The sequence below is a fragment of the Xiphias gladius genome, chromosome 6, assembly GCF_016859285.1.
Source record: "Xiphias gladius isolate SHS-SW01 ecotype Sanya breed wild chromosome 6, ASM1685928v1, whole genome shotgun sequence".
NCBI lineage: Eukaryota > Metazoa > Chordata > Actinopteri > Istiophoriformes > Xiphiidae > Xiphias > Xiphias gladius.
In genome coordinates this window covers 12,430,429-12,574,607 of record NC_053405.1, presented here as the reverse complement: position 1 = coordinate 12,574,607, position 144,179 = coordinate 12,430,429, and the positions used below count along the sequence as shown (strand labels likewise).

Here is a 144,179-nt window from a genome sequence, read left to right as displayed (position 1 = left end):
TCTTTGAGTGTGTAAACTCATCAATGGTTGTGTTCGTGTACGTTTGAGCCTCCAAGTGTGTGTCTCACATAGTCTGTGCGTGGCTCTCAATGCGTCAGTGTTTGCATCAGACAAGAAATGACTGTATCTGGCCACTGAAATGGGACTCTGTTAGAGTGTGTATAGTGTGAGTGTGTTTGGGAGAGAGACAGAGACGGAGAGTTACGGGCCTGTCTGAAACCATCTTTTGTATGAGCTATGTATGCTCTTTGTGGGGGGAAATTGAAAAACATTAGCATGATAAAGGCTGGCTAGGGCTGCTGCGCTGATCATGTGACACATTACTGAAAAAGCGCATAGATAGAAAATGACAGCCAGCTCATTCACTCACACAGAAACCAATGGCCGCGCCAATAATATCTGGGAGAGGCAGCGTTCACTGAATTCAGTCCACAAGCGGCATCAGTTCACCAAAAAACAAAAGAACAACACTAACTACTTGTCATTTTTTTGGAAGGAGTGTTGTAAATACACAAACTACTGTACTGTGTTCTTTCCTTTGATCTCTCCTGTCTTTCTGTAATTTGTGTATGTGTGCATGCGCGCATGTGTGGTTTCTATGTGTGTGTGTGTGCTTGTGTGAGTGTGTGTGGGAGCATGCAGGCATCTGTGGGCCTCTCTAATTAGAGAGTGTGGCTGGGCCAAGCTCTTGTTTTTAAGATCCCATTTCAAAGCCGGAGACGTAGAGGGCTTATTTTTGGGCCTGGAACGTGTTGGTTTATCCACAAACCTTACTTGCTTGGCGACTGACAAAACAGGTCGACAAAGATGCAGCAGCAGTGATCTGCAAGAGGGAATTGTGTTGTTAAATGGCGGGATTCAGACGAAGGTCATGCTCTCATCTGTCGGTGTGTGACTCTTTATAAGCTGACAGTAAATTATTTTTTTGTGACGGTTGCGTGAGGCTTTAATTACTGAAGCGATGATTTAGGGAGAAAGGGAGCTCAGAAATTTCAAAACCGAGCCCAACACCACCCCCTTGTGGAACTGAATTACGCAGGCAGCTCATTAATGCCATCATGCATTCAGAGATTAGGCCTGTTTCAAAATCAGGTCAGCTGAGATGAGATTTGAACAGTAATTTGATGCAGCCCTTATATTGTTTAGTTGTTGGTATGTGATTTTTTGCGTGATGCTTTAGTATAATTGCCCATCCCTGGACTGTATGTGTGTAAAGGTACAAGGTTTACGTTTTTATTAACCGTCGTACCTACAGCACCGTCACCCTTTCGCCCATCCTTTGTTTCTTCGGACATCAAAGCCAGTTTTCCATGTTGGCGCTAATCCTACTTTAGTAGCACAAACGGATAACTACATCAGCTCTGTGTGCATTCGTAAAGCAAAACCCTGCGTAGCCAGTAGCTTCATCTTATCCCCCCTTTATCCAACAAATAAGAGCGTGGGCGGTTGTTACAACAACCCATCATCTACATTAATTTTCTGACAGTGACACACCCTGACTCTGTGCAATTACAGACAATAAACTGCACATCAGCAGCATGACAAACTGCCTTGAGTTCTCTTTCATTACCAAATGATTGTAATTTTAGTTGTTTTGTAAGAGGCTACCATGTTTATTAGGAGCCTGTCAATGTGTCCATGAGCAAGACACTTAACCCCTGCTGACTCACTCTAACTAACTCTAGGTTACACCCTCCTCTGAATGTTTAAATTGTGATGAAAATGTAGCATCTTTTGAATGAAAGCCGGCTTTTGATACATAGGTCCATTTCTCTTATTTTATTTTATTTTATTTTCAATGGAAACATCCAATAAGAGGCAATGTGCAAAGAAGGAGAGCGGTCCAATGAGCTCTGACTGTAAGGGCGTTTCCTTTGGCCTAGCGAATGTTATTAAAGAGGAGGATGCTGTCCTCTAGTGACAAATTTCATCATAGCAGCTTACCTCTTAGAGTCCATGGTCTTTTGTCCAAAGGGAATGAATCCAAATTTGGGAGACATTGCAGCCCAACATGAATCAGTCAGAGACTGATTTGCATGAAAAGATTTCAGGATGACTCGTAACTTTGATAGTAAGACATACTGTTTCTTCTTTAGAAGCCGGATTTCAGAGGAATCTTCTTCTTTTAATTGAGTTTTACTACCCAATATAAAATCCCCCATCTGACAAACAATCACAGCTTCTCTCATAAAATAAAATCTGATAGCAGAACAAGCCGCTGATAGTTTTGAAATTGAAAGACCAAAGAAAAAAAATGTCTTTTAATGATCCCTTTGGAAAATTTCAGCGGTCAAGGAAGTTAGTTATTTATATGGCTTAGAGATGGAGGAAATGAGGGAAAAGAGAGGGATGAATTAATATGTGATGAGATTACATTAGTTCAATGAAAATGTACATTTTTCTTTCTTTGTCAATTGATACATTTGTGTTTGAACTTTGTGTTTGAACTGCTTGATATTTTATTGTTAAGTCCAGTGATATTTTCTTTGTTCTGCCTCTAAACTATAGCCTACATCTCATGTGTTTTTCTTTTGTTGTTTATGAAAGTATTTTTGTCATTTCTAGCCACACATTACTATGTTATGAACAGTAAATTTAAAACAAAATGTATAAAGACTTTTAAGAAAGAATTCATAATTGGATGTACTTGGAGTAAAAATTCTTGTAGCAAGAGGAATTCATAGACGAATTCATTTTAAGATGTCAACAAGGAAATTAAGATGATGCCATTGTTTGGCAAATATGAGAGGCCTCTGGGATAAATATCTACATACAGCACAGAAAATGGTAACAAGAAGCTGTTATGCAGTTGTTTTGGAGGGAAAGTATCAAAGTTGTTATCAAACTCCTTTTACCTTGCGGGCTTGTTTTCGTGTTGCTTTTCAGCACGAAACATTCCTCGTGCTGTTGGTGGGGTTTAAATTCTACCTAGAGCCCTGAATCCTGGGATCCTGTGTGGTGCCTTATACATGTGCAGGATATTGCTTTACCTTGAAGATACTATGGTGGTCAGGGCATTTTTCGGAATCGCAACTTAAAAACAATATTTGATAACAGACAGTATAAACAGTATATCTGTATATCAGACAGTATATCTGCAAATATATTAGTTATCACAAAATTTGAATTTCTAATAATCTGTATTGTACCACACCTCAAATTTTTTTCAGTCTATACATCTAAACGAAAATACTGCACTGCATCTACATACTGATGAATGAGTTAGCACCTAATTTCTGTCTCGTTACTTCCACAGGTGAACAAAACTTCTTAAAAAGCCAAAAACCTCTTTTTTAGATAGAGATATTACCACCACTATGAGTACTACTGCTTACATTCATTAATGGTGAAAATTTGCTGTATAGATGTATTTTCCTAAATACCAAACGGGGACAGAGACTACAGGAGACAGCCGGAGACAGAACCATAGCAAGGACAGAGAGAAATATTTGTCCTGGTGTAAATAAATAGCGGGAGAGGTTAATCACCGACAGAAGGGGTTATGGCAGGAAGACTCCCAGGTAAGTCAAACTGCTCTGTAACTGACAGGTTCCAGGTTCGATCACCGTAAAATGCAATCTATATCTGTCAGCACTGAAGTGTGTTGTTAAGGTTTTAGTATGATGTCATTCCGAAAACGTAAAGTCAGTGGTTTAATTCCAAAAGCAGTCACGTGTCATTTCAAAGTATCCTTGAGAGAGGCACTTTACCCCTACCTGCTCACACACTGTAAGGCATAAGGCAGTCAGTGAAGTGCCTCAAGTGTAAAATGAAATCCAAAAATGCTCAGCTACCACAATAAAATAGATACACCTCACCGTAGCTGTGATATTTCCTCCAGTACCCATCCTCCCACTCACCAGCCACTAGCCAGCCAGCCAGCCAGCCATTGTCTATGATAGGTGGGGATGGGGGGAGAGACTGATGAGAGCTAGGGCACACCACGCCACTTCACCTTCCCTCTCCTTCAGCCTGACAGGACCTGAATTACAGTAAATGATAGCCCTCCTCGGCCACAAAGCGATTTAACCTGCTGCCGTCTCTCTCTCTCCCTGCTCTCCCACCCACCCCACCCCCCCCTTAATGGGTCCCCAATGGGTGGCCTAGCTCCCTTAGGACCTGGCAGGCAGAGAGGGACAGTCTCTTTGGAGAAAAGAGGGATGAGGTGAGAGGATTGAGAAGGAGGCCGGTAACAGGAAATGAGTTGCAGGAGTGTAAGAGAGCTGGCACAGGTACATTATTTACCTTATATACAATACAGACAACAACAAAATCAAAACCATTTTACTGACTTAGGTATATTCAAACTGCAATAAATTTGCATACAGTCATTAGGTATGTAACCAGTATTTCATGTAGTACCTGAAACATTTGAAAAAGGTTCCATGTTGAAATTATAAATGACAGTAAATGTAAAGTAAATATAAGAAATGGAAAAACAGTCAGTCATAATACATGGGGATGAGCGGCTGCTGACATTGATGTTTTTATGAGCCCCTTGATATTTTTCAAATCCCACCTTCATTCATGTTTTTTATCACCCTATGACCTGTCTTTTTATTACTGCAAATCTACATTTAATCACAGTGCAAATAAAAAAGGTAGGACTTGATGAAAGGGTTCAGGGTGTGATGAGGAGGATGGTCCAGTGAGTGGCTGACCTGCTAGTGACCTACAACTCGAGGTCAGCTGTGTCACTTTTCTCATTTGTTGTCATTTGTGTGTGTATGTGTGTGTCGTGTTCCTGTGTTAGTGTGTTGGCGTGATGGAATAATACTTTTTATTAGGAGCTAAAGGTTCACAAGGCCTGGGGACAATTGGTATGTGTGTTGCTGTATATAGTATATTTGCCTGTGTGTGCTTATGTACTTGTTTGTTCTGAAAATCTAGAATTTGCAATAATATACTGTGGGTGTTGTGTGGTAGCTGTGTGATTTAAATTCCTCAGTGTGTCCCTGCTTTTCCATTACCTTAACTGTGACAGTGAATACTATTAATATAGTATATAGTAATATACAACAGATATAATTGTGAACTCACTGTTTCTGTTTGCTATTAAGTATTTTTTTTTTTAAATCATTTTTACTGTTTGGGTCATTTTAGTCCTTTGGTGATCGTAAATGTTGTGGTTATACTTGCAGAATACTTACATGACACGCCGATCCATTTTCCTGAGTAAGGGTGAAATTACCGTACTGCAGGGTGATTGCATCTGTAACGTTAGCTCAGTGTGAGGGTGAGGGTTGAAACTTGGTCGTGATCAGCCAGTGAGCCCAGTCCCGGAACACCGTGAGGACAAAGGTCCCCTAACCTTAACAAAGTAGTCATTTTAACCCAAACCATGATCTTTCCCTAAACCTAATCAAGTCCTTTTTGTGCCTAAACCCTAAAAAAATATTAACCATAGCACTGTCACATCATAGACCAGGTCTATTTTTCAGTTGATTTTGTAAGGCAAACACAAGTGATGTCATCCTGCCGATAGGGATGTCAGATCAGAAAATACATGTTTTTCTGGATGGCACGGACAAACAATATATTTTGTCCTTTAATTTAGAGGGTAAATTATATTGAATGGAACTGTGCAATGCCATCGTGTCCTGTGGCCCGTGAGTCTGTGGGGTCTCCGAATCACCAAAATCACCTGTCTGCACCCAACTGTGCCATGCATAATCAAACCATGCGACCTTTTCTTACCTGTTTTACTATGTTTGAATCATAACAAGACTGTAATTCAACCTGTAGAGTGATGCGTCAGTAGCCACCATGGCCCATGAGCTAGGAATAGACAACCACCAAAAGAAATTCAATCTTCAGTAACACAAACTCCAAAGAAAGATGGTCACAGAACAGAAGTGTTCTGAGAACTATCTTCATAAAGAGAGAAAGAAAAGAAAGTAAGGATGAGCTCAGATCATTTGATGTGTATGTGGGTTGGTTTGTGGTGTGTGTGTGTGTCTGTGTGTGCGTGTGTGTGTTTGTGTGTCAATGTGTGAGTGTACGGCATTGGAATGACACATGCCCCTCACTAATGGCACAACTGCACCACTGAGTCCCAAATGTGATCAAATAAATATAGAAGGGCCCAGCTGACTCCCCTTGGAGGATTATATTTGGGCAGGAGTCCCCGTTGTTGGCTGTGGTATCCAGGGAAATAGACAGAAGGCTCCACTTTGAAATTTGAAGCAGTGATAAGTTCGCCAAAACGAAAGGATTAGTTTTATATAAAAGGTCATCATGCAGATACATGTACAGTATATTCCTCTTCGGATATATGAGGTCAAACACCAGCCTGATTAAAAAATAAACAGGGATATGTCATTATTTTGAACTTGTAATAATTTTAACTGGTTTCAAGTGTGCTTCATTGTAATGCCTTGAATTACTAGAGTTTTAGCTAAATACATAAATCTGGTGCACTTCGCATAGTTTTATATGGCGTGTGTGTGTGTGTGTGTGTGTGTGTGTGTGTGTGTGTGTGAATTCGTGTGTGTAAATATTTGTGTTCCCATTATTCCTTTAGTATTATATAGCATTTTTTAAGCATTTTTGCAATTAGATAAAAATGTGCTGAAGAACAATAAAATACATTTATAAAACATCTTTTTAATGTAAGAATGTAATCACAATTTTGTACAAAGCAGTAGGTTGGATAAATAAAATTGAGACCATGTAACATGTGTAAATAAAACTGAAGCCTAAATTCCCATGAAACATTTTGTAGAAAGTACTTTAAGTACGAAGAGCCTTGAATAAAAATGTCCAGTGGACGTTATGTAGGCTGTGCGGTCTGTCTGTCATTAGATGGCAGTCTTGTGTTAGTAAAGGACAGGAAGGCAATCGGTCTCCCTAACATCAGTTTCCATATGCCTTTTGACTTTGTCATTATATTTTCACTATATTTTATCATATACATATTTCATAAAAGAGAAAAAAATAAATAAATAAATAACCTGTTTGTTAAGTGCCACAAAATAAAAAAAAATGTCTTTGAATGGGCCAATGATAAAATAGTACGGTATAATGCTTTTAGGATTAAGATGTTTCTTCTGTTCCAAAATTAAAGGCAGTCATGATGACAGCAAGCTTTACAGCCACTGTTGTGAAAATATTTAACACACTTTTTGCACTTGAATTCCTCAACAAACTATCTACATTAAAGATGCATGTCTGATTATAACAAACTGGTTCAGCTTCTCTCTTAAGTCACAATACATCAGTCTTCCCTAATCACTTCCCTGTCTTAAACAGTTTGCTGTGCTCGAGTGTATTTAAAGCAGACTAAATTGCAGGAATGCCATTTTTACCATGCATAGGTCAGTTTAACACTCAGCCCATGGTGAGTCTGTTAACACATACTTTACTGTGCTGATGTGTTTATTAGTTATTGGTGGCTCCTGAAGGTAACTAAAATGTAAATTTGCATGTTATGTGTTAATTTTTGGCTCTATGAGGGCTTACTGCAGTAATGGCTTTGTCTCTCATATGGCAGGCGTTTTTATTTAAAACGGTTGTATATGTGTCCAAGCACGTTTTTTACATTCCGTTTTCCTTGACTTTCTAAATAGTATATTTTCCTTTTATAAAGCTGATTCGCTTTCTCACATTACTTTTTCCTTCCTTTTATGCAATTTTCATTACGACTAATCACTTGTTATTCAAACTGGGTGATCGGTACCAGGACACATTTTTCCAGGGATATTCTGTTGATAAAGCTTGTTTCTGTTGGCACCCATGGTGGCTATCCCCTTTAACTACTCACTTCATATGCTACTTATTCCAGTGTGGAAGCATTAAATGTTTCTCTTCCAAGCCACCCAAAGGCTTTACAATCTGTACAGCATACAACACCGTCTGTGGATAGACCCTGGAATCAGATAAGCCTCCCCCCAAAAAATGAAAGAAACCTCAGGAAGCGCGACAAAGGAGGGATCTCTCTTCCAGGACAGACAGACATGCAATAGATGCCGTGCGGACAGAACAGAGCAACATATTAAACGTACAGTATGGACAATCAGGATGACAATATCAGAGGTAGACTGTAAACGTATCAACAAATACATAGGCCAGAGCAGCAGTTTAGTTAAATTAATCTGCAAATTATTTTTTTAATTTCCGCAGAAATGTCAAAAAATACAGGAATGAAAAGGTAACCACATTTACACATACAGATCTACACCAGTTTGGAGGAACAAGCAAATTTGGCCATAGTCTCAGGTAGACTTCTCTCTGAACATCATTGCAATAGCTGACCCATGCAGTGCAGCTGCTCTCTAGATGTGTAGCACAGGTGTTTTACTGGGTTGTTCTCTTTTATACTGGTGACAGGGGAGACACGGGGCCTGGAAACCAGTAAGTGAAGTCCCCAAAGCCCACAGAGCCTGGGAATGGACCTGCAGCCATATATCTGCCCCGGTTCAGACAGGCCCCCTGTTGTGTGTGTGTGTGTGTGCGTGCAGGTCTGTCGTCTACCTGCATTCACGTTCTCTGTCTTGGTCTTTCTCTCACGCTCATATTTGAGTGTGGGATTTATGTATGTATATTTATTTTGTGTATGTATGTGTGGATATATTAAATAAGGTGAAGGTTTCATCAGTTTTTTTTATAACAGGTTAGGAACAGTCTCATGCCAAACTACTTTGGTGTCAATAAATCCATTCATCTTACAATCATTTGTGATACTACATCTTAAAAAACATTTAAAAAGTCCTTACGATGCTTAATAAAATATTTTTTAATACAAGTAATATTTTGTCTTTCAAAATTGGATAAACAGTCTATAAGAAATGAAAGACTACTGAGAACAGATGACATTTTATGGCTACAGATAAAACAACACGCTGTACAGCAAAGCATTATTCATAACACTAGATCCAGTTGGTGGATTAAATGATTCTGACTGGACAATTACACCTAATTAAATCCTCATTTTCCTGTCAGGGTACAAATTTTTTCTGTCAATTTTTCATGTTTTGCAAAGGTCGGGTGCACCGAAAGATTCATTTCTCACCTAAATCAATCATATCAGACAAAAACTATCCTCAAGGTCAAAATGAATGTTGAATGAATGCTGTATGTGTCAGTGTTGAGTGAATGTATCAGTTTCAATATTTCAAAATGTACAATGTACAACAGCATACAGCAACATTGGTGTTAAATAATCATTTTAGCACACTGAAATAATTCATAACTCTTCTTTGTCAATGTATGCAGCTGATTACTCGTGATTTCTGTAGGGCATGGAAAGCACATACGTCCTAATATAGCTCTATGCACTGTTTAAAAGCTGAATACTGTAATTACAGAATAATGCCTGTCTGAAAAAGTTCACTAATTGAAGTTACATGTAAAAATGCATCTATCTCACTTTTTAATTAATAGATATGACATGCTAGACAAAATTATTTGGGTGATGTCACTGAAGATAAAGGAGGTTGCATTATCAAATAGTTCTTTATTTTCGATAATACCCAGACAAGGTTCAGGGTGGGATTTCAAACTGGGAAAAGGGGTTTCATGCAGAAAAACAAATAAAGGCAAAGGTTAATATTTTACATCAGTCAAGGGAAAGAGTTTCCTCAAACATTTGGGATGTTTTAGAGCTGGATTTTATTTCTAATTTCCAACTAAATTAAAGGTTGTCACTCATTGGTTTTGGTGTGATTTTATAGAATGTGAAATTGAAGCTCAAAATTTTAAGGATGTGTGTTTTATTGAAGTAATAATTAAATTGATCTGAAAATATATGTGTGGTTTTGAAGATGCCACGATCTCCTCTTGAATATCGAGTGGCTTAGGCATGAATTGTATATAATACAGCCCATGCAAATGATCATGTTAATTTTGGGTGTCTGTGTGTGAGAACACAGACATCTGTGCATCTGTCTCTCCTGTCTAAGTATATGTGTGCATGTGCGTTCTGTGTTTATACATCCTAGTCATGCAAGTGAACATCTGTTTGTGTGTGGGTGAAAGCCCGAATGTGTTGTTCATGTGTGAAGTGTGTGTGGCTGTTTTCTTAGCAAAGGATGGGAAACAGCTTGAAAAATGAAAACTTTTCCAATGCTACATACAGCTGTAATTCAAATGTCACTGCTAGGCATTGTTTGGATGCACCAATACCAAATCAATTAATATTCCTGATTTTTTAAATGGAAATATGCAATAAATGATTCTCTCCAGAAACATAAACGCATTGGTTGAGGTGGTTGGTAATGTTGATGTTGGTAAAAAGCATTTGATTTCAACACTAAGGACCAGGGTTCATGTCTCATCTCTTACCAAAATTCAGTGCTGTCTTCTCTTAACCATGACCAGAATCTTTCCTTAACCAAGTAGTTTTACTTGCCTAAACTTAACTAAAACATAATTATAGGGTAGGTGAACATGGTCTCACTCTCAACTCGTCACATCTCTCACTTTTTAACGCACTGGGTACCCGTTTACTGTCATTTTTCAACGTGCAGGGTAGTGTTACAGACTTCCAATGTTCTCTGCTGCGTAAAAGTTGACGCATGAGTCAAGCAGACCGCAGCCTGTTGTCTGCTGACGTATATGGGGCGAGAGCACATTATGGTTTTGAAGTCACAGTGAACTTTTTCTGTAATAAACCACCCCACAATCTTTCCCTAACCTAAACCAAGTGCTGTGAGTGCCTACACATACCCACAAAAAGTGTAATAATGCTGTAACGTGCCCTGCATGTTGAAAAATGACGGCAAAGGGGTACCCCGTGCATTAAAGAGTGACAGCAAGGGGTTCTGACCAAGCGCCCGTATGTGAGGACTTGACAAATAACCCGTTTTGTCATTCTTGTTACGAGGCCATTTTGCTAATAAAGGTTTGAACAAGAGATCAAAGATAAAATGAAGTCAGATTTAAACAGTCAAGCAAATGAAAAGACAAAGGCAGGCAGATTGTGTTGTCTATTAATAGACTACTTTCCAGTGTGGGCTGTGTGTGTGCTTGCGTGCCTGTCCAACAGTGGACCTCCCAGTCATTACACACTCACCAGCAGTGGATGGTGAACCAACAGGGGACATTTTGGAAGTCAACTGTTGGTAGAAAATGAAAAAAGCAGGGAATTAAAATATTTTTATATCTAATTAAAAGAATAACAGGGGTCAGAAGAAGATCATCTCTTATCATTTGAATTAATCAATCAAAAGAAAAATAGCACAACAACATCAGACATTGAGTAGAACTTTAACATTCAGTCCCAACCAAACTCCCCTGACCAGGTTTCACGCCTCACGGTACAGGGACAACGCAGGCCCCAGTCTACATGGGCAGTGGCATAGAAGACGCACCTTGTAGTACTACATATAGTAAAATAATACCGTTATATATACATTTTATACACACTTCTCTCAGAACTCTCCTCTATGTTGCACCAAAATGTTAGCCACTCATGGTTTTCCATGACATAACCCCCTGCTTCTATCTCTCTGAAACCCCTCTCCCTCGCCCTCTGAAGGGGTGGTTTTGATGCTCCAGGTACTGACAACGAGCAGGATTTAAACCAGACACTTACATTTGCCTATAAATTTGCAAACAAAGCCACCACACCACGGGGTACCCTTAACACTGGGAGCTTCGTTCACTCTTCAATCATTTCAATCTTCACTCTGGTTGTTGGACTTCAGAATTCACTAAGCCTTGTCAGGATCGAACCTCGAACCGCAAACCTTCCAAGCAGTCCTCTTATACCATGAGACCACTGACCCTTATTTCCTAGACCTTTTGAATGATAACTTTTGACAGTGGACTTCAAACTTCACTGCCTATCCTGCGGATGAAACCCAAGACCTAAAAATTCCACAGCAGTCCTCTTGTTCCATGGGGTAGGTTTAAGAAACACCCATCAAGTGGTACTGACCTACTGATGCAAGGAGTCTGAGAACTATTGAGAACTTTTGAAGTCAACCGTTTGATCATTGTGATGCTCACTGGACTTTGAAGCAGCGAAGGTGTTACTGAAAAAAGGTTGTGTCAAAGTTTTTAAAAATGTTGGAAGATTTTGTTTAACTATAGTAGTACAATAGTATATATATAAACAGTAGCACTAAAGTAGACACTAATATAGTCCCCTACTACATGAATACCCACTAATATACACTGCATATACCATGTGTAGTTATCATTGGCATATTTTAATGAGTTTTCTAAATAGTTGTGCCTTGTGGCGATTCTAGTGCAAATGAAGTGCAACTCTATATGGTTATTTTCAAAATATTAGTTAAAGTTAAAGTAAAATGATTTATTTTTGAAAGACATCAAGCCTCTGTATTTATTTGTGTCCCAGTCTGTCTTTATAATTCCTTTTTGTTTTTTCAAAATGAGAAGAAATAGGGGTTCTCTATTAGTGGTAGTAAAAGCGTGTGTGTGTGTGTGTGTGTGTGTGTGTGTGTGTGTGTGTGTGTGTGTGTGTGTGTGTGTTTGTCTCATCTTGTTGTGAATGAGTTCATTAAATGCTACAGTACATATACATGCCTGTGATCACACAAGAATATTTTGTTTAATTTACTCGAAAATGCACAAATACAAACACAGACACACAAACACACACACATACACACTTAAGAACATCTTGGTTTGTTTCAAATGTGTTCTTTGAAGCACTGTGACTATTATAAAATTGTTGAGAAATAAATTATCATTAAAGATCCTTAGTTCCTGCCAAAGTGATACACTTTAATAGAGTGGATCCATTACATTTAGTGTAATGAAAAACTTAATGTAGCCACTGATGTTTTCTGTTCTATAGCAGAATATATTAAAGCATGCGTGCAGACACACACACGCTTACTTTTAACTGAAATTAGCGTTAGCGGCACTGCTACAAGGCCACATTCACACTTTACTAAACAATATTCCTCACTGAAACATCTATAGACTGAAGGCTGGAATTACTTTGAGTTTAATTAGCCCAGAATGTGGATTTCCTTCAAAAACACTATCAGAAACAGGTGCTTATGTACTAATCTATAATCAAAGAACAGGGAGTGAAGCTTTTACTCATTATGTGAGCAAATGTTTTCATTTGCATCTTGGATTGATTGACCTGAATCAAACTAAAACCTGGTTTTGAGCTACTTAAAAGAGGAAGCTTGTGTGAGTGTTTCAAATGAATAACTGACAGGTTAGTTTACAAGGAAAGTCTTCATTTTGTGTCTTTCTCGAATCATCATAATTGGAAATACATGTCTGTTATTCTGCTGTTTAAATATTACTGATGTAAACAATCCCTTAACATTATCAAAAAACGTTAATAGCAGATTTAGAATTTGCCTAGTATTAGTCCCTGTCCCCTTGTAGCCTTTTGAGTTAATGAAAAGACGCTTAGTTACAATTTTTAATGTTCACATTTCAAAGGTGTTGTTTTGTTATTTGCTTGACAGTTGGATAGCAATGTAGTTTATGTGTGCATTTGAAAACGAACGTGTCAAACTACACACATGTCCACCCCCAACTCACCCTCTTTCTCCATCCTGCAGGCGGTTTTAATGAGATATAGGATATGCACGGTGCACATCCAAGTTGAAAGAATCAGTCACTGGTGGCAACAGTGCTGATCCATCAAGGATAGTACCTTTTACCCTGAAAATTCTGCCAACTCAGGAGGGCAATTAACACCTCGGCAGCCCGGGTCAAAAATGAGCTGAAGATTTCTCCCCTGTGGACGCCGTGGTCGGCCGCAGAGCCGCAATGCTCTTTGCTGATGCACTGGTCTATGTGTTGGTGTGTGCGTTAGTGAGGTTGTATGTGTGTGCGAGAGAGAGAAAAGAGAAGGTACGGTTATGTGGCTGTATATTTGAGAGAAAAAAGAGAGAGTGTGTGTGCCTGTGGACCTGTGTGTGTCCGTATGCAGTGCTGACAGGCAGCGAGAGGTGTGCAGGTAAGGTGCTCCACAGGGTAATTATGCACAACCTCCGGAGAGTTCACACTGGGGCATTGTGGGTATTTTTGTTTGTTTTAGCCATATTCTTTTCCTTTCTTTTTTTTTCCACAGTCGTTCACATGAATGAAATATCAAATGTACCTCTGTGGCTCGTGCTAGGTTTAAAAGAGCATTCATCTGCATATTAGGATTGATGCTAGAGGGAAATGTGATCACGTCTCTGGACTCCAGACACACGTTTCTGAAATTAATATGCACTCGATAGGCTCACAGAAGAGGTTTCATGAATATTCATCAGGCTTAATGTGGATGTCTGCAACCAATATCACTGTCGATTAGAATAAAACATTTTTAATGCTCTTAATTGGCCAGAGTCCCATGACTGCATTAGGTTTTCATCTTATAAACATTTGACCTGTCCAATTCAAATCCTACAGCCTAACCTCAGAATACTAAATCACCTGACCTTTGATCAAGGCAATTAACCTGCTCTATCAAGTATCAAATGGAGCATAATATGGCAGATTCACATTCACTTACAGTAGTAAGTGAAGTAAAGATTCCATCTTGGTCTGACTCAATTTCCTTTTCAAGGGCCAAAGTACACTATAAAATATACTGTTGTCGATACAATAGGAAGTTACATGAGAGACTTAGTCTACATGAGAGACTTAGAGACTTTTCCCTCTGATGGATGTTTAAATTGAACTAAGAATCGGGATCTTCTACATGTGAAAATGGTCCACATCATTGTAAAAGTAAAAATAAAAAAAAGTAAATCACTTATATCAAAAATATTTAACCTGGACACCTGCTCCAACTTAAATTAGCCTCATCCAAGTAAATGAAATCTGACCACTTAACCGCAGTTACAAGCGTTGCACACCTCTCTTGTTCGTCTTGGCCCTCGTAAATATGAACGGGAATGTGTGGAGAGGGCTGTGGGCGGAGGGGTTCACAAGGCGGCTGCTGGGGTCGCCTTCCGTCATGGCTCCTTTGCAGACCAAAGCAAGTGGAGTCACACTGTTGGACCAGGAAACCCGAGCCTTGGTTAGACAAACACATGCTACTTCCAAAATAACAATATGCTCCTGTGACACCAACCAGAGCTCTCTGGACAGACATAAGGCATGCTGAAACTGAAGTGTGCAGTGGGAGGATTGCATTACCAAGAGCTTGCAGTCTGAACCACCAAAAAATAAAACAGGAGGAGCAGGAGGGGGGGAGGCAAACACTAAAGATAATCATAAGTGACAACTTCAGGATATTTGGTGGGCTGTGTGTCCTAGAATGAAAAAGGTCAGGACAGATTGTTTCCTGGTATCTGATACCTGAAAATCTAGAGGGTCTATATTGTCCTCGGATGCATCTTGAGAATGTGGTTTAGCTCCAGGCCACCACTGGGTCTGTAGTTGGAGGACAATACAGGGATTGAATATAGCAGCTGGAAATACAATAGGCTGCCAGCTACTGTGGGGTGGCTGTAAATACTTACCCATATTCAGGCTTAGATTTTATCTGTCCTAATCTAGGTGAAACATTTTTCCAGTTGTCTGTGATAATTACATTTTTTAACAATGAGGTTGAATATAGCAGTGATTTGAGAGTTTTGTCTTGATTGAAGAAAAATAAACACTTCAACTCACTACCTAATTAAATAGCATATAAATGCCGGGCTAATAAACAGTCCTGAGAATACAGAAAAGTAAAGTGCATAATTTTGTATGTGAAAGAAGATTTTCTAAAGTCATTCATGAACTCTGTACAGGTTGAGTCATTATTGTGCCATATGCTGTATGATATACATTTGCACAAATACAGTTGTAAAATTAACATTTATTCATGTTTATTTTTAAAGATTATTATTAAATAATTTAAGTTTACAAAATTTCAGTGAATCTTAGTTGTGTTATTCTAGTATTATCTTTGGGTTTTCTGTCTTGACAAGAAGAGTAACTGTTGTATGATAGAAACACAGAAGGTTCAAAGCAGCAACGACAGCTACAGTGCATTTGTTAAGTCCCTCTGGATACAGTGTGTCAGCTGAATGTAATGTCTACATATTTTGGAGTAGGAAGAGTTCTGTCAGCTCAGAGCAGGTATCTGTCAGCAGGCTGTATCCTTTTGGGCTGCAGGAGGAAGAAGTAGCCTTGACCAGGCCTCTTTACCAGGCACCGCCACCCAGCTGCCCTGGAGGGGTGAGCAGTAAATCCACACTGGCAGCAACACACACACATGGCTGGATTACACACAAATGTATCTGCACCTGCACTCACATTAACTTTCCTCTGGTGTATGTGTAAGGCACTGATTGAAATATGGCAACAATTTTATCACGGTGGCAGCATTATACTTAAACAGTGTGTTTTATGATCTGTGTTTCCTGACAGCAGGGAAATAGTAAAGTAGTTTCTACTATTATCTTAAATACAACTTAAGTTGTTCATACAGTTCAATACAACACCTAACCACCTCCACATACTTTTCTTTGTGCTAAGTGAACATCACACTACTTTCTGCATTGGCAGTGTTGGCACTGGACATGAATTGTCGAATATGAAGACCATTTTTAAGGGAGTTTGGGCTCCATCAGGACTGAAGAATACTCTTGAATGTCTTTGGTCTTCAGGACAAAACAGCAAGTACGTTTGCTTTTGACCTAATGGTCAAGTTATATAACTTTGTCCACTGTTTTATCAAAAGTGAAAAAAAAAAAAAAACTACAAACGTAGTTGTGTAGTGCTCCCAACCTGCATTGGGAAAAGCCAATCATTTTGGCCAGTGAGCAAAGTTTCCATACCAACATACCAATCACCACTGCTATAAAACACAAAAACACTCTGATGTAGACGCTGACAAGTGTATTTGTGAGCGTGCACTTTGCCTACTCTTGTAAGAGGCAGTTTAGGTTTTAGACCTTCATAGTGTTGACATTTTTGTATAGTGAATGGTTGGATGGTCTTGACTTTTTGGGGGTTAGTTAAGAATTTTGAGTGGAGTTTATGGCTCTGATTTGAAGAACAATTAGAATTAGTCCAGGGCAAGATCCTCATAAGTATAATAATACAATTGTTTGTGTGTGTGTGTGTATGTGTGTGTGTGTGTGTGTGTGTGTGTGTGTGTGTGTGTGTGTGTGCGCGCGCGTGTGCATGTGTGTGCGTGTGTGTGTGAGTTTGTGTGTGTGTGCGTGCGTGCATGTGTGTGTGTGTGTATGTGTGTGTGTGTGTGTGTGTGTGTGTGTGTGTGTGCGCTAAGCAGCAGGGACAGTGGAGAGCTGGCTGAACAGCTAAACTCCTTCCTCTTCCTCCCCCGCTCCTGTACTTCTTCCAGCTGCTCAGATTTACAGGTGCCACTGACCTTTTCATCATAGGAAGTCTCCACAACCGCCTGGGCCTCCCTCCACCAGCTCTCATCCATCTATCTTTCGCTCCTCCTCCCCCTGCCTCAAAAACCCAACCCACCTGCTGTTCTACAGCCAAATAATACGCCTCTGCTGGAAAGCAGGGGAGAAATCCTACTCATTGGCTCAATCTTCCCAGTTGGAACTGGAAAGAAGAAGGGTGCAAGCTGGCCTCTGCAACACCAGCATACATCTGTCTTACATAAGCCCACAGTGTGTCTATACTGGGAGTAGAAGGTGACGAGAGGTGGTTGTTAAAGACATTTAGTGAATGTAACACTTCCTGTTTAGTGGAAATTTATTTCATAGTTACTTACCATGGATCCATGCATTTATTTTATATATGTGAGCTCAGACTCTGTCTTACTCAGTGCCAACAAACAGAGGTATTAGTATGACTAATGAACACTCAGTAGCGACCTCAATACTGTCTCCTACTGGGCTGCAACCACTGGAACATGTTATGCCTGATTAATTCAATATGTTGTGTTGTGTAGCAGTCAACTTGAGCAGCCAAAGCTTATGTTTCTGAATTTTTCACTAGTCCTTCAACACTCCATAGTAGTTACCATTATAAAGATTTCCAGTTAAACATATCCCAGATCTGTATCACCAGTACTATGAACACTTGGTCTAAGATATACCATATTTCACCTAGATTTGTTAGCAGAGAACTTACATTTGTTTGGGGCACGAAAAATAATCTAGAATTTGTGTTAAATCAGAATGAGCCAAAAAAATGGGCTGACCTTTGGTTATTTCAATTCAAAAGGTCATGAATTTAAATATGTTGGAATCTAACCCAAAATAATTTGGACTGTGCATTTTAGTACACAAATTACGCTGTCTTGGTTTGAATCATCATGCTCAGAACCGGTTTCATGCACATTTGTCTAACAGAGCACATTTGATCTGTACTAATCACCTTTCACATCACCCCCCTTTTTATTAACAAGGGGGTACCACAAAGTTCTGTGCTTAGTCCGTTATTATTTACAGTCTACATAAACAATATTATTACTCAAATTTATGATGTCCAATTTTTATACAGATGATACAATCTTTTACACACATGGCTATTCTCCAACTTAAGTCATGTCAAGAGCACAGAGTGCCTTCAATGTTCAAATTGTATTGAATGCTGATAGGACAAAATGTGTTTTTAATCTGCCATTATGGTTATGAAACTTGTTTAGTTGGAGGACAGGAAAACCATTGTGCAATCAACCATCATGTCTTGTACTCTCATGCTGCAGAAGAGATCTGCACACTATCACTTTTGTTTATAAATGTCTCCTTCTAAACCTGCCACGGTATAATATATCTCCTCTCAAATTTAAATCTACTGTTCATCAAACCAGATCCTAAGAATAGCTAACTATTGATATGCCACAAGTAAATTCTGAAATTTGAAAGTCTCATTCCACTGGATGAATTTAAACTTTTAATTTTTAACATTTTTAGCGATGTACATATTTGTTTCTGATGCTCTTTGTATGTTCTTGTGTGTGACCAGCTGTGTTTTGTTGTGTATCTTACCTGTATTTCTCCTGCTTTATTCAAGTCTCTCTTGCAAAATAGATCTCGATCACAAAGAGAGTAGCTGACTACCTTAATATTAGTAAAAGATCCTTGTTCATATCTGTACATGTTGAGGGTGTACTTGTGGTTTATTTTTTCTGAGGACTATTTCACCTTGCAGTTGCCAGCAATTCCAGCCCTGTAGCCTGCACTGTTAACAAAGCATTTTTTTTTTCTCTTTTGCCAATGTTCATTGGTTTTAACCTGTACAACCCTATGCTGATACGTTTTTTCAAAGTTGGTCATTTGTTGGAAATAAACTTTGTAATCCCACTTTTTTCTTGATAAAACATTCCTCTTCCTTAACACATCAGTAAACCCTTGGTTTGACAGGGTATCTGTTTTATGTGCTCATTGACTGACTTGATAGCTCCACAGACCACAGGAACACAGAGCAAAGCTGGCTCACGCATTGCCATTCAAAGTGACTGTTAACATCTCCCCACCAGATAGATTAGTGCAAATAGCCTCTTATATGCCTGAAAGCCAATTACACCTCCATTCTTGTAATAATGAACTCATGAACCCAGCTTTATTGGAAAAGGCTGAGAGATTGGAATCAATACGAATGGACTGGAGAGACGAGGGACCCAGTGAGCTAAATTCACTGCACAGATGGAAAAGCTTCCCCAAACTTGAATTTATTTAGATGTCAATGGGCTCCCAATGAAATCCATCTAGCTCGCCTGCTCGGCCTCTATTGCTTATTTCCAGGGATTGATAGAAGTACTTGAGGTAGACAAATTCAGCTGCTTAAGATGGATATTTACACATTTGTATAACAGGATGTCATGGTAATGGCAAAATAATGAATCTACGTTACAGGTCCTACCTTGAAATTACGCATAATATAGCTATTAGTTTTTGTGGATTGAACCCAGGGGGATCATTCAGGGGTCTTGAAAGAGCAGTGAGGCCGCCTGGCACATTTTGACACTTGCACACACATACAACAATCCAGGACTCCAGCAAGCTGTATGGAACTCTCCCAGCGTTTATCCTAAATGGGTTCGAAGTCCATTGACCCCTTGTTCTCCATTAAAGAGAATTAATTTTGCCTGCATATCAAAACACTATTAAAAGACTGAGGTCAGAGTCAAGTAGGGGCCAAAATGCTATTGATTTTGTGGGTCACATACACACTCAGAGAAATGGAATTCAGTCCAAAGACATTCACTGGACATTGCTGTATTACCTCTCTATAAAGCTTGACCATTCAGGAGGAAATGGACATGAGGAAATGATGCCAGTGGCAGACAGCGACCACTGAGCCACCTATCTGGGCTGTAAAAATGGACCAATACATCTTTATACAGACAACGTGTAGATGTTTTGATTTTACCCTCTTTACTTTTTTTCCTAGTCTTGTGCTCACCAGTTTCATTGCAATGCATTATATGACATTTGGTTTTTGCAAAAAAAATAAATAAATCTTATTGAATAAGTATTTTTATTGCTTTGTTGTTTAAGCATAACCTTTAAACTTTTATTGTTTTAAGTTGTCATGTATCTCTTACACAATGTTTCACAATTTTCTAAATTATTACCATCTTATTGCCATAATGTTAAACACTTTGTTCTGCAACTTTGTAGAAAAAGTGCTGCTAGATTAACAGATTGATTGATTGCAGTAAATATTTTGCATTTGAACTGCTGAGAGTTTGAATTCAGCTGTTGACCAATGTTGCATGCCACTCTTTCTCAATGCGATAGATCCTTTGTCTCAATTTTACCTAATCTTTAGCTAATAAAGCTGAAATGCACTGAGGATAATTTTAGGGAATGGATAACTTGTCACAGATTGTCAGAATTTTTTTGAGTTAATTTTTTGAGTAATGCTTAATTAATAACATAGTTATAATTTAAAGACAGGTAAAGTTGCTGGAAGAGCAGGTGAGAGATACATTAGTGCCCAAGACCTTTAATGGGGATTTATCTGCTGACCAACCAGCTAGGATGCCCATGTTTAGCAATTGACCTCCAAAAAGACTAACCACCTATTATACTCAGTGAGGTAAGATGATGAAATGTTCATAGTTGCTTAAGTCTGGTTTTACATTTAAAAAAAACAAAAACGTCCACAGATTTGACACACAGCTGCCCTCTCACTTCCCTAATGGATAAATCCAATTTTAGTGAGAAGGAGAGTTGAATGCAAATACATAACAGGGGAAGTCGGGCGTTTTCCTGAAACATGACAATATCTGCAAGGAGATAAATAATAAATCCTTGAAATAAAACACTTCAAGATAAAATGGGTGGTATTTACTGCTACATCTGACAGTTTTTTTTTTGTTTGTTTTTTTTATAAAAGACGATAGAAAAGCTCATTTTCAGATTTCATACTGAAATTCAGATGGAAAAACACAATTAAGTAGAAGAAAGCAAAACATCCTTCCTACTGCATGCATGTTTACTTGTTTCACAGAGAATGAGAGACAAAATTGAGAGTTGTGTATGTGTCTTACAACTGTGTGTTTTCGTACTGTGTTTTGTTGTCCTGGCTGTAAACTCATCCTGTGCCAATTCTTAGAAACCCAGTGACGCCATCTTGTCCATTTGAAGGCACGCAAACACACATACACTGCACAGTCCTGATTTTTCAGTTTGATCTCTCTATTCCATTTAAAGCACATGTTGTGTTTTGTACCTACAGTAGCATTAAGAAATAAGGAAAGGGTTCCTTTATAAACACACACTGTCTGTGTTTAACAAGATGGCCCCTGGCCACTGAGAGTCCCCTCTGATGTGGACGTTTTTGTGTGGCTTGTCCCTTTTCCTGGTAAACAGTGCTGTACCTGACGCCTTTCCCTAACATGGGGATAGTGGCACGGGATCCTCAGGATGGGACGTAACCGCTTTCAGCACTTCCTTGCGTCACCCCCTCCCTCTGAAGTGCAACTCTTGCGTGTTTTATTGCGAGGCCTGGGTGAGTATGAAAACAAACGGGGGCCTGACTCAGAAGCTTTGATCTCCCATTTCCTGGTCCATTATTTACGTCTGTTTCTCACGAAGCGTTTTTTTTTTTTCTGTCTCTTTCACTTGATTACTATGCGCTTCCTCACACATTTGCAGCCTGACCCCAAGACAATGTGTTGCACTTTAATGGTTTCTTCTTGCAGGAAGCTATAAAGGACTTTCGAGTTATTGTCTTCTTTTTTTCTTTTTTACTTTTTTTTTTGTCGTCTGTCTGACAAACCATCCGGAATATGTATATCAACATGTACAAGATCGCTGTGTACTGAAAAAATATTTTTCTAATTGCACTGACCTTTCTTATAAGTTGCCTATCAGTAAAAATTTCAGGATGATTGATTGTTTATCGTTTCTGTTTTATTTATGCAAAACAAATGCAATACTTAAAATAAAAAATTCTGTAGATAAAATTCAAAGCTTTCTTTTTCATTCAACAAACAGTGTAAAACTACAAGTGTAAAATATTATGAGGACAAAAATTATTATTTGAATCTGCATCGTCCAAGTTTGTGGTTTAAAGTTAAAAACATCTGCTTTCAGACCACCTCTGAGCTAGACACAGCAAAATATAAGGGGGAAAAAAAAGAAAAAAACTATCTGATGAAATGACCAAAAAAACTGAAGAGATGATAAAGCATGGAGTCAGTTGCAATTAACCGGAGTTCATCGCAGGTCTGACTGGTGGCCTGACCAACAGGTCTCTCACCCTGACCCATGTGCTGCACCAGCTCGGCAGATAGATCAAAAAGGCCTGTCCTCAGTGGAAACCATTGCCCTGTATGAGCCAAGATGGTCAATTTCATTAGGGACCCTGCCGCTGAGGGTCACCACAGGGCCCAGTTTGTGTCCCAGGCTGAATTTGATGTATGATCCAGGAGTTTTTTGGGTGATGTTGCACATAAAAACACGCACTTTCCCCACTGATGTGCTATGCAGTGTGTGTATGTGCATGAGCATACACATGCTCATGCCCTCCCCAACCGTTTCTTGCTGCTTAAAGGTGCCCTGCGGAATTTTCTGGTACATAAAGAAAAGTTATGTTTAAATTCAGTGTTACACACCAAAATGTATCCTTGAGGTCTAAAAAACTAAGTGTGTAAGTGTGTTTCCTTACTCATAACACATTTGCAAAGATAATTGTAAAAAAAATTTTTTATATTTTAAATGCTTGTGCATTGTTTATATCTATGTTTAATAGCTAGCAATCTTCTTCTTAACTGCCTCGGCAACAGATGACTATGTATTTTGGCACGTTGCATCTGCAATCTGTCAATCTACAGAAAAGCACGAAAACCAATAAAAATAAAAACCTATAACACAATTAATTCACTGTAACAGCATAACAACTTTTAGTTAATTGCCTACAATATTGCACATATGAGAATGCATTTCTTTAGATTCTCTTTGAATGTTACAAATACTACATTCAGTTGAAAGTATTTTAACATTTCTTAAGTTCATTGGTTGACTGCTGGCGATTCCACGCGGCTTTTGGATTTTTTACATATTTTTTAGCATGTTTTGGTTTATGTTGTAGTTTAGTTTAGATTTTAGTTTCTCATGTAGTGTCTACAGTTAATTGATACAACAGTGTGCTACACGTAAGGAGCTGGAGTCAGTTTCAAAACAAATCAACTGGTTTTTGCTTTAATGAGCTGTTTTATAGTTGTCGCCAATCAGCCAGTCATCTGTCATTATGTCTTTCCTTGCATCCGCCACTCAGGTTCCAATATCAGAAGCACTTTAAAGCACAAACGAAGAGATTGGACATCATGACACTCACTGGCCACAAACACGTCAAGGGTGAAATAATTGGAGCTTGTTTGGGGGGTATTTAAGCAGACATAACTAGGAGGAAAGCTCCTGTACGGGGAGGGGGACATACATAAAAGAGCAGAGGGGGCAAAAGTGACAAAGAGCTGGGCAGATAGAGAAAGCAAGACGGGGAAGTGAGTCTGACCATTGCGTGTTTGAAAGCAGCAGTTGGGACCCTGATGACAGAGTGGTCTTTGGGAATTTAAGAGCAAGGGCTCAGAAGTGGGTGTTTCCCTCCGCAGAGGACTGGGCCAGGAAGGAAGGCTTTGGCTTTCAAAGCGTCCACAGCTTTATTTATATTACATATTTTCATCGCCAGGACTCTTTCAAAGGGAGAAGAGGGTTGTTTTCCGATTTCCAATAGGCTTTGGCCTCTGTCTTTTATTTCCCTACTCTGTCTCCAACAATGTATTTGTTTCCGGAGCTACGTTCGCCCAGGGTCTGCCTGTGAGGACTGTGTTTACTACTGAAAGATACAGTCAGACTGTTATTGTTAAATGTGGAGAGAGTGATGGGAGGTTGCGTGATTGTTCTGGCTCACCTGTTTTCCAATGGGGTCCACAACCAGAGAGGGATAGCTAAAAAACAATGGTGCAGAGGCCTTGGAACAACTGTATGATGAAAGGTATGGTTTCATCAAGAGACATCAAGTCCTTTTGTTGAAAGTAATCTTTGTTTTCTTTTTCTTATTAAAACCATGTGTGCTCACTTACTCAAATTACTAACAATGAAAGATACTTATGGCTGTATTGTTGTTTTGTATTATATTATGGTGTCAACAGATATATACAGTGTAAATACTTGGGTATCCTGGGTTCACAAGAGTTAATATTAGTTCAGGTTTAAATAAATCCTGAATGGAAAGTTTTCGCTGAATGTTCAATTGATTAATTTACATCATGGGACAAAACCGAGCTTTATTCATGCATTGAGTTTTTTTTGTACCTGCTCAAAGATAAAAAGCCACATGCAGAAGAATCATTCTATGATTCCAAGGATTATACTGTATTTTCAGTGCATTGCAGAATAACTTCTACACCAAGTTATTATTTTTCCACTTGATTTATTGCACAAAAACTAAGAGGACAAAAAGTTCCAAAGAGTGAACTTCACCTCCCCTTTGACAGGTAACCCCAGCCGAGCCACCGGTGACATCATTAACCATCGTTAGGTTAAGACGGCTTCTGATAAATTAGTCATCCATCAAAGGCTCCCATATCATCTGGAGTCCCCTGATCATTATTGGAGGCAAACAATGGTGTCACATGGTACACTGTCAACCTCCCACCTCCTCCCATCTCTGTCTCCTCTTGGGAATGGACCACCCCCACAACCAATCAACATCCATGCCTGGGGGAATACAAAAAAATGAAAGAGACAGCCGCTTTTCACCTCCACCTGCAAGGGAGAGAAGCTGTCGAGCTCCTATCCAAGACTCATGTAACTCTCTCGTAGAGTGGATGGCATCAGCTTCCTCTGCCTCTTCCCCTGCTGGCTGCGACTGAGTGTGTGAGCTGTCCCCTGAGGGCTTCAGGCCTGAGGCAGTTTGAGCGACAGGGAGCTAAAAGTAACATCAAGTAAAATGGACCAACAAAAGGACTTTGTTGTTATGTAGTTAATGCTACACATGCCAAAAATATTTAAATTAAAAACATTTATTTTAAAACAGTCGTTGACCTCATTAGCCTATTCACACTAGCAACGTAACAATAAATTAAATCCCTTTTCATATATTTTTACATGAAAATCCCCATCATTCTGATTTGCCAACTGCTTATTTTCACTGTCCAATGCCTTTTTGACCTGCTCACTCAATTTGGGTGTTATTGTGTGTTGTGCTACAATTTCTTAATGACAATTGACCATAAATTTACAGCTAACACTGTAAAAAATACTGTTAATATATAGATTTTTTTTTCATTATTATTACCTACTATTTATGTAACGTTTTAACTTGGAGAAAAGAATTCTTAAATCATTTGTTTTTCTTTAATAGAGTGGGTGATCCCAGAGTATTGTTGCACACAACTTTTACAGATGTACCACTTATTCTGCTATCCTGATACTGGTGCTGATACTGATACAGGTATATGGTACTAGTAATAGACCTGACATTACATTTCTGAAACTGAAAATGCCGTGCTACACTAATTCATGATGATTCTTCATAACTACTATTGTTGTTATATTAATAAATTGCTACATTTATGGGCAGCTGATTTATGTAATAAAAAGACACAGTACAACAGTATCCAAAGTTCAATCTCTGTCTTAAGATTTAGCTACAGAAGTTTTCCGAGGTTTACTATACAAAAAGGTGACTTCAGGTAAAGACACTGCCTGTGCCTCTGTATAGCCCTCCTGAGATGCCTCCTTGCCAGCACAGAGCTTAATTAATTAAGAAGGGGGGTGTCAGTCACCCCTGGGACCCTGGGGTAATCATACAGGGCAATTTACAGCATGTTGAGCTGTGGGCTTGGAGTGGGGAGCCATCGACGCTGTTGTCATTGTTGATTAATTTCTCCGTATAGATCCTGACACCACTGTGCATGTGTAACCTGTCACAGAGCACCCATGTGTCTATTCATCACTGCCTGGGAGGTGTGTGTGTGTGTGTGTGTGTGTATGGCTAGGCGTATGTCACAGTGTGTCTATTTGTATGCTGACATGGTGCACGGTTTCGTGTGCGAGCAAGTAAGTAGCAGATGGTGAATGTCTGGGTGTGAATGTTTGTGTGAGCATTTAGTGGCATTAATATGTGCTTTGCATGTATACAAGGTAGTGTGTGTGTATTTATGTACGCCGACTTTATACTGTATATTAACATTATTGCTTGTTTGCTTGCGGCCACCTAATGCTTGTGCATGTTTGTGTGACACGGGCAGCACCACCATGTAAACAAGATGGTGATGCCTGTTAAGAACAAGTGACGTCCCTGATGACAAACGGCTTATAACGTCTTGGGACTGGGCAGGTTGGGGAGGACTGTGAGGAAGTGTATTGATTAGCCTTATAACCCAAAGCATCCGTCTTGGGAACGAGTGAGGGGAGGGAGGAGGAGTGGGAAATTAGCCAGGCTCCACCTCCACTGACGGACTGATTGCTCCGTGGGCCCGGAGGAGAAAAAATGGCCCCCACCTGTCTACACACACACTCACACAGACAGGGACACATATCATCATGCATTTCTTCCCTCACTCATTTTCACAGTCTTTCACCCCTATTGTATATTTTGCAAATGGGTTGACACATTTTTTGCATGTAAAACAACTGGTACACTGAATGAAACTGAGGCATATGAACCTTCACAAACACTCCCAGGAGAACATGCACACAGGCAGTCATGCACAGATGTCACCCGACTTTTGCACTTTTTGTTGGTTGTGTTTATGCTTAAAAGCATTCTCTTGCAATTGTATAATGTAAAGATTGTGTCAGTATAAAGAATATGTTTGAATTGAAAACTCCTTCAGTTATACAGAGGAAGCATTCTGTTTGTGTGTGTGTGTGTGTGTGTGTGTGTGTGTGTGTGTGTGTATGTGTGTAACTTTAGTATTATCAGTTGTTCCTGCAGAGTAAACACTACTTTCAAAGGATGCTACTGAGGAAAATGTATTTCGTTTTTACACATTTATCTATACTCATTTAATAATCTCTTAATAACTGATTAATTAGAAGACACTTTATGAAACATTCACACTATTGCTTTTCTGTCATGGCAGTTGGTTTCAGTCGGGTGTGCTGCTGCTAGTAGCAACAGCAGTTCCATGCTACTTAACTGATACTGTCACTCCCAGAATGTTGTCAAAATTATGCACAAGCAAATATTGACAGGCGTATTTTATCTACCTGCAAATGCCTTTTTCGGAGCCTTATCTGTAAGCATGATCTGTTATTGATTTTTGATTTGTGATTTGTTAGTTTATCTATGATCACATAACTGTTAACAAAGCAAGCCCTTACATTAGCTGTATGAGGCTAATGAGATGCTGATACAACATTATGAGTAGAGTAAACTAACTGTTAATTTACTGTTTGGCTGCTGATGTTATATATATGTATTATATTTTAGTCTTTAAACTTTTACGCCTGTTGACTCCGTATGTTTACTGAATTAAGTGCTGAGTTCTGTGTCTCTACTTATGGGGACTTAATGTTGAGCTTTACTGGTGAGACTGTTTCTTCCTGGCATGAGGAACAGTGTAACTAATGTGACAGCTAGTCTATAAATGTGTGAATCCTTTTTTCTTGTTACTGTACTACGTTAGTTAATTTTTACTATGGTTGCATCTAAAATCACTCCCTTGGTCACTCATTCACTACTCTGTATATAATAAACAATAGTTTACTTCGTGGTGAGCAGTAAATTGAGAATTCGTACACATGTGAATCATTTTAATTTTGTGTCATCATTAATAGGTGTAGCAGTACACAGTTAATTTTGGAATTTCTGTTCCAATGTGGAAATTTTTGACGCCACTATTTAGTGCATAATAATCACACTCAAAATGCAGACATTCAGATAAGATGGAGGAGGTAAGTATAGTCCATTATATAGTGGAGAGGGTGATTTCAGACACAGCCAGTATGCTTGGTCTAACCCTTGTTTGTGTTATCTTATCTTAACTATCATTTCACTGTTTCACAATTACTTCCAGTAAAGACTTCACGTGATCTTTAACCTTTATTGGAAGTGTGTTTAGCTTGCTGAAGAGCCATGAAACTATGTGCATAGTGAGGGCAGAAGAAGGACTTGCTAATTAGTGCATTAGGTGAAAAAAATAATCACAAAAGGCATTTCTATTGCATAGCGGAAAAAAAGGCCAAAGATCTCAAGCTTTTTCTCCAGTAGCCATGGAAAATCTAAAGTCACCATCACTACATCATGTTAGATTACTATGTACAATCCTCTCATCATTTGTTAATCAACAGTAATTTGCACCATGTAAATTATGTAGTACACTTGTTTTATTCCATTTCCCTATATGCCTCTCTACAGTACCCTACAATTTCTGAGTTAATCACATTTCACTGTAATGATCTACCTTCCCGAGCTTATTGATGAAACCACTGCAATTACTTAGCTCAATATTTCCCACATTAGTCGGCCTTAGAAGTGTTTCACACGTCCATTTATCTGCATGGGTTTTTAAAAGGCATAAAATCGGCTTCAAACAGCATTCATATTTTATTCTATTGAGATATTGCTTGGCTGATGGTCTGCCAGTAATTCATAACCTTAAGCAGGGTTAATAGCCCGATGAGAATGGACTTTCCTGATAGGAAAGCTGTTTCCAATGGAAGGGGTTTCTCTTCCACTGCCGAGCTAAAAGAGTAATCCATTCAATTACCAGTTTCTCTGTCAGGCAGCTATGAAATATGGTGGTTGTTTTCCTACAGACAGAAGAAAGATGATGAAAAGCTTCTTTTTATCTTTTGAAGACATTTTTCACAGATTCTGCATTATCATTTCTCGTTTGTGACCAGAGAGTGAAAATTACTTCTGTGAAGTGCTGAGTTCTGTGATGCTCAGGTCTGTTTGGGTCGCCATAGCTGTGACCGTCTTAGTGCTGTAAAAATGAGGTCACTTTTTTCTGCTGTTTCACCAAATTTCCACAGAGGTCAGGACGGGAGGATCTGAAGCAATCCAGCTTTACTATTTCCTTTCCATGAAACACCCTTCCATCTTGTTTTCCATTGTAGTCATACACTTTATTCAGCAGTTTACTTCAAGATTTACATCTTTTCAAAAGAAAAAGTGTAAATTCTACACTTTTTTAGCATAACTTCTTCCCATGGCTTTGTTTTGCCATGAAATCATAGATAGTTACCGTCACTAATGTTCATCAGCTACCAATTATCACCCCCTCACATCCTCCTTACAGCAAGCCAATTCATATTCCAAGCCCTTCTCCACTTAACCGAGGGTAAAAATCGTTATGTTTTCCTCTGTTTTCTGATTGCATTATTCTTGGTTAAGAAAAGCCCCAGCTTCATTAAGGTACTCTACTTGCAGGGAGGGGGAGGGTAAGTGGGATCAATCAATAGCCATCTTCCCCTCGCCTTACTGTAAATGTGCTAAAGTATTTATGAATTAATTGACTTCCTCCGTCCAAATAAGAGAAACCTACCAACATCTCCTGAGCTGTGCTGTGGAGGTCACAGACACTCTTGGTAATAAATAGAAAGGGGATGTTTTTTAATGACAGTAGAGTTGGTAGTTACCGCAGCTTAAATGTTGTTGAAATGACATAGTGAGAACTGAACTCTGCTTGTTACTGTGGATTTTCTCTGGCAGTAAGATAAAGATTAGAGAAAGAGTGAACATTTTTATTCCACTTGGGAAAATCTGGGTAGGATTTGTCTTTTCTCTTTTATTAGATATTGGATAATCAGCCATGTCTTCATTCTTTGGCATGATCATGCATTGTGTTTGATTGTTTGTTTGTTTGACTTTCTGCCTCCTGCCGTCTGTCTGTCTGTCTCTCCATCTTACTGTCTTGTCTGTTTGTTTGTTTGTTTGTTCAGTCATACTGTAAAGGCCTGATCTTTTCAACAGTTTTTCCCAACATTATGTTGGGAATGTGACTATTGGCTAAATGCTGTTCTGGTTTCTTTAGAGATTTCCAGCCTTTAAAAAAAATCAAAAATCTATTTTTTAGTTGATGGTCCAACATACCATTTTTCAAAGGTGTTTAATGCATACTTAGAAGTATAACTACCTGATACTTTTTTAGATCCTCCGAATCTTAATGTAGAATGAACATATTTCTGTGATTATTTATGTATGTACAGACGTCAACATATTTACTAGTAGAGTATTTGTGCACCATGGAGTAGGTTTCTTTCTTTTCTTTTTTCTCAAGTAATAGTGATGAGATATGCTCGATGAGCCTATAGATGGCAAAACCCGATGATTTTTTTGATGGATTGGAATGTGTGTGTCATACAGTTCCATTGAATTTTGGTGAAGGTCAGTCCCATTGTGGCCAAGACTGTAATAACCACTGTGACAGATTGGACCGGGGAGGAGGGGTGTATCTTCAATGTCTGCATCACTCCATAGCCTGTATCACTGGGGTGTGGTATGGAAAGAACGTTCTACATTGTAACTAGTGCTATGAACAAAGGAGAGGCATTCTCTTAGGCGCTACAGGCTTTCCCACTCTGCCTTGGAGAGCATTGCACTAAAATGTGCATGTGCTTGTTTAGCTAATATGGATGGACTTATCAACCATACCCTGTAAAAATAGCCGTTAAAATCCTAACCCATCATTCACAGAGTCAGCAACCTGAGGAGCTGCAGAGGGACGAGAATGAAGAGTTCCATCTGTGCTCATAGAAAAGCAATTAATGCACACTGTCTTCAAGGTTGTCCACAGGTCTATTTAAGCTGAATACTTTCCACCATGGCACCAACATTATAGAATGAAAATTACCTCATCCAAAAATACAGGCCACTTTCCACATCCATCTTCTATAAGGAACAGAAGTTTGATTGACCACAAACAAACAACATATTGATATCCACCTTTGAGTTGCCTTGGCAAATCTGTGTTTGTCACCAGGAACACTAGTGAAAGTGTAGAAGAACACTGAACTTCAAATCTCCAGCAGGGCAAAAAAGGGGCTGTGCTGGATTAAACAGGAGTTGCTAAACAAACCAACGTTTGACCACAGGTAATCTCACTTGTCATGATGCTCTTTAAATCTGTGAAAAGAAAAGTAGATCATTTGGTAAAACGAAAATTGCAATTAATAGCCTCTATCACTCTGATTAGCCAGATTTGTTCATGGAATTATCACTTTGCTGGTAGGGTCAGCAGTCAAGCCTATGTAGTCCATTAGAGGGTAAAGCCTATGTAAGATAAAACTATAAAATAGTAAAATAAGATACTGGATGGCCCTGGGTTACTAGATCAGAGGATACACCATGTCCAGTGATAAAGGTTGCACAGGTTTCATTTATTTGCAAAATAATACTAGAACCCATGCCTTAGTCTGAGTCCCCAGTCTAGTCAAGAACTAAGTCTAACCACTGCTTTTAGAAAGTTTTCCAACCCGGAAAATACAGTAATTAAATCAAAAACACTGATTTAGTCAAAAGGAAAGATACTTTATGTCAGTCAAATCTTAGGAAAAACAACCCAACTACAGCAGCAGCAATAAGCTCTGCCGTATATTCTCTGAAGAACCCTCTCTCTTCTGTGTATTTAAATGCGTGTACCTCTCTAAAGTCTTGTGGAACAAAGTTCTGCTTCTGTGGTTGGATATTTCTAATGCATCCCAGATTATGGACCACCACTGTTTGAGGTGAATTACTTTTTGGGGCACCCAATGTACATTGGCAGTCTGTATTTGAAGCAGTGTAAATCATGTGATGTCACAAGATTCATTCTGCCTAACCCCACTTGGCGTAGGAGGCTCCCCAGCACTTGGGTGGTATTGGAGAGAGAGGGAGGGAGCAGACATTTTTTTTAAAAACGGGAAACATGTTGAACAAGCTTCTTCCCCTGCCATGGTCTAGCAACCGCGGGAGGAGAACAGAGTAACCAACCACCCTGAGAAAACATTGTGGTTCGACCACCACTTATGACGCTGGACTGGATATGAAGAGATGCTGGCGGGTGGGCGGGGGGCTCTCAAAGGACAAAGAGAGAGGAAGTTTGCCTGCAAGCAAACGCTCTTCGTGGCTGCCTTTTTAGAGATACAAGTTCCACATGAATCAATGTATATCTCCTCAAAAGCAAAAACATATCTTTGCTGTCCAAAAGAGTAAAAAATATGGGATCTCCTTTTCCTCTTAATTGGGGTGAGGTGAGATGTTGTTTCTGTTTGGGTCCTAACCACAAAGTTCACCACCTTCCAGCTGTGATATTAACTCTTTTCTTTAAGGTGAGACCACACGTGAAGCCCTCTCACCCCTGACAAGGGAAACCAAGAGTATTTTTAGAGAAAAGACTCCTCCAGTTTGATTTTTCTTGTAGAGATTTATGATCCCCTCTCTTAAAGCAAATAAAAAAGGAACACATAAATGAACTAAGAATACCAGCCACCTACATAGAAAATGATACTGGAAGATATTTGTATCTTTCATGTTTAAAGGAACATCAAACACAAAAACAGGATGTTTTCTCCTTTTTTAAATCTCTTATCTTTCACCAAGACAGAAGTTTTCTCTTTTTTAAAACATGAATTTTATGTGTTTTGTCAGTTGGACAAATTCAGAATTCATTCATAAGTGTTTGGTTTGAGAGGAAATAGAGGGAGACTAAGCAGATCCTGTCTCAGTGTGTACATTATGTGTGTGTGTGTGTGTGTGTGTGTGTGTGTGTGTGTGTGTGTGTGTGTGTGTGTGTGTGTGTGTGTGTGTGTGTGTGTGTGTGTGTGTGTGTGATCTTAGTATCAGAGATACTTGATTGCAGAATATAAATTGCATAAACTTACCATTGCTTGCCAAAATAAACAAAATTAATATGATGTCTGGTATAATTCTATGATATGCAGTCCTAAAAAAAAAACCTTTACCAAAAACTGAGAAACAAATGGGGAAGCACTGAGCTTCAGTAAAGGGTCTTTTGTAAACAATGACAGCTATGGTGACAGCATATGAACATGTCAAACTGAGCTGTAATACAGCTCCATTATCCTGCATCAAACATGGGATTTGTTTGTGAAAGAAGTATAAGAGAGATACAGATTCTGTGTAAATGTGTTCATGTGTGTGTGGGGAGTATTTGTTCTGAGTTGTTGCATAAAAAACATTTCCTCTATCTCTCATTATCACTTCATTGTTGGCCCACAGCCCAATTATTTTATTTGAGATGCATTTTTGTATTTGTGTGGTCACGTGTGTGTGGTCATTGTTTGCACAATAAGGGGCAAATGTCAACACAACCCAGCCACAATGTAGCTTCACATATTTTTTTTTTTTTTTGTACAAGTGTGTGTGTCAGTGTGTGTGTCTGTATGTGAGTTGACAACCCTATCTGCATCCTCCTTGGGTTCGGTCCCATTTCCGTTTGGACGGTTCCAAAATAACTGCCCCCCTATCCCTCCACACACCCTGCACATTCACACACACTTGTTGCTTCCTCTGAACATAGGAGGACATCGATCAAGACTGGACCTGGACTTTCTATCTCTTCCTGAGATAGCCAGGAGGAACTGCACCAGAAACACATACACCCATACACACACATGCACATTCAAATAACAAAGATTTGTTTCGTAGTTGTTAGTAAACACTAATGCATGCACACTAATTCAAAGCCAAAACATTTCAAAATGCACAATAATTGATTTATATTTTAATACATGATTACCAGCAGTTACAGATGCACACACAAAATCAGTTTAATGCACAGTCACACATTCATATCCAAACTGATCCACACACAGACACCAAAGACGACAAAAGATATTAAATCTCTAATCATGCTCCTCTGCAACCACACACAAAGACATACTGTAAATACACTACCTCCATATTTTTCATACATTAACATATCTTTTCCTCTTGCTATGCCCATGGTGGTTTCCTATTTACTGACTGGTTGTATTGTTTGAGCAGCAGAAGACGATTCTCTAGCCACTGAGTCATACACTCGCTTTGGCTTCAAAACCCGTCTCACAGGTACCAACTACCCATCAAGAGGGAAAACTGTGCTTGTTTTCCTTGACAGAAACACCTGGAAACCAGGAAGTGCGTGGCAGTCAGTATGACGTTGAATTACGATCCCTTCGTAAACCTACTGTACACAAATGAGTGTCAGGTCCTGACAACTGGTAGCCTTTATCCCACTTAAGTAGTATTGTTAGTGCAATAATTACTGTTGCATAATGGTACATGTTACTGTTGTTACTATTTAGTTTTACATGTCCAAATTGATTTTTTAGGGATTGGAATTGAATACCTTTTTCCACCATTGTTGACTGTACTTAAATGCATTTGCTCACTATGTCGAAAGACTGTTACCAACTTCTAATTTGGATCAGCACAAACAAAAAGTATTTTCTTGATATTTCTCAGATGCATCACACACCAGGATTGCTGCTGTTAAAACTGCATTCTAAATACACTATTTTGTTCATTTAGTTTAAATCCTGCACAAACCTTCCTGCCACAACAGATCTGCACAGGCATGCCTCTCCATAAATATAGGTGATGATACAAAATATTTAGGAAATTGTGATGGCGGATACAATATATTTAATGCTGTTCAGCTTCCAAACATATCAAATGTTGATTACCTTTTCTAATTTTAATTAACATTAGGCCTCCTTTACACTGTGTGCATTATGCAGCTGTATTATGAAGGAAATAAACCCTGGATCTGTGTTACAGATCTCAGTTACATGTACACGGAGATACGTAAAGGTACATTTTTCTAAACACAATTATGTTTATATTCACTATTTTTCATGAAAATGCATTATGTGCCCCTTTGATGCCTAATAAATGTGCTGAATGCATTTCTCTCCTCATTAAACAGTTGCAGAGCTGGTTTTTGAAAGAATTTGAAAGCTACATTGTTTACATCTATATTTGATTGCTACCAGTCTTCCTCTTCCTTGCCTTTTACTGGAGCACTGATAAATGTCAGTGAAATAGTGTGAAACCATTGCAAGGCCTTTGCACACACACATGCAGGGGTGTCCTCCTGCACATGCACAAGATACTAACAAAACAGACACCAACTCTTAAAATCATCGCTCCAGAGCTCTACCAGTGGTATCAAAAAAAAATAAATGAATAAATCTACTGAGTAATTTTAATATTGAATCTGATTTTTCTTACCCTTCCCGTTCTGTGCCATGATGCAATCCATAAGATTCGCTATACACATAAAGACCAGGTAGCACACAATGTAAAAAGCAGTGTAAACACCAGTAGAGGATGTTTGTCTTTGTCATTAGTGGCCTCACATGTTCATGGTAACTAATGCATCAAAAATTCATGACCATTTAATGTGATGGTGACTCACTGATGTTAAAGCACCTTTAAGAATCTTCAGCTGAAGCTTAAGCGACTGTAAAATATAGTGTTTTCAAACAGTATCAAAGATTATGTCTTATGTTGTCAGATTGAAACACACCGCTGACCGACGTCACCTCCAAGGAACTGTCCATTGTGAGAAAGTCATTTTCTGAAATTCCATCATTTACTTTTTAAAACTGACAGATTTCTGGCTATAATATTGAAGTTCCTCTCAACAATGAAGTTATCACCTGTTTTTCTTTAAGAGCAACTCCTCATATGGTTCTTATACTTAGAGAAAATTATGATTATATCCGAGAATTCAAAATGCAAACATGGAATACTTCCTTAACAATGTATACTGTAGGTTCCAATTGTGTATATTTCTACATATGCATGCTAGTGTGTGGATGTGGCTGTATGTATGTGTCTATGTGGGAGCTAGTCTCCATATGCATCCTGTTTTGCTCCTCTGTGCTGGCTGTTTGATGAAGTTTGAAACATGGAAATCCAGGCATAATCTCCTATCCGATCCCTCTGTGATCAACAAATGGGAATCCTGGAGGTCTTTTGGTCCAATTTGCACAGGAGGGGAATTAGGGGACACATACTCACACGGACACAAATGTACACACATGCTCATTTTACATATTCACACAAATTTTAAACTGACATGAGCCCCCCTTATGTTCTCATTACACTCACAGTAAAAAACACGAATTTACATATACATACCAACACACACAAATGCACAGCATTCCCAAACATACACACTGCCATCCAGACACACCTGTATCTACATAAACATACACACACTTAACAGATGGACTCGCTGTAGGGGGCTTTTGTAGACTCCACAGAGCTGAACATGAGTTTTCTTTCCCAGTTTGGAGCCTTTCTCCTTTGTATCCTATTACTTTTATTAGGGCTCTACTTCAAGGGGGTAATAGTTAATAAACCATTCCTATACTTCCTGGATAACATTGACATCACGCCACACATGCAAAGAACAGTACCAGATAATGCTGAATAGTCTAGACACTGAGGCTCATCAAATGAAAACAAATCTTTTTAATTACACTGGGAACAGGGTGTTTCACATCATTTGAAAAGGAAACAAATCATTGCCAAAGATTTATTGTCTCTGAATCTAGATCCACTCTGTAATGGGACTCTCATTTTGTCAACCAAGAGTTTCAGTTACCATCCTTTTAATTTTCTGTTATTATTTACTTTGTAAGAGTAGACACATTTTCCAGTGGTGAAAAATTAATTTTGGAATGAAACTTTTCTCATTTCAAAGACTAAAAAACTGCACATAAAATGCTGATTACCAGTCATTTGGTATCATAAACACATCATTTAAACTGACATGGTAACCTTCACATTTAAAGTGTTTAAGGTTTATTTCTTTTAACTGGGAATTAGCCAAGCATAGCAAGCACTGCTCTTTTCTGTGTCGAACACTTTCTGCTATGCTCAGGATCAGTCTTCAAATAAATAAATACATGGTATTTGACAGAAAGCTCAAAATATGTAAATAACTTGTACTTCATGAGAATATCACTGCATTGATGTTAAAAGTTGAAAGTTCTGAAAGTTCTGATTTGTTGAGTGAGTTGTATGACCTTTGTACATGTTAAAACACAGTTGCACAATGTCAGAAATGCATGGACGTCAGGACATCTTTTTTCATTCAGGAGAAACATACTTATTGCGGATGCATAATTTATCTGAAAAAAGCTACAGTTTCACATCTAACATTGGTTTTGTGGTTTAAAAAATTCAGGCAATGTCCTGCTCACCAAAAATTAAATCAGAAAAATCTGTTCAAAAGGATCAAAGTGCTCCTTTTGTCTAATTCATTTCCAGCACTCGGCACCTACAGCATACAAATTGCACGAAAACATTGTCACAGCCCTGTCATGATGGAGCACCGTGTTTCAGCCTCACTCCCATCTCTACCCCAGGAAGGGAGTCCTGGGGCTGTTTAAAGCCCCCAGCCCCGCTTCCCCCAGCCCCCACCGTCTCTGGCAGATTACAGCCGGCAGGGCTCCCAGTACTAGACCCACTAGCCTCCACAGATATTTCCTGAGGAAAACATATCACCTCAGGCTAGACCAGTCGGCTGACTATGCTGAGGCAGCAGCAGCCCCAGCCCACAATCCACCACAGGCCTCAACCTCTCTCCCTCCCATTTCTTTCCTCTTTCTCTCTCTCTCTTTTTCAGTTTCTCTTATTCTCTGCCTCTCTCTGTTGCTCTCTCTTTCTATCTCTCTCTCTTTGGGAGTTTGTGTTTTATTCTCTCCTTCTCTTTCCCCCCTCTCTTTAACTGCCTGAGAACAGAAATTCCTTACATCCGATGGCTGGAAAATAATTACAAATCAATATGGTTAATCGTTTTTACAATATGAAAATATTTTGACAGAAGAAAAAAATTCCATGAAAATCATCCTGTAGTCGTTAACATGTCTGAGAGAGGGCATAATATTCTGAAAAATCCATCATAGGGCTTTACCCTGGAACAGTATTAACATTGCCTGGTATTGAAACAGGTGTCTGTGGTTGGGAAATTAATGCTTTTGATAATTGGAAGATTAATTTATTACATATGCATTTTGTTAAAATTGATAAACCACAATATTGTTAGATAGGCTTGTGAGATGCAGCATAAAAATAATTAGGTGCAGTGTAGCAACACGTTTTATTCTATTGTTATACTGGAAAAAAGGATACCTAAAAGAATTATGATAAGACATACAGTATTACACCCTGAAAAAAATGGATTGTTTTAATTAAATTGTATTAAATTAAATTAAATTGTACACTAAGGACTCAGTCAGAGATTCAGTACTGATAACTATCTTCATAGTCTTGCAATATTTTGCAGTACCAGTCAAACACCGTGTTAGGGCAATGCACTGAACTCTTTCCTTCCTCTGCTCACTCTTTTTAAGGCACTCTGGATAAAATGTTATTGCAATATAAAATGACCTTACATGCTGTAGCATCGGGGTCATTGTCTTGTTTTTTTTTTTCTTCCCCCTTTTCTTTCTCAAACATGAAGCAGGTTAAGGAGAAGATAAGACTTAGCTTTTGGCAACTATCCTCATCCTTGAGTCCGAACCAACATTCGTCAACATGTTTGCAAGCTGCAGAGGAAAGGAAGGACTCGATGATGTGTTTTATGTGGGGAGGGAGGGTGGGAACCCAGTCGTGCAATAGTAAAACAGAGAGGACATGTTAAACGTATTGATACCATCGCCTCAGGAAATCCCTTTTACCCCATGTGTTCTCATCTCCCTGTCTGTGTGTGCGTGTGTCTGCCTGTTCCCTTTTCCCTCCTTCCCATTAAAGCATTTTAAGTATGAGGTCTGTCCTTTCACCATTCCCTCTGAATAGTTCTGGAACAAATTGATGTTACTGGATGAAAACTATAAATCTGCAGAAAGTTGAAATTTTCAATATGGTACATTTTATTGTTTTTGATAAGATTCCCATGCCAAAAACACCATGAACAAAAGCTTTCAGGTCAGTTTAATGAATTTCTTATATTAGGTTCTTAGCAGAAAATCTGGCACATGAAAAAAGATGACTCTTGCATGTGAACTGCTTGGTCTCTTATCAAACTGCTAAAAATGTGAACTCAAAAATAAGACAGACGGAACCTGTAATCAACTGTAATGCCCAGGCCATTCACCAGTTGCTGTCATACATAACAGTAAGCCAGATGTAGCTCTGAGGGTTAATCAGGTTTACATTGTTTATTATTAATTGTGTTTGGGGTTCTGTGCAATGGATAATATAAATAGTAGTGTATTTTCTTTTGATTTCTCTCTGAAAGTGTTATTGTGGTTCTAATCAAGGCGGTGAGTGTTACCTTCTAAATAGTAAGTTACTTTGCAGAAAAAAAAGAAAAAAAAACATATCTATCACAACAGAAGCACAAAAGTTGTCTGCTGTGAAAACTATTTCTCTGTGATATGATTATAACTGGAAAATGCTTATTTAATAAAACAAGACATGTAGTAAAAAAATACACAATCAATAGTAGTATAAAATGGTAAGAAAATAAAATGTAAATTAAAAAACTTGTTTTAACTGAAATGTAAAAAAAATAATACAGAAGTTGCTTTGTTAACAGGGTTGGTGCATCATTCGTTTAGGAGCCACACTGTAGCACCAAACACGTTGTTACCTTTGTTGCAAATTCAGATTTTGGAGCTAAGCTTTGTCTGGAGCTTTCTCTAATGAGAAATCTTACGCATACAGTGATATAGATACATCTTATACTCATTGAACTAAATAATATTATCACACATCCAATATGTAGCATGCAGGGAAGCATGTAAATAGGAAAAAAAAAAAAAAGAACTGAGGTACACCGCAAGTAAGTTTGGTAGAGGAAAAGATGAAGTGACCCATGCTTCATGCTTCATTTAATTAACTCAGTAGCCAAAATGCTTATTCAGGTGGAACCCACTGTTAAAAATATTATGATCTACAGTGTCACATGCAGCACACATGTCTACCACTAGGATGGAACAATGACCATCTTTGGCACCTTAATAAGGGTTGTTTAATACGTAACGTGAAGCTGTCTCAGTGCTACGCCATGACCTAAAACCAGATTGGACATTGTCAAATAATTCATTGCAACCCGTATAATTTATCAGAGTATAGACAAAATCCAGACCATTGGTAGGAATGTTAGTTTTGAAATAGGTCGATAGTAAGTCAGAAAAAAAGGGTCAAGGCTATGTTTTTTAAGGAGCAGTGGACCAGATCATGTTTAAAATATAGTATAACAGAGGCTGTAGTGATAGAAGTGTAAATAATTTCAAGGATATTGGGCCAATTGTGCCAATCATGTGTTTTACAAATATTGTTATTAAGATATCAAGACAGCAAGGATGAGTTCATATAAGTTCAAAAATGCTTAATCTAATTTATGAAGATATTATCTGAAATGAGTCGAATTTGAAGTTACATGAACCATGTTCAGGTCAGAAGGGAACAACTGGAGTTTTTCTATTGTCCTATTTTTATACAGTGCTCTAAGGATGGAACGTACACACCAATCAGCCACAAAATTAAAATTCAATGGTAGCCATATTTAATGTTGCGGCTGATCGGTGTAGGTCCAAATAGCTGCGGCATCCTGTGCAGACACTGTGCAGAGTGCTGGAGAACAACATTATAGTTAAACGCTGTTGTCAATTTTGCTTATCAGTGACCTCCCGAATGGAGCTGGTGGTTAGATGTACGCATCTCACAGTGCTGACACAAACTCAGAACACAAAGCAAGCAAATACACACATAAGCAGCCCTGTCTTCTATAAATTATGCATATGCACCTAATTTACATTGACTAATTCAAAAATAAATTTGATGACAGAAGTATAGATTAATGTTTTTATACTGACGTAAAAAAATTAGTGAAGGGGAGTGACAGGATGTGTGCATGGCTGGATGTACAAAGTACATGACTGACACCTAGGTTACTCTCCTGTCAGCACTGACTTTTCAGTATTTTGCCACAATCACAATCTTCTCCTACCCTTTTATTAACTTTTCAGTTACCTAACCTTAATCGTACATTAACTATACTGTACATACTGTCTACATATCATGATTTGAAATCATCCACACTGTCAGTGAATGTTTGCTGAGAGTGTTTACTTCTTGTGTTCTGTTATTTTTCTTTGAAAATTACTTTTTAATGTAAATATAACTTTACTGTGCTTTTTAGGCACAGATTTTAAAAGTCATTTAAAATCTGAAATTCTGCAGTTATAGTTAGGACTAATACTTTGTTGTGCTAAGGTGCTCCATTTTATAATACTGAATACATCTGTGATATTTTTATTTTATTTTATTCATTTCACCTAATTACAGTCTTATCTGCTGGACATGTTTTATTCCAGTTCTCGAGAAACTTTCCTCCTTTATCATTTCTTCATTGCTGTTGCAATGACGTCCTGGCCCTGAGATTGCTGGCATCACCTCAGCTGTTGCGACAAATGGTTTAGACGCAAAACATTCCCAACATCACTGAAATGCCATTATTAGGAGAATGGTGGAGAGAACTTAGGCAAATTTGCATAGATAAAACGGGTGTTATGAATATCTCCTGTTTACTTTGTTATCCAATATGAAAAGTTAATAATGCAGCTTTAAAAAGAAAGCACATTTAAGATTTGTGCCATCAGTCATTTTGTTATTTTTTCACTTTGGATACAAACTATTCAGCCACTGTTTGACCCAGGTCTGTTTTCCACCCTACACAGTCACTGAGGCCAGAGGAAGTCAAGGCAAAAAGGTCCATTACACCACGGGGTCTATCTCAGCCTGCGTCAGGACGATCCCACTTAGTATGAAGAATGACTCTATCTGCCCGCTGTCTCATTTTGCCTGTCGAAATGTCCCCACTGCCCCAAGCTTACCTGCCCATTGACTGCTGTGATTTGTTGGGATCCTATCCTAGGAATGATAATTGATTTAATTGGCGGTGATGAATGAAGGGGTTTTATGAAACATGGATCATAAGTTGGCGACAGTCTGGGGGGTAATGGGGAAAGTTTATGGGTCAAAAGACATAATGGTCTTGTTGTGGGTTTGATAAGTCACAGCTGAAGCAGTTTGTTTGGTCCATGGTGGAATTTTCATTGGAAATTCTTCTTCGAGGTGGCATTTAGTCAGCAAGTGATAAATGTGGGAGGTACAGTTCAACTCCTTTAGAGCCTTCAAGTTACAACAAGTGTGTGCCTGTGTAAAATTAGTGAGAGGGTACAAACAGTTTGAAAAGAAAAATGATTATGAAAATAGAGTATATAAATATGCATGTCTACACTGTCTGTATTATATTTGAGTATAAATGAGTGGAGAAATATAATGAATGCAGATAATGCCACACAGGCCACAAGGGATCCCTGAATGGTTTGATGAGAATGAAAATGACTTGAATTATATCCTGTGGCCCTCACAATCACGAGATCACCAACTGTCACCTTTGGGAGATTTTGGGCCAAAAACTAGATACAACTCTCCACAACCCCATCATCAAAACACCATGTGGGGGAATATGGTGAATGAAGGATGGCAGTCCATTCCTCAAAGATACTATTTGTTGTTTTTTTTCTCTTTCCTTTTACCATTCATGTACATTATTGTCTGTGTGTGTATATCTTTCTGTGTTGGTATAAATGTGTATACTTAGTATGAATCTCCGAATATATACTGTACATTTGTGTCTTTTGCGTGTGTGTGCATTGTGTATCTTAGCATCTAAGTTTTCTTTTTGTCACTCATTAGTTTAAATAAGCAGCCTACATCCGTTTAAACACAGCGTGATTCTGTTGTGAGCACAATGTGAAAAAAAAAAAAATCCTGTCACAGGAAGGTCCCAATGAGGTCTTGTTTGATGGATAGGTTCCCATTGCTGTTGCACAGGTTAAAGATGGCATGATAAAGTGTGTCTGTGCTTGCATGTATTTGGTAAGATAGGATACAAACAAACAGTATATAAATTTGCACTCCCTCCCTTTAACATTTCCAAAAAAATGACAAGTTTGGCAAGTGATTTCATTTTGCAGGCAGACTTGGCAGCATTACTTCAGGATATAAGAAATTAAATTTTGAAAGAAGAAACCTGTTATAAAATACCCTGACTTTAATTTCTGAGCTAATGCTCTGAAACAAGCTGTACTAAGTCATTTATTGAAAAAGTGAAATTTATTGAAACCAGCAAAATTACCTGCCAGTGCGGTGAGATGCTTAAACTAAAACTATCCTTTAATAAAGTTTGGTAAGCTTGCTCTACTCTTTACTTCCCACTCTCTCTTTTCTCTCTCCCACTACATTCACCTTCTGTCTCTTTCTCCTGATTCAGTGTCTGTTGGGAGAGGAAGCGGAAGAGAGGAGGAAAACCTAATGGCTTGTTCCAGACAGATGAGCGGAGTTGTGGGTTCAATGTGCAGCTGGGACAGGAAGAGGGTGAAAGAGTGAGGTTGGGGGGAGTGTGATGGTGGAGAGAAAGAGAAAGACTGGCTGAAAAAAGAGAGGGAACATAGGGAGAGGAAAAGACATTTGGAAGTAAAGGGGAATAAGAGAGAGACAGGAGGGTGGGAAGAAGATGGAGGGATTGACAGAGTGGAAGGGATGGAGCAAAGATAAAGAGATGGAGACAAAAAAGTCAGTGAGACAAGAAAAGTGGTGGAATGAAAGAAAAAGAGCAAGAAAGAAACAGAGAGTTAGTAGGGTGTGTGCTGCCAGGATCCGATTTCCACATTCTTCCTATCGCCACACCTAAATCCTTAATTGTGTGGCCACAGACAAAGTACTGCAGAGACCACAGCACTCCTGCTAGCTGGCGTTTAGCAGCCGAAAACCTCGCTGTTTAAATTGGTCGGCAACCCAGTCTGCATGCGACTGGGGTTTTGGAGTGAGCAAGAGAGAGAGAAAAGGAACGAAAAATAATACCAGGAAAAGAAAGAGGAGAAACAAATGAGAGAAAATCCTTTTCGGAATTTGAGCTTGGCGAGGTCAACTGAGAAAACAAATACGAACATTTCTGCAAATCAAATCGCCACCACACCATCAGTGTGTCAAATGTTTTATGGAGGGATAGCGGCGCCTAACTTTTTTTTTAAACAAATCATGTAGGAGAGAAAGAGTTGTACTTGAACGCTTTCAAGTACAACACAATACTGTAACCAAAATAGTTACAGTATTTTGGTCAGGTACTTTGGCCAAAAGATGAGTGGGAATTAAATTAAATAGGAATCTGTTTACAGCGAGTGAAACAGTAGTAAGGAGTTAATGGATCAGCCATGATGGATTTTGCATGATATTTACATAATATTTATCTTAAATTTATGTGAAAATAAAAGTGAAAACAATATGATATGTCCTTGATATCACCATAGTTAAATGCTTTAATAGGTCAAGCATCTTTACAGGATGAATCAGTATCAGGTTTTCACTGGATCAGTTTAACTGAGTCGATGATTAGCCACATTGACCGAACACTGGTTGATTAGCCAGGTTAAAAAAGGGAAACTCTCGATGCCAACAATTTTGCAGCTGGCATGTTATAGTGAGCTATGCTGGTTGCACTGTATCTGAGTATTCACTTCCTGACAGAAGAAAGGGTGACTTTCCTGACAGTGAGCAAGGGCAGAGGGGGAGCGGTTCTCCTTTCTTTAGCCTGATAACAGTTCCCACCACAAGAAAAATAACAAAGATGGGTGCAAAAATATCCCCATTTGACCTCACCTTTAACGCAAACAAACATCTGAAATGAGCACTGTACATCTCTACATAGCCACAGCCTAAAGGCCTCCTCATTATCCACCCATCTATTCAAAACCCAGTGTGTGTGCGTGTGTGTGTGTGCGTGTGTGTGTGTGTGTGTGTGTGTGTGTGTGTGTGTGTGTGTGTGTATATGCATTTGTGGTGGAAGCGAACGGGACAGGGGGATGAGTGACTTGAAGTGTTTGTGGAGGGGTGGGGGTTTGGTTTATGAAATAGAAAACTCAGTGAGACCATCATTTTCCTGGAGGTCGACGGGACTCAAACCCCCCACCCTCCAACCACTCCACCTGACATGTTGTCTCTGATCAATAAACCTCTATTTTCTCCCCCACACAAGGTTTCCCATTCAATACAGCTGCCACTGGCTTTAAAAACATAGAACCATGATCCATTTATTATTGGCTGTTACTATGATCTATCTACTCACCCCACCATTACCACCACCACACCTCTCTTTATGTTGCTGCCTGTTGGGGAGAGGTGGGGTATCTTTATTTCCTGTCCATGCTGCTTATTGACAGGCCATCACTAAAGCCCATCATTCATCACTCACTGAACATGAATGTGGAGATATATGGCATATTGTTTGGAACTGTATGCAATTTAGATGGTTTACGTCAGGGTTATGCAGACATCCTATATTTGTAAAACCTCTGCATTTCAGACACTTTACCATACATTTTAAATTGTGCAGAACAGATAGTAGAAAGACTATGGACTATAGAAGGTACAGCAACATAATGTAAGGAAAAAATTGGTTTATAAAAATGAGAGACAGCAGAAGGAGAGAGAAGGACAATAACCAGAAATACATCAGATCCTGGTAACAATACACAATCTAAGTGTATTTTCTCATAAAGTTCTTGGATAACAATAAATGGAAAAAGTGAGATGCAAGACACTTGTGCAGCAAATACTAAGCTTCAAGCAAAGTCCTTGTCGAAACAACTAAGGCCCCATTAAAACTTGTCATTTCAAGCGTCTCATATCCAGATAAAATCCAGATGAGATTTAAGACACTTTAATTTACACTTATCCACATGCAGTATACAACTAAACTACAGTACACCATTGTGCAATATCACTAACATGTTAAATTATTCAAAATTGTATCATCTTACAATAACTGTATTATTTTAAAATTGAAGTGAAGGGTCTTTGATCTTATGTATAATTAAAAACAAACAGGTTAGATAGATAGATACATTAGATACAGGCCCCAAAGTATAGCCTCAGTACAACAAAAATGAGTCCACCCATGAACACTGCAACAAAACTCACTTTACCTGCTTTCAATGCAACAAAAGTAATTACACCTGTGAGTTCCAATGAGGGCTAATTGCATGAATAAGATTATGAAGACCCTGTATCATCACAGATTTTTTTAGTTTTGCCCTGGGTTTTGTCTAATGTAACATGGCTCCGCATGGCAAGGATTGACTGAACAAGTAAGAAACCAGACTGTCCTGACTTCATTTAGATGGGACGTGACACAAGAGCATCAGTGGGCTATTGTGCATAACCTGAAACACAGTTGCAGCAGTGGCAAGGAGGTATAGGAAGAGCCGTACTACCAATAACAGAAGGTGCAGTGGCCGTACTCAAAAAATGACACCACGCACAGTTCGCTATTTATGCAACCTTGCGCATATAAAACAGATGAGTGAGTGCTCCCGGCTTGGCAAAAGGATTTTCTTTGGAAATTGTTGTTTCAGTGACTGATCAGACAGTGTTAATGACATTGCATAAAGTCAGCCACAACGGACGAAGTCCACAATGAAAACGATTGCTCACGAAGGGCACATCCATCTTTAACCCGTACAGATCGTTTATTGAGGCGATTTGAGTAATCAGATTTCAATTACCCCGAATGTGTCTCTTATGCATCTAAACTTAGTTTTTTGAGATTGGATCCAACAAGGTGCGTGAAGTCACTAAGTGCAAATAAGGTCTTGTCATTGGAATTGGGGGGGACTGCATCTGAGAATTATTGTAAGTTTTGGAAACTGATAATTCAACAACCGTGTCCACTTCACCCAGCAGTTAGCAAGGTGTGTAGCGGCAGGGGGTAAGCAGGATTTTAACTTCTCACTCATTGTCAATTTTTTCAGTCTTCACACAACAACTTCCATCACTTTTCGTGAGTACAAACAAGTGCAACACCATGAATGCCTTTGAGGAGAGACTGTGTCAAAGGCCGTTATCCCCATTCAGAATAGGTATGAATCTAATTCATTTGAAGCATACGGAGACCTTGGGCAAGTTTGACTGTGGAGGGTTTAAAATTTTTAATTTTGAGGTTTTCCCTTAGCTTGATTAGATGTATTTGTCCGCTTCAAAGGATTGGCTGTGTCTTTGCATTTGTCTTGAGCTTGCATCTCATAATCTGTGTTGTGCCTGTGTGCGGGAGCAACTGCGTGAGTGCTAACGTCTGTGGCTTTATATTCGTGAAAACTTCTTAAATTATATCCAGTTTTGCATTGAGGTATGTTCATATATATGTGCTCTGTGTCTTTATATTAGAGCATATGAACACTTCGCACACATGCACACCGACACACACAGTGTCTTGCCAAACCCAAACTGGCTCACCATTTTCTCCAGAGGACAAAGCTGTCAGCTTTTTGGCCGCCACAGGCCCGCCTCTACCTGACCGCTCCAACTGGAGGTCCTCATTAATGTGGTTCACATCATGCCAACTTTTAATAGCTACACACAACTGTACAACGTCAGATCATGGGGCCCGCTGCTGTATATAAAAAAATAATAATTAAGAATGACCAGAGAAGCTGTCTTACCACATTCTATAAATACCACACACAACTTTTCTGTCTCTGTATTAGTGCCAACCTTCAATGACCTCATCTTATTTCCAAAAAACAGTGTGTTCTTACAGAGTGATGCCATGGGAGAAGATGCAGCAGACAACCCTAGCCGCACTGTGTGAGATGAAACAGAGGAAGCATGGAGATACTGTAATATTGTTTTATTAAAAAAAGGGAAAATAGGGAAATGTTAGTAATACTGATGAACTGATGAATCGATCAAAGCTAAAAGTAGCAAGCAAGAAAAAACTAAACCATATGACACACACTTAAACATCACCTTAAAACTTGCTTACCACAGGATGTTTTGGCTGGTCAGCGGAAAAGGACAAAGGCGACCATTTTGTCCAGATGATGAATGGACTGGGCTGACAGGTCACTACTCTCTCCCTCTCTTACTGTCTTTCTCTCCTTCCTTCCATCCTTTCCTCTTCGTCCTCCATTTCCATCCACCCTCTAACCCAAAGCCACAATTTGTTCCCTCTGACTTTGGGCCCGCAGACGGATTCCACCAGGTGACAGATTTATTGGCGTCCGCACGAGGTAAAATGCCTCAAACTCTCAGTAATGCCCAGAGACCCACTGCCGGGGAAGACGAGATTGAAGCACCATTTATATCTGCTGGGGTCCCAGTAAGGGGCAGCTCCTTTATATCTCTGCAACAGGGGACTCTGTCTGCATTTCTCAGAAAATTGCTCTCACTTCCCTATCCAGCTGGAAAGATAGAATTTTCTCATTCCTTCAAACGTATCTGGATTTCTTTCTTGATGTTTCCTCACTATTGGACAAATGAGTATATGAACCATATGTGTGAGATTTCCCCCTTGGGCCTGAAGGGGGGAAAGCTGGGAGTCATTATCACCCAGGCCAACATACCTACCACCCCATGTCAGGGAGCTGGCACAAGGTCTACAGTGACGGAGTTCACAGGTGTAACAACCCCTCCACCCCAACCTGCCACAAAACCATCTCATACAAGGACCATAATTAATCCAGGTCCAGGCCTCACCCAGAGACGCTTAAGGCCTATGGGTGGTCCAAAGTACACACAGATACACACGTGCACATACTATACTGTATGTATATACTATGGAGTATATACATCAAATGTATTATGTGCTTCTTCTCTTTCTGTTTTTCTAACACACACACACAGGCACACATATTTGACTGTACAGCTCTGAAAATATACAAAAGGCTTACTTGGCTGGTTTGGAACCTGCTGGACAGATTAACTGGGCCGCTGCATGACTGGCTGACTGGAGACTGACTCACAAACCCATTAACTAGCTGACTGATTGGCTGACATGTGATCGACTGACTGGTTGAATAACTGGTGGAATAACCTGACTGGCCTACTGTAACTTAATTGTCTCAAAAACTGAATGCCAGGGCACACTGACCAGCTGACTGGCTGGAAGTCAGATGGAGTGACTCACCAATATGTCAACTAACCAATCTATTGCCTGACTTACTGACTAGCTGGATGACCAACTGCTGAATACATGGGTTAACTAAGTAGCAGACTGATGTCTGGCTCACCAACAAACTGGCTGACCTACTGGGTGAACTCAGTTGGTTAGCTGTCTAGCTCTGGCAGCCAGTTAGAGTAAGATACCTAACAGAATCATTGGCTAGTTGGTAGGCAGGCGGATATAACTGCTGCCTGGCCGGCTGGCTGTCTGCCCAGTTAGAGAAATGGCTAACATGTCACCTCCCCAACTGACTGTCTGGTTGGCTGTATAACAAAATTTTGATGGCTTGACCAACTGAGAGACAAACTGTGAACTCAATGGCTGCATCACCAACTGGCTGACTGACTGACCATCTGGCTGACTAAATGATTCAATGCAGAAGGGACTCCATCCAGATAAAATGAACTCAAATCTCAACTCCCCTTCTGTCCAAACTTCTGTCAGAAAACTCGCTGGCCAACCTCCTTTCTCCATTCCTCATGTCAGCTAAGACTGTAAAATGATTGCATTGGTTTCGGTGAGGAACCTTACATTTTTCATCTTAGGCATTTAGCTTATCCAGAGTGAGTAGTTGAGGACTCAAAAAGATGCTCAAAGACAATTCAACAAGACATATAGTATGGCTGTTGTCAGTGGCATTACAAAGATCAAACTGGTGATCCTTAGGCTACAGTGAATTCCCCTAATGTTGCGATCATATGCTGCCAGACCAGAAAGCAGAGCTATGGAGAAAATTATACATTTTAGAAAAGTATCACGTAACATCTCAAAATTTTCTGGGGATCCAGTCCAGAGAGGCATTATCATTGTGTCAGTTGATTATTTAAATGACTTAATGTGCTTCAGAATTACCAGCAATTGCTTTTATTGTTACATTTTCATTTATTTTGACTTGTCACTTCTTTCAAATAGGTCATGTTTTGTCTCAAAAGGTGCTGAGAGCAGTTGCTGTTAGAGAAAAGAAAGACTGAAGTGAGTCTTTGCTCAACAAGAAGTTAGCTTCAAAAAAAGGAAGAAACCCAAAACAAATAATAATAGAAGCCATGTAAACAGTTACAACTTTTTAAAGTAGACTTGCCAGAATTCTTACAACCTCATCCATCAGTGATGGATTAAGGACAAAATTCCTTCAGTCAAAGAGAAGAACTGGCCATAGATAATGTTTCCTAGTGTCTCCATGTCTATACATTATGGCACAGTTAATGGTTAGGATCTCAGTATTTACTCTCCATTAAGTCTTAGCACACACAGTAAGAGACACACACACACAAGCTGCTATAATGACCAAGCGACCTGCACATCACCCACTTCTCTAGGCTTCTCACTTAGAGGTTAGCAAACACACATAGAGAAACACACACGTCACCAAAAATTATACCTTCACAGAGAGGTAAGCAAACATACACACACAGAGACTGTAGCAGAACTTTATCATGGGGGAACAATATCCACCCCCATCCCCTCTTGCAAACCAATAAAGCAACTCTCTTGGCCTCTTCACCTGCCTGACTTTATGGATCTCTGTGCTGCAATTAGGCTTTATTAGCCATTCTCTGAATGACACAGCACAATAGTTGCAGAATTGAATAGCAACACATTGATTAGGGGGGTTAGCCCTTCCAACTGGGCAGCAATGGAGGATTTAGGTCAGAATTATTCACATCAAAGTATAAAGCAAATGTGCAAGGATTTGTCTTGGTGGTGAGTGTCTGGACACTATAGCTGTTGTTTTTGCATTGGCTGAAGATGTAATTTCTTCCAAATCTTTATAAGTCCTGTAAGAGTGCATCAGCTTGAATTAAAAATTGTGATTTTCATTACTGTACCTTTTCTGTGTACATGCTTTCTCTAGTAGACTTTTTCAAGTAAGCATTGGCAGAAATCAACACTGTGCTCTCATAATTTGAAAAAAAATGTCACCAGTATGGCATTAAACTGGCTTACTGAGAACCAGACACTAGTATTTCTGGAGAAATTCCCCCTGTGTGAATGCTAACATATGCAAAATGGAGGCTTTAGAAAGAAACATCTGTGGGGTATGACTTTATAGATAAAACATTTTATAGTTCTGCTGAAAATCACCAAATAAATCATGTGTGTTTGAAAAGTTAATGGACAAAGAAAATGGCTCTCAAAATGCAAGGTACATTGCAGCTTACATTGTTATCATTTAGGGGTACTGCGGCCTTTTAGCGTGTTTCTCTTCCTTACATACCTGATATGCACTTAAGTGTATTATTATTAGTACTTCATTCTCCAAAAACCAACCAAAAAAAACATCCCCACTCATATCTAAAAAGAAATTAAAAATGTACAGGAAGACATAGTAACAATAACTCTCTGGATCCTACTTACAGTAGCTCTCAGTGAATTGAAGGATTGCAGACAGAAGTTGAGACTTTCTGCCTAATGCGTTAAATGTAAACGTGAATGGATTGGAGTGGACATCTTAATGTTATGCATTTTGGCAGAAGTGTGGGTGTGTGTTTCTTCAGTGGCCTGTTAGCTGTTCTGTGTCATTAGCACAGTGTTGAATGGTATGGCAGGTTTGTAGAAAGGGACAGGGGTTGGATAAAGGGAGAGGGGAATGGTCCATTGGGCGCAGTTTTGTGTGTGTGTGTGTGTGTGTGTGTGTGTGTGTGTGTGTGTGTGTGTGTGTGTGTGTGAGTTAGTGGCAAAGGGTCAGCCAGAGGGGATACAATGTGTCTGTCACAACTGACCGCTCTGCGACCACAGACACCAGTCGACCAGCCACTAGTATTTGTCAGCGAATAAGTGTGTGTTACACGCAGACAGAGTAAGAACAGTCCATCCTCTCTTACCCACTTTTTCACTATCAAGACTGTTACAGCCAACCGCACGCTGACCCCAGGGTCGCTGACTGTGTGTGTGCGTGTGTGCGTGTGTGTGTGTGTGTGTGTGTGTGTGTGTGTGTGTGTGTGTGTGTGTAAATGTGTGTGCGTCTCAGACAGAGGAGTAAAGCAGTCAACAATCCACGCACACACAGTCACCCAGGATTCACCTAAATAAACAGTGTTTTGAATAGAGGAGAGATTTTATAGAGTCAGGTGTGTGTGTTTGTGACTATAAGTGCACCTCTGTCACAAATGACCGCACACTCACCTGGCAACTAAGACTGCCCTAGTGAGAGGAGTTTGTCCTTGTATTCAAATCGCCAAGCCTGTATAGTGAATGATGGGGTTGACAGAAAAATCCATCCAGAAATCCTCTGTTATTTATCATTACTATGTGATGCTTGTTCCATTACTATTCTATCTATATTTGATGATAAAGTGTTGTAGTTTACTCCTGTGTGTACCCACTTTGCCTCTGCCGGCTGCTTCTACCTGAGTTAGATAGTCCCTGTCCTCCACAAATACTTTTTAAAAGTCCTGGAGCATCGATTCCCAGCGTTTTACCTTACGATCCTGCAAAATTAATACTTAAAATTGGTACTACTGTTGGAGCAGCGGGCTCTCAATTAGCAACCACTGTCTAATGGCCAGGGTATACTTAAAAAGAACTCCCCCACTGGAAGCTGGTAGGAAGGGCCCCATTTGAAGGTGGGGTGAAAGGTACGGGCTCAAATTAGGTTCAAAACGATTTTGAGCTCATAATGTCCACATGTAATTCCAAAGCTTGCTTTTGTAAATCAGCCATTTTAAACCTGTAAAACAAATCTGCATGAGAAAACTGTGGAAGAAAAATCTGTGAACACATTTTGTCAGTATTGAGGTAACACAAAGAGACTATGAAAAAAAGGGGCTTTTTTGAACATCTGTGTACACATACAAAGCAGAAAACTGCATGTAAGTTCCCCCACTGTGTGTAATGCTAAAGGTACAAGTATGAATTTTAACCTTCTTTTTACACCTGACTCTGATTGGACAATGACAATCCAATTACAAAGCAGAGTTCAATCTAAGGACAGGTGGTTCTTCTTTGTCGGATTGATGGTTTCAGGAACTTACAGAAACTGTCGGACACAGGCACCCAAATCCGAAAGATGGGGGGGAAGGGAGTTTAAAATGCTTTTCGACACTACTCCCTTAACGTGGCTGTTACTTGTCTGTGTTGATGCTCAGCCCTGGCTTACTCATTCACTTCAATATTTTTTATTCATTTATCCATCCTTCTTTTATTGGAATAAAAGATATCCTAATCTTCAATAGTTTTAACCAAGCCAAAATCGAAATAAAAAGCATCAGCCAATACATGCACATATTCATGATCATGGTTACAGCCTGACTCGGAATAACAAAAGCAGAAAGCAAAGATTATGATGCCAAATGTTATTTCTTTTAATCCCACCTGCAGTGGGATGCAGTGTATGTTAAGCAGAAGCTTGAGCTTTCAGACGGCAGAGCAGAAATCATTGGAGACATGTAAAGCCTTATAACAACATGTTGTTAAACCACATTGCACAGCCAGGTTTTGTGTCCCTTTCCTGAAAGACTAATCCCGATGGTGAGGCAATAGTCATAAAGAAAGATAGGATTATAAAATGTGTATGTTGAACACATATGGTGTTATATTCATAAGTGGGCAGGGACACTTCTGCAGATAAAAGAGCAAATTTTGGATAGTTTCTCCTCAGCGTTGTTCATGGAGAGCTGTTAAAGAGTCAACACATGAATGTGAAGATTTAATAGAATAAGAAATTATGGAACAGCTGAATCCTTGTTCTGTTTCACACGAGCACAGTTGGCCAGTTGCTGCAGCAATAGCTGTTTATATCCTAGACTAATATTTTCTCAGCTGGCAACTCAGGCTAATTCAAGAAAAGTTCAATTCAGAAAATATTTTGGACTTTGAATTGACAAAGACAAAACTGCCATATGAATAACAAGTCACATAAAGAACTATTCTCACTATGTATTTATTTTTTCACATTCTCAACCATGCAACCTTTAATCAATCTGTGACAGTTAATAAGCCCATCACATTTAGCAACAACAGCTGTCATCTGATTTTCAGTTGTACCCAGGTCAAACATCCGCTCTGGAGTAAACGGCCACACTTAAACATGCTTGTTAGGAACTGTGCGCCTGTCTGAGGAGAACAATGCCATGAGCTGACATTCCTCACTTATGAGAACTTCCACCTGAGAGCAGGCTACCCTTGGAGTTTCACCTGATGATGCTAATGTTAGCCGCCGTTAACAGACATCCACATATAAGAAGGTGCAAGGGGCTGATAAGGGGGGTGAAGTTATTAATGCATTCACGCATGACAACATAAGCATAGACTCTCTCTTTCTCTCTCTCTCTCACACACACACACATACACACACATAAATACTGTATTTCAAGTGAGACCTCACCCTATGGTTTGTTTAGTTTTTGTCGCGACCTGAACACCTGACAGTGTTGGTGAGTACTATTGTTGCTCCTGCTGGCTCTTGAAAATAGAAGCTTATAGGAAGCAATGAACAATGACTGTTACATGACCTGCTAATGGATCTAGCAGTCGCTCCGTGCTTGTGTATGTGTGTATGCATGTGTTTGTGTGTGTTTAAAGAGCAAGAAAAGGGGACAGAAAAAGTGACAAGCATGACAGAGAGGACGAGTGTGTATATGTACATGTGCCCTCACATAGATTTAAGGAAAACATATGGCCTTTAAACAGAGTGAGACAACGGCTCAACAACAACAGCATGCATTCCTTTTACAGAAGGACATAATCTGAAACGAACCGTAGTGTCTGGTATTTGTATTGTGACTGGGAAAATGCTTTCATGTCCATATTTTCCAGCTTGACATTTTAGGCATTGAGCTGATGTTCCTTTACAAATTCATTTACAATCTGTCCAGCAGGAGTTGCTTCTAAATGACCCACATTAAAGAAACAAGTAGAAGGAAGTTAAGGAAGTTAACATACAGGGTTGCAGCAGTCTGACAGTAGATATAACAATTATACCTCTGTTCCTAAAGAAGTGCACGGAAAAGAACCAAGAAGAAGGCAGATTAATTATCATTTTGGACGTGATGGAGTGTGTGTGCGTGTGTGATTGTGTGTGTGTGTGTGTGTGTGTGTGTGTGTGTGTGTGTGTGTGTGTGTGTGTGTGTGTGTGTGTGTGTGTGGATGGAAAGTGGTTAGGTTGTGTGAGTCACAGTTACCGCAGTATATATTCCTGGACATTCTCCGGCATAATGTTTATACTGGGTTGAATTGTATGTGTGTATGTGCTTTCTCATACTACCGCCTCAACCCTATCTCATATTCCATATTTAACATCTCCTACCTTAATTGTTTCTTTCTCTTCTCTGCTTGTCTAGAACATTCTTGCATTGTCTCTCTGCTCTTCACCAGCCTTGTTTCAAACTCTTTTAAGTGAGATAAAAGTAGACAGAGACCATCATTTGAAACTGAAATAGTGGGCTGAATGTGGACTAGTAGATGGATTCTAATATTTTTCCCAATTTATGTGAGTATTCTGGTGTGAATTAATTCGACAGTGGAATTGACCATCGGATCATTGATCTAATTCATCATTCCTTCTTCAATGAACAAAAAGAAACTAGCAGGGCTCTAGGTACAAATTAGGTCAATGTCCATTTAGTATGTAACATACATAAGAGTACAAATTAAAGGAAAAATCAACAGAAAGTGTCTTAGTAAGGTGTAGGCCACCACATGCCACCAGAACAGCTTCAGTGCACTTTGCCATTGATTCTACCAGTCTCAGGAACTCTAGTGGAGAGATGGACACCATTTTTCCAAAAGATATTCTCTCATTTGGTGTTTTGATGATGGTGGTGGCAGGCGCTGTCTAACACGCCAGTCCAAAATCTCCCATGGGTGTTCGGTTGGGATGAGATCTGGTGACTGCGAAGGCCGTAGCACATTCTTTACATCCATTTTCATACTCATCAAACCTTTCAGTGACCCCATTGTGCTCTGTGTGGAAGTGCCTGCGTTTGTTTCTTTTCTCATTTATTCAGGTATTTTTTAATTTGTCATCTGTTTGTATAAGTTCTCAGCTCAGCTAGGCAAACCCCTGCCCATTTAATGGACTTGGAAATTAAAGTGATTTTGATTCTAATCTCTTCTCCTTGTTGGACAAATCGGTGGTCTTTTAACCTCTTGCAGCTTTCTCCCTCCTCTTCTTTCTGTTCTTCCCTTGCATTCACCCCCTCCCCCACATTCTCCGCCGCTTCTGTCAGGGATGTTAGCAGGACATTTAGCTCTATGTAGATCTTCCTCTTTCATCCTCTTCTCCTCTCCCTTCCTTCTGTCAGAAACATTAACAGGGTGGCTCCCTGGCGAGCCTACCATCCCTCACTCCAGTTTGATTGACAATTCATCAGACACTTGCACGTACCAAGCCTTGACCTGCTCTGTGTCACAGTAGCCCACAGTATTTTTATTAACCCCTTATCACCTGCACCACTTCACTTCATTACCAAAGTAACAGGTAGCATGTTTTAAACAATATAATGATTCCATTGCTTAGGTGCAATAAACAAATGAGACTGAGCGATAGTTGGTAGCCTGTTTCGAAGGGCTAACATTAATGATTTTTAAACAACTTTCCCATAAAACCTCTCGCTTCCTGTAGCAAAGAGCATGTTACTTCTTATGCCTTCTCACCCTCTCTGGAGATGTTTGTCGTCTCTCCAGTTTCACTGAAGATAAATATGTTTTGGATCCATCAAACTGTTTTGGAGTAATAAAAATAGCGCCTTCCTCCTGTTCTAGGTCATTCAGGAATCAACCATATTTTTGCTGAATTCAACCTAGGACTCAAAAAGTAAAATTATGTGTACAAGCCAACAGAGGCTAATCTTCTCAATTATCCTGTCATCTGTTTCACGTACTGCCTCAGAATTTATATGATAATGATTTCTCAGACTGTACAGCAGGATCTTAAAAATTATGTCTGGTTCTGCAGCGTTAATGCCAAAAATGGTCTTGTATCTTCGTTGGTACAGTGTGTGTTTCTGTGGGAATTTATATGGGAGCACACATATGCTCAAACCTGAAAATATTCTAGATACATATGTTTTTTTTTTTTACATGTATTTACTTATATCCTTCTTTTTACCTTTGGAGGGGTATAAATCATTAAAATGTGAGTGCACGTGTGTTCTCCAGCTCACCTCACTTTTATGTCTTCTCAGCCATTTGACATAGAGATAACCAAACCCCTTGGACAATATCAGCGTCCTTCCGCTTTAAGCTGTCAGCAGCAAACTTGCAACACTGAAAACTCTTTACACAAACGTCCATGCAAACACACACACAGGCACAAACACACACTCCTTTCTTCAGTCACAAGGGCCAGTCTTTGTTTGATCCCCTGTGATGTTTATCTCCTAAGCCCAAATGTCAACACTTGATGCGGACAGACTCAGATTCCTCCAATGATCCAGTGACTGTCCACATCCAAAGACCTGGAGACCAGCAGGTAACAGCAGTTGATCTGGGGCACAACAGAAAGTCAGTGCGATATGAGTTACACTGAGGAATTAGGGAGTGACAAACATAAACCAGGAGAAAGTGTCATTATCTAAAATTGAAAATGCATCTTTTCCTTTGCATTTTGGCCATCTATCCACACAAAGCCAGATTTTGCAACCAAAAAATGAGCTTTTGGAAATGCTCTTTAGGGTAGATAACTCTAAATGCCAGCACAGATACTATGGGTGCTGTGTAACAGTAATGTTAAGAAGACGATATTTTGTCACCTCTAACTGATCACTCGTTTTTAATGTCACTTTAGGTGAACACATACAGGTGTCGCCATTGATATGTACAGGTGAGGCTCTGCAGAGTAACTGGACTGTGTCTGGCCCCCACGTTACCAGATGATGTAATGCAAAATTTTATTGTTCGTCAACTTAAAGGAGAGGAGGAGGATAGGGGACAAAATCCACAGTCTTCATTTCACGGGAAAACACGTGCCAAAGCTCAGTTGGAGCTAATGACATTTATCCAGCACTACAGTTCCCCTTTGTGTTTAAGCATCTTTCAGGTCTTGTTTTTTTTCTTTTTTTTTTTTTGCAAACTCTGCTGTCATCCAGTGCATTTCCAGCCACAGCAGGCAGCTGTTCTCAGCAGAAAAGCGCTGATAGACCCACAGTATGTTACTTAATCGGCACCAAACAGCAGACAAAGTTAGCCACTAAGGTGGTAAACATAGTGGAGCTTGAGAGGCAAATGCTTCCCTGACAGAATGATGGAGTGGTGGAGAAACCGAGCTAAAAGGAGAAGATATTGGACAGACACAGGACTCCAAATAAATGATAATGTAGCTCTGAATCTGCTGGATGTGTAAATAGGGAATAGTTTGTCAACATGTTTGCCATAGCATCTTTTTAAGGAGATGGCATGTCACTCTTGTGTTGGCTTCTTGCACAGCCCCCAGTGGCCAAAAAAAATATATTAATGCAGCTTTAAGTTTTCTGCGTTAATTTGTTTGATCATACTTGGAGTTCACTATATTTAAAGTAAGAGGGGGGATTATGCTGGTTGCGACCACCATCTGCATTTACTTTGTACTGTTTAAAATATACAGCAGAGAACCTCTGCTGCTTGTTTCCATCGTTTTCTTGTGTTTTGCTTACATCAGTGATGGTATGTTTGTGTCACACTGCCACCTTCTTTGTTTTGTTATATGACTCATAGCTCTGTACTAAGGGTCCTGCAATATTTATAGAGCAATTGACTGTGTACATTATATCTTTAATACAGAAAACAGTGGTAAGTTGGGTGGAGAAGTGTGTGTATGTGTGTGTGTGGGGGGAAGGGGGGCGGGGTTTCCTGGTTATGAATAGGCAGTGCATGTTGATTATAATTTAATGATGTTAGTGTGTGTGTTACAATTCCAAGGCTATTGTTATTTGATCAGAACAAACCAGCAATACATGCAGACAAACACTCATTCATGAACACAAATGTGTGTGCACGAACACACACACACACACACACACACACACACACACACACACACACACACACACACACACACACACACACACACACACACACACACACACACACACACAGACACTCATAACACACACACATACTCAGACTTGCATGCAAACAGCCCGGCATGGAAATGCTGCATATGTACCCAGGTATTCACATGCCGATATACACACAAACAGCTTGACAGACACACACACACACAAAATAAAGTTTCTCATTAAATCAAAAACGATAGTCAATGATTTTTGTGCTTTAATCACTCAATTAATGTAAGCATATGATTTTTTTTACAGCCAGCACAGTTGTTGCTGGAGGTGTAGTCATTGTGTGTGTGTGTGTGTGTGTGTGTGTGTCAGTCAGATCAATCCAGAATTGGATTATTATATTGTTTTAGGATTAGTCCAAAGTTTGAGTCATGTGTCGGCATGACTTTGCTTATGTTTTGATGTGATTTTTACCACCTCAATCTTCCAACTGTAAAGACCCGATGTCAATAAAGTACTTACCTGGGTTACTCTCTCTCTCATTCTCTCTATCTCTCTCTGTCTTTTACTCTCTATTTTTCAGTTCATTTTTCAGTTTCTGGGACTTTATCGATGTTGAGAATAACAAACAAACCTTGTGATGTCTGTCTTTTTGTGTTCCCCCTCTTCCTCTGTGACCCTCATTACCTTTCCCCAAAGCACTGAACTATGTCTCTCTCTCTCTCTCTCTCTCTCTCCATACAGGTTAATCATTCCAGCACTGCTACATTGCCAGAGAAGGTCTTATCAGTCTCTGTGTCATTTTATAACCTGACCCCCTCCCCATTCCCACTTGTCCTCTCCCGTCATTCTCTGACTCCGCCCCCCACTGCCTGTAAGTAACCCAGCTTTAGCCAATCACAGAACAGCCTTAAGAGTATACTGCTGGTTAGTGGAGAATTCTGCACTCTGTCAACATTGCTGTTAATGTGATGGTCGCCAAATGATGATAAAAAGAATCTGTGTGCATATATGAAGGGAGGTTGGGTGATTACGGATACTAAAATAAACAGTAGGAGAAACCAATTATATTCAAAAACAAAGTTCAAAGCAAGTTTAATTTATTTCATTTTATTGTATATATTTTTGTAATTACAATTTATTGCCATTAAATCCACGACTCTTTTGCTGCAGGAGATAAAGATTCTAGGTGAATGTGTGAAATTATTCAACACGGACATTAGTAAAGAGACACCCCAGAAACAGTAGTGGGAACTCACTGTGTGTGTGTGTGTGTGTGTGTGTGTGTGTGTGTGTATTGGGAGTTGGGAGATGGGAGTAGAGTGCATTTTGAAAAAAAGGAAAAAAACACTGTGACAACAGGATCAGGATCAGTTCAGCTCTGGAGGGGACCTGTTTGGGGCAGGTTAGCCCGTTTGTGTGTGCGCTGACTGTGAATTGCCTTTTCTGTAAACCAGCTGCAGGTGTGGATGCTGTATTTGCAGCAAAAAGCACATGTAAACATTTATTTCTAGTGAATTTAAGTGATAATGTGCTTTAGTCGATGTTGCCTTAGTCATATAAACTTTGAGAAAGGAAATTTGATTGAAATGATTGAAATAACATCTGGATCCCATATGAGGATATTTTTAAAGAGAAAAACATGTCACATATAAAATACTGGATGAGTGTTAGCATGACTCTTTAGTGTCTCCCACTGACAATGTGGTATAATTTTACTGGATCACCAATGAATCACATTGTGTTATGGGTCAAACATAAAGTATATCATCTGTAATGAACTGCATTTTAACTGATACTGTAGAAATGAAACTAATGGCCGAATACCTCAGGTAAGGTGTCTATGTTTGGACAAAGACAAAGTGTTTGGTTTTGCACTTTTATTACACTACGTTCTAAACAATTTGATTGTGTTGGTCCTGCTTTTCAATAAAGGTTTGTATCGGATTTATGGCCTGATAGTGCTCATTAAATACTTTTCCAGAGAAAGAAATGTATCTGATATAGTAAATATTTCACATGGAATTTAAAAAAAGAGAGGATATTGCGTTGAAGAATTTATTTAAATATCGCAATGACTACAAAGTCAATTGGAAAAAGTCAATTTAGGATCTGTAGGTTTATGTTTCCTTTGCTTGGTTGTGCATTTTACCACCTATGGTGCCATATTGTCATCATCTTACACCTCGATATTAAATTCTTTTAATATGTAAGGTTCTGTGATCGTTTTAGAGGCACTTTTATTTTTAACTACTCGATGCAACTGTGCGTACAAGTGTGTTTTTATCTGTGCGTGCGCGCGCGTGTGTGTACGTGTGTTACTGTTTGTGTGTGTGTGTGTCTGTAGCGCGCCCTCTGCGACCCCTCAGGTGGTGTCTGGCGGTCTTCCCCGTGACTCTTCCCGGTCTCCCCACTTCCCGTCGTCAGCGGCTCGCACCGATGATAAAGAAAAAAACCTGTGTTTAGGTGAACTAAAATTCGTGCGTATCTGCGCCTGTGTGCTCAACCCACTCCCGCTGCAGTTGGAGCGGGCGGGTTGGAGGGGGGGCCATTACAGGGACGTAGCCGCATGATAATTTTTTGTCTTGTGTATTTAATTTGGAATTGGCTAAATAGCCCGAGTCTGACGTCAGATCACTAATTGATCCCTGCTCAGCCAATTACTGATAATAATTCAGAAGCAGAGGTATAATTTATCGTGTAAGGGGGGTGATTTGATCCGAAAGTAAAGGCCATTTTAAGCCCGAGGCCGGCGCTGCTCACATTTTCCACAAAATTGAACAAACAAACCAAAAAGTTACCAATGCTATATGGGTTATTATACATTTTTAAATATAATGCAGAATTTATTGCGTCCTTCACCTGCATTATACGAGAGAAAGAAAGGAGGGAAGAAAGAAAGAAAGAAAAAATAAAAAAGAAAGGCAGAAAGAAAGGCTATTACTTTTTTTATTATAGGCTATTTTATGACATTTTAATGATCAAGTGTAATTGAGTTATATTAGATGACCACAGGGGCAGAGAACATGATGCTGAAATTGATTAATGGGGTTCATTAAATAAATAAATATACAATAAATTATATGCAACAGATTTATAAAGATGAAGTTTCATCAGAAACAAACAAACCTTACATTATAAAAGCTTGCGCACAGAAGCGCACGTGTGCGTACGTGTGCTCGTGGGGAGTCTGCTCTCACACGCAATTGTATCACCTCGCTCGATTTCCTTGTTCTCCCTCCGCTTTTAAAGTCCATCATTAACGGGATTAAACAGCTGAGATTTTGGAGACATGGAACCGGAGGGTTTGAGGCGATGTTTCACGGTCTCCTCGCCTGATTGGATCGGTGAGAGATGATGTCAGACGACCGCATGCGCCCCGGATTGGAGAAAGCGGAGTAAACAAAGCCGCGAGGAGGAGGAGGAGAAGGCTCCACATCTCCAGACAGTCCGACCGACACACCGAATCCGACTTTACGCACAGGAGAGGGCGGCCCCGGCGGCGCGTACTGGTCTACCGAAGCCCGAAAGTTACACTTTAATGGGTGACGCGCTAAAAAGACTTTTGGGAAAGCTGAAGGGAAACTTACCATCGCCTTCCAGTCCGGACGCTGTGCAGTTTTCCTCGTCTGAGTAAGAGACTGATTCCCTAACTCAGCGCACAACTGCCACTTGATAAGTATTGGAGGACTCACTCACCTGTGTTCTGCTCTCTTAATGCGGTTGTCGTGCGCAAATGCATTTCTGAGAAGTTAAATTAGTGAAGGTGAACCAGAGCAGACACCGCACCGGCTATGCGACCCGGCCGTTTGGAGACAGCCTGAGTCGTTTTCATTCAGGCTTCGCATCCAGAGCATGGTCCGATAATTGGGAGACAGACAGAGACAGAAAGTGAGGCATAGACAGCTAAAAAGACATTCGGGTCACTTCGGGGGTGTGCTTGGGATCGTGTGCCTCTCACGTCCAGGTGTCCCGCCGGGCGGTGCGCAGTCTCCAGCTCAGGCCGGCAGCGCTGACATGCTGCCCAAAGTCGAGACTGAATCCCTGGGACTCTCTCGATCGTATGGGGAACAGGGGCGCATGCCAAGGAACATGCAGGGTAAGAAATGTCATTCATTGGAATCTCTCTATACGGCAGGATTCACAAGCTTTAGTCCCCTTTGCGGGACGTTATCAGACCAGAAGCCCCCAGTGCGTACCCCAGTGTCACAGAAACTTCTCAACACGCTTATAATAACTAGATTTTTTTTGCAGAAAATATAGATCGGTAACTGGTGTTTGTCAACGCAGGCTATAGTTGTATGATGGACGCGGTAGATTTGTAGACGTGTACTATGTAGGTCGTCATTTTACCGAGATTATTTTTATTTTTGATTTTAAAATGTGTTCACCGTGGTTTCCAAAATAAGTTTCTGACATTCCCTCCCAGCCTTCGCTCTGATACATAAAAACGAAGTGCTGCGTGTGCAGGAGCCGGCTTGGATTCCCTGCCTCAACGTCTGGCCTGTGATCCAGCATTGATTATACCCAGCTGTCACTCATGTCGGAAATGTGCGGGCGCCCGGTGCGGAGAGAGAAGCCGAGGCAGGGCGAGAGAAGCGCGTCTAACTTTGTCACTTCAGTGGCTTTGTATCGAGCCCCGCGACCTCGTCTCGGCAGTGTAGCTAATACGCAGAACCGACTCGGGATTGTGTGTTTATATAAAGAGCAGCGGAGACGAGTTGGTGCCAGTTTATCGCAAAGAAAAAAAAGAACCACGGAGCACAACTGCAGAGGTTGGATTTAGTGATTTGCCCCCTTCCAAAACATTTGACCTCAGGCCATCTAACTTTCGTCTAATAAGCCGAAAAATTCTGGTCTGTTTTCTACTTTACATACAATGTAAAATGCACGTAATTGTGTGACAGGTTAATCCAAACTAATATATATTCTGTCGTGCTCTTAACACATTTAGGTCTTGCAATTTCTCAAATGTTGGCCTAAAAATTGAATGCAATTTGAAAATAAGGTTGAACTCGATTTTATGATGCTATATCTATGTAGGTTTTTTTTATTTCATCATCTTTGTTGGCTTGTTTTTTGGTTTTTTTTTGTTGTTATTTAGTTTGTTTGTTTGTTTTCACATCTCACTAACAGTATCAAACATTGCAGGTAGAATTGCTGTAGAGCTTTACATGTGCGAAATTGGGTCTATGAGTTTAAAAATGTGCAGCTTTGATTGACAATTTTACGTTTACAGAGTGGGCACATTTACCATTAAAAATCCTCACGGCATAAATTACATTTTTTTATTTATTTTTTTTTCTGTGCCTACGAAGTACTCATAAAGCTGCGGAAATTTAAAGAGGGACTGACTCTTCCGTCAAGACAAGCAGACGTAACCCCCCCCCCCCCCAACCACACTCCTCTCAGGTCATTCCACAGCAATATCAACGGACGATCAATTAGCCCGCTCTTGGTTTATGAGACGCTGATAACTTAAACTCACAAGACGAGGAGAGGCTGTGAGAGAGCCCGCTATCTGCCTGCACGCAAGGATAAAAAAATAAAATAAAAAAAACCAAAGGCGCCCCCCGAAATTGGAATCGTCTCTTTTGTTTGACACGTGTTGTAGCTTTTTTGGACCCCCTGCACGAGCAAGTGGCGTCGCGTTGAGAGCCAGCAGGTGAGAGACCGGCTGCGGACCGGTGCGTTTCCGCATCTTCCAGAGCAACGTGATCTGCAAACACCTCCGGCCGTCTGTGAAGCAGGGGTTCAGGAGGGTTTAACCAGAACTCTCATTGCCCTGATCTGTACATTTGGATAAAAAAAAAATAATATATTGTCAATAAAAAAAACGTGAACCCATGGTATACATGGTAATAACCATAGCAGCAGCATAGAGATTGGACAACTTCAAGGGGGGGAAAAAATATGCGCCTAAAGCCCTGAAAGACAAACGTTTTTCTGAAAATATTCTTAATTTTGTTGCGTTAGGACCATTTCCAACTGGGGGTACTAATTTATTTTTTTATTTACCACGGCCCCGACCACCGCACAACTGCAACCAACGTCCAGATAGTGTTTATGTTCTTTATTAAAATATGTCCAAATCCGCAGCTGCCGTGCGTCACGAGAACAGGCCCCTAACAAATCCTCTCGCCTTTTTTTTTTTTTTTTTTTTTTTCTTTGCGCTTTAAAGCATAGGAAAGTTCGGGAATGGAGTTTGCCCTCAGCTTCTGTGGGAAAGAAACGGCAGCTCGGTGGAACTTGTTGCTTCAGCTGGAAATATGCAGCGCGGGATCCCAGCAGGGCAACGCGTTAACAAACCAGAAATCATGTCTAATTAAAAGGTCTCAGTGAGCAGATGAGTGGATTTCGAAGTGGGGCAGTAATATATGTGAAGGCCTTGGAAGGCGTCTGGTTGACAAAATATTTCCACTTTTACAGCCACATCCACCCAGGCTTTCCTGTTTGATCCCGGCTGCTTTTTATGATTAGAACCATAAATGCTTTTGTAAGTGTTGTAAATGTCAGCCTGGCTGTTTGCTCGGCGCTGTCACACGCAGCCTTATCAATGCAACTGTGTCCAAAACGCAAGGCAAAGGGGCGCTACGGCAAATACACTCATAATAATACTCGAATCGTTTACTACGATCCGCGTTAAATCTTGATACAAGAGTAAGTGCGGGGAAAAAAAAATATGTGAAGATGGTTGAAATGTAGTGCAAGTGTAAGTGGATTTAAAACTGCGATAATTGGTTGAGGTTCCACGTTGTCTTTGTTTACTCTTCGATTGGGAAATTCTCATGTCACATTACACTGACGATTCGTAAAATGGGCCGTTTTTCTCCAGCGCACGCAGGACGTAACATTAAATGTTTTCGCACCCCTGCAAAGCATAGAATAAACTAAAGCCATTGCCCCGTAGCATTGGCGGACGATTCTTTGAGAGGGGAAAAATGATGTTGTTTCAAGTTGGTTTTGGATGTTTTTTCTCCTCGCCCGCAGAGATAAGGGCTTTTTTCTGTGTGTCTTCATTTGTCTGTGGGCGGCAACGTTTTCTCCTCCAATCCTTAACTCTAATATCTCTCCATTTCCCCAAGCGATTTCACGACTTAGATGCATGCATATTTATGAGGCTCGCTTTCATGAGGTTTTTTTTTTTTTTTTTTAATTTATTTATTGGCTCCTGTCTGCAACTCGTGCAGAAGAGAGGGCGTAACAAGGAGAAATAAATGATTACGTCCCTTTAAAGTCATTCCAAAATCGACTATTCGTCGTCTTCCCACTCCTCAAATTAAACATCTAAAAGTCCAACAGAACTTAGACAAAAAAAATAATAATGAAAAAAAAAAACTCCTTCAGTTCTTTCGCGAGGGTCCCCCGTGGTTCGTCTCGATGGATGAAAGTGGGCTTTTGGAAAAGAGGTTGCTCAGCATAGCAATAGACTTCTCCCTGTGTGTGCGTGTCTCCTCCGCAGCCCCCCAGTTAAAAATGATGGACTACTCTTATGACGAGGACCTGGACGAGATGTGTCCCGTGTGCGGAGACAAAGTTTCTGGGTACCACTACGGACTCCTGACCTGCGAGAGCTGCAAGGTTAGTGCCCTCAGCGCAACATGGGAAAAAAAGAAAGCACCGCACCGTTACAATAACAATTTCTGTAGTGACAAACTGTGCGTCCGTGGCATCGTGCACTCACGTTGACCCTCCCGTATCTGCTTTGATACATAAAATATGCCTGATGTCTAAAATTGTCTCTAGCAGTGAGGTCGCAGTTATATATAGTTGCCTAATTAATGGAAGCCTGTTATTATGAAGTTCCTGCAGTGCATCAAAGCCTGTCAGTAAAAGGTTGTGTGGCTTGACAGGGGTTTGATTGCATTATTATCACCTGTAAGTGTGTTTGCAGCATTCATGCTTTAAGCTGGACTGTGTAATTGTACTCTTTAGTATTGTTTTTTACTTAAGTGTCATTATTTTCCTTGAAAACACGTACAGCCCTATTTGCATTGTGCAATCTTAAAATACCTTCCATACCTAGGAATACTACGCTGCCTATATTTCTATATGGCTGCCTTATTTCAGCGTGTTAACCTCTCTGTTCAACTGTGGAGATGCATTTTTTGCAGATACACTTTAGCACGCAAGGCATTTAGCCGGCATTCTTGTTCACAGAGCCTTGCAACAAGTGTAACACTAGAGCAAAGATGCAGTTCCTCATCATTAACATTACAGGAAAACCCACAGTAAAGAGGCCACGGGGTCAGATATTGTTGTGACAGTTGATCTAACAAACTTTTCCTGTGAGCGTCAGAGGATTTTGTAAAGTGGTGAACGGCTTGGAAAAGAAACAGGAGTTCAAACACACGCAATGAGGTTTTTGTGATTTTTGCAACCACCAAACACAGGAGGCAGAAGAGGAGGTTTTAACCCAGAAAGCAAAGTACACAATCATAATGAATCTGTTTGTTCAAGCCTGTGTCCCACTGTCTAAAACTCTCATCACAAGTTCATTACAAGCACAGCTACATTGTCTGGCTGCAAAATGTGTCCATATGCAGTTTGATAATATGGCTACTGTAAAGCAAACTGTTGCCGCTATTCATTTGAGCTCTATCAACAACCTTTTTGTCCCGTTCTGCCTATTTCATCCGTTCTCCTCAACACCGAGCTAATAGGCATTCCCCATTTTTTTTTTTTTTTAGTCCAGTAAAGCTGTCAGCACAAAATTAAGCTAAGACAAATGTCTCTGTGTTAACACTATTCAGTGTAAAATTGCAGCTCACAGTATTGATGCGGCGGCACACATTTCTTGCCTATGTGGTCATTATTCAAAGCAGATGTTATAGATTTTATCCCATATTATGACCTTGAGATGCTAAGCACTTGCTTGAAGGGAGACGTCAGTGGCATCTCTGCTGCTTTTCAGCCTCAGCACAGGCTTGTGTTGGAGAACCAATCCACAGACACATTTCCCAGTTAGGTTGGAAACACTCTGCTCTGTGTGTGTATGTGTGCATGCAGGATGTGGATGAAGCGGTCTGCTATACAGTGGCGCATATCCCTGTTGTAACAATAATAATGCTGATAATTACCTGAAGCTTGTCATTGATTAACTCTAAAATGCAGGCAGTCTGTTCAGTAAAAGGATGATCATCAGGGCTAAAGTGATATATCAGTTTGTTGACATGTTACAGGCTGATATTGGCATTAAATATCCGCTCTCAGCCAGGCGGTGCAGTCCATCCCCAGTGCAGTGAGGGTTCCTACCTTGTCACACCAACAGGAAACCTGGAAAAGCCAGCAATTAAATTGAATTCTTAGTTCTGTATTAAAACGAAAATAACTCAGTTTCAGGTTTTGTTGTGCGCTACCAGAGTACGCTTCACATTTTCCAACTTTGTGTTCTGTCATTGGTCATAATTTGTAGTGAGTTTTTCGATGGAATCCTCCTTTATTCATAACTACGCTCAAACCCCTCCTTGAACCGTCTCAACCTACCCTGCCCAATGCCCTTCCACCCTAAAAATGCAGTTGTGAATAGGATGCATTTTTCATCTGAGGGAGATATTTTTAAAGTTTTGAGTTCAGGGACAGACACACACACACACACACACACACATAAACACACACGTGCATAAAGAGAGGAAGAGTGAATCACAAAAGGAAAGATTCTCCAACCCGCCTTATAATCCTACCACCTCCCTCCCAAGGAGACACACACATCCCCATTTAGTCTTACTGTTAGTTCATACACACCAGCCCACATAAAGTAAACACGGGACCACATCATATCTGTTGGTTTAACAACAACAAGCCAAAACAGGCTGCATGGTCCTCAGTGTACTCAAACAGGCTTGATTCCTAGCATGCTTCTTTTTGGTGGACTTAAATCCTAAAATACGGACATTACAAGCAACTAGTAGGAAGGTTGAGTCAGAGCCGCAGTGCACAGTCCACATATCAAAAAAATATATTTATGATCTGCAGACGTAAAAAGGAAAATAAATATGAGCAAAGCAAGTTGAGGTCAAAGTGATCTTTTTTATTTCAAAGTTAGCACACATATTTGAGCAAATAAAGCAGGTACAGGAGACAGGGATCAGAGTACATAAAATGATTAATGTGAATTATATTTTTCCTGCTTCTTTGTTGGACTTGCTGACCAGTACTGACATGTTGTAAAAGCTGTTTCCTGGTTGCTGTTTTTGTGCAGAGAGAGTGCAGTCTTTTAGGATGGAATTCCAAGGTCAGGAATACTCAATTACTCAGATAATTTATAGAAATTCAACTTGGACATTATTTTATGAATGTGTTATAGCTATTTTACAGCCAGACTTCGGATTTGATTTTAATTAGTAGCTCTTTTTGGAGCAAAAATTATCCGTGTTATTTGTAATGGCAACACCTACAGACAAAAGTTGCTTGCAGCAGTCCCTTTACGCATAAAAATGAGCCTTGACAAGTGCCTTTTCTTAGTTTGAACTGCAGGTCAAATAAGAGCTTTTCAGTGAGATGAAGTCCATTTAATCTGCAGACGTGATAGTGTGTGGTTTTTAAAGCATGGTAGAATCCAGCCTGGTTCAGATATTTATAGCACACGCTGTGTGCTAAGTGGAAAATTGGAAAGAAAGTTCTCTCTGAAGCATGGATTTTTTAGCGCTGAGAGGTCGATAATCCAAAACCGAGAGCATTTTTTTTTTTTTTTTTTTTTGGGTGAATCAGGCAATGCAGATTGTCAATTAATTTTGTGTTTGGTGAGATATTGACAGCAGCACGTTCTTTTTTTATTTTGATTTTTTTTTAAAAGACCAGGTTTAAGAATTCTCCTCCTAGGTTATGGATCTAGAATATGTTAATACCATCTTCCCTTCGTTTGATTTCCACTGCCGCTGCCAATAATTAATTCCACGTTGCAGGTATGAATATCTGTAATCCCGGAACTGTGAATTATGGATATAATTTATTGGATTTTTTTGGACTCCTGTGCTCATATTTTTCAATACTTAAGTAGAGAGTTGAAAAGATGCCTTCCCCATAAATTTTAGTCTTTACGTGAACAGAGAATATTAAGAAGAGTAATGTAATTTTGACAGGACCCAAATTAGAGTTATACCCTTTACAAAGTAGTTTATAATGTAGCGAAAACATTGAGTAAAGCAGGTATGCCCAGAATTTATGTTTAGCTATTTTTCAAAGCTGAATAAAATGAATGCATAATATAAATGTACGTTTATAAATATTTTCCTTATGTGACTTAATTAAAAAGTATTACAAATACTCACTTTGTTTCATTTGTAAAAAGTGTGTATTCATGCTCTGATTTATATGCACCGTGTGTGTTTGTTTGTAGAACATCACAACATCAATTGGAGTATAGCTTTCAAAACTTCACGGTGTGTGTGTGTGTGTGTGTGTGTGTGTGTGTGTGTGTGTGTGTGTATCCATTAAGCCTGTCCCTCTCCATCTGTCTGGGAGTGTGAATGAGCCAATTACCATCGCATTGCAGGGGTCAAGCAGGTTGACGTCTTAATTGGTTCTCTCCGCAGGGCTTCTTCAAGCGCACCGTCCAGAACAACAAGCGCTACACATGTATAGAGAACCAGAGCTGCCAGATTGACAAGACCCAGAGGAAGCGCTGCCCGTACTGCCGCTTCCAAAAGTGCCTCACCGTCGGCATGAAGCTAGAAGGTACAGCAACATGTTTCCATTTTTACAGCTCAGGTGTTTGGTTGATGGCAGAATGACTTGAAATCACAACTTTGCTGGTGTTGTGCTTCTGCAATTGCATCATGTTTTCATCCTAAACATAAGATTGGATATAACCCAGGGAGAGATGGTCAGAAGTGTTTAAAAGTGCAATACTTGCTGGTAGGTTATGAGTATCTGTCAAAACTTTGGGATTCTTCAGAAAAGATAAATAAGACACAATTGATGCTTAAAAGAGAAAGTGTTTTCATGTTCAAACAAGCAATGTCTGTAGCAGACTGGCCACTGGGATTTCAATTTCTTGCTCATGGGCTCTAAAACAGAACAGATGGCTCTTACAAGCACTGATCATGTGACTGTCCAATAACCAGGTTTGGATGGTATTTGCTTGAGTAAAATAAGCAATACTGCGATACAAACATACTCCATTAGAAGTAAATGTTTCCGTGATGAAAATGTCACTCAAGTACAAATTATTAGCGAAATGTACTTAAAGTATCAAAAGTAAAAGTACTCATAATGCTGAAAGACATATTATATTATTGGAATATTATTACTGATGCATTAACATGCAAATACCATTTTTACCGTTGTAGGTGGTCATGGTAGAGCTAATTTTAAGTATTTCATACACTGTTGGGTGGTTTAATCTGTAATAGTGCAACATATTTTATAAGATAATCATACGTTTTGTGTTTAAAATCTTAATCTGTAAAGATACTAGCAACTAAAGCTGTCAAATACATGTAGTGGAGTCAAAAGCACAATATTTTTCTCTGAATTGTTGTAGAGTAGAAGGACAAAAGAGACCAAAGGGAAATACTCAAGTAAAGTACCTCAAATATGTACTTCAGTAGAGTACTTGAGTACAACATACTTAGTTACATTCCAGCAGTGCTAGTAACAGCACGGCATCTAGGCCAATGAATGTACTGCACAGCCTCCAGACTCACTTTCAACAGAAGTATTTTAAACTTATATTGTACTCTGGCAGAATATTTATCTTTTTATAGTGCACATATAGGACTGTTTTTTCATAAATAGTTTACCACAGATTTTGTCTATTCTCAGGTTTCATAGTAAATATCTCTCACTAAAATATGATGTGGCACTTAGCTACAGTACAATTCTGCAGGTGTGGAAAAGCAGATCCGGGAAGTATTATTGCATTCTGGGTGCTGCATCTTGTATTTTTCAAGATATGATGCCTGTTTGCAATTACTGTTTCTGAAAGTTGGGGAGGAAAAAATTATAACATGGAGCAGTTAAAAAATTGGAGGTTGACTTCTTCGTAACTTCCCGAGAAGTGTTTTAAAGACTTCTACCAAAGTTCTAGTGAAACGACAGAGCGAGTCTTTTTCCATTAATTCACAATTGAACACAGTTAATCATAGCACATTAACTTTTTTGGAAACCCAGAGTGAAAATATTCTTCCATGATCAATTTGCATGTGAATAGTTTCCTTCTGCATTGAGATATCCATACCTGCTTTGACAAAATGATTGCCTGTATGAAAGTAGAAGATTATATTTATTTAAACATTTAACAATGAACATCTCAGTAATTTCTGTTCTCCAGACCAGAAACCTTTCATTTTTTTTACCAAAACGTTGAAATCCAGCATTGCTTATTAGTATCTGAGATGGGGTCAGGGGGAGTTGGGGGTATCTGGTAGCTGCTGTGCACTTAAACTTGCCAGACAGAGTAATAGATAAAATATTAAACTTGGCGGCAGGTCGAGAATGGTAATGATGATACTTTTGGCCGGCCGTTTCGAGGCCTCTTTGTTTAATTTGAATTTGGCTCAGAAGCTTGTTCAAACACGGCTATCCAGAAGTGACAGGGCGGCAGGGCAAGAAATGTTCTTCAATATTCAAAGACAATATTTTAAATCAACTATTTTTCCACACATTAGTTGACAAGTTTTACTATGAAATCATTAATTCTGGCCTGAACAAAGTGACCCAAAGGTCATCTTTCGGCAAGTGTAAAACAGACAATTTAAAAGCTAAATGTAATGGTTATTATTTTGTTAACCACGGGGTTATGTTACAATGTTGTCCTTTAAAAAATACTGCAAATTATGTTTAGTTTGTGCAGTCTTTTGATAAGAGTAGGTGTTATGTTATTCATACGGTTCCAGTCTAATACTGAAACAAAATTCCTCACACATTTGTATTTTAAACCAAATTAAAAATCCCTAGGCCCCTGAAATGATCACATACAATTGAGAAAAGATAATATGTTAAAGAAATAAGACCCCGGGAGGGTGAAAGTAAAACAAAGACAGCCTAACTAAAATCTTTCTGGAGGCTTCTCCCTTTACCTGCCATGTGTGGTGTAATTAATTGCTGTTAATTGTGAATGGCCGCTGGGCAGAATGTCCCAGCCTGTCATTTTCTAGCTGACACGGGTGGGGAGGGGGTAGCGCTTGATTTGTTTTGCTGGTGGTAGCTTTCAGCTCGGGGGCAAGACGGGCCCTGCAGCGCTCTGTCAGGGGCCAGAAGCTCCAGTGGGCGACTCCTGCCACAACCAGTATAGACCTCCCATACAGAGTCTGACACCCTCACCACACACATGCGCACACACACACACACACACACACACACACACACACACACTATACATACAGCTCTCCTTGGTAAACACATACATATATTTATGAGAAGCTCAAAAAGGTGTTCAGAAGGCCACAGGCAAGAGGGAGAAGATGTCATTTGATCTATAAAAAAAGAAAAAATAGCTGTGAAAGAGAAAAGGAGGTTTAGGGTCATGTACTTTTTTATTGCAATCTTTTAATTCTATTACACAGCTTGCAGCAACATGTGAATTCAGCATATTGAGTGGAAACCAAATGTGGACAAAAAATGCGAGGCAAAGTTGGCTCAAACTGTAATTTTCTTCTGTATTTTTGACTGTTTACTTTTGCCTTTCTGGTGTTGTCCAGTGTGTTTCCTGTTTGCTGATAAGTTTGCCAACCAATGGAACAGTGTGTACAGTTTGAAGTTTGCTGTTAGGATGGTAGCAGTAAAGAATTCTGTTTGTGCATCTGTGTTTGTGTGTGTGTGTGTGTGTGTGTGTGTGTGTGTGTGTGTGTGTGTGTGTGTGTGTGTGTGTGTGTGTGTGTGTGTGTGTGTGTAACTGTTGGCAGTGTTTCAAAGGTGAGGGAAGGCAGTGAAACAAGGTGAAACGGCAGACAGGTACATATCAGAGTGACATAAACTGTGTTTTTACATGTCTGTCACCCCATCCCAACACTAGATCAGTTGTATCATCTATAGCTGATAACAAAACAAAACTAGTTAAGCCCATGTCTGTCTTTGCACGACGCACGAAAAGATAAATTTGTAACGCTGTAGCAGCATAATATATTCTCCTGTGTGCCTCTGCCACAGGATAAATGACTTACCACTGACCCAGCGCGCAACAGACAATATATAGTATGTTTTCCAAAATAAAAATCCTTCTTTCCTGTCGCTGCATCAATTGTGATACTGAAAAGCAGCCAGGTGTTTAGAGAAACTCCAGAATTCCACATTATGAGTGTATCTTACAACCTAAAACAACTTTAACCACATGTCACCAGTTGCTAATATATGTTCATCTAATTCTATGAAGCCTATTAATAATCATAAAATTATAACATGTAAAATATATCTATAGAAATGCATTATTTTTACTTTTTGTCTATAAACCCTTGTTTAATTTGTTAATGTATCTTTTCCTTTTACTGGCCAGGTGGTTCATTGTGTCACACAGTATTGAAGGAAAAACAAGGCACACACATACACACACACACACACACACACTCTCACATACGCACACAATGATGACAGAGCTTGGCGGTCACACACTCATTTAACCACACAAACAGAGCATGTGTTACCATGCTTGCCTTCCTTGCTTCTTGGTATGCACTGTAGCGTCTCAGCTAGTGTTGACTCATTGAGAAAAAGGGGAAAAAAAGCAACACCCCATTAAGGTTTGACCCATTAGCACGTCATTCTCTAAAGCTGATGAAGCATGCCGTATCTGAACAGCTCCCACTGGTATGATTTTCTTTTTATTCTGGCTAGAAGTTGCCTTGCATCATATGCTTCACTGAGCTGCCTAATATTCCCTTCAACTGTGTATCATCTTAAAAAGGATTTTAACAGTAGTATTTGTGATAATGGGAGTTGGAATATACTGTTTCCACTTTGTGCTTTTTAAGGGAGCAGAAGATGAAAAAATTAAATTGACGACAGTCACTATTTGAAAAATAGTAATGATTACGATATTGTAACATACAGCATGAGCGGCATGAAACTTCTGTCCTCCACTGATAAAATGTTGATTATTTTACTGACAGGTTCCTTCAGTTTTGAGATACTGAATGCCAGACAATATTTTCATGTGTTTCATGTCAGCTTGTTTGGAAGCTGACCAGCCAGACATGACAATACACAAATTTAAAACAGCCCTTGTTGGAAACAAATCTACCTCTTTTTCTTTTCATTAACTCTTACTGGACTTTTCGCTCTCACTTACATTACTGAACAGACTCATTCAGGCTTCCTCATGTATCATTTTTTCCAGTGGGCTCTAATCCATCATCAAATCTGAATACATTAATTACCGGACACGCAAAAGCGCTATAGGGCCATTCCTCTGAAATTAGTGCCACCACCTGGGTGTTTTTATATTCTTCTCTGCCTCTCTCTCCCTCGCCCTCCACTTTTTATTTCCTCCCTGTCTCCTGCTTCCTCACTCTAATTTGTCTTCCATCACACTCCCAGTACCTGCAGTGGAAGCCAAGGAGCTGTCCCATTACTTATGCATAGGTATCATAGGTATTCATGTGTGTGCATGGGATAGGGCGCATCCAGAGCAGGAGCCAGTGCCCCGACATGACAAACAGGGTGTCAGCAAGGCTCCGCGGGACCCATTAATATGCCGGCGGCCGACAGGGATCCTCACCTACGCACGCTTAATATTCCTGTATATTAAACAACCATAAATCAGAGCATATAAGCGCTGAGGGCTGTGTGTGTGTGTGATGCGTTTGAGGGTGTTAGGGGCTACGTGTAGGTGTGTGCAGAAAAACGGCGTGTGTAAAGGATGTGGTGTGTGTGTGTGTGTGTGCTTGTTTGTGGTGGTACGTGTTCGAGATGGTAGAAGGTGGACTGGATACCTTTGGGGAAGAGAAACAGGGTTTTGGTTGGGGCAGTTTGTGAATTTATGGATGTGTGTTTGCTCAAAAGTGTGTGTTTTTGTGGACGTGCTCTCAGACAGTAAGTCAGGGGAATTCAGAGTGGAAGACAGCGTCAGCCTTTTAGCCTTTCAGCCTGGCTTTAGCCCCAAAGCCTCACTGCTAACCCACAATATCCCCTTACTCAGATCACTTTCACACTAAGAGAAAGAAGTTTCTTCTCATCTGTTCAAACAGAAAAAAGGAAAGGTTTTTCTTGCTTGTGATGTTTTCCTTCATATATTAATTTTCTTCTCGTGTCTCATGTCATTTCTTTGAGTTCACGTTTGTTTTTTTCTCTCGGGCCTCTATTTTTTACACTAAACTCGGTGCTCATTGCTGCATTTTCCAGAAAACTCCTGTCAACCACGCTCTGTGTGCAGCACTGTAGTCCCTTTTTCTTGCATTTTCTTTTGACGAAGGTTCGATTTCTGTAGGTTGTCGTAGCTCTTGTTTGCCTGTTCAGCAGTGGTGGCTTTCATCATCCTGCTAACTATTCAGTTTGTTTTGTTTATCCCACACAAGCCAACAAACGTCAAACACATCACTTTGTTGGCACCACAGAAAAGGACTATCAGGGAGTTTAACTTTGTAACCAACACTCCACAAGCTTTTAAGAAAGGGTAATTCAATTATTTCTGCGACATATAAAACCTTTTCTACATAAAAACAATAACAAATTAATACTTAAAGCAGTAAACAGTCTGTGTTTCCTTTTTTCAAACTCTGAATATATTTTTGACAGATTTTTTAACCCTTTAAAGTTGCAGGGTCATATGATAAAGTTGTCACCATAAGCTCAATCCCTGCAGTATCCAACCCATTAACATCTCTCCACCTCACTCAAACACACACGTTCATTTTCTCCCCCAACACTGATGCACGCACTGTCCTCTTCCCCTCCCCCTTCCATATTAATCTGTGTTACATGCATGCAAATCACCTTGTTTAATTACAGACAAAGAATATGCGCATGTGTGTGTGCGTGTGTGTGTCTGTATGTGTGTGTGTGCTGGTGGGGAGACCTACACCCCGCAATCTTGATATTCATGATGTGATGTGGGTCCCTGGGTCCGAGGCAGGCAAGAAGGCAGTCAGGGCCTAATTTTGTTTTCCCAGTAGGGCCAACTATTAGTTTCTCAGCTCATTAATTACGCTGTTGTGGAGAAATCATTAATAGTTAAAGTCCCCCTACAATAATGTATAATGGATACATTTGACGGGGCTCCTGATTTCTTCTTTTTTTTTTCTTTGATATGTGATCAATTTTTTAACGGTCATGATAATCGCTGACTCCCTGAGCCTGTGTGAATGGGTACTGGTGTTGACCTCAAGCATGTTGGGAAATGGTAGTGTGTGTGTGTGCGCATGTGTGTGTGCGTGTGCGTGCGTGTGCGTGCGTGTGCGTGCGTGTGCGTGCGTGCATGCTGTGTGTGTGTGTGTGTGTGTGTGTGTGTGTGTAAAATCACTGTGTATAAATCACATACCATTTAAGCCGTCGGGGGCTCTCCAAGGTGGCAGAGTGTCTGGCCTGTTCCCTGTGATCAGGACCAGTGTGTGATGCTTTCCATGTTAGTGTGCCTTTGTTTGTGTGTGTGTGTGTGTGTGTGTGTGTGTGTGTGTGTGTGTGTGTGTGTGTGTGTGTGTGTGTGTGTGTGTGTGTGTGTGTGTGTCTGTGTGTTTGCATATGTGTGTCTCCCTTCGTGGCTCCTCTCGCTCAGATCAGTGACAGACATTTTTGTGACGGAGGTCATTAAAATCACTCCCAAGGCAGCTCAGAGTGTGTGTGCGTGTGTTTTGTCTCCCCGTCCTCACTCCCCCCAACTCTGACCCCCCACTCTGTGTTCTCAACAACCCCTTTTCACTAGTCTTCTTCTGTTCTTTCATTCATCCATCAAGACGCCATGAGCTGGAGTGGACCCAGGTTGACTCGCCATGTTATCTGACTATCAACTATGTATGAACGGGGCAAATCTATGTGCATGTATTTGCATATACATTTAAATATGCAGGGTTTTTTTTATTTCTTTCTAAAGAGGGAGGCAAGAGCTTACTGAATACAATAAAAAAAAGTCGATAATATTTGGCAGTATTGGTATTAGTGAGTGGTTTTCTGTTGCATGGTCTCCAAAAACGTCCGTTAGCTCGTTGCACGCTGTGCTCTGCGAGCCCCGTCAGAGTAAGAGGTAATTAAGTATGAATAATTAACACCAGCACTCCCCGACTGGGAGACAGCAGAGCAGCTTCCCCATGGCAGCAGTCGGCCAGATCACACATGGCCCTCGTAGCAGTCCACTGTGTGCCCGGCTTGTTCATTAGAAATACCCACGGCATAGACTCGTTGTGATCCTCACCACAGGATCCTGGACTGAGGGGGGAGGCAGGGGGCATCATGGGTATGTTTGGTTCATCAGGAAAAAAAAAAAGAACCCCCAATTTGCTCATTGTCAGCCTTTCGGGCCTTTGGGGTTCTACTGAGAAAAAAGTTTCTGCTAATGGACAGTGACATTTGAAGCTGTTAGATATTGCATAATCAGACAGCATAATAAAACATGCATTTTGGAAAGAGAACTTGAATTTTCTTTGAGTCTATAACGATATCTAGCCTTTGAGGTATGTATTCCCTGAGTGGTAGACAGAGATAGCCAGCTGTACAATGATCATTTAGCAGAGCGGTTCATAGAAGTTTGTGTCTCTGGTCAATGAGTAACGGCACTATCTGTTAGACCTGTGGGGTTTAAGAGTCAACACGTAAATGTCAAGTGTAATCACCACAGGAACACCTTTGCCCTACATACAAGTTACAAATGAGGAGTAACCTCTATAACGCCATGCTAATATGCATATAAATACATGGAAATATCTTTTTATAGCTAAAATATAGAGGAGTTAGCCTGTAAAGTTGTTTTTAGCATTTTTTTCAACCATAATCAGTCACCTATATGACACACTAGTTCATCTCAAGACAGATTAGTTAAAACAATTATCTGAAACACTCCAGATAATTGTTTTATTGCTTCATTTAAGTGCGGAGGTGTCAAAAGGTGTCAAAGTATTGCACATAATGACTTGTTCTTGCATGAACACTGTCAAGAATGAGTAGCATGCAAGACAAAGATTTACATACTGTACTGTAGTGCTAATTCTGTCCTTTCTTGTCCCATTTTTCACCTCTCTTCCTGTCTGCTTGTCAGCTGTGCGGGCGGACCGCATGCGTGGCGGTCGCAACAAGTTCGGCCCAATGTACAAACGTGACCGGGCCCTCAAACAGCAAAAGAAGGCACTGATCCGAGCTAACGGCCTGAAGATTGAGGCCATGAGTCAGGTGATGCAGGCCGTGCCCACTGACCTCACCATCTCCTCAGCCATCCAGAACATCCACTCAGTCGCCTCCAAGGGCCTTCCACTGAGCCACCACGCCGGCCACCACACTGGTCACCACCACCACCATCATCATGCCACTGCCCTGCCCCCAACAGACTACGACCGCAGCCCATTTGTCACTTCGCCGGTCAGCATGGCAATGCCGCCGCATGCCGGCAGCCTACAGGGCTACCAGGCAGCCTACGGACACTTCCAGGGCACACGCACCATCAAGTCAGAGTACCCAGACCCGTACACCAGCTCGCCAGAGTCCATCATGGGCTACGCCTACGTAGATGCCTACCAGTCAGGCTCGCCGCCCAGCTTCCCCCACCTCATCGTAGAGCTGTTAAAGTGTGAGCCAGATGAGCCACAGGTTCAGGCCAAGATCCTGGCCTACCTGCAGCAGGAGCAGGCCAGCCGAGGCAAGCACGAGAAGCTCAACACCTTTGGTCTTATGTGCAAGATGGCCGACCAGACGCTCTTCTCCATCGTGGAGTGGGCACGCAGCAGCATCTTCTTCCGTGAACTCAAGGTAGGTGATCATGGTCCGCTTATGAGAGTGATTTTGCTCGAATGTGAGAGAAATTTGAATATTTTTTATTTTTTACAAGCATACGTTCATGGTTTGGCCATCATTCCTATTGGTTATGAGAGCATACTACTATTTAAGCTTTAATTCTATTTGCAGTAACTCTGCAGGGCATTAATAAATTATCCCGCACTTTGTTTCAATGCTTTCACCATGTTAACATCTGCAATTGACAGTACTTTACACAGTTCAGGAACATCATCTGTTCAGTCCTTTATCTTTAACAGACCTTTAATCTTCCTTTCTTTATGCACTTGCTCAACACTAATGTAGAGTGCACTGATCTGTGGGGGGTAAGAGGGGGTCTGCCTGTAGCTGCCACTGCTGTCTGTCCCACTGCCTGATCAAAATTCAGCAGCCTGCCATATTTACATGTGTGACACATTTTGCCTATGGGCTGTGAAAACTTTAACTACGAGATTCAGGCATTTTTCATACTAACGGGATCATAGTCTGAAGGTTTTATGTGAGCTGAATACTGCCCATCTCTCCTTGAAATATTCCGCAGATCTAAGTGGGACACACTTTGATGATATGACACATTGTCCATTAGCACATCAGTCAATGAAATTCCACAGAGCTGACCATTTCACACAGGACAACAATAAATCATCTCTATTTAATTTCAGTTGAATTAAGATTGTTTTAAACCTGTAGTTATTTGTGATATACATTCTTTAAAAGCATCTTCACTAGGTATATGTGATCTGCCAAATCTCTTAAAGTAACAACATTTGAGCCTGGTGAACACTGTGTCCTTTGTGAGTGTTTATCAGTCAATCCCAAGTGACCAATAGTAACCGTCCACCAATGTCTCACAGTAAAAATGTAATAATTCCCGCCTATTCATCACAGAACCTAAGGGACAGTTTCTGGTGTGTGTTTGTGCACTCGCAGCTTTATTTGCTCTGAATGAAGGTTAATATTCGCAGCGACATGAAAGCCGTTTGATTAGCCTGTGCTTCACCTGTTTTTCTTCTCGTTGTGTGACTCCTTTGTCTGTTTGTTTCACACCTCATCGCCAGAGGCTCAGCTTTATATTCATGGGCCCGAGCCCGTTGCAAAATTCCCTCCAAATATTTAATAGTATTTTGTTTTCAAAGGGGGAAATAACAAATGAAATCAATGTAATATTAAAAACTGTGCCTATTACAACATAGACAAGAGTCCTTGAAAAACACATGTTGACATTTAGCTTGGCCGTGTCCCCTGCTATTGACATTTTTGAGATCTGTATTTGCATTCAACTAGGGCGAGCAGTAGACACTCATACACACACACACACGGGCTCATCATAGGGTGTGGCCACAGCTAATAATTGTGTGTGGTTTGTCCATTTAACTTTGAATGATCATTTTTGCTGCACGGTGAGGCCTCTCCATTTCTCACACCCTCGTCCGAATTCAATTATCTCACCCACTTGTTTTTGTCATTCCCTGGTGTGCTGCTGAAAGAACTGTCATTATGTTTGTCTAATGACTACCCATATTAGCGGAGCTAAATAGTAATTGTGTTGGGTGCCTGTGACAAAGGTAGAAAATGACCTGGGCTCAGCGCAGGAGAAACCTCTTCCTGCACACCCAACCCTCCCTGCCCCCAAAAAACCTCTCCTGCTCCTTTTCTCCTGTCGTACAGCCCCATTGCTTTTGGGGGCTTGTTGGTGAGGGAGTTAATTGAACTGAACTCCCCATTGCTTGTCCTGCTTTTTTAAAGAGCCATATTAAGCACAAGGGGGACTGAAAAGCTTGTGCTGGCTGTGGCTTTGACAGTTTTTTCCACTCAACCCAAAATTTTCTCTTCCCTGCGTGTTTCTCATTAGCAATGACTGGGAGAACTGCTGAGCAAAGCTTAGTGTCAGTAATGGAGACAATAAGCAAACCATGAGCTAGCCAAACTGATCAGCTTTCTCAAACACCTGATGCTGATATCAAACATTCTTTACTGGCATTTTGGACACTGTTGTGACAGCCATAAAGTTTTAAAATATCTCTCAAATTGTTTGCTTTAGAGCCAGTTTTTTTCAGCCGGGCTTTATTGCTTTGATTTGTTTTTAGTGTGTGTGCTATGTAGTGTGTGTGGAAATGTATTGTTCTTCTGTTCTAGTGCTGATTTTTATGTTTTTGCTATTGCAGTTCAACACCACATTACGCAGAAAAACCCTTCCACGACCTCTGCCCTCTCCACGTTATCTACCTGTGAATATGCCTCCTTTGTCTATGCGTGTGAACTGGAGTGTGACCACCTACGCTAATGGTCTTTTGCAGCTCAAGCATAAGAAACTTTAACAACTTTGTTTGAGGATTAATATCTGCAAATGAAAAATCGTATACACTTTTCATACTTAAAGGTGCTTTGGATAAAAATACACACGGCGTGTGTCCCGTTGTTTTAACTAATGATTGTTAGTTCAATCAAAGACCTCATGTTTTAAATCCATCCGACCTTTGACATCTCCTGTTAATATAGATCTGACTGTAGGATGCAAGTCCAAGTCTGGAACCAGAAAGACAGGAAGCAGAGTAGAATTAAAAGTTTGTCATAGGAGTAGTGCAGCGCTGTAGGAAGCTATAAATACACTTTCATCTCTCACACACACACACACACACACACACACACATGTACCCACATTAAGACACGGACACAGCTCACACATAACGCACAGCCTGTCTCACTATTATTAGCTCTGTAAGAACAAAAGAATTTCTCTGGTAATAGAGCCAAGCTGGGAGTGTGTGTGCGTGGTGTCTGCCAAAAAAAGTGTTTAAAGATTTAGTTTCCATAAGTTGGCTTCGGTCACGGGACTCATAAATATTTAGCCATTAGGAAGACCTTCTAAAGAGCACTCCCCATTCTTCTCCAGTGCAGCACGCCGCCTCTCGCTTTCTCCCCCTCTCTTTATGGGAATGAGGCATGACGTGAGGGAAGTTTATTTCTAACACCTTGGATCCGAGAAGTTGGGACAGGCGCTTCCCGCCAACGTACTTGAGTTTTGATTGGTTTAACACATCGACAGTAACAGAAGGGCAGATCTTTTGCACTGGTTTTGAAATCAGCGAGAAGGTGGCGTGATGAGGGAAAGTTTTGGCAGGGTTGAAGGCATGATCACCTGTGGTTGTTTTATAAAATTTGAAGTGAGTTGAAGACAGGTGCATGTGTGGGTGTGTGTGTTCAAGTATAGGCTTATGTCCCATTACGGTTATGGTTACGCTTGCACATAAGAATTTATGTATTTATTTAATCTGCGTGTGCTCAGTCTACTCTGTTCTTAAAATGAGTTCCCATCCCAGACTGTGAGCATGTAAATATTGTGACTTAAGATGATTGACTATTAAGATGATTCGATCAAGTGAGTGTGTGTTACAGTAAATGATATACAAGTGGATACAAGTGTGTATTTTAGAATGACATTGTACAGATTCATATTTTTCAGCATGTGAATGAGTTCTGTTTCTGAAAATATGCTGCGATAGGTGCTTTCAGATTGGTGGTTCTTTGTTTTATAGTCTGTATAATTGTAATCAATGTATGTTGGTGCTTATTCCATTTGTGTGTTTGTCAATTCATGAGCAAATGCAAGTGTTGTGTTGTTTATTGTGTGCTAAGGGAGGAAAACACACGTTTCTCTCTCACTGACATTTGCGAGCACAGGGTTGGTACGTCGCCACCCCTCCCCTCCCTTGTTCTCCCCTGTCCTGCCATGAACCCCTCCACCTGTCCTGGTGCAAAACACCAACCAGACAGCTTTGTGAGTGTTAAAGGACAAATCCACTAAAAATGCTTTCACATTCTTCAAAGGCAGCTACTGGTAATGTTTGGACATGAATTCAGAAAATGGTTTCTCTATTGACAGAAGGCTCAGTAAACCAGAATTCAGTGTAGCCACATGGATGCAGTGTTTTCTTAATTAAAAAAAAAGAAAAGAAAACAGTTATTGTTAGGCACCTTTGCATCTGAAATTTTGGAACAACGGAAGCAGAAACAGATGAGGCGGGATGAGGGAGAGGGGACACAACACTTCATAACAAAATTTAACGATACATTGAATGCCATAAATTAAATTTGCATAATAGTTTATATACTGCATATTTCAAATTGTCTGAGAATGGAATTTGTGAGGATGACCCCATGTGCTTGATTTAAAAAAAAAAAAAGATTAACTTGTATCTGACCTCATCTCTTCCACAAATTCAGCCTATGACATCAAACCAGAAAAAAAGTCATTGTTTGTAACTGACTTTGAGACAAGGCTACGTGACCAAGTGCAAGACAGAACTTAAAGTAAGGTCACACTTTGGCTTCAAATTCAGAATACTGTGAATACACTTTGCCCTCTAATCCACCAGACCCTGCTATCATCATAATAAAAGGCTAGTTCATTCAGTTTCACAGTGATAAAAGAAACATAAAAATTCCCATTTAAAATGTAAACAAAGATTAGAGGGAAAAACATTTCTACATAGACATGAGTTTAAAAAATGTATTTTCTTTGCAAAAACATCACTGAATAAAAAAGCAAATATGCAAAAGAAGAAAACAATTAGTGGAGAGACAATTAAAGTGACCTCAAAAAGCTCCATAAAAGACAAATCAAATTAGAAATAAATTAAACTGCACATGTAGACTAGTAAATAAAATCACGAGAAGTGAGAGTTTATGAAGTCTTTGATAGCATGCATTTAAGGTTAAATACGAAACTTTAAAAAGGATTACAAAAAAATTAATGAATTTATTATGTCATCCTTTCTTTGTGAAAACTATAAACAGAGTGCGTGGGGGTGACTCATACTGTAGCTGGTCCAGTGCTACCCTCTCCTCCATTGTTCCAGTCTCGGGATGGCTGGCCGGACTCCCACCACAAACACAATGGGAGGGAGAATTTAGCAGGGCGATCGGGACTATTGATGATTCATGTGTTTATATCCCACCTTCCTAACTCTACTCCCTTTTCACCACAGGCACCCCCCCCCCCCTTTCCTCTCTGACAGCGAGCACTTTTGTGTGCCTAGTCAACACACAACATACAGAGGTTAATAAAGTAACAGAAATCGCCATGTCAGAAAAGACTTATGTAATCCAATGTATAAAGGCTGCTACGGTTCAGCCGAATTACCGTAAAGAGAAAATATACCTTTAGATATGTTACACTGTTCAATGTCCTGTGTATTCCAAGAGTTATTTTCTGATAAATGCTCCTTATTTTTTTTGCTGTATGCCCTTTAACTGTTCTATCGCTACTCAAGATCGTTATTTACTACATTTCCTACAATGCCTTTCAACAACATTCAGGAGAGAGATATGATCTTGTTGGATTAAATCAAACATGGACATATTGGACAATGATGGCTCATGCCAACACATAGAACAGGAGGAGCGTTTGCAAGATGTAGCCATGTGGTTGGGACACTGGAATAGAATAGCTACTAAAAATCACACTGCTGCCTCAAAAATGACTACAGAATTGAGATATGCAGCACAACATTTCAAAAAGGACTGAAGCACTTATGAAGGCAAAGCATCGCCTGTTCTCATTGTCTCTTCTCGTTCTCAAGCAGCAATTGTATGTGACTCAGAACTGGAGATTGTTACATGCCGAAGGTGATGTGTCCATTTTAAGAGGATATTATTCTTTCGAATCTGTCTTGAGTAAAATGCTGTGTAACTTTATACATATCAATCCAACTGATAAAAGTGGAGCAAGGAGGAAAATACCCGTGACATTTTGAAATTTGGCTTTGCTGTTTATTTTGGTCATCTAGGGACAGTTTTTTGGGGGGGATCTAGGCAGGTTTTTTCTGCTTCTCTTTCACTTTCTTTTTTTTGTTCAGTTTTGTCTCTCTGCATGTAGCGGGAATGGCAAAAGCAGAACTGAGGGCCATTAAGTTGAGGAGGAACTGTATTAGAAGTCTTGTTCCCTGGGAATGCTCCCAGCTGAGATGGGACAGCCATATTGGATAAACAGATGGCCGGGAAGAGGAAAGGACAGGCGAGGAGAACAGAGGTGAAACAAAGAGGGGAGATGAGAGAGGAGACTAGTAGAGGAGGAATGTAGAGGGAGCGGAGGAGAGGGAAGGAAAGGAGAGGGAATAACAAAGACGAAGAGGTAAAAGAGAAAAAATAAAAGGTGATGGAGTGAGAGGGGAGGAGAGGAGAAGAGAAGAGAGGAGAGTGGACTTTAAAGACATTTTTCCAAATTCAAATTGTCACATTTAGCAAAGCTGCACTGCTGATGTGAATAAAAACATTTTTAAAAAGGTCTTTTCTGTTAATGTTTTACATTTTTTTAATCATTCAAATTTTTGAAAATGTAATTTATACATAACTTTATTGTAAAATTTAAATTTTATATTTTTTTATACATTTTCAAAATCATTTTTCCCATGTTTTTACTTTTTAGAAATAACATAATACTATTAACCAAAAACTAATAAATTTAGTTTGCAGAAGCAACCGCCATTGTGTTGTTTTAGAAAGAAAAGTAGCAAGACCATGTTTTGAAATGTTCAGAAAAGATTAATTTTGTTTGATTGAGGTCTTAAAAAAACTTGAAACAAAGAACAGAAATCAGCTACAAATGAGCATTTTAAGCAGTCAAATTATTTACACCGCCGACTGTTTGCTGCCAGTTTATTCGACGCCTCTAAGCGGCTGCATGTCAGTCAATCTCACAGTTTGACAGATCCCCAGGGTGGGGCAGGAGGGGGCTGATGTTCACATCTTACACCTGAATATTCTTCACTTATAGATTTACCTGAGTGAATAATGTAAGGTCCTGTGATGCGCCCAACTCTGCCCCGCTGCATAATTTTATCCCCTCCTTACCTTCCTTCCACCTACATCCATAAATATTACATGAATTTTCTTTGGTGAAATTATCCTTACACCACCCACCCACCCAGTTCAGACTGGAGGGTTATCCGCCTTAAACATAGCGGTCCACACACACACAATCTCACACAACACACACACACACACACACACACACACACACACACACACACACACACACACACACTTTTTTTTCAATGACCTATCCAAGTGCAGTTTAATTTTCAAGGTGCAACCAAGTGTGTGTGCTCATGTTTCTGTGTGCATAAGTGTGTGTGTGTGTGTGTGTGTGTGTGTGTGTGTGTGTGTGTGTGTGTGTGTGTGTGTGTGTGTGTGTTGGGGAAGGAAGGGGGTGTATTATCCCTGCCCTGCTTTGACCGGTGATTGCACCTTTTCTTTTTTTCTTCACACCCCATAACTAAGTGGAAATTAATAAGCCGTTTTAGGCGTGATCTGTGAACCCTGGGAAGTGGTATATCTATACACCCTCCACACACACACACACACACACACACACACACACACACACACACACACACACACACACACACACACACAGATTCAGGGCCTCAAGCTGCAACGTCTGTCTTGTCACAGAGGTCAATGGTCCCCCCCCCCGCAACAACCACCCCTCCCAGTTGCCCAATCCTGACAAACTGCGAGTGTGATGGGGTTGGCGGCCGCACACAGTTGGCAAAGATTTGTAACTGTGTCCCTGGTCCATTGCATTTGAATTATTCTACAGGCTGTGATGCACCCTCCAACACACATACCCCACATCATGCTTGCTTTACATTAGCTGGAAAGAAAAAAGGTGTAGAGAAGGGCGGAGAGAGGAAGAGGGATGTAGGGGAGGAGACAGGGAGTTTAAATGAGTTACAGAGGGAGAAAGAGAGAGAGAGCAGAGCAAAGACTGTGACATGAGATTGAAAATGAGCAGCAGACAGAGAAAGAAAGACAGTGAATTATTTAGAGTGAGAAAAGACTGTGACCATGAAAGAAAGAGAGGACAGACATCAGAGATGGACTTAGAGCCAGAGAGAGATATCGGAATGAAGATGGAGGGAGAAAAAAAAGAGTTGACTCTGAGAGACAAAGAGAGATGGAAAGAGACAGAGAGAGAGAGTATGAGAAAGAGATAATGAAGGACAGTCAGAGAAGGACAGAAAGAGGCAAATGAGGAAGAGAAGAAGGTGGGGGGGGGTAAACAGGAAGATGAACAAGGTTCTGTGAGAGGCAAAGACCAAGGGCAAGAGGAGGAGGAGGACAGGGGCATGGTGAAGGACAACAGGGGAGGGTGAAAAGAGGACCGGTAGGTTGGCGGGGTGGTGTGGGGGTGGAGGGGGGGAACAGGTGGAAGGTTAATGGGCCTGGAGCGGATCCACCAGACGCTCTTGGGCTTGATATATGGGCCCCGGGCCTGGCGTGGGGCGTAGGCTTTCAAAGATATATTATTTCATTTGAGGAGCAGCACCATTCTGGCCAACAACCCCATCCCAACCCACCCACCCTCACCCCTGCTTCCACCAACACCCCCCACAGCCCAGCATTTGTCCAATGATAGATGACATGCCCCCCCACCCCCACACACACATGCACAAATACACATACAGTTTTGTACCCCCCAAACATACATGCACACTTCCGTTACTCCTGTACAGTTTGTTTGTTGTCGTAGTTGTGGTCATGAGAAGTTAAATTTGCACTTAATTTAGCTTTCTTTCTTTCTTTCTTTCTATCTTTCTCCCCCGCTGTCAGTCTTTCTCCCAGGCTGCAGGCAGGTCTTCTGGCTGCCTGTGTGTTTTTTTAAGTTGCTATTTTAGTGGTAACAATATCTGTTTGATCAGTAGCACTGGGTAGGAGCAGGAGTTTTGGGGGGCTGGAGTGGGAAGGAGAGGGTGGGAGGGGTTCACAAAGGCCTCTTTTCATTCATAAATTATTGATCATCGCACAATAAATCACTCTCTCTTTTTCATAAATACTGTAAAACAGCCCTCCTCATTTTTTTTTTTTCATTACTACCAATACAAAATGGAAAAAGTCGATTTTTGGATCAGTGTTACAGACGCTTTGCGCAGAGCGTAAATCAGACATAACAGAGACTGCTCCGTACCTGGAAAGCTACGGTTTGGACTTCCTGAATGTGTTCCTTCTGTTGAAATGTCCCGTAGCCTTAGACACTGAAGCACTACTCTCAGAGGTCCCCTAGGTTAAGTATGTACATTCATGCATACTGTATGTATCTCAGAAGGATACTGATAATTGAAAAAGTAATTTTTCCACTGTGTGCACCATGACAATATAGTAAATGGAGACGTGTTTTGTGTGAAGCTGTTAGAGCGTAATATTTTTTTTTCTCTATATCAGTATTTATTTCCTGGCATAGGCAAAGTCTGCATTTTCCAATGGTATCTGCCATGCTTTGGCCGCAGGCAACCGCCGATCTAACAAAAATCTAATTTTCCACTGTCCTCCTCACGTCCCCTGATGGTTGTAGACAGAGCTTTAAGACACAGCCTTTCCAAATACTGGAATGGTCCCGTAGGTCCAGCCCCAGGGGACTACAGGAGGCCGGAAGGAAGAACAGGAAACTTGTTAAAAGAGAAGATTTAAGGTCGCCCATCCCAGAGGAGCGGCAGCTATAAGGAGACGACAGGGGGTTGGGAGGTTTTAGCATGCGCGAAGTCTGCTCATCTACTTGTTGCTTTGATGAGGGATGAAAGGCTGTCATGAAGTACAAGTTTGCAGAGCTCCGGGCAATGATAGACTCAACTGTCCTCAACAACATTTCCTCTTTCTTGTACTCCTTCTTCCTCACTCAAGCAAAGCTCTTTTTTTTTTTTTTTTTACAGTTTCAACATTTAACTGAAATTCTCACTCAATATGTGAGAACAGGTAGGGGAATACGCATATGCTTATGCTTAATAAGAAATGCGGCAGCAGACAGAAGAAGTCAAGTGTCTGCACCCCCTTGCTAAACCTGTACAAGAGATGTATTTTTTATCTTCCATCTGTCTCTGCCTTTCTTTATCACACCCTCCTCTTCAACCGCTACTGATGAAGTAGCAAAGAAGAGCAAAAATTGCCTCCACCTCCTCCATAGTTTTTTTTTCATTTTCCAGCAAGTTAACACAGCCTGATTCACATTTGCGAGCACTTTGGGCATTCGGCAGGAGAAAGAGCTGGTTGTGTTTAAGTCTTGTTTGAGGACGATCAGGGTAAAAGCCTTTTTTATTGGCAGGTCATGCTGCTTGTTAAGACGGGGATGCAGGTGACTAGGCTGTGCTGTTAGCCTCAGGGGCCCCGAAACTAACACAGTTGTTGTTTCACAAGTTGGCAACAGTCAGTCAAATCAGTAGGGAGAGAGAGATAGATTGGGAAGCAGAGAGGAAGTGGGAATGAGAGACAAAGAAAATGGGTAAACAAAGTGGATATGGGGACTTGATTTAGTTGACCGGGCTGCTAACAAATCAACTCAACAGCATGCAAACACTTTGCACACTCTACGGAAGTACAAAGCAACTTTCCCCCCTTCCCACTCCTCCTCTCTGCTATGCTTATAGTTATGAGCAATCTTTAAATCTAAAGTTTATGCAGGAACCTTCCCAAAGTGCCTCTCATCAGAAACTCTGCAAGCCAGTTTCTCACAGTGGGTGGCTGAGGGTGGCAATATATCGTCAAATGACTAGTAAATATACAGACAGTAGTGCCAGCATTTTGCTTCTAAATAGCTCACTGCTATAGGGTTTCCTGACGGTCAAAGGGGCAGAGGTGTGGGCGCTGCAGTCTTAAGCTGACCCACAACCTCTAAACTAAACTAACCAAACAAAACTATGCAAACCTGTCAGCTAATTTATCTTCCTCTTTTACACCTGCCTACATTTCATCTTTTTGAAACACAGTTTAGAAAGTATCAAAGCACAAGTAGCTGCAAAAAGGACAACCAGTCGAAGGGTTTCACTTTGTATTAAGAAACCCAACATTTGACCATGACATCCATTCATGTATTCACATACATACAGGATGAAAAATTATAGTATTCTTTGCTATAATAGCAGACACCTTATGAGTTCCATATTATTCAACTTGAGTAATTTAATTGAAAAATGAATGACACTAAAATGTTTGGTTGACTGGATGACTGGACAATGATTAATTGGCTGGACTCGTTCCTTGAATTCGAATTAGGTAAACATGTTGAGTGAGGGTTTAGCATTGTTTACTGAGGAAGCATTACCAGAAGAAAATTTAATTTCCATTGTAACAATGATTCCATTAAACATTTAAGATAATTTATGTTAATATTGTAAAAAATTAAAAATAAAAAATCATTCTTAAAACAAAATGAGGGAACTACCACAATGAAAAAATAAGGAGACATTTATAGGTCAAATCTTGTGTATCTTTCGGGATACTGAATGGGAAACTTCCTCAGGCAAAGATTTTTTTCCCCAAACTGCACTCTGACACACAACCTTTCAACTGGCTTTTCAAGTAAGTAAAAACAAAACAAAACACACACACACACACACACAAAGTGCCCCTAGCTTCTTATGTTCCGATGTTGTGTGGCCTCAATTATCTGTTTGTAATCCAGCCTGCCTAGAAGTTGTGCCTGTGTCTGCCGCTTTCGTCACTGGGCTCTCAACAGTTGTCCCCTAATGTCTATTTTTGATGCTTATTTACAGCTTGTCTATTCTGGACAGGGAGTGGGAAGCTTTGCGGGGGGGGGGGGGTCCAGGAGACAATAGATAAGACAGTGGTGGAGCAGAGTCGACAGCTTGGCGGGTAATTTTACACAACTCAAGAGTTGAGGAGTATTTATATTCAACTGGTAAGGCCGGTGATTGAATTTTCACAGCGATGACTGATGCGTTCAGTTCATAGGAGTAACACTAGACGTTGTGGTTGTGTTGTGACGACGGGTGAGAAATTTCAATGGGGCCGCACGCCAAACAACGACCAAGCCGAGAAAATGGCTTTAGCTCCATTGGCAAAGTAGGACAAAGACACCTGTTCCCTATCCATGCTTTAAGCGTTCTTTTCTTTGCTGGTTTTAATTTTCCTCTTGCTCTCCTTATTTCTTTTACAATACACCAGGACTTTTTATTACTCTCACACCATTCCTTCTTCCTCACCTCTCAATCTGTCAATCACTTTCTCTATTTCTCCCAAAACGCCATAACTGCAAACCTGGCACAAGCCACGGATAAATGATTCCATATACGTGCAATAAAGGCATGGCACTAATAATAGGTATTACAGTACTGCGTTCTTTTAGGATTGCGCCCTCTCAGAGGAGGATAAAAAGAGGTTTTTCAACCAAGCTGAAACAATGACTAGCAATAAACCAAATATTCTGAAAGGGGTCTTGCTGAAAAAGGTGTTGACAACACAGTTAAACCTCTGGAAATGAACAAAAAACGATAAAGACAAGGTTTTCAGGTGGCAAGCCGCAGTCTAACCTTCCCTTAGGCCAATTATTTATACGCCACATGTTTCACTGCACTTCCCATCATCAGAAGCACCACTAGGCCTCATACCGCCGCAACAGTGCTATAGAAACATGGTTTTCTCTTAATGCAGATGCATTCGTGGCAGTCTCTGTCAGAGGAGACCTGGAGATGCACTTCAGGGAGAAGCAGGGCTCCATCTGTTCTGCGGCGTTGTGGTTTTGATGCCTCATCTTCCTTGTACTTCAACTGTTTACATATCACAAGAGTCCTGGAAATGCTCAATTAGTTAATTCAGATATTTAATTTGGGCATCAAGGGCTGTGATCTCTGGAGCTGTGCCACATTTCGATGGGAATTTACAGCTGTCTGCTCTAAAAACCTGCCCCCCCCCCAAACGCCCCCAATCAAAGAAAAAAGAAAAAAATAAATAACACAACCATCCTAGTGCCTCAATCCCTAATGGGAATCTGTGTCTCCCACCCTCTCAGACAGAAGGCATCACTGCCTCCATCTCTGCATTTTAAAACAGTTTTAGTCTTCTCAGCTATGTTAAGGTATCTTACATACTGTATGTGTGTGTCTATGAGTATACTCTATGCGTATAGGTGTGTGTGTGTGTGAGAGGGAGATAAGGAGGACTGTCTCTGCTGTTCTGAATAATACAAAAGGGGAAAGCCTTTAGCCTGTTGTCTTCTTTGTCTCCTCTCTTTTTCGTCTTGTTTTCCTCTTAACGCACAGAGCGCCAGACAAGGATTATGGGGTCATTTCCCACTCTCTGTCAATTAAATCCACACACAAACACATCGAGTTACACAAAAGAACATTACACCTGTGTTCATGCACATACATTGGCTTTCTCCCTCACATCTGACAGTCATGAACATTTAATAAAGTGAATGCAAAACTCCACTTTTAACCAACACACACAGAAATCTGCATCCAGTCATATCCACACCTGCATATATACACACTGACCTCCTCACCTTCTTATATTGCATCCCCTCCCCCTAGCTTTCACACTCAGTACACAAACACCAAGTCATAAATTGCAGCATTAATTCAAATAATGATTGCACAGCATGAAAATCCAATGGCTGCGGATTAATGCCCAGAAATCGCCTGGTATATTAAGCTCTGGGTGTGTGTTTGTGTGTGTGCTTGGGGAGTCGGCAGGGGGGTGTTGATGGATCAATAGAATTTCTATGATCAGTACCTCCCAGCCAGGAACCTTATAGACAGTCTGCTAGCACAACTCATTTTACATTTGGATGGCATTCATTTTCTCTGTCTGCATTTGAACGTGGGAGGGGAGGTGTAAAAGAAGAGAGTGGAGTGGCGGGAAGGGAGCAGGAGGCTGCATGTGTGTGTATTTAAGTGTGTGTATGCAGGTATGGATATTACTTTCAAGCATTTTTATATGTGTCTCTGTGCAAATATGCATGTCTTGACATGATTGCATCCAAGTGTGTGTGTGTGTGTGTGTGTGTGTGTGTTTGTGTACATGTTGGAGTGAAGAAGGAGGAAGGGTTACTTTTGGGAGATGCCGTTCCCTGGACTGCATGTGTATTAGCTGTCTAATGTTCATGTGAATAATTGATTAGGGCTTCTCTGTGTTTTTGATAATTAGTTGATAGCTTCTTAGCTCTAAGCCCTGAGATTTCAGGTCTGTGTGTATGTGAGAGAGTATGAGAGTGTGTGTATGTGGTGGGGGGTAGGTAGTCCACTTCTGAGGTATCCTGAAAACAATAATTTTCAAAAAAAAAAAAATTCAATTCCTTTAAGCCATGCACTCATGGATTAACTTTCTTCAGAAATGAGGCAACAGTACATACATTTCTTTCTCATAACCCAATTTTTTCTGGAGTTCTCTTTCATTTTTTTTCTGTAGTGCTTCACATATGCTCGCTGGATAAACTCATGCTCAACTCACCTGTCTTTAGACACTGCACCAACTGGATGACTGAGATTGACCTTCTCAGTCAAATATGCTTATAATAAAAAGCTGCCAGACGTTACCTGAAAATTTTGTCCATATCTAGTAAACAGACTAGCCCTAGCAGAGAACAATAAACATTGCATGCATGAAAAGATATCCTTTGAAATTCATGTCTGGACTCTCACTGGCCTGTTCTCTTGCCTTATTGATTTTTCTATCTTTCATATGCTTATACATTAAGTAAAAACAGAATAGGAAAGTTTGGGGATGCTTGGTTCATCCTCAAATCCCTGCGCTGATATCAGACAGAGAAAAGGGTTTGTTGCCATCATCGGCGACCTTGAGAAACAAGACATTCTTCCTCCTGCTACACACAGACCCACAGAGATACTTTGTTTTTCCTGCCTCGTGAATGTCATGCCAGGCTTCTCGTGCGTCTCACAGATGCACATTTGTGTACGTGTGTTCACACTGGCTTAAGCTAGCTGATCCATTATTTTTACCTGTAACAACTGTTGTATCAAGATTCGTCTGCATCTTTGCTATTAATTTTTGTATTATCTTCTTACATAATTATCAAGGCCACAAACTGTTACACTGGTTTGCTAGAATAGGCAGCTACTGAGTTTCCTGTATCTGTAGTGGCCTTGTATCGCTGATGTGTTGAGACAAGGCAAAACAGGAAGACTTTATTAGGCCCTCATCTTGTTTCCTCTCATTTCAACATGGCTCAGGACAAAAGGATGATGTATGGAATGAAAGGACAGATGGGGGAGGGCAAGGAGGGAAAAAGACCATGTCCAGTCGTTGGCTAGGTTTTCGTTTTCCCTTTCTAACACAAGCCTGGGACAAGAAGATGAATTTCAGGATGTGTAGATGGATGTGAAGATGTGAAGATGGGGAGAGTGAGTGAGCATGACCAATTGAAAAGCAGAGTGTACTGCGGGTCAAAGATCAGCCTCCAGAGTCTGTTAATGCAGTCACCGTGGGAACCGATCAATCTCAGTGCTCCGGCAATATTGATCAGACGTGGGCCCATGCACACATGGACACACGTTTAGACACAGACTAGCTTTCTTTCTGACACATAAACAGCATTCATTCGCTCTTACAAACCCCTTTCTGCTCTCATTCCAACACACAGTGCAAAAGCATTGAAACGCGCACACACTCCATCAAAACACTTTGCATGACGGTTATCAGAGAAGAAAAGGTTGTAGAAAGTCACTGCCGAAACAGAAACAGTTTGAAGCTTGGGCAGGAAAATCAGACTTTCTTTGATTTTCTTGTCAGTAACAAAAATGCTACATAACAGCAAATGTCACATATGTAATGAGACCAACCAGTGTGTCAAGTTATGCCATTATAATACACTCAATGCCTTGTTTACCACAAGAAACACTAAAGGACACTGCTGATATTCATCAGCTTCTTTACGTTTACCGATAGTGAAAAGACAAATTCCATTTTAAAAAATCCTCATAAGATAAAGAACGGTGTCACAGCCATCAACTTAAAGCCGGATAATTTGTGGTTCATTCAAGGGCATGAAGACACTGCAGCTTAGTACTTAAGTCCTAAATGATTTCCTTCTCACAGAATTAAATTAAGTAAAAAAAAAAATACCCCGAAGATATCTACTTTTGAGTTTTGAATACTATTTATGCCATCGTCTAATGCCAAAAAGACAAAACCATGGGGACTCTCTTCATATCGTCACCTATGGGACTCTGTTTTGTTGCACTTATTTAATTCAGACGTCATATGAACAGGTGTCAGATGGGTTTCAGGTCTTTAAAACATCATGGGCCAAGTCCTTGCCTTAGTTCTGAGTCGAAAACATTCTCCACTTGTTTACTCCTCCTGATCCACAGCATTTCTCATGCACTATGTGCCACCCATTTTGCACATTTGTCTAACCTCAACATTGTGTACTACAACTGTACACTTAAATTTTCTTCTGTGGATCAAAGGATTGTATGCTCTCTGTTGTCTCATATTTCTCTTTAAAACTTTTAAAACTCAAAGAAAATCCACGACTCTTACATATAACTTGCTCCACAGTACCCTGAGTGAATACGTGCTGTTGAAACCCTGGTAATAGTATGCTCGACATATTGCTAAATGGATGGAAAGTACATGTAAGTCTTTCTAAAGTGAGCTTTAAAAAAGAGCTACATAAGCTGTTTTTTTCTTTCACAAAAAATGTTCTCCTTTAAGTCAGAGAAAAACGTTTCTTCAGACACAAGGTCCTCTTGTGACAACAGTGATATTTTCTGAGCTCACAGATGGTCTGTGGCATCTCTATGGCTGTTAAGGGACATAATAACAGTCTAGGGTTTCTGTGTGCTTAGTGGGAGATAAATCAACAGGCATTCTCCACTACCTGATATGTTGGATTAGAGATACACGCAACCAACAAACAGGTGCCAGGGACATGAAATGTTGATGAGCATGCACACAATGATATACATATCATATACATAGGTACATAGCATACATTCATAGTACAAATCTCTGTGAGTAATATCAAGCTGATGTTAACTCTGCTAGCTTATTTTCTTTTAGCGAGATATGCATTAACGTGTCTATATATGCCTGATGTTTAGTTTCTGATTCTTGTTTCTGATGGCAGAAGCAAAAATGGGTCCATATTGGCCTCAATATCAATCAGTCTGGATCATACTACATTTAAGAGACTGAACTGACCATTTTGACTATAGACAAATTAAACTAATTAATCGCTTAGTTTTTTTGCCAATGTCACTCTAGTCTCATGAGTTTGAAATACTACTACTGTATTAAAGACTGGATAAAGACCTCATGAAAGTCAGCTAAACACATCACAAGAAAAGTAGAAAGAGTTTTTCTTTAGTGGTTGTATTTTAATGACCGTATTCACAGAAAAAAACAAACATCCACTATGTCTATGTTCTGTAGCCTTGAGTTTTTGTGGAACTACCATTGCATGAAAATTTGATGGTATAAATGCAAATTTTTACCGTAATCAAACTAATGAAGGATGTACTGTACTAAAATTTGTTTACTGTCCATACATTTTAGTTTCCGTGGCTGCTCAGCTCGATAGGGAATGAATGGATTTCTGATAATTGGCTGATTATGTTGATTCACACTATGTGTGTGTGTGTGTGTGTGTGTGTGTGTGTGTGTGTGTGTGTGTGTGTGTGTGTATGTGTCTTAGTGTTTGTGTGTGTTTGTGCACACAACTAGTAGCACTGGAAAACCTGCATCCTAAAAGTCAGGTCACTATCAGGCAAAATGGCAGGTGACCAACAGGTGTATGAATAGTAAACAGCAAATTCGGGTTGCTTGTCTACTGGCTAACAAATTTAGTTTCACTGGAGCTAGTTGTTCAGCGTATTATCACCAATATTATCATTCCTCTCTTCAGCAAGCAGTCCTCTCCCCCCAGCCCAGCTAGCAGCGCCACCTGCCACCTGCTCATTTTCCCAGCATTCTTATCAGCCCACCAACCTTAGGATCGAGGCCCAAATGGACTGTATGCCATGATAAACAAGGGCTGGTTGGGGAATAGGTTGAAGGGGGGGGGGGGAGTGAAGAGGGGATAATCGTTTTTTATTCTCATCCATTTCTGCTGTCTGTGGAACAGGAATATGAACACCCAAAGCCCATCTCTCCCCACCGACCAGGTCACATAGCAGGAAAATCCTAGGGATTTTGTCACTCACTCTGCCATTCTTTTTGATGGATGCAACTCTATTCGTGGCTTTTGAAATTTATGGCTGCCAAAAATGATTTGCAGTGGTATTCGGTAGGCATTTGCATTTGTCCTAAAAACAAGACACTGGCTTGATGATATTCAATAGAGACCTGACTTTTTTAAAGGACTATTTACCCCCCTTGTTATTTGGTCTTTGTTAAGACAAGAGGAAGGGTTATAAAGAAATGTAATAAATAGAAATGATTATAAAATTTGATCTTACGTCACCAGAGTTGCATGTACTTCCACAGGAAGAAGTAACAACCATTTCATGATTCGTGAAACACTCGTGACCGGTTAGTTGAACAAAATCTTATTGTTGGTGATGGAACCCCACAGTGAGACTCATTTCAATTAAATTACCAAAATAAACTGGAAATGAGCTACAGTACATTCAGGCACGACATAATTAAGTGTTTGCAACACTCTGGGAACAACAGGCGCTGTTGTAGGTGAATTAATGCCTGTTCCCAGGTGAATACAGGGCCTGTTTGGCTCAAGGCGAACAGATGCCAAGACAGGACTGCACCAAAGGATGGCTGCTAGAGACGCACGAGCATTGATGTCAGCTTCAAACCTCACCTGTAGTACTCCGAGACAGCATTGATTCTTGTCCAGCAGAGAGAAATGGAAAGACAGAAGCACAGCTATTGTTTATGTACAACTCGTTTGAGGCAGATAAACTCATCGTCTGTGTGTCTGTTCTCCCCCCTGCGATAAAAAAAAAAAACATGATTCTCTCCATTCATTAAGGCTCCACAGAAGGAGATTCCATTAATCTGTTCATTAGGCCACATCAAAAATGGAACTACTTATTAAAATCAGATCCAGCTGTGTACTCTCGTTAAAGCCCGCCGTACCGTACGAAGCTTAACAATGCTCGTGGCACTAGACCAAAACCCGGCCACAAGAAAGGGGGGGAAAGATTCTACTACATTGGCCTGTTTTGACTCAACACACCATGATAATTGCTCTCCTCTTAGCAGGGGGCTATGAATAAACATTAATTTTGTCAGTGAGCGTCTGAATGCTCCATTTCCAATTAATTTACATTTGCCCAGAAATGGAGGGAATATCTGCTCTTAATCTCTATGTTTTATTTTCTCAATTTCCCCCAAGTCTTTTCTCGTTCTCTCATTCCCTGTCTGGCACTTTCATTCCCCCTCTCGCCCGCGCTCTCTTTCTTTTTCTAACTCTCTCTCTGGAAAATCCCATTAATCTCAGTCAGTGGTTTTGAACAAAAGCTATGGGCTAAGCGATTGATCCGGGCATTGATCCCACTCGCCTGAACGATCATAAAGGTGTTAAATTGGTTTCTTGGAGGATATGTATTTTTCATTGCTGGCTGCTGCAAGTAGAAGTTCCTGCTTGGAATTTCTCTCAATTTTTTTTAACCAAGCAATGGTGATGATATTAAAATATTAAATAGATCACACCTTGAAAAGTAGCCTTAAATGTGGATTTTGAGGCCAGTTTGAAGCGCTTTTTGGGGAGTGTGTATCGGCATGAGCCTGAACCTTAGAAGCTAAATCCTTAAAATTAGTTTTGCTCCATCCAAGGACAGGTAGAGACTAAGGATTGTCAAATTGTGCGCAGTGGTAGCAAACAAACTCTTCCATTTATATTGCTGTACATTCTATCTTGAATTGATACTGTATAGCTTAATTTGGGTTTTTCAGCCACAAAAGGATTACATTTCATTTTCACGTTAGGTCACGGCCAGCTGACCTTTACCCAAAAAAAATTTCAGAATAAGGTTTTGACATGGTTGACTATTGAAAGAAGAAGCCTAAGGCCTCTATTTTGAGAAAGATAAACATAAATGTTCATCGGCAGCGCATGCAGTTGGTTTGATTGCGGGTTTACAGTAAGCATATCAGGGCTAAAGGACTGGGTATGAGCTGCTACCAGTAATTAAAATCAGAGGGGGGAATTCAGGTCCAATATTATCTTTAAGAATAAGGAACACCTCTCCTTCACTTTCAAAGTAACTCACCTTCAGAAATATATTTCTAAAGTTTTTTTTTTAGCAAATTGAAATGCAAAAGTGAAAACTGATGAAAGGAGAAGTGTGAACTTTATAATAGATTGTAATATTTCTGTATTTTCAATGCAGCACAGGTGCTACAATATATCAGACTAGCATGAAAATTGTGATGTACTTATCATTAACAGTCTAGCTAATAACCTATTCTCCTTAATTGGGTTTATCCATCAAGTGAGATAGAAAAGTGTTTATTTATAGAAACTAAATGAATAGGCTGCAATTTATGAATAAACTTTATGCAGGTTGAGTTTGTGTGTTAGACGCAACCATTGTCCTGGAGAGAAAGAATGTAACTAATTAGTGTTGTTACATTAAAATGAGCAAAATAACAATCTGCACCATGTACAACATTCCTGTCCTATAGTGAGTATCACATATAGTGTGGTTCATGTGTGTACTGTATGGTGACTAATGTACTTTGAATGAATATATATAATATAATAGCTAATAAAAGAATAACTTTAATATTTTGAAGTAATTGACTGTACCCAGTCACTCACTTCAGCCAACACCGAAAAATAAATTCTTTTTTTTTTTTTACATAGAACTGAAATTGGCTTTAAAACTAGTTATCCACCAAACTGACCTCCACATCCGGATTTTCCATATTGTTATTTTGACGTCCAGAAATTACGCAAATTTTACAAAATTGAGCTCAGCAGCTCAGATTTTACAAAATCTGAGCTGCTACATCAAGACACCCCCTTCAATTGATGACATTCACTGATCTTATATCTGGATTCATCATGTTAGTAACAAAATGGCAAACAGTGATAGCAGTGATAATAAGTGTGTTGTATATCACTTAGTAAAATGGGTAATTGAGAAACAACAGCACAACCAGTTTGTTTCCTACTGAGTTGTCATTAGTGGAAAAAGGAAAATAGGAACTGGCAGTGTTATCTTAATAATCCATGACTATGTGGTGAGATAAGGATTAACCAGCTAAATAGATCATCTTTTTTATTGCTTATTTGAACTTTGTAGTTCCATGTCCTGACACTACATAGTTGTAATCTGGCAATCAGCCAGTGTCTTACTGACTGTATTTTCTCTGTGAATAGATAGTATTCAACACTCGCCTGCATGAAAGCACAAGACGAATCGGTCGTCAGAAAGTTCATATTATCTGAGCGAGCAGGCAGCAGATCTTGTAAGATCGGGCGCCATGAACGTTGCTCATTTGACAGAGCAAAGGAAGAGCTTGTCAAGGAAACAGCTTGTGTCGCTGGCACTTAAAAGGTCAGCAAACTGAACCCCAACCCCTGGCCCGCCCTCACGCCTGTCTGTCTCTCACCAGTCCCCCTCTTCCAGGCGGGTGTCCCCTGCCCTAGTCTAGGCTGCTATCATCCGCCGTCATCCCCGCCGCGCTGCCCCTCTTTGATGACCCAGGCATCTTGTCAGAGAAGAGTTTCCAGGCAGGCAGGGTGAGGACAGTCCTTTGATGAGGACCCCGACACTTGCCAGCTCCACTGACATGCAGGGGGGTGCTTTGAAGAGCCTGGGCCTTACATGTACCCATCCATCTACACACACACACACACACACACACACACACACACACACACACACACACACACACACACACACACACTTAAATGTGCTTCCAGGGTCCTTAGATGGAGGGACGAAGAGAAGAGGGTTAGGGCACAGCACAGAGAACTCCCTCCTTTGACTACCTTCCTTGCTCTCTGATGGTTTTAATGAAGGCATTTGAATTTTGCTTTCGTCCGGCGCTTGAGACGCCTCCAGTATGGGACCACAAAAAAACAGATGTATAGGAAGGAAGGGAGAGGAGACAAAAAGAGGCTGTGAAACTGTCAAAAATGTTAGAAAAGGTCACCGAAGCCTTGTTGTATTTTATTCTGTTTTTTACCTAATAAAATAGAAATAGTAGAAGTGGGATATTCCATCACTTCTTAGATCTGTTGCTGAGGTCTATTTTGGGAACAGTTTATTTCATTGCAGGCATGACAGAGATATGATGGTTTGGTAGTCATCTTCATCAGAACCACAGAACCACAGAACCACTTTTCTACATATTTTACTAAAGTCAGAAGATAAACAAAGAAGCAGCCCGGATGTTCGTGTCCTCCACCAGCGTGCATGATTTGGCTTTGCCAGGTCAATATTATGGCCTAGACATTGTTATGACTGCCTGAAAGGTAAACAGACACGGTTTGACACCAGTCCCTGATCACCCTTCAAAACAATCCTAATCAACAAGCAATAGTCTTGGCCTCAGCTAGCGCCATGTCATACAAGGTAATAAAGTGTTTGATGCTTGTTGGCAGAGTTACCGTTGTTGACATCAAATTAGTACCTAAGGTCACTGCAGATTTCAACCAATGGGTCCCTGTACAATTTCCAGACAGCACAAAAAGAAATTCCTTTCAGCGGTGTTCATGCTGCACCTGTCTGTGTCATAAAGTTATAACATCGATCCACATTCTTCACCCTGCAAGTTGTGGTTGACATTGGCGATGAACACCGCAGACAGTTCTCACAGATTCAAAGCAACAAAGTATTTCACATCACCACAAAACCGCTGTGTGCCCAGAAAGACACATTATTCCCAAAGATACCACAAAGTGCACAATGTTTGTTGATAGAAAAAGGGGGGAAAGGGAGGAGAAAGATCCTCTCATACATTTTCCTCATTCCTTCCTTCTCAATGTGGCCTTTTTTGTCTGTGAGTGTGGCTATGTGGAGTAATGATTAACACAGCCATGCATGGGAAGAGAGTAGCAGTTACAATAGAGGGGGTTGTTTTGGTGCACAAACCCGCCGTTTCACCTGTGTCAGTTTCCCAAGCTCACCTGGCAGGTCCCTGGGAGCCAGCGGCTGGTATTCAGGAGGGGGGGAAAAAGTGGCTACTTAATCATTATCATCTGTGGAATCACTCAGAAACTGCTGGCAATGGGCAAACAGATAAACCTGGAAACATTGTTAAATCAGGCATGTAGCAAAGTGCTTAACTGACTGTGGAAAGGTTCACATGAGAAAGCTTTAGAGTGTGTACAGGGGACTTTTGAGCTTTGTGTAAGGTTGAAAAAAACAATGCCTGTGGTGCACAATTGATCAATAGCGATTGACCTGTGAGCAAGCCTACCTTGCAAACAGCCGCCTGTGATATTTTCAAGCTCCCGAGGCTGAATCACTACCTCAACTTCTTTTTTTGAGCATGGGTCACTTGACTTTATTCTTTGTTGAAGTGAAGACTTTTAAAGCTTGCAATTTTACACATACAGAATATAATAAGATATGCTGTTATTAATTCAAACGTAAAACTGAAATCACAAAATGGTTAATATTTATTTTTCTAAAGTGACCTTTTATTTCTCAAGGATATCTTTGTTCCCAGCAATTCAAAGCTAAAAATTCAAAATGATTTTATCCACCAAATACACTAAATGTAAAGAGATTTGAGATGCTGATGCAGAGACAAACCAACAGTTTGCACTGTACATATGGACTAGTTTCCCACTTATAATCGGTCCAAGGACAGGTAAGGATGGTAGAGGATGTCACAACGTCATAATAGCTTACAAACAGACATTGTAGTATTTAGAAACCAAGTCACTTGCTGGAAACCAGAGAAAAAAATCAGTTTTAGAGAATTGGTACAAAGCACTTGTCCCCACGTTGATAGACACATATCGAACTGGTCATCAAAGCATTGATCAAAAAGCCTGATAAACTATTGCATTATTCATTAATCAGCCATAAACACACATTCACAGTGTGACTTGTCTTACTTCTAAACAGACTTTTCTTGCTCAGCAGTTTATGTCACAAAAACATCTCCCCATGTTGATCTCCTCATAAGCTTTCAGTCATTCACCTGCATGTGTGCACAACTCACAATGACTCTGCTAAGAAGCCCATCCATACTAACAAAATTTACCTTCTGCGGGGGCTGATACCCACTGAAAGGGCAAGACATGCAATCTGCAGTGATAACAGTACATATTACTATGAATTAGACATTCAGTCACTCCAACATAAAGTGTTGTTACAGCAGTACAGGAGAGGAAAATGTAATAGTTGAACTGATGTGTTTATTTCTGACCAGGTGGACGACCAGATGAAGCTGCTGCAGAACTGCTGGAGCGAACTCCTCATCCTTGACCACGTCTTCCGACAGGTGGTCCACGCCAAAGAGGGCTCCATCCTATTGGTCACCGGCCAGCAGGTGAGTTTGTTAAACTCCACCCTGGAAACTTCTAGTTATACCTCCACCAATCCCTTTTTCCTCCAAACCCTACCAACCATCCATCAGTTGCTCCACAGGGGACCGTCAACATCTCAACATTACCCTTAAAGCATTATTGATCACTCAGCCACACAGGAGTCCCTGCATCATTAAAAATAGATTATGGTAATAGATATAAACTAATGTCACTGGAAGAATCGTTCAGTGCATTAAGACTCTGACGGTGAATAAATAAAGCACTCTGTTACGCGCGCTGCAGCATAGTGAGTAGGTGGGCAGATAAAAAATGTGACTAAGTGTGTTATTTTTTTTACTTGGGCCTTTGATGAAGTTCGTGGGAGCTGATGCCTGAGGCCCAAATGGCCCAAATCCTCAATGTATCAGGATGCTGTGATTCTGTTTTTTGTTTTTGCTTCATAAACACACTCACAAAACACACAAAGCCAGAGCAGGCAACAAAGGCTCCTTCAGCATTCAGTGATTCTCATAATCTCATGCACACACATAGGCAAGGTATAAACATGCACCTCCAAATAAAGAGAGTACACATGCACATTTACAGGCAAGAATACACAAAAAGACATGACACTGCTCATCATGAATATGCCTCTGACCAGTGACGTGGCTGTCAGCAAGATGAGAAGGCATAAATTATTATCAAATTACTCAAACATTGCTCTTCGACAAAAAGTTATACAACATTTGATACTGGATTAAATATTGGAGCAAGGCAAGTGTAATGTGTACAGGGTAGGCTTTTAATTCCGTGATTCTGAATGAAGACACGGTCAGGGGTAGAGTTTCATAATACCCTCACCTGTGGTGAGTAAAAAGTAGTTCTTCTAGTGGTGAGTAGTAGCAATAAGGGGTATTGTCCACTAAAGTTAAACCAATATTAACCTCTTAAAATTGCTTTAGGTCTGGTCAGAGTCACCAAGCCAGTACATATTAATGTGAAGCAAATGGGGGGAGGTGATGAAAAAAAGGAGGGAAAAGAAGGAGGAAGAGCCAAAGAGAAGGCAAAATGTTTGGGTAACAGGTGGTGGAGAGCAGGAGAAATTATGGAGGACGGAGTCAGACAGAAGTGGAAGAGGACGGTTGCCCAATAATGGCAGGAGGAAAGGAAAGGGATGGAGAGAAGAGATGGATGAGTGATGGAAATTGATTGAGGTAGAAGACAAAGGAGAAAATGGGATAAAAACGGGGAGGGAAGAGAAGAAAATAAGAGAAGAGATGGAGGACTGAGAACGGAACAACTTGGCAGAGAGAAAAGGAAAAACTGAGAAAGAGGTCTGTAGAGAAAAGTGAAGGAAGAAAGGGGGAAAAGGCAAAGGGAGAGAAGGAGTGAGGAAGGAGAAGGAGAGAGCAAGAAGGTGGCAATAACGACAAAGTGAAGAAGGCAAAGTCGAGCTGGTATGAAGAAAGGAAAAGGAAGAGCATAGAAAGAAGCAAATGAGAAAGAAAAGGCAAGACAAAAGTGAGGGCAGACTAGAGAGGACAAGAAAGAGATGAAATGAGGAGGGATCAGGGAGGAGATGATGAGGCAAAGAGGAGAAGGCAATTTGAAGAAACCAGAGCAGTGAGGAGGAGGAGGAGGACAGGCTGAAAGTCAGGGGAGGTGCAGGACGGAGGTTTCGTTTGCATACTTTGGTTAATGAACAGCTGGTGTGGGTGGGGGGGTGGGCAGTGGGGAAATGTAATGTGTGTGTGTGTCTGTGAGAGAGAGAGAGAGCAGGAGAAGCTCTGAAACAGTTCATTATCTCCTATTATTCTCTGCCTGGCCAGGGGTGACAGCACAGTGATAACACCAGGGATATTTAGACCAGAGTAGCAGCACCACCCAAAGCAAATGCTGCACAAACACACACACACAAAAACACACATAACAAATCACACAATGTCTGTTTGAGCCGACATACTGCACTGTGCATTGACTCGACTGTATTTAGCTAATTACTTAATTGTTACAATATGCCCATCATATGGGTCTATATGATACTCTATATTATTGTTATTATTATATAGTATATAATACATTGTAATATTTTTTGACTCTGTCATTTTCCTGTCTAATTATACTGAAGTTTGTGATTTTATACCTTTCTTGGAGTAATTCTTCCCTAAAGCTATGAGAGAGGGATTGAACTTTTTTCTTTGTATGCAGGTAAAGGCCAGATTGGGTCCTGGTCTATTTTCTATGGGTGTGAAAATTGATATCCTTGCATTTTATCTGTCAAAAAGTTTGAGCTCAAAATATTTGACTATGTGGCTGTAACACATGACTTGCATAACTTACCAAGCCCAGTAACAAAAGGCATGACTCAGTGTGTTCTCATGTTTTAAACTCTTAACAGATGCCACCTTTTTTGTGCATAAGCCCAAATATAATGTACCCAAAATAAAAAAAGGTTACTGTTTGTCAACTCTTTTGGGCATTGTCACAACCCTGGTCTCCTTTGAAAGTTAACTCCTTAAATTTTTCAACCAAAAAGTCAGAATGAGTAGAAGAGATACTGAACTGAACTTAAGTTACAGTGGCACAAGTCTGAACCAATTCTGTGTCATCTGCCACTGTAGTGATATACGGATCCTAAACTGCTTTGCACAGATAGAGTCAGGAGACTTAAAGCTTTCAAAAGATGTATCATTTGTCAAGTCTGTGTGAAGATTGTGTCCAGTAAAACACGCCTAAATTAGCGCTACCAAGGCCAAACTGTCGCATGGGTGCGACGGTGTACTTCAAAGGGTTAATAACTTTCCTGATAATTTCCAAAAAGGCAAATCAGGCCACTTGTGTCATAAAAGAAGTTGACAAAGTTTGCACTGGGAGAACCTGATGTGTCCTCACAATGGCAGATATTTTCACTTCTTTAAAAAAAAAAATGACATGATGAGAGAAGATTTGTTCGGATGGAGAGTTTAGACAGATGTTTCTCCCCTTTCGCACTGTCTCAATCTGCCTCTGTACACTCGTCAATTATATGCTGTACTCATACTGACCTTTCAAAAGAAATCCATGGTACTAACAGATTTACTGTTACAGCCTGTCATTCTCTTGCCCTTATGTTAGTGGCTTGCAAATTCCTGTCTTTTTCAAATTTTCTGGGTTTCATTTTCTGTAGTGCTTTATGCCGTCATGTCACCAACAGCAGTGAGAAATGGCCATGAGTGGTTTTTTTTTTGTTTTTTTGTTTTGTTTTAAGTTGAAGAAGGGAGGCTTGGTTTTTATCCTGTCATACTATCAAATGCAAAGTGGAACTTGTCAAAATGCATGCAAACATGAAATGACAAAGACTGGACTGAACTGTTAAATGATTAAACAAGGCCTCGTAGCTTTGCAACCAGTTTCCAGTAAGAAAATCCTGATATTTTGAGAGCACAACGCTCCTGGTGTACATGAAATTCAAATGATGAAGAAATGCAAAAACAGACGTTCCTCAGCCAGGCGCAGATTTATGTGCTTTCAAACAAGGTACATTTTCTACCCACATCACATCCCCGTGCGCATCAAACCGATCTCACCTCCAATATTCATCTTTAATGTTCAGCTAAGATCGTTCATCGTATTCATGATGGCTTAAGATTTGAAGGTTTATTCATATATTTACTCTCTATGTCTCTCCAGGAGGGATAATAAAGTAGTATTGATTGATTGATTGATACACAGGTCACCAGGGTTAGTGCTAAGTCTGCTATAGTGACACTATAGCTTTTTTTTCTTCTCTCTCTTTACTTAGGGCTTGGAGGCAATAACCTAAGGCATCACTATCAACAGTCCAATCCTTCAATGGAGTTATTTCATGCACAGTTGATTTTATGTAAATTGATTGACACCTTGGAAGGGGGGCAGTGTCTGCTTTTCACCGAGTCATAACTCTTACCTCTCAAAGGTGGGAAGAGGGAAAGAGAGAGGGACAAAGGAGTGAAGGTAGAGAGGTAGAGTAGTGTAGTAAGTGTGGCCTTGTAAAAGAAAAAGGAAAGAAAGGGAGGGAAGAAGACAGGAGAAGAGATGAAAAACATGATGCATTGTTAACATTTACTTTACTTTGACCCTTCTTCAGACAGATGAAAAAGAGGCTCCAATCATCCTATTTACACGATAAATAAATTCCAAATCCAGGCTGTTTTTAATTGCAAATGGGAGCTCGCAGGGACCTTCTTCCTCCCTGAGCTGTAGGAACTGCGCACGCCAACATCTACCTTCCTCTGGAAACCCTCACACAGTCAATTATGGTAATGAATTGTCAATAAATATAAAAATTTAATATGGTCCTGCTTACTGTGAGTGGCAGCTAAGGACTTGCCTCCCAGACAAATGTGCTGCGGCTGCAGATATGAAGTGCACTTGGAAAAGGAGTGTGCGAGTGTGTGTTTGTGTGTGTTTGAATGGGTGGGTCAGAACTAAAGAAGATGGGTTTAATCGAAATCTATTTATCTATCTATCTTTTTGTCATGTCTCAGCATGTTTTTTTTTTTTTTTTTTTTAAAAGAGAGAAGTCAAATCTCGCAGGTCTAGTCAGTCAGATGTGAACTCTCATGCCCTCTATACGTCTACAGCATGTTGTCACATAATATGGTTAAAATGTTGAAAATCTTTTGCCTGCAGCCGTTGTTGTTTTTACACATCCACCAGTGCCCCCCCGACAGACAGACCAAAGCGTTTGACTCCATGTTGAGACTGCGGTATAATACAGTATATATTAAGTCTGTTGCATCCAAACAGAACGTTATCTTTTTAGCTGGCTAGACTAGATACCCTACAGGTTGCTAACATCTGAACATTGAATGCAACATCCATGAATCGAGGAAAGACTGTCTCATTGCATTCTCTGTGTAGATTATACTAGTGGTCAAAAACGCCACAGTGTAACTTTAATCCAAGGGTATTTTCTGACCTCAGAGCAGTTCTGTTTGTGCTTGAACACCTTCTTACATTCCTCTCTCCCTACCTATTCCAGGTGGACTATGCAGTGATAGCTTCACAGGCGGGAGCCACCCTCAACAACCTGTTGAGCCACGCCCAGGAGCTGGTGGCCAAATTGCGCTCCCTGCAACTCGACCAACGGGAGTTCGTCTGCCTCAAGTTCCTGGTCCTCTTCAGCCTGGGTGAGTCTCTGAAGCTCTAATGTTTCTTATTTTGGTTTTTGGTTTTTGGTTTTTGTTATGATGCAAATCCAAAGACCTACTTGCCCCTTTAGACTGCAGGAACTTTCGCAGGTAAATGCTTTAGGAGAGGATGAAGACCTGGTACTGGTAAAAGATCTATAGGAGGGAGGGGGATTAGGGGGAAAGGAAGGAAGAAGGGAAGTGGGAGGGGAGGAAGGAAAGGACCAGTGGTCTGGAAGGGACAAAAGAGAAAGTGAGGGAGAGAGGAAGGAAGTAGGGGAGGTATGGTCCTCTTCCAACAAAGAAAGGGAGAAGGCAAGCTGTTACACATAACTGTGCAAATTAAGTTTCCTTTTATGCAATACAACTCTAAATAAATGCTCATAAGTTTAGGTCCATATATTTTTTTGGCTGAGACATTCACCACAGACAGGTATGCTTTCTAACTATTTGCTTTCTAACTATATCTCATACGTATAAAACTATCATTGGGAGTGGCAGCAGCAAATTCCACTCATTTGGTCCTTCTGTATCTCTTCTCCTTTGAGGTTAACAAACTACTATTGAGAAAGGGGTACATCAATATGAGTTGGTAATCTAAAATTAATATGAACAATTTACATTTTTGGAATTTGGCTGTTGCTCTCTAGTTGTGTAACATGGGGGAAACTTTAGTAGAATAACCATCACTCCCTGGATCACTAAGATTAGATGTGATGAATCATTATGTTTACAGGATGTGTGATCATGTACAGTATGACTGAGAACCATGAACTGAGTAAGTGAGCAAGAAACAAGGGAGGAGGAGAACTGGGTGGTTGAAAATAAGGGCATGGGCCAGTGAGGATGGGGAGTTGGAAGGGAATGGGAGGGATTTTTTTTTTTCAAAGTGGACTTTTAGGTTTTCCCTCTCTGATTGAGTTTTAGATGATTGTAAAGGAAAGGGGGGAGTTGGGGGGCATAGAGATCAACTGAGGAGGGGAGAAGGGAGGAAGGAACGAATGAGAGAGAGGAGATAGGAAGATGGTGAAGTGGGAGAGAGTTGGAACTGGTGAGAAGCATTGGAGATAGAAAGGTGGGAGGGAGCCAAGCCCATGGGATTAGGGAAGGGATGAAGAGAGGGGTAACACTGGTGTGTGTGTGTGTGTGTGTGTGTGTGTGTTTGTGTTCAGATCCCAAATCTGCTCTCCACTCTCTAAGCCGAGGTCAGACATTGCCAGGAGACTGTCACCTCTGTCTCTTTCCCTAATGATGTTAAGGTAGCTTCAGTCAACCTGTCCCCTCTATGGCACTGAGAGCAACAAATGATGAATATTTTCTTTAGCTACCCCTCCCTCCATCCATCTGTAACCCACAAGGGTCATGCTTTCACTTCTTTACCTCCTCTAAACAAAGAAAGAGGGACTAATGAACTGCTTGGCAACGCGCACACACAGACACACACTGAGGTAATCAGGCAGGATTAATGTTTGTGTTAGTGTTGTTTGTGGTACAGCGAATAAAAAGGGTGGGATGAGGTGGATTGCAGTGGGGCTTTGGAGTGTGTATGTCTGTGTGCATGGATATGTTTGTTTGTGTGTGGTTTCTTATAGGGCAGGGATGTTGCTGGGGCTCAGGGTCTAAATAATTTGGCAGAAACATCATCCATAATGAAAGGCTCACCTGAGGGATATGTATCGCCCCCGGCAGTGCCTGTTCTCCGGCGTTGCCCAGGCCTCCTGCAAAAGAAACCCGGCACAGACACCGTAGAGCTAGCTGAGGGGATCAGTGTTAGAGGAGGTGAAGGTGGTATTGGTGGGGAGAGGATGAGGGATAGGGAGGGGCCTGAGCAACGTAAAGCCAGGAGATTTAGAAATGATTTGATTAATATCACACACAGCTGAACAGAGACGTGCATGTGTGTGTGTGTATGTGTGTGATTGGCTGTGAGAGGGCTGAGATACATACTTTTACCTGGGGGAATGTGCATAATGTGCGTGGCAGTGGGAAAGCAGGTGTGTATTCATGCATCTGTGTGTATGTTTAGACAGCTGCCTGTGCCCTACTAGCAGAGCCAATTAATAAGGATTGTAGTGAAATGAGGCATGAAAGTAGCTCTGCACTGACTGCTGAACTAAAAGATTAGACTCTCCCTCTTTATTATCTTTATTTCATCCTTAAAACCGGTCACTGTAGGTTAATATACAATAAATGCCTGTATTTATTATGCAAGGTTTGATACTGTGTTCTGCTTTACTGCTATTGTCTTACTTACTGTGACAATGCAACTCTTATCACAGATACTGCATGAATACGTCTGAGGAAATAGTAACACTACTATCACTATTACAACTGTTGCTAAAACTTGTACAACTACTACTAATACTTTAATCATTGCTACTATGATTATTACAAAGAATTACATCCATATTGATACTACTGCACCTTTACAATTTATATCCAGTGCCAACACACCGTGCCACTGCTGAAAGTAGTGTGTCATTTATGTAGCAAGGCAGAAAGCAAAGAGGTGGAGACCGGATGTCCCATCACAGACCTAACGTTCGCCTCTTAATTAACTGTAACCACCATCTTTCTCTAGCCTTAACTGAATGTTTAATTTGCCTAACTTTAGACATACTAAGCCATACTTTTATGTGGCATAAGAATGAACCTACCCCAACTTTAACCATACCACAGTTGCCATGCGCAGATATTTTGTAGAAAGCAAGAATTTTAAAAAGATTGGAATTGGACTGTCATTCAACATAATCTGTGGTTTTTGCAGAATTATCTCATATCGATGCTCCTGTCTGGCAATGGGGTTGTATCACTTATACTATGACTGCGCTAAAAGTATTAGTAGTACCCCTACTACAACTAGTTCTCCCATGTGAGTCTTGGAGGTAGTAATGCAGCCTGTAATTAGTCCCTCTTTCTACCTGCCTCTTTTTCTTCACCTATAATTCTGTTTGTGACTTGCTTTTACTCAATATTTCTACCTCTATTTTCGAGGCCTCTCTTTCTCCATCTCTCCTTCTATGGATGGACAATCAGTCACTTCCTCCCTGCCAGAAGAGCACTTAGTTAAGCCAGTTGTCGATGAAGACAGGGATATAGATGTCACTCCAGCTGAGGGGAGACACTTGTCTTTATGTCTTTATTTTTATATTTTCTTTCTCCCTCTCTTCATCTATCTCGTTCTATCGCTCTCTCTCTCTGTCCCCTGCCATTCTTTTCCCATTGTAAGTGAAGTCTTTCGACCTCTATCAAGGAGGAGATTATCACTCTTAGAGCATTGATCTCTTAAGTGTTTGTAGGACTGTGAGGAATGATCGTGTGTGTTGGGTGTTGAGCAAGAGACACACAAAACGGCAAGAGAGAGAGAGAGTGAGGGCTGCTTGGGTCAGAGTTCAGGAAAAGATTACTATGAGTTGTTGTCTGGTGTCAGAGCACTCTTAATGGGTCTTTGATTTTCTTTAAAAGGCTTAAAGGCCTAATAGAAAGACTGACAGGTTGTTGTATATATGACCAGGTGACAGAGCAGTGCCAGAGGTGAGGAATGGGTCACAAGTTCAAAGCTGAGTAAAGTGAAAAAAAAAAGACTCAACTATTCCAACCTTAGGGGGAATTAACTACCAACTTCACTGGCGGATATGTTCAGTAGAAATCTGAGTTTGTACAAGGCAGCTCTCGGCTATAAAGTTACAGAGGAAAAACACTTTGTTTCAAGAAACGAAAGAAAGGAAAAAGAGTGTGCTTCCTAAAATTAGTGAATTCTTTGATATTTTGCAGCTTCAAACCTGCTTAAAACCCTTCAGTGTACCATAGTCAGTGGCAAAGGAAAAACTGATCAACTTTAACCAAAAATCATGCACATGTATCCCTGATGCATGCCAACACACAGACAGTTTCCATACTGGCGAAGCAGACTCAGTGACAGAGTTCAAACAGTGTTCAGCCAGCAACCAGTTAACCCAGCTCGGCCGGTCAGACCCCATCCGGGGTAATTGGGTGAGACAGGTGCTGCCAGTCCTTGTCAGCTGAGAGGAGAACCAGAGTAGCTGCCAGACCAGCGTGGGGTAGTACACGCTCCCAGTGGAGAGAGCACATTTGTGGACATAGCCTCAAATAATGTCCCAACATTGGGTGCCTTTAGCAGAAACAAAGGCATTGAGAAGCTGTCAAAGAACAGAATTTGGTTTGTTAAATGGTTGGTTAAAATGATAAACCGTTTAGGATCTTAAAATAATGAACTACAAAAAAATATCAGTTTCCCCATCCAATTAATGCCATGAAATAAATACTGAAACATGCTGAAATGATGTGTAATGTTGGCTGTTCTTTTGATTCCAGTTCAGTGATGAGAAATCAGTGTCCATTTCTGAGAAACCAAGACAGCTAGTCACTCAAGAGCTGCCTCAGCACCACATTAGCTGTCTGTCAAGTGATCAGTCAGAATCTGAGGCTGGAGTTCAGAGACAACCACCCATCCATCCCTCCTGCCCTCCATTCCTCACCATCCATTCAGCCCTCTGCTTTGCTTTCTCTTATTGCTCTGCCCTTTCGCTATCTTTTTTTTTACATCTATCTTTGTACACCTTGATCTATCACAACTACATCTCACATCCACCTCTATCCCTTCTCGTTTGTCTTCACCCACATCTGAACTGCCTTTATCTCTTTATTCCTCCTTCACTGTTTTTTCCCCATTCCCTTGTTCCTACTTAAAATGTCATAATTAGAGTCATTTAAACTTCATCTGCACTTTCCTCTTAAACGATGTAAAGTTATTATTATTGTATAAATGTATAATATAGAACTAAATTCCACTTTATTATTGATCAGTGTTTTATAGCAGGTTCCAATCTTGTGTTCTGAGTTTCGCTGCATTTAGATTATGTCTTCAAATATTAATAAGCGAGACCTTGACATTTTTTCTGCTCTCTCACGAGTTTGTAGCCTACAAGTCTCTCTGTCACCTGACAGCTTGGCTTGTCCTGAAACTGGTTCAGAACAAGTCCTTTTCTTCCTTCATTTCTTTCTTAAACTCTTGAATCATTTGCACCTTCTTTACTTTCTTCATGTTTCTCCCTCTCTTCTGTCTCCTCTCTCCTCATCCCCTCATCCAGTCTCGGAAAATATAAAAAGCCTCAGTTTTAAAGAAAAATCTGACAGTGCATCAAGGGGTACTCAACCTTGTAGTGTTACCTACAGTAGTTGTGGAGTAACAACTCAACGTGTTTGGGAATACAGGTAATGAGCTGTGGAGTTATTTTACTGTAAAACAGCAATAAAGCTTTTAAACTGAATGGTTAAAACAATGCTATGAAAAAAATAACTTTACGCCCACTTAAGGCCTCATAACTAACTACTTTGTGGTCTTTCTTTTGACAGTCTACTATTTTCGAAAGCGATGTCATATGTCCTTACATTGAACTCCGATTCACGCTCTGCCTGATGAAAGCGGCTCCTGAAGTCTGCCGGTTAGCTTGAACACGAGGGGTGCATTTGTCTTAACTCCCGCAAAGTATGAAGGGGTGTCGGGTTGATAGTCACTCCGTGTTAGCAGGATGGCGCTGTCATGGAGATGCAGGTGTAAACTCTGCCTAAATGTTATTTCAAAATTTGAGAGGTGGGTAAAGGGCATTTGTGTGCCATTAGCCCCCACTACAGCCCAGCTTCCTACTCTTCCTCAAGTCCTGCACCCTCCTATACATCTATGCTAGGACGTGTCTCTTATTAGTATGTTTAGCGCACCACACACTGAAGACTCTTTCTGTTTTGTGCACTGCGAGGTCAGACCCCAATCTGCTGACAACAACACAAACACAGCAAACGTGATTAACCTTGATGAAAAAAGACAAGCATTATCACTCTCTCTATTTCTCTATCAGACAGTATTGGTCTCTCCACACAATGAGAGAAAAAAACACACACGCACACACACACACACACATAATTCCCAGACATAATTAAGCAACAGCCGAGGCTGCTCAGAATCAATGCCCTGATCCCTGGCCAGCAAGCAGGGAAGCTGGCTAATTCATGTACACCGCTCCCCCCTCTCCTTCCATAAAGCCTGGCAAATATTCATTTCCTGAAACGAACCGAATCATTTAGAATTCGGTCGGGGATTGATTAACATTGGAAGGCGGCGACTGTTCAATATTTACACCCATTGAGACCAATGTAAGGGCCAAATAATGAGGCATACAACTGGCACAGTTCTTTTACACTTTAATTAAAGAGCAATATAATAAGAACATTTTTGCCCTTTTTTGTGCTGCTTGCTTTGTGTGAGAGCCAAGCTTTCTGCTGGGCTGTAAGTGAGCAGAATGGAGTCATCATGTGTACCTTTGACCCGATCAATATACAAATAAAGTATGGTCAGTGTGTGTATGCGTTGTCAGGCTCTGGCCTACGGGAAACTTTGACTCAACAGGAATTGTGGCCGTCTTTTCCTGCCCTGAAGAGGGACCAGGAAACAGGATTAGTCAATATAGCATTTATTTTCCAGAACTGAGACAGTGTTGCTTAAATGGAGCTCAGTTAAAATGACAGACAAAATGTAGCTTATTCACTTTAACCTTTACTGCAAGTACAGGTGCCAACTGTAAAACAAACAATTACAAATAACTTACAGACACTCCTAACTCAAAGAAACAGCAGAAATAAAAGACTACCCAACCCTACATCTCCCAAGGCTACTATTAAGCAGTACATTTGATCATTTACAATATATTAGTAGAATTATGACTTTAGTACAAGTCTTGTTGTGGGGTCAAAAATCTGTTCACATTAAAGACTCATATCCCATCTGGGAACAAAACCAGGTCCCCACAAGGTAACACATGTATTTTAGAATTGAGATATATTATAAAGACTCATAAAACTAATTATAATCAGTTAGGATTTAGGGAAATATACTGAGTTTAAGGCAGTACATGTGATTTGGTGATATGTCGACACTTTGCTTGTAAGAGGACATTGCACCAACCCTCAGAAGTGTTTGTGTGTCCCACAAATTACAGACTCAGTGACTGGATTGGCGAAATGACAGCAGTAATGGAAAATACAGTAGTGGTGATTGCAGTTGGGCTAAGACTATAAATGTATGTATAAGGTTCATAAAGTGCAATCCATGCACGGAGCAACGGCATCTAGTGCTTTTTCATCACTCTGTTTTGAAGCTTGCTGAAGTGCTCAGCAAACATGTGCTGACTGAAAAGTAATGGACTCTCATCTACTTTTCAAACAAAATTTTTTTCAACCCCATCAGCTTCCTTCGAGCATCATTTTAACGTAGGAAACAAACAAAACAAAACAAAAAAAAATCGCTCAAACTTTGTCTCTGACAGAGCCAAACCCAATTAATCATGTTTGAATGTCCTGACTTTTCTTTCATTTTCTTTCATCCCATCAGGAGTAGGTGGGAGTGTGCCCTAAAGCAATGAACCTAATACTTCTGCCTATTTTCTGTCAATTTCATTCTAAGAAATCTAACATGACAAGCGCTGGGCTCCTGACGCCGGCTGCCACTTTGTAGGGAATTCCATGTAATGAGGCTGCCTAAAAGGCTTTCAGACTTTATCAAGCAATAAAAGCTCCAGGTCTCCAGCTCGCCACTATTACCTTCCAATACTGCAAGCTGTTGGCATTATGCAGCAGTTGCGAGCAGTTGTGGCGGTGGCAAGGATATTGAGGATCACTGACTCTCACCCCTGACCTGAGTCTCCCTTTAGCATCAGTCCTATATCTCGCCTGAGATACCTTACAGTTTTCTGATGGATTTCGACATTCCCCAGATTATCTCCGAACTATCTTTCGAATTTACAGCTCAAGCTTGCCCTTTTTTCTTCTCTTTTTAGGTCTTATCACATTCTTACCAGGATTTATATGGTGATTATGTTGACAATGGTCTTTATCTGGTTTCAAACAAGGCCAGTTATCAGAGGGTAAAACAGCACAATAGGGGGGGTTGTTTGGACGGGATTTGTAAAGAGCCTGGTATTAAACTCCTAAGTGATAAATAAGTGATAAGACAAAAAAAGCCACATCATTGTTGTTCTACATCGAGGACCTGGTAGATAGAGAGCATAGTCTAGTCTACTACTCAGGATGGTGACATAATTAAACATATTTATGGGGATTTAATAATCCTGTAAACCACGGTAAAGAAAGAATAGACAGCAGACACAATGTCTCACATATAAAAATATAGATATGTTGTATTAAATATCCCGGCCTCCAAAGACTTGAGAGCCATGCCAAGTCATGCCATGTATACTGCACATGTAGGTGAACAGCCTCCTATATTAACAAAAAAATGGAGGATGAGAAAACTTTTAGGGATTTTAGCTATTAGTTACCTACATCATTTGTTTATTTTCCATAGTTCAGAGAGAACGTTAATGTGAAACCAGAGTATATTCCTCTAAAATCTTGAATTGTCTAAATAATGACGACTGTCTTAGTATGATGGAGTTCTAGTGGCTCAAGTGTATCAAGATGGAACCACAGAGAGCTGCTTTTCAAATGTAGTTATAAAGTATACATTTTCATTCTCACTCTGTAATGTCAAGAAAGTGTTGTTATTGCAAGAACTTCATAATGAGCAAACAAAAAAATGGAGTAACAATACTATTTTGTTTGAACAAGCACTATCAGTGCACGAGCAAAATAAATCCAAAACGTGCATTTATCACAACAGAGTGAACTCCTGCAACAGAGTGATACAGCAGTAGCAAATTCTCTCACCATCTACCAGTAGTGTTGCAAGAGTTACAGTAATCTCTCTAGCCCTGCACTTCTGCCTGAATACGGTGGCGGCTGCATGGTGGCAGTAGGATTTAATACACTTTGACTCACTGCCCCAGCCAAAGCAATACAGGACATATCCCCTAAACTTCTGCTCCCCTCCATCAATACACTCACTAACTACCCTAGCAGTGAGAACAACCAGACAAATGCTCCTGTAAAAGTTTTTTTTTTTTACAAAAAGAAAAAAAAACCTCCCCTCTACATCCCTCTCTGCTCTTCTCTTCCACTCCCGTGTGGGGTGATTTAAGATGGGCAAGCTATGGAGAAACTGTTGCCCCCCCCCCCTCTCATTTTCCCTCTCCCTTGGCCTTATTACAGGCTGTCAGTTTATTATAAAACATTAGGAAAGCAGAGGGACACTTGCAGTTACTGTCCTATCGATTGGCAGGGATAGATTCTGTGATTTAGAGTCAGCCTCTGCTCGCACCCTCCACATTCTTGGTCTCCTATTAAGGCACCAGCGCTTTGCTTTGGCTATTGATGTCTCAACATTAACAGTTACAAGCTGCTACAGAAAATCAATGCTCAACTTTTATTACCGGGTGTATAACGCAGAGGACCTCCCACCAGCTGATACTTAGCAGTCAAGAGGAGGCGCCGATGGTCCGCCCGGCGCGTCAGGTGTTTTCTAATTGATATCTGCAGTAATATCAATCATGCGCAGTGCATATGGGGGCTTTCAGGGGCCGGTTGAGGGCCTTGGAGCTTAGGGGTACAGCATGGGAAGGTATAGCTCTCCAAACAAATTAGCACATGCTTGGAAATATCAGCCTCTGTGCCTGGACAGAGGCTCGAAAGTGAGAGTGTAAGACAGGCAGAGCAGTTTTAATCTGAATTTCTCACGCTGAATAGATTTCCCAAAAATACAAAGTGCCACACATCTGCACTTCTCTCAAATCTCTTTGAACACCTCCAGTGTCCTCAAAAACACACACATACAGCACACCACCTAAATGGCATCAAGTTAAAATAACAATCGATCCCCTCAACCAACAGCACCAACCAGCCATCCGTCCATCATCAGTATCAACCTGGATGTGTGTGTGTGTTGTTACAGAGAATCTAAACCCAGGTAGTGTGGATCTAGAGCGGCTGAGGCCTCTCAAACATTTATGAGGGGCTACAGAGCTGCAGTACGGCAGCCCTTCTGGGACAAACAGCCCCCGGTTCTGTACTCTCAATCCCGATCAATGGAACTCAAGTTCATTACACACACTTTTCAGCCGAACAGTGGCAACTGACCCCCCCCAATAGTCAAGCAGCCCACCACTGGGGCTGTATTACACTTGCTTGTTTACGTGACTGCGTGTGAAGGGGAACACAGGGGCAGGGAGTGTGCATCGTGTGTGTGTGTGTGTGTGTGTGTGTGTGTGTGTGTGTGTGTGTGTGTGTGTGTGTGTGTGTGTGTGTGTGTGTGTGTGTGTGTGTGTGTGTGTGTGTGTGTGTGTGAGAACAGGGGCTGCTCCCAGTGGCCGGCGCTAGAGGTTATCATTATGTACAGGTCAGTCTGCTGCAATGCTAATGCTAATGCATTCTCAGCGGCCACAGCTCAGGTCCCAGTGCTGTGCTAGCTAGGTAGCTACTCCTCTCCAATTAAGGGCTGAGGGATGTCTGTTTGGGGTAGGGAGGACAGGCCTGGGCTAGCCGGGGCCCTGTGGAGAACAAGCTAACATTAGTCGAGGAAAACAGATTCAGAGAACAAATTGTGCATGCACTGGAGTGCCGCAGAAAATCCCACTCTTGATTTGAATGATTTGTTGATTTGTTGTCATCTAGTCTCTGGCTTTGATTTCAAGCAGCCTGATAATTGTTTAGATGGTGCATTTGCTTTTATTCTACATCGTGTAACTTTACTGATATCACACTGACCCAAATGGCTTCAAAGTGTCCGTACAAACTATGTTTAAGTTTGCTCATGGTAAACGGTACCGTCTATTAATGCAACTGGCAGTATGTTAACAGCCATTTCAACCATTGTGACTGTCTTCTTGAGTCAAAAAGCATTATCTCAAGATGAAAACTGTGTGTATTTTTTGCAGTGGTGCATGACAGCAGGAAAAGAGCAACTGCCGCAGTCATACAGCGTATCGATCAGACCGCCTGCCTCGACCTTACTTAAACATTACATACAAACAGCAGCAAAGAGTTACACAACCCTTCCTATGGAGCTGTCTCAACCAGTGATCGCTCTTTCCTGGTTGTGTTTTTCTTTCATTTCCTTGCTCTTATGCACTCTAGGAAGCTGTCCCGGAAAAACACATAAACACATACATGTGTGCACATTTTCTGCACACACACATGCACAGATACAGTATATATACATCAAGTAAATATACATAATGATGTAACCCAGATACTCATGTAACACACACACTATAGGATCTAGGCTTAAGGGCGGTGCTGTGGCCCCTCAGTCTTTAAGTGTGTCTTGGGTAAAATGTTCGAAAATATAAATGCAATAAGATGGACCCCCACCTTTACAAATCCACCTTGTCAATCATTTGTAAAGTTGTAAATGTGAAAGGCAGCCCTTCACTCCTTCAATCTACAGTATGTCTCAGCAGGAGCTACAGTATTACTGCTGTGACTGTCATTTCAACAGCAAAAACAAATCTTTATGATAAGACATTTATGGCAGCTATAGTACATGCTGTGTCATTAGTGTTAATCATTGGACAATCATTACTATGGAAAAATGACAGACATAGACTTGGATTTGGAATGAGCTCACAGTTGTAATGCTTGAGCAAGATAAAAGGTGGTGGTGACGCACTAAGCTATTTGAAAAGATTCCCATTTAGGAAACTAATTAAAAATCATCACTTTGTTGTTCAAAAATGTTTCCAAAGTCTGTAAAATATGGCCTGTTTTTGTCAAAAGGCAAAAGGAATGAATCTCACTATTTCTCACTGATATCTGACCGACTTTTTACCCTTGCGAGCTGGAATCACAGCACTGCCAGGCATGTGGATTGTCAGCCATTGTGTTCCTGTGTGAATGTCTACACTGCAGAGGCATGTGTTTCAAATATGGTGGTGGTAAGCTATATGGTAGTCAGGAGGCAGCTATAAGATTATACACCCTCTTCTCCTTGCTCTTTGAGCTTGTGTGTGTGTGTGTGTGTGTGTGTGTGTGTGTGTGTGTGTCTGCGTGTTTGTGTATATGTCTTTGGACAATGTGGTTATAAGATACTCCTGGCAGGGCAGAGAACAGCAGAGCTTTAAGGTGATGTGTGTGCATGCTGTGACTTGTGTGTGTGTGTGTGTGTGTAACCAGAGACAGTGATTAAATGTTTTAAAGCACAGATGATCCAACAGGTGCTCTGGCTCGCTGTCTCTCGTTCTCCCACCCCTTCTCGCTTTCTCTCTCTCTCTGTCTCTCTCTCTCTGCATTGAGCCCCCACCCACCCTGTGACCCAACACCCCCACTCCTGAACCATCACAGCCCCTTTCTTGTCTCTTCATTCTTCTCCTAGAGGATATTTTAAGCAACAAAGCCCTGTGAGTCCACTGTCTTACACGCATAGACACATACACGTTGAGCATAGCTATTCCTTGTACTGCATTTGAAAAAAAGGGGGGAAAAAAAATCATAGTGCAATGGAAACATTTAGAGCTGCTGGCAAATGTTAGAAACAAGGGTCAGGGGAGAGCCAACACATGTTGAAACACAGGAGGGCATTAATCAATCCGCCTTCTCTTCACACACACAAACCTACAGAATACACCCTTATGTTATTACAAAATAATGCTATGTAATGTAAGGAATATCCCCTGGCGCTACCAGCCATTTGCCATGCCAACTCTTGGTCTGTGCAAGCTGCCTAAGTGCATACATTTGTACTTGAGTGCCACCTGGCACTGATATCCAAAGCTACTGTTGGCATTACAATGTAAGCCTGTAAATTCTTACAGTGCTCAGTAATGAGAAGTTCCTGTCTGACACATGGACAGTGAGCAGAGCAGCCTTAAAATGAAGCATCACAGCTTCATTTAAGGCAAATATGTGATGACAGAGAATAAACGGGTATGAGATTTTCCAAGCTGTTTCAACCAATTTCGCTCATTACACTGTTAAACAGTTTGGGCATAAGACGGATTCTTCACTAACTGGTCAAGTTACCATCCCGTGAATCAGGAAAGCAATCAAACTGATGAAACTCCCAAACCACAGTGGATGCAGAACACAAACAGACACCCACAACCACAGACAGACACACTCCACAATATCTTTTTATTAAACAAGCATTTTTGTGGTTTATCCTCAAAATTACTCATTTCCTCTAATTTCCTTGTATTGTGTATTTGAAAGACCTAACATTTGGCATAGTAGAAAGATCCAGTTAAACCCCAGTTCTCTAAATCAAGTCCAGCTTTGAAAGGCAGTGTGCAAACATGTCATCTTACATTAGCCCTTACAGCCACTGCCATCCAGTAGGTTCGAATAAATTAAACCCCAATTTGCACTTAAGTTCACTCCACTTGTCACATGACAGGAGCCGAAAATCACACAGAGAACAAAGAAGTTAAAAGAAGGTGTGGAAAACAAGGGGCACACTCTCTCTTTAGTCAGCACTCTACCTGCTGGCTCCCATCATCAAATGAGAATTAACGAAAGGAGAAGGGAGAGAATGGGGTAGATGTGAAAAGAGAGTGCAGGAGAGAGAAAGGAGTGAAAGAGAGACAGAGAGGGGGGGAAAATTACGCTATGGATTAACTGTCTTTCATGCTGAAAATATACATCCCCAGGCGCTTGGCGCTGAATTATTAATTCAAATTTGTCAGAGAAAGAATGAGAGAAATCTATTGACGGGGAGACGGGCCCTTTAATGGTCTCATTAAAGGGGAGGCTTCCCACACCAGGCACCTTCTGTACTGCTGCAGGAGTTTTCAGGTTAGTGGAGGGTTGGAGGGGTGTACTTGACCCCCCAATGATTTTCTGTCACTTTATCATAAACAAGAAAGGTTGACATGCCCCTTCATTCCCCATGCCCTCCCACCACCACCAAACAAACCCCGTGTGTAATTAGCCAAGGGGTTCAAAAGTGCACTGAATGTAAACAAGGTTCACATGCATGCATTGATACAGACAGACACAGCAACAGCACACACACACACACACACACACACACACACACACACACACACACACACACACACACACACTTACAGGTACTAAGAAGCGAGAGGTGATTTTTACAAGAGCTTGAAGAGTCACCCAGGTACAGCCATGTTTATTTCTAATTCATTTGAATTTTTTTTTTACCCCGTTTCACCACTCCGTAGATCATTTCCACAGATTACGGCAAACACAGTGGCTTTTGGTTTAGATCGCCGTCCATTAGATTTGCACCTGTCAGTTGTATGTTAGTGTCATTAGCTGCATATGGGTACATGACTAGGAGCTGTTTTGGTGAAGGGGGTTAACTGTCCATCCAATCCAGACGGCATTAGGAAGGTGAGAGAGCAGGGACCCGTGGGTGCACTGCGCTGTCCGAGGTCGGCTCATTGAAAGGCATTTGGTTCTGCCTCCAGGGGGGGTAAGAAGGGGGCCATATGAAGAGGAGGGTGGAGGTCTAGAGGGACCATATAGGACTAAGCACTAGGTTCATTGCTGATTCAAGTCTCTCAGTATCCTTCTGGCAAATGATTTTTCTAATGCTGAGACAATGTGTTTTTTTTTCCCCCCAGCAATATGATTTTTATCCCAGCGAGTCCCCATCTTATCAGAAATGAAAGGCAGCAAATGAGGCCAGTAAAAAAATATTTAAAGACAAAAATATTTTAAGCAACAACACAGAACTAAGAAAAAAAAAAAATCACTGAACTATTAAACAAGCAAAACTTTTTTGACTGTTGTTTTCAGTTAAAAAACATTTACATTTTTTACTTACAAACTGCCAGGTCACTGGGTTGTCTCCAACCACAGTTTGAGTTTATTATTTACAATTATTGATTGATCTAGCGATTGTTTTTTTCAAGTAATTGATTGATCATTTAGTTCATAGCGTGTCCAATTTTACATCCTTAAATTAATTATTTCATCCAACCAACAGTCCAAAAGCAAAAGATATTCAGATATTTTAAACCATATAAAACAGAGAAGCAGAAAATCCTAATGTGAGATGCTAGAATCAGAAAATATTTGGCTAGTTTGCTTGAAAAATGACTTTAACTGATCGTTTATTACAATTGTTGTGATTGCTTTTCTGATGAACACTAACAGCGGGTAACTCACACATCATGAGTTAATCAAACAAAAAACAAACAAGATAATAACAAGTAATACATAGCGTTCTATGTCAGAAAGTCTGAACTATCCCTTTAATACTTATTGCCACTGATATTAACCTCTGTGGCTGCGCCCATCTGTTGAAGACCTCAAAGTCCACAATAACCGAGCAACAGACGGGACCAACTGATACATGTAAATTTGTTTTCCCCTTCACCTCAGGATAAATCCCCAGCACCTTCCAGTCAGCATAGGCAATGAGAGAAGCTTGTCTCCTTCCTGCCCGGAGTGCCTTTTCTGTTGTTTATTTTATCAGACCTAAGGCACTTTTCCCTTCCTCTCAATATCTCTCGACCTCTCTCCATCGTCCCGCCGAGCCCACCGACCCGTCCTTGGGCGACAGAACTGAACTAGCCGCTACCTGTTTAGCTTAACAACAATAGCAATGTTGTCGACAGAGTTTTCGATTTGACTTAATATATCCCCAACTGGATCGTACCTGCTTAATTCTCTTTCATAGCTGCATGGCGTTTGGCCCCATGTGTGGCTAAAGGGAGGGTTTGATGAGTTGGCGGACAAATTAAGCCTTCATGCTTTATTCTGACATGCTGCCAATAGCCCGTCCCCTTTGGTGGCCTGTTTCTAGGAACTGTGAGTGAGTTATTATTATGCATTGTTTGCGCAGAGGATATTTGGCCTCTGGACATTGGGCTCTATGTTAGCTTGAGGGCATGTAACTACAGTATGTTACTGTATGCTGGTGATATAAAGGGTCATTTTCCAAGATGAAGGGTCACAGTTCAGGGCTTAATTGGCCCTTCGTTAAATGAGCAAAAAAATTAATGAGAGTAAAGGATACTTCCAGAGATCCCTTAAGCCCGTTAGATACAGAAGAAAAGGAGATTCAAGCCTAGCTATGGCCGACTGGTGCTCTATAAACCAAAGATGGGACTCTGCACCAAGGGGTATACAAGCAAAGTACGCAAATGCTTAAATATCATTTAAACCTACTTCATAATGAAATGAAATCAGTCACATGAAAGCCAAAATCACGAAAAAAAAAAGAAAGAAAAAGACTGGACGAGGCATTTAACCCTAACCTAACCTCATCTTATCCATAGCCTAAGGACATCAGTATGCTCCAACCAAAGGGCTTGTCAGATGGTTCAACAGCATCGGAAACCTCTAGCCCCGCACCTTTCCCATGTCAGAATAAGGGGCCTGTGTCCATCAGTTTCTGTCACTTTATGAACTTGACAATCAGACGAGCTCGCCTACAGCACGCAGTGATTATTTGGATGAGAAAGTAAGCAGGTATTTATCTTTTCTCTCCAGCTCTCATTTTTCTTCATTTACACAACTATTTGTCACTTTTTGCATGTACACATGGGTGCAACACCACCCTTTTGAATAAACTCTCGCCTTTCAACATGTCATATGTACTACTTTAGGGTTTTTTTGTTAATATGTACCTGGCTTGCTCTTGTATCCTGCGATAGGATAGTTGTGATGTTTTTTATCCTATTAGCCTTTGGTGTATCAAGTCTGAAAGAACCCCCATTAAATGTTAAGAAGCATACAACTCCAGTTCTATACCCGTTTTTTTTTTTTTTTTTAACTCGCCTTTAACATGGAGGCATCGTATCAGAGGAAGGGAATTCCCCAAATGGGACTTGGAGGAAAACAAGGAAGTTGAGAGCCCCAGGGAGCAGGGAAACGAGAACTGCAATACTCTAATGGGGAAGCAGAGCCTCCTGTAGAGGAAAAAGAAAAAAAAAAACACACTTCCACGTGAAATGCTGTCAGTGGACTGTTTTTATGGGAGCTCAGGTGACTGTGTGTGTAGATGCAGTGTTTTCGTCTGTGTACTTCATGACTTCATGGTGGTTTGAGGGGAAAATGGTGGGTAAAAAAAAAGGCAGCATGTTGCTTTTCTCCAATACAAAGCACAGCTTACATATCAGGACAGTGCACCATAACTCAGATAACAGCCTACTTTAAGTGATACCATTGACCATGCGGCCATTGCCCCCTGCCACATGAACTTTATTTGCTTTGATTGGCTTTGCTGCCCTGTTTTTTAACGCCACCCACACACACAAACATACGGACACAATCCCCAATTGAACACGTAGCTCTACATGTCGCTTGTTGTAGGCAGTAAGTCCTTAGTCTTCACGTGGTCCTTTCAGAGTCAAAGGTTATTAGGTTCTCCTCTTTCAACGCCCCGTCACTGATTGAAGCCAAGCTGCGAGGCAGATTAATAATGAGTAAAATAGCAGAGGACAGTGTTGACTTGATAACAATCCAGTAGGGTGCAATAAAGAGGTCTTGGCCTGGACGCACCGCTGCTGTAGTAAAAGGTGCCTCAGCTTTGATAGGCTCATATAAACGCCTATGAAAGTCCCTATTGGAAGAGGCGAGCCTCTGAATCCCACCTATACAGGAAGTGACCAGTTTGTCTTTCACTCACGTTTAATTGGGCAAGTTTACTGACTACTTGACTCAATAACTGTTTATGACCGTGGAGTTTTATGTGTTGTTTTTGGACCCGGCAGGAAACATATGTTGTGAACTTTGAAAGGCAGAGTGAATTGGCAGCATGTGACTGAGAGTTTTATTGATTGTGGCACTAAAACTGTAATTGTTAGAAAACATGGTGTTATTTTGCCATATATAACCGGCAGCCTTAGAGCAGTGTCTTACATTAAGAAAAGAGGTGACTGGGAACTGGTGTAAGTTTTACGTGGAAATGGCATGATCGTGTGGAGTGGGGAAGAGATCGACCTTTAGGTGAATTCCCAACTTCTACAAAAACACCTGTATGTCACATTTTCTTTCATATTTCTCATTAAACAAGAACAAAACTTGCTTGAAAACTCAAAAACGTGAAACTTAATACAATTTTATCCCAAAAGTTGTTTTACAGGATGGATACACTTTAACCCAACACCAACAATTACAACTTGTCCTATGAAGACATATTTTGGATTATTACAACTGCGTTTTACTATGTTGTCATTCATTATCTGTTTATACACCTACTTCCACTTATGGGTGCCCAGATAAGGAGTTACAATTGTTGTCAAATACATCAATTAACACATTGTTATTCTAATACATGTGTACACTTATAAATGCCTAACAAGGGGGGGGTTAAAGTGTTACCTAATTGACTAAATCCAAGCAAATAAAACTAAACTCTTGATGTGGCAAACAAGAAATTATTTGTGTGCAAATCAATTTTCTGTATTTGAAGTTTTTGACTTTTTGTATTCAGATGTTGGCTTACACCATGTGCTGATATATAGAAGCATCAGTCTTACACACCCAGGCTCTATCGCCAGACTGCTTCAGTGTACAATGCAGTGCTTTTCCACCTCTTTGGCTTCTTACGGCCATAAACAGTGTGACGCCTGCTTGCTTTTGCAATGAACAGTGAACTTTGACACCGAGTGATGTTTTTAGTTTTTTCTCACCACAGTGTCCACTGTGAGGCATCACTGAGATCACAGTAAAATAATGGAGCGAGTATTTGCATGAGTGAGTGTTTAAATGCATGTGTAAGTCCCTGGAGCAGGTTGATTGTAAGGGGCGGTCAAAGAGTGTAAAAACATATGCAGATACTCTCACTCACACACACACACACACACACACACACACACACACACACACACACACACTTTCACAGCACAGAGCAGATCTTGTCTAATTAAAAAGCACAGCGGTGATTTCAGGGGTTCTGTGAGAGAGAGAATGAATCTGTGTGTGTGTATGTATGTGTGTGTGTGTGTGTGTGTGTGTGTGTACTTTCCCATTAGGTCGCTGGCTTCAGCATGATCGCCCGTCAAATGAAACAATGTATTCTGCGGGACCTCAGGGTTTCCATTTGAGTATTCGGACGCGGCGCTGCATTGAACTGTGGTTGTTTTATGTGAAAAAAAGTTGATAATTAGTCCCACAGTGACTGAACGATGAGATGTAGAGAGAGAGAGAGAGAGAGAGAGAGAGAGAGAGAGAGAGAGAGAGAGAGAGGGCAGGAGGAGGGGGGATGGGGGGCGTTGAAGGAAGAGCAGAGAGCGCTTAGCATGTTTAATACTCCGACCTGACACTGTCTGGAAACCATTAATCAATTGGGGTTTTGTTTTTTTTGTTTTTTCAATTTCCCACTAACTCTTCTCCCTCCCTCCACACCCCTGTCTTGCCTTTGAATGATCAGTAAATTCTAATCAGTCTAGTTGTCTGATTTGATAAACCAAAAAATTAAGAAAAAAATCCTCTTCAACCTGAGTTGTTTTTTTTTTTTTTTTCTGGTTCTTCAATTGTCCACTGGCTTTTCCAGTCGGGAGCAGATTTCAAGCTATTGTCATTTGTGCTTTTTATTTTTCCCTTTTTGGAAGCCCTGATTCATTATTTTTCCAAAAGGGGCTCCGGTAATAATTAGCAATTAAAATGCTGTATTTTGCCTCACTTTCCCCTAATTAGCTTGACAGAGACATTGGATACTAATTCTCTGTAGTTTCCCCCCCATTATCCACACATACACCCATCAAACTCCCCTCCACATGCATACACACTCGTGCAGACACACACAAACACAGACAAATCTTTCTGAGAAACCATGGCAACACCTCACGTCTTTGCTGTGATCCGGGCTCACCTTGTCATGTTTCTGCACATTTAACCACCTCAAACTCAGAAGAGGTTCTCACATCCCTGAACTGATTATTAAGCAGCATGAGATGTTTGTTATCGACAGTGTCTGTACTGCAGAGAACACTTGTTCTTTCTCATATTACTTTATATTAGAATAATTACAGACTAAATTTTTTTCATGTCCAAATGTCATGTTTTGCAAAACTACGTCTGAGCAACCTCACTATCCTTAATACATACTGTGCTAGACAGAATTTTGCTGTTTCAAATTCCAAATTTTATTCCCCGAACACAATCTAATCAATGTTCAGATTTCTCTTTGGCCTTGAATTTGAAGCTTTTGCCCTGTAATCTACGGTCCAGAATTCAAAGTGCTAACTGTGGTTGGACAGTATGGCTCTCAGCAAGACTAAAATGACTTTATGGCAGAAATGATTCTGCTCACAAACAAATATTGTATTCCAAAAAGTCATTTATTAGTCAGCAGCAGGGGTGTAGATACCACCAAATACACTGAGGTCATATCTTATGTATTTTTTTCTGGAAAAACAAACAAACAAACATCCTAGTTTATTTGCAGTTTAAATTCTACATATCACGATTTACATATTCAGACTCAGTACAGTTACATTTGACTCCTTTAACGTCAACAATAATGAAAGAACTAGAGCTGGGCATTGCCAACGGATGATACCTTTATGGTTAGTTACAGCGGGGAATATAAGCACATTGTGACCCTATTATTTTTTTCATTTAGCAAAATATATGCTCAGTGCAGGTTTGCATATATCAAATGTAGTCCAGTAGTCTTAAATCAGTAAAGAGCTGATAAAAGAAGCCTAAGAATCACATTTTTTGAGACTTTTCAGTATGTTGCTGTGGAGACTTTTTAGTCAGTTCACAGGATGTACAGTGTTTAGGCTCAATACCCAGCACTATAAAGCACTCAGTATTTCCTCACCAGAATGTCATTCTTGGCAGCATGGAGAAGGCTTTGACACAGCATTTACAGCATTTAACTTAGTAAATACGACGAATATGAATACATTTTAAAAAAAAACAGAGGTGAGGGGAAATGCAGTGGAGGGATGTGGACTCTTCTAAAATCCTGACTATAACCCTCATCGGCAACATGCGCAAAACAGTTCTCCCCAATTTTCAGCAACTTTCTGAGCAACTCAGAAACTTTTCTCTCCATGTCATTGCTATGTTTCATTTGTTTCATGTGAAGATGAAAACAAGCCCCCCTTGCTGAACTGTGTAGGATGTCTGTGTGTGTTAAAGCCCAAAGCCCACACTCTACTGGGTTAGCTTATGTAAGGCTATATTAATGCTTCTCAGTGGGGTTGATGGTGTGAAAGCTGCTTCAGGAGTCCGATAGGGGGGTCAGACAGCTGAGTGGCAGCAGGAAAAAGCACATGTCATGTTTGTTTGGAGGCTCCTTTGTCACAGGCCACACCCCCCCTCCCTTTTCCTGCCCTCCTCTTGGCCTTATTTAGTCCCCCGCCGCGTCACCCAGAGGTCAGGGTGAGCACGCACACGCTACACGCCAGCTCACACATGCACAGGGAACACAAGAGCAGACAGACACACACACACACACACACACACACACACACACACACACGTGCATACAGATTGTAATAGCATGATAGAGTGCATCATAGATGGAAGTGCCTTGAAGGACCTGCTTCTCATTCTCTAGACCTCATTAGCTGCTGATTTATCTCCGCCTCCTTCCTCCTAATGCTCTTGGGTGGGTGGATGGGGTGTGTGCGTGTGTGCATGTGCGTAGAACAGGGGTACTGTCTCAGAGAAATAAATGTGTATGTGTGTGTATTTCCATGGATTAGCATCTGTGTGTGTGAGATCTAGACACAGGGACTCTGTCGTTCCACATTAGTCCACCGTGAGCACACTCAACCTGGGGTCAAACAAATTAATAAAAGATCACACACACACACGGAGCTACTATCTGTTTAAATATTCTGCAGGCCTGTGCATCCTAATCATGACAAGTACACACAGTGCTCTGCTCCACCATTATCCATTTAGCAAATTTTTGTCTTGTCTTGCAATAATCTGCTCAAACCTCCAGTGAGCTTATTATTGTCAAGGAAAAGTGCTTATAGCTGCTCAGAAAGGTAGAATTTTGGAAAGATGCAAATGCATTTTGCACAAGGAATTAATAGTGAAAAATAGACTTACCACCAAGAGGAATCCCTGCACTTTTATTGCACTCTTCAGTTTGAGTTTTGACTGCTTTTCATGACACTGATGCTTTTTAAAAAACATATCTTTGGCCTTTTTCAGTAATAATAACAACATGTTGTGTTTTGTTATGATAAAGAGGATGGTGAAGGCGTTAGGTTAAGGAGCAGCTGTGGTGCTAATATGGCTGTAACTCTGCCCTACATTATTCATTGACTCCTGGGGAATGAGTCTCTCAGGAGGAAAACTTTTTTTTTTTTTTCTTGCTTTTACCTGATTCCCCTTTACATCACAGTCTCAGGAGACGATTCAGAGGAAGAAAAGAAGAGGGAGGGAGGAATATTTCGTCATGCGGTGCATTTTGAAGTCCCCTTTAAAGTAGAAAAGCGCCACAATCAAAGAATTCAACTTGTAACACTGTCCCCTAATAAACGAGAATTAATTACTCTAACCTTTATGCGTCTGTAATATAAACCATCATAACCGCTCGATTTGTCTTCAGATTTAGGAGACAAATCGAATATAAAAACTACCTTGTATTAAATTGTAGTGGTTGCTTTGAAGCAGTTTGACTTGTAATTTGAGATTACATAAGACATAACAGGCTGGTGATATTTGGTTTTTTAGCTGGTAGCTAATTTAGCAAAGCAGATGGTGTCAATTAACCCTTCAACATGATGCCTTCTGCCACGAGAGTTTCTACCAGTGAGAGAAACTAGAGTTAGTGGCCCATTTTCTCTCTGCCTTTATATTCTGTCAGCGCTCTACTGTTGTCATATCTATCAAAGGGAAAACAGACCCACAAAAAAACCTTAAAAAAAAGAAACCAAACCAAAAATTTGGTTCTTGTGTGAGAACTGGGGGTTTCTATTTCTTCCACTATTTAGACATGTTGTGATTGTCATTACCTGTCTTCATACTTCCCCACATTCCCCACAGAGATTGTCAAAATGTCAACTTATCCAACCTTTCTCTTGCCTCCTCCTGTAGATGTGAAGAACCTGGAGAACTTCCACCTTGTAGAAAGCGTCCAGGAGCAGGTCAACGCAGCACTGCTGGACTACGTCATGTGTAATTACCCACAGCAAACGGACAAGTTTGGCCAGCTGCTCCTCCGGCTGCCCGAGATCCGAGCCATCAGCCTGCAGGCCGAAGAATACCTTTACTACAAACACCTGAATGGTGACGTGCCCTGCAACAACCTGCTTATTGAAATGCTACACGCCAAGAGAGCTTAGGAGAGGACTGTGCTTCCCATAATGCAGCTGTGCATCCTGAGAGTTTGGCTGCAGCCCAAAAAACTCCAAATAATGAACTTCCAGCTCATACTTGACTGCATAATCACCTGGAGGACGGAGAGCAGAGTGTGTTAGAAACTCTTGTTTATACTGAACTCATGCTGATGTTCAAGTTACAACTTGAAGTACAGATCTGGACAAACACACGTGCACAAAGACTGATAATGTGCAGAGAAAAACAGCATATGGATCCCTTTATTCTAAAAAAAAAAAAAAATTAACAAAAAATAAATAAATAAATAAAAAAGTCTGAAAGAAAAGCCGCTTCTCCTCAACCACACAGAAAAAAAGGAAAAAGAAGAACACTTGAAACTTACACTGCATTTGACACTACCAGATGGTATCTAACCGTCTGTACGAGCAAAGACTATCAAGACTGGCAGGCAGCAACTTAAAGAATTAACAACCCTTGAGTGTTTTAGCACTGGTGACACTGTGAGAGGCTTTTTGTGCTGAGAAAGGAAGCTGAGTAACACCGGCCATCTTTCAGACAGCTTCGTGACCAGAGCTGTGGCTGATTTTGGTCACTACTCCTCCGGTGTACCCTCTCACTGAAACCGGCTTTTAGCTGTTGTTGGTACTGTAAAGACAAAGTGGGCCAAAGACTCAACTGGGCCAGAGAGACTTTCCTACCATTGCGTTTCTGTTTTTACCACGGCAGCTTGACCTGACTGACATGGGAGAAGTGACGGTTAAAAAAGAGGTCTAAAAACTGAACATTCTTTAATGAACAAAATGATAAATAGGCCAATAAGAAGAAAAATACAAAGTTTTTTGTTTCTCTTGTAATTGAAGTTATTTGCTCCTCATGGTCACCTTGTGGTTCCCCTTTTTTTTTTATTCCACCTTCCCAAACCATCTTAAACTATGTACCTCAGAAAGACCAGTGTTAAATAAATTCAGTTAATAATGTCAGCTGAAACAATTGTATTTATAGCCCCTTTTTCCTGCAAAAAACACCCTCTCTTTCCATTATTTCATTAAAACTGGAACAAATTGTGATTCTGGAGATGGAGAAGGATCGACCCTGCCTTTGTCCGGAAAGACCAAAGCCTGCTGCAGAACAGAAGAAGGAAATTACGAATACCTTAATAATCAGTATTATAAAAGAAAAAAAAAAAAAGATTTGTGATGTCACAGTTATATGAGTCTTGCCTTATTTCATTACCATGCTAGCTAACCGTGCAGATGTGAATGAAAATATGTACAAATATATATATAAAGTATTAATGTTGTAAAAAATTTAAAAAAGAATAATTCAACAGGTGTTTACATTCATGTGGTCATATGGGAGAGAACTGTGATGAAGCATAAATTGCAAAGCAATGATTTCCTAAAAAATGAATTCAACTAAATGAAAAAAAAAAAAAGATCCCTCTGGTTTGCTTTCTTTGATGTGTGTACAGTGTTTTATTTTTTATTTGTTTTGAGCAGTACTTAAATTATGTCGTGAGACACTAAAATCAAAAAGGAATCACACTTAAAATATTAATTTCTATCTGTGTCTGCTGGCATTCAAACATTTGTTTGAACGTTGCTATGTAAGGGTTCCATTTCACGTTTAACCTTTTTGTAGATTTTTTTTTTTTTTTTTTTTTTTTACAGTGCTTTTACCTTTTTGATGTACAGTATGTCACTGGTTACACTTAATAATGAAGATAATTTATTGCGTCTCTGGTTTTCCATCTTCGTGTTACATGACGTGAGGTGTCTGCACCAGAATAAATTTGTTTACTGTAGCATGTTCTTGTTTTGTTTCCACAAGTAGTTCTGAGATGCAGGTCTGGAGCAAAAATAATGTGCTTTCAAAAAATGAGAAAAATTGCCACAATTTCTTTGTCTCTTAACTGTTTATGCAAGCCTGTACATTGAAAAGCGAATTGTATTTAAGCGATTAGGTGTGAAAGGTGTTTGTGCCACACCGGTTTTTCTTATTGAACTTCAACCTGCATCATTGTTCTGTCCGGTTTGCTCTTATACCAAAGACTGCATCTCTCCCCTGTGAGCTGTGACTTCTAGTATTGTGTCCAAAAATGAACAAAACTGGCTTGTTTTTTTTTTTTTTTTTGGTTTTTTCAAATTTTCCTGAAACATGGACGGCCTAAATTACCCTCATGTGGAACTCTTCACATGTACAGTAGGTGTTGTTACCGTTTTTTTCAAAATGTCCCCAACACTTGCCTCCCACAACAACCTGTGGCGTTTATTTGTTTACCTTTGGATTTTGTTGATTACATTATGGAATGATTCAACGGCATGTTTAATGTACAGAAAATTCACTTAAATCCCATGTCTGTAAACTGATTCTGATCCCGCGCTTCACTATCTGATATCCTCATTAATTGTGTCTCCTGATCAGACAATCTTTTATCACCCACTTCCTAAAATTCTGTCTTTAGGCTCTGCAGCCGCCTTGGACTTCCTATAACATACAGGTGAACGCCACATGCAGGCAATGGTGACTAACGTGGTCATTGCAGAAGTTCTTAGTTTTACTGCATGTTTTTGACAACACAGCTTAAGTCCTGCTCCACCCCCAAGAGGAGTTTGTTTGGAGATAATGTTTAGTAAAAGCTTGGAGAAACAGAGTTCTGTCACTTCAGCAGTCGGAAGTTACAAGGAATGGTTTGAAATCCAGCTGTTTGTTTTACAACATAGACTCAGACTCTTATGCAGGATAAAGGCTTTAACAAGGACTTAAACAATGGTTATCTTTGTGCATTCACATGCTCATGTACTTTGTCAACCCATGGATACACAATGCATCAATCTGCTATTTTCCTTTCGGCTTGTCTGCTTGTCTTTGCCCCTCCTGCTGACATTCTGACAGCCCCCATCACTTCACTACCTGGTCCTGGGAGTGTCTCTCTGAGGCTAATTGAAATTTTCCTCATATTTCAATAAATAATTATTATGCTTATAACACCGGATTCTCGCTTCCTCCGCACTGTAAAGCTGTGCAGTTCTTTTTTCTTTTTTGTGGGAAACAATGAATAGCTACTCAAACATACTTAGCCTAACATAATAATAACACACCATGTGGGAATGAAAGATTATTCCCATTTGAAATGCAGATTTTGAAAATTTATTTTATAGAGAAAAATTCTAGTACCTGTTCTGTCCTGTTCATGTCATAGGTACTCCATTTTAACTGTATTTGTGTCTTTGGAACATTATTCTAAAACATATTTTGTCTTGTTGTGACCAGCATCAACACGGGATTATAAATGTCAGGAAAAGGAGTTTCATTGTATTTTCATCGTATACGGACGAGTATGTTCTCCTCCGTACAAAGTCCATGGGAAGAATCAAAAACTATATACATAATTAAAACTTCTCTGCTCTTTTTTCTGTAATTTTTTCATGCTAGTCGGGCTTTTATTAGATAGTTTGACAGTAGAGTAACACGAAAAATGGGGAGAGAGAGGGGATGACATGCAACAAAAGTCCCTGCCTGGATCAAACCAGGGACATCACAGTTCCATGATATGTATCTGACACTAATAGGTTATGCGGACACACCTACTCAGTGCTTGCAGCAGACTGCAGAACGACCACACAATTTTCTGGACAACATTATACTTCAACAAGCACATGTAGAGCAAGAAAAGCCATGAAAGACAGTACTCACATGTAAAACAAACAAATTTAACAAATGCAAAAAAATAATCAACTTATTGAAAATTTGGAATTTAAGTATAATTTTAAATTATATTTGAGGCATTCAGCCTACATTACGATCCTGCACATCTTAAAATAAGTGCTAATGGCAGAATGAGTCTTAGATCACTGAAAATATTTGCAACCAGTATTAAGGAATGCAACACTCAGGGACACAGATGTACCAAATATTCCTGTCTTCACAATGATCACGGCTGACAGGAAATTGAAGACTTAAGGAAAAATGAGCTCATAATAAAAAGAAAAACATTTCACTAAAAACACACATTCAACTCCGATTAAAAAATTAATCACAATATGAAACTACAATCACCGTCACACCAACTAGGTCAGTCAACATGGACAAGGCCGTAGCTTTGCTGTGGCGCAGGGCTGCAAGGGAAACAGGAAGTTGCAAGCTCCAGCTCCATGGGAACGTGAAGACTACAACCAGCCGGCAAGGCATCCACCTCTGAGGGAGGAGGCTCCTGGATAGAAGAAGGGGATGGGGAAGTGGTAAGTGTAAAGTCATTTTAGGAAGACATTATTTATTTACACTGTAATAACATGAAAATGAGGTCATAAAATACACTGGTGTATCCTGGAAAAGACGGGGGGGGGGCATTTCCCATGTCATATGAAGAGGAATTTGAATTACAGCATACAGTATTTGTAATTATTGTGTCTTCATAGGTTTTACTGAAGCACGTTCTGTCACTGATTTTGGTTACGACTCCAAACATCTTTAAAAACCTTCCTCTTTGAAAGCTTGTAATGGGTTGACTCCCCCTGATTGATGAAAGATCAAACTGTTTCCAACAATTACGTATAATGCTTTAAATCAAACCCCTCAATTATTGTTGAGTGAGTGAATTCAGCTGAATGAAGGTCCTCAACTGATGTCTTGAAGCATATATCGAAAACTGTTTTATATCAAAACTTTTCAACTCTCGAATCCACTCATCTCACTGCCCTTATTAGCAGAAATGCCGGTGTTAACAAAAATTACAGTAAACCTCCATTATTTAATGAAACACACCTCTGCTATTACAACGTGATTTTTTGGCATCGGGTTAGTGAGTGATCTAATGGCCTTTACTTTCTTAACAGGTAAAGTTTCGTACAAATACATGGAAACAGCTGAGAAATGAAGAGTCATTTTTAATATTTTCATTACACAAGACATGACATGAAACTAAACTGATCAGATGTCAAACTCCAGGACACCAGCCATTTTCCTTTTGCAACTCCCTGTAAACCATGACCAGCCTCTCCCCCTCCCTTTCTCTCTCTCGGGTACATTAATCTCTTCTCCTATTTTCTTTAAAAACTAACACATACATGCTGACATATACATGCCGTCTAAAATAAACAACAAGTCGTTAAAGAGTTGCCTATTTGGGGATTCGAAGAGTCTCTGCACTCCTCACCTGAAAGAATCACTGTGCAGCAAAAACTGCTGACATTGTTTCTGGATTCCAATGTGTACAGCAGGCTATAACTTTTCTACATTTTCAGGGTTTTCAGAAAAGGAAAATCCAGCTATGATACTAGGGATCATTCGACTGCTGAGACGGTGATGATAATTTTAGTGGTGCTCTTGTGCAGCATTAAGGATGCTGGTCACAGCCGGGCAAGCGGCCAGCTCGATCCCTGGCGCACAGCGTTGCAATCCTCACTTGGAGCTTGACTTGCAGTGCCTGGCCTCCTGTCTGTAAATGTGTTAAACCTGCTTTCACTCGACCTGAATTTGTATAAATAATGTATATACATTTATCCACAGACTCTAACAAGTGCAGCCTCAGGTGAAAATACTCAGAAATGCATGCTATGTGCATCCCTGAAGGTGGACATCAGCTCCAAACTGACCAACACAAAAGATAACCACACAGAGAGCAAGAAAAAAGAAAAAAAAAAAAACCCCACAAATGAACAACTTGCCAAAAGCAACATAAACACAAATAGTTTTCTCACACACACACACACACACACACACACACACACACACACACCCACTACACATGGATGCAGTGCTGTCAGTTTCTAAACAAGTTTTCCTTTCCGTCACACAAACAGCCCCAAGTTGTGTCTGCCAGTGTTGAAGCTTTTAAACTCTGGAACCACATCACTCGTGTTTACTGAGATGTGTTTGTACGTTTCCCTGCATTGTCAAAGCACAGTCAAAGAGAAAGAGACTGAGGGCAGAAGAAAAAACAAAAGCTTTTGGAAGTTTTCCAAGATTGCAAGAAAAAGGTGCAACTGAATGCTGGAGTTAGCCAGTTTGGTATTCAGTCCAGTTTCAGGCAGGCCTGGAGGCTGGAGAGGCCTGAAAAAAGCAAAGCCAGTCTAAAAAAAAATGAACACCCACCCAGCGCCACACGGTGGCAAAACTTGTCTTTGGTTGATTAATCTAGTGAGGATAATATATCACACCAATCAGTGACTTTAGAAGAGATTCTAATATTTGAAAACATTTTTTTTTACTGTATATGCAGTCTTATTTCATTGAGTCTATAATTACAACCTTTTACCAAGTGACCACCAAATGAATTTACTTTCACTGCCTTTTTATTTATATTTTGCCCCATATATCAAGACACTCACTACATGATAATGGTTGTCCAAAATGATTTGGAAACAAACTCCAAAATCACAGGAAAAACATTTTTATTTAATTTTATTGATGAATAAAATGGTTTATTCATCTGCTTCAGTGTTACAACTGGTGGAGGCTCACAGAAGAAAAACGAGGAGGCTAAAAAGAAACAGCACAACTCTACAGAGAGGCAATTAGCCAACTTTCTAATCACTTACACCAAACAGCGACTGGGGGACCCATTGTTTGGCGGCCTGATGGACAAACTTTAAAAATGTAAAGATCAAATTAATAGGCAAGCATTGTTAATGGGAACACTCACTATTGTTATGCAAAAGCCTCACTGTGGCATGCAAAACAAATACACTAAGGTTTGGAGATGGAATGGTTCGAAGGCCGCTGCTGTTTCATTTCAAAGCATGCATTATACATCATTGTGCATAAAGAGGAAGCCTACAGCATTATGATGTTTTTTTCCACGATGATTATCCTTTATTAGTCATTAAAAAGAGAGCGAGAGAGAGAGAAAAAATACAACTTTTAAGCACCTGAACCTCGCTGCCAGCATTCCATTAATTGCCTGCACAATAGGGAGAGCCTTCGGAGATTTTTCAATTTCAAAAAATGAGGAGCATGCATTCAGTCGTGCTCATGTTATACCGGCACTTAAATCCTACAGAGCTCACATAAAAAAGGACTCAAGGTTGCATCCGATTGAAAGCCTCCAACTACAGCCACTTCAGAAATCCATTTAGCAAGCAGGGGGTTAGAACATCTAATTCAAACAGAGTCGCCCTGTTAAAACGGCTGCACCAATGTCTTTTAAAAACACACACACACTTTCAGGCACGCACTTTTCTCCTGTGTTTGCTTGGCTCCATTGTAAGAAAGATGAACCTGGCACATAGAGAGATAGCAAGACACAAAGAAGACACAAAGAATTAATCTTGCCAGACCTCAGCCAAGTGGCGAAGGTAAATGCTTGAGTGTACGTGGAATCTTGACCTTTCCTTCGACAGTGTCACAAAGAGTGCTTTATGGGAGCGACAAAGAGGTCTGTGGCGTCTGTAATAACATGACAACCTGAATGTCACGACACTGTTCATCAGCTACAGACTCATGGGTAAAGAGAATGTCTTCCTATGAAAGAATCCAAGAGAATTATTATATTTTTTAGTTAGACTTCAAAGCATTTTTTTTGGAACTAAAGACAATAATAAAAAAAAACTTTCAAACAATTAAATTCAAGTAAAAAGGGGAGGAAAAAATTGGTAGCTACCTGAAATAATTATTCATTCGCTGGGGATCTGAGGACAGATTTTTGCATTATGAATACAAGTACAGTACCATTCATAGTTATTAAGTTATTGTTTCATTTACCAGTCCCTGGACAGTTGCTTATATTTCCTGTTAAACTTTTGAAACTTTTGTTTTAACATTTGAACAAGCACACCCTCCACCGCAGAATTCTCAGGGTAAGTCGCTATTTTCAAACTGCCTGATCAATGGTTTTGAGCTTGTAGTTTTGCTCATGCTCATACTAATTACACAGTCCTGCTTCTGTAAGAAACTTCTTTTTTTTACTGCGGGAAACAAATTTAACAATTTTTTCTCATCCTTTTTTCCTAGAAAAGACAGCAGACTATTAAACTATTAATCACTCAGACTGTCTAACACTCAGTCTAGTCAAGTCAGTTTTATTTATATAGCGCCAAATCATAACAGAAGTTATCTCAGGGCACTTTTCATATAGAGCAGGTCTAGACAGTACTCTTTATAACTAGAAATTAAGTCGTTTGAGACATGTTGCTCTGGTAGAGAGAGAAAAAGCTATTGGAATCAGAACACCCACACACTGTCATTATTTTCTTATTTGTTTACTTCTTGGAAAGTTTGCAACCTTATATCAAGTGTTTAGAACAACAGTAATGAGGTTCATGACCTGAAAATAGACAGAATCAGATTGACAGATCATCAAAGCAGACATTTAAAATGGTTATGTTTTTTCCCCAAATTGATTCTGTTGCCAATAACAAAACTTGCACAATGTTTCTCTACAAAAGCTCACAAATGAGCACTCACAAATCCACACACACACACAACTTAAACTACTTCTTTGTGACGACATTGTACTGAAGTTTAATCACTCGAAGATGCTATATGCCCAACCAGAACAATGAACCAAGCCTTGTCTTCATTCTACTCCTATACCTAGAGCTGAACAGTAACCTTAAAGTTATTAGATAACATTAAGGAGACCAAATTTCTGTCTCCAGATGTCAGATTTATGTCCCAACAAAATAATTAATGCACAGTGTAAACACACATACCCACATGCTGGTTTCTGAATATATTCAGAGTCATTCACTTTTTCAACAGACTTAACACTGAAACAAATTCATCTACGTTTACCCTTTAACACAACAAAATCTTAAAAAGTGAAAGGGTCATAATATTTTCTGAGGTCTGTGTGTTTTCATTCGTACTAAAGTTGACAGACATACAGTAAAATGTATAGCCAGCAGCATGGAATGAGGCTTGGTGGCGGACTCAGATCCCATCCCATAAAAACAGAAGATTTTTAATCTGACAGGACCACCAGCAGCCTTGAGCTGTGACCTACTGTTGAGAGCTCAAATACCAACACAGAGCAGGCCCATCACCAATCACACACACACACACACACACAGGCCTTTCACGCTGCATACGTGTACTGTGCACACATTTAACAATCTATGTAGCTATTTATATCTACGTGAACCTATATATCTATGGAAATATATTCAAGTAAGCATACAGATGAATACTTTCTTTATAATGCCTTCTGTGCAGTGACATTTATGTTACTGAGCTGAGTCATGCCCGGTGTCAAAAAAAAGCACTGCTCTTACTAAAGACTGAATGCTTTCCATCAAGGCCGTGCACTTTCGACCAGATGCCTAAGGAGGTGATGTACAGTATTTCAAAACACACTTCCACAGACTTGCCTTAATGTAAGCGTTTTCATTTAACTGTCTTTACTCCAAAACTGTCTTTACCATCAGTGTTTGTTTACATTGTTACATTGCTTTTTTTTATTTTACTGGGAAGTGCTACATTAAATGTTGCAAAACAAATAAAGCAATACATTTGCATCATAAATCAAATACTAAATATCCTTGAGTGCACTGCATTGCACACCTATGACAGAAATAAAAGATTCAGCTTCAATTTAGTGTGTGTCAGTGTGTGTTTTGCTAATGTGTACGTGTGCGTCCACAGATGGATGTAACTGCTCGTGCACGTGTCTCTAGACATACATCTGCAGGTCTGCTGGTGAGATCAATATCAAAAACCCTTAAGAGGACTGAATCAAGCAGAAAGAAACTTTCCTTTCATCTTTCCATCCCTCCATGCCTCCTTTTCTTTCCTTCTCTGCTTCAGAGCGCCATGGACAATTGCTGGCAGGCCTTCAGATGCAAACAGCTGCTCTCACATTGCCACTGTGATGGCAAACTTGACTGGATTATTTAGTCTGCCATCCCCCTCTTGGGACAGCAACAGTTTCTGGAAGCTACTGAGGACTCTTAACAGGCTGGTCCTTTGCCAGAGGCTGCAATAACACTGTAACAGAGGCTCTTATAAATGAACATCACAGACTTAAACATACAGTAGCTATGAAAAGGGATAATACGGGCCCCAGGGAAGATCTTTGGGGAACATCCCCTCAGCATCTGCTTGGATCTGTGGCTCTGTTTGAGAGAGGCCAGGATTTTCACATGTAACAGGGGAAAGGCTCATCACCTGGAGTTCTGGGTTTGTCAAGCTGGTGCTTATCAACCTAGACCTGACAAGACCCGAATCCACTCCGCTGAATCACAATTTTTACCTATCACCTAGTAAACCCTGTAAGCATTTCATTATCGGGATACCGTGCTTTCTGGTTGGGGGGCAAACAGGAAGAAGGTGTGGGTGTACAGGGTTTGTGTGGGCTGGACCTCAATTTGATTTTCATCATAATGCCTGGTCCTGCTTGCTGAGGCAGCGGCAACCCACACCACAAGACCATGACCCAGCCATAACTGGCAGTATATGCTTTATTTTTTGCCTATTTATATTCCCAAGGAGGTCATTGTTTTGTGCTACTAAACTCCCAAATTAATGAATGGCCTTCCCAGTCCATTTTAAGGTGCCATCTGAAACGGTCAGCACCCCCCAAACTACACCACAGATGACACAGCATCTAGCGTTACACTGGTGAAATGGTTCTCCCTTATTTTGGCACGGCCCTTTAAAAAAACATTTTACTGTATAATACTTGAACAAGCTAAATAGGTTTGGGTCATTTTGTCTGCCTAACTAAACATTTAGTACTCAGCCGGGGACAGCAATGTATGGGACAATAGCGAGCAGTTTTCATCACAGGATGATTTATGAACGGGATCTACTGCATCCTCAGTGCTGCTCTGAAGTAACATCATAATTACATGAAAGACGTGTTCCTGTGTATTTGGATGGTTAAAAGTTTTTTTTTAGTTTTTCATTGTGGCCTGAAATGGTACTGTTAGCATGGCTATTTTTGCTGCTATTCATTTGTGTCTGGCAAGCCACCAGTTGGCAAGGAGATCTCCTCCACTACATAGGAACATACAGCTCCTTATGTCGAAAAGTCATCTACCATATTACTACCAGCTATAAAATAAGTGGGGAAGAAAAGGTATCTGCTGGGTTAGACGATGACTGTGCAGTGTTGCCCCTAGGTTTACTGGTTCTGGGGGGCTGACGGAGTCTCTTTTTTTTTCATTTTGTTGTTCTGTATAGATGAAAATTGGAGAGTTTGTTAATACTAACTGATATTCCTCCTCTGCCTAACAGCAGCAGCATCCTTGCCACTGTGGATTGGCTGGGTTCGTTTAAAAAACGCTGATATTTTGGCCTAACTTTCACACGTTTGGGGTCGATGTCTTTCCATCTTTGGTTTTAGAGGGATTTATAATACTTGTTGGAACCCAGTTGGCATCAGATGTCAATGTGACATGACATTGGACTCTAATGACTCTAACGTCGAGCAGACACGGAGTTTTAGCTGGAAATGAAAATTGGGTTGATATCAAAACCCAACATTGGCTAATTGACTTTTTGATGTTCAGCAAACGTTAAGCAGATGTTGAGTTTTGGTCACCATACTTCGTGAGTAGAATGTCAGTATTGTATGTTTAGATGGCGTTGGAATGAGATATTTGGAAGACATTGGATTTTGGTTGCCAACAATTAAAAGCCAAGGTCAGCTGTCGTCAATATTCTACATCAAATTAACGCTGGCATTAGACGTTGTCCTGACACTGAATTTT

The 144,179-nt window shown here is 40.4% G+C and overlaps 2 protein-coding genes across 4 annotated transcripts in view; one reads left to right on the top strand and one right to left on the bottom strand.

Moving 5' to 3' along the window:
- Nucleotides 1-62,615: 62,615 nt before the first annotated feature.
- nr5a2 (nuclear receptor subfamily 5, group A, member 2) lies at nucleotides 62,616-132,770 on the top strand. 2 transcript variants are annotated; one of them, XM_040129315.1, is made up of 7 exons: nucleotides 62,616-62,820; nucleotides 66,650-66,768; nucleotides 70,722-70,863; nucleotides 79,307-80,010; nucleotides 104,149-104,268; nucleotides 109,248-109,395; nucleotides 132,286-132,770. In XM_040129315.1, exons 2-7 carry the CDS (start codon nucleotides 66,664-66,666, stop codon nucleotides 132,531-132,533), a joined length of 1,467 nt encoding a protein of 488 aa, XP_039985249.1. In that variant the 5' UTR covers nucleotides 62,616-62,820; nucleotides 66,650-66,663; the 3' UTR covers nucleotides 132,534-132,770. The 2 variants fall into 2 exon arrangements, with proteins under 2 accessions (XP_039985249.1, XP_039985248.1); XM_040129314.1 differs by having other exon boundaries at nucleotides 62,616-63,286.
- Nucleotides 132,771-135,213: 2,443 nt separating this feature from the next.
- LOC120791341 (adhesion G-protein coupled receptor D2) overlaps nucleotides 135,214-144,179 on the bottom strand; it is a 95,739-nt gene continuing 86,773 nt past the window's right edge. For both annotated transcript variants that reach the window (XM_040129738.1, XM_040129740.1), the window contains one exon: nucleotides 135,214-136,741. In XM_040129738.1, the coding sequence (XP_039985672.1) occupies nucleotides 136,604-136,741 (138 nt within the window). In that variant the 3' untranslated portion in view covers nucleotides 135,214-136,603. The remainder of the gene's footprint in view (nucleotides 136,742-144,179) is intronic.

Excerpts from the sequence above, each read along its gene's own strand:
- nr5a2 (XM_040129314.1), top strand. The coding sequence starts at position 63,205 with ATGCTGCCCAAAGTCGAGACTGAATCCCTGGGACTCTCTCGATCGTAT. Across the intron at positions 63,287-66,649 it reads CATGCCAAGGAACATGCAGG|CCCCCCAGTTAAAAATGATG; the intron begins GTAAGAAATGTC and ends TCTCCTCCGCAG. Across the intron at positions 66,769-70,721 it reads TGACCTGCGAGAGCTGCAAG|GGCTTCTTCAAGCGCACCGT; the intron begins GTTAGTGCCCTC and ends TTCTCTCCGCAG.